Source organism: Emydura macquarii, unplaced genomic scaffold, assembly GCF_026122565.2.
Source record: "Emydura macquarii macquarii isolate MOO-44397 ecotype Brisbane River unplaced genomic scaffold, CSIRO-AGI_Emac_v2 contig_2680, whole genome shotgun sequence".
In the NCBI taxonomy this organism is placed as follows: domain Eukaryota; kingdom Metazoa; phylum Chordata; order Testudines; family Chelidae; genus Emydura; species Emydura macquarii.
The window spans coordinates 1,479,556-1,582,226 of NW_027132817.1; the positions used below are offsets into that span (position 1 = coordinate 1,479,556).

At 38.6% G+C, this 102,671-nt stretch overlaps 1 protein-coding gene across 1 annotated transcript; it reads right to left on the reverse strand.

Moving 5' to 3' along the window:
* Positions 1–13,344: 13,344 nt before the first annotated feature.
* BMP5 (bone morphogenetic protein 5) lies at positions 13,345–85,853 on the reverse strand. Its single transcript, XM_067565535.1, has 7 exons — positions 84,684–85,853; positions 55,975–56,167; positions 50,144–50,292; positions 30,133–30,327; positions 20,903–20,979; positions 18,469–18,579; positions 13,345–14,323 (listed from the first exon to the last, which is right to left on the reverse strand). Exons 1-7 carry the CDS (start codon positions 85,165–85,167, stop codon positions 14,174–14,176), a joined length of 1,359 nt encoding a protein of 452 aa, XP_067421636.1. The 5' UTR covers positions 85,168–85,853; the 3' UTR covers positions 13,345–14,173.
* Between the last annotated feature and the right edge of the window lie 16,818 nt (positions 85,854–102,671).

Genomic DNA, 102,671 nt, shown 5'->3' on the forward strand with positions numbered 1-102,671 from the left:
GTGCTCTAACCACTGGGCTATTGGGTATAAAGGGTAGGCAAGATAGGCAGGTAAACATTTAGCTTGAGGATCCTGCTGGGGCTTAGGAGAGAGGTAGACACTAGGAGTCAGGACTGAGGTGGCTTTGTGTATGTCAACCAGCAGAAATCTACCAACATAGTGTTAGGAGGCAGGTGAGTAGGCATTTTGAGGAGCCAGATTTTGGATTTAGGAACCTATGCTTTAACATGTGGCTGCCTTTATTGAACAATTACCTATATTGAATAATCCTCCCCTCCTTCTTCCAACAGCAATTACAATTATGGTACAAGATGATGTTCATATTCAGCTAGAGGCTGCATGGAAGACTGATTGTCATAACTGCTTTTCTTCACAAACTGTTTCTGTACTACTTGCAGTAGCTACAGACAAAGATCTGTTTCCACACTTAATCAACTTGAGTCAGAGCCACACAATCCTATTTGTTCCATTGTTAAACAATCAACAGTATAAAAATAGAGGTCTGATCTAACGTTTTGTGTCCACTCTTGTGCCCACACTTAAGGCAGATTCCACACACAGGCCCTCAATCCCCAGAGAGCCTGCAGCTGTACAAAGAGAAGAAGTCATTCTCTACTTCCTACATATTTCCTCAAATTTTTATGGAAGAAAAAGGGCAAGAGCACAAGCCTTCAACTCACTTTAGAGCAGCAGACAAAGCACGAGCAGCATAATGTAGAAGTGGGAAGGACATTCCTTTTCATCCTTGCTGCCTAGAGAGAGACAAGGTGGGTGAGATGACATCTTTTAATGGCTCAACTTCTGTCGGTGAGAAAGACAAGCTTTCAAGCTACACAGAGCTCTTCTTCGGGTCAGCACTTCAACATTTCTTCAACCCTGCAAACAGCATTTCCCTATTCATTTATATGCAATGATGTAGCCCTGCAGAAGCACCAGCAAGCGTGGTCTGAAATCTAGGAAAGGACATGGAGACTTGATGTAGCAGATGAAAAATGGAAAGAAAATCATTTTTCCCTTTGTGCTATGTCCACACGATTCCCAACAGCAGCCAAACTAGAAAAGCACGTGGGGAACAGGGCAAGAGCAGTGGGTGATGAAGGGACACTGGTTAAGTCTTCCATCATGTAACAGCATTCTTCTAAAGGCTCTTTATCAAACAAGGTGGGGGGAGAGGAGGAGGGAAGGTAGGCACCTGTAAATTGTGATCCAAAGCTGTTTTCCATTGCGAGTGGAATCCCATAAGATTCAATACTTTTTCCATTTGTCAATGATATTTATGCAGGTTGTTGGATAAATTCCACAACTACATTTCATCACTGTAATAGATGGTACTGGAATGATACATGAGTTTTGATTGTAGCAGTTACAAGTACAGTATGAGAAATAAGGATAAATATCCGTGCTGTATGTCTTGATTATACATATTAAATTCTGCATTTCCAGCTGATTGATGCTTATAGCTCACAGCTCATATGAGGTGGACTTAAAGAGAGATTTGAAGAAGAGCACAGGGACCTGTATGGATCAGTTCAACGAAGGCAGTACTGAAGAAGGTACAGGGACATTTGTATGAGAAGCTGAGGAACTGGCAGCCAAAGCTGGAGTCGATAGAGAAGAAAAAAAAAAAAAGAGATAAGACCAAAACCAGGTAAGGTGGATGAGGTAAGATCTTTTATTTAGACCAACTATTGCTGGTGAGAAAGGCAAGTTTTTGAGTTATACAGAGATCTTCTTCAGGTCTGGGAAAGCAACTAAGGGAATGTCTTCACGTTCAGTGCTAGAGCGCTGTAGCACTTTAGTGAAGACGCTCCTCTGCTGACAGGAGAGCTTCTCTTAGTAGCATAGTTAATCCACCTTCTCGACAGGCGGTAGCTATATTGGCAGGAGAAGTCCTCCTGTCGACATAGTGCTGTCTATAGAGGAGGTTAGGTCAGTGTAACCACGTCACTCAGGGGTGTGGATTTTTCACACCCCTGAGTGATGTGAATATACCGATATAAGTCTGTAGTGTAGACCTGACCTTAGAGTGTCACAGAGAAACACAAGATAGAACAGATAGTTTACCACAAGCAGTTAGCACATATTCTAAGGCAGAGGTTCTCAAAATGGGGGGCGGGCCCCCTAGGTGGAGCACGGAGTGTATTCTGAGAGCAGCATGAGAAACTTTAGGGGAAAAAATGTATTGCACAAATTTTATCCATCGCCATGAATAACTAGCCAAGCTGATCCCTCCATACAGTATATGAAATTGTGTGGCAGGGGAGGGGGGGCGTAAACTACTCCAGACACAAAGAAGGGAGGTGCGATCAAATAAGCAACCGGCCAAGAAACGAAGCTGCCCGACACTCCAATTGCCAAGGTAGCTTACGCACAACATCGAGCTAAGCTGTTGCCGACACTCCGCTTATGCTACCTTGGCAACTGGAGTGTCAGGCGGTTTAGTGATTCTCGGCCAGTCACTTCCCAAACTTCTGGCTTCTGGCCACGTGACCAGAAGCAGGAAGTTTGGGAAGCAACTGGCCGAGAAACTGATCTGCCTGATGCTCTAGTTGCCAAGGTAGCGTAAGTGGATCATCGTCAGCAGAACTTCCACAACTGATTGGGTGGGCCTGCTTTCAAAGTGGGTGGGCCATGGCCCATCTAGGCCCACCTGTAGCTATACCACTGACTGGAAGAGATACTTCTGTTTACTTCTAGAACTTGTAAGGTGTTCTGATATCATAGTGAGGCGTGTGCTGTAGACACCTACACAGACATACTGAAAATAAATGACTATTCCCCAGTGTAAGCCACCAGAGTGACTCAGCAGGTTTGAAGGGTTTAAAAGAAAATATTTTTCAGGTTAACAATGTTCTTCTTTGAGGTATGTTATTCTGAGTACATCACTTACATCAGAAGAGACAAAACAAATTGGTCTAATATAGCCAGTAATCAAAACAAGAAAGGAAACCCATTTGGGACTGTCTCCTCACCTGTTTTGAGTACGCAACCCTTCTTACATAGCCATTCTTACATAGTTTCCCACCTTCCTTTTGTGAGCCTGACTAGGCTGCGGTGCTATTTAATATTCTCCAGCCACATGGATTTTTAAACCACTATTTGCTGCCAATCATGTAGGGCCCCTGCACTCTGTCACAACTGTATTCTTAACATTTTTGGAAACGTGATGGATTGGCTCCTGGAGGCGTGTCTATACTTCAGCTGGCAGTAGGCCTCCTATCCCAGGTCCATAGGCTGGTGCTAGGTGGGCTCAGCTGTGTAGATGTGGCAGCTTGGGCTTGAGCTCTGACTCTGAAGCCTTACGAGGGTGATGGGGTGGCTTGAGAGAATGAGAAGCAATTTGAAGGCAACATCTACCCAGCTATTTTAGAGCGCTAGCACAAGCCCCACTAACACAAGTCTGCAGACCCAAGATCAGAGGCCCACTCCCAGATAGTGTAGACATGCCCTAAATGTGAATATTTTAGCTGACACTAAAGAAGCTGAAGACTCATCCATGAGAGGAAAAGCCACTTTGCTTCTATTGATACCAACTGAATGTCCTCATAGAGATGACTCTAATATTCTGTAAGGGAAATCACCACGACCCCTTCGTGCAGCTTTCTTCCTGTTAACTGTCGCACATCTGTCCTACAAGGCAGCAAGAAAAAAGTCAGTGCAATTAGAAGCTACTGATAGTTAGACATTGAGCACAATCCTTAACTGCCTTATAATTTACATGGGTGTAAAGCTGTCATTGAGGTAATGCCTATACAAAGTGCACAGCAGTAATGAATCAGGTCTGCCATGTCACACAGCAGAGAGGCCCTCTACACCGTTCCAGTGAGCTATCAACCAGAACATTTCTGGGCAATTTACTTCCAGAACAACAATATACAGAGTGTTCTAAAACAACACCATAAGTGATTCAGAGGCTGGAAAACTGACTTATGAAGAAGTATTAAGAGAAACAAATATATGTAACTATCAGCCAGTGTTTGAAGGGTACAAGCACCATGGTAAAGGAATTATTTGGGTGGTAGAAAATTAGCAGATTATTTCCCAGTAAAAGTAAGAAAAACTTTAAGATGAGAATCAGGTGAAGTGTCTTAATGGTGAAATGCATTCGATTGTTTATAGATTTTCTATTATATGCCTTGTATATACATCTTAGATATACTTATATGGCTCTCATTTCCATAGTGTCTGAGCACCTCATCGTTAATGTCTTTATCCTTATAACCCCACTGTGAGGCAGGGAAGTGCTGTTAGCCCTATTTTACAGAGAGAAAACTGAGACAAAGAGACTAATGCCCAGATCTTCAAAGATACTTAGGCACCTATGTCCTGTTGAAATCAATGGGAGTTAGGTACCTAAATCCCTTTGGGGACTTGGGCCCGTGATTTGTGGCAGAACATGGAACTGAATTTGGGGCTCTTGGTTTCAAGATGGCCTCCTAACCACTGGATCACTCTTCTTGTCCAGATATTATCCTTCTCAGACTGCATTTCTGCAGCGGCTTTCATCCCAGTATCTAATTAACGCTGCCTCACAGCAATCTTATAAAGTAATTTTCATTGCCCATAGTATAAATGCGTTACCGAGGTAAAATGGAAATCAGTGGTAGAGCCAGGAATAGAAACCAGGACTCCTGACTGTCATCTTGGGCGCTAATCCTGAGCCAATGCACCTTCATTTTTTAATAATAATTTAGAAAATGAACTAGAAGCAGAGAACAACCCAATATAGCCCTGAAATGGACTAAATAGTATTGGTGGTCAGCTGTTGATCAACTTTCTTCTACCATTCAGATGAAAATGGTCAGCCATGAAGAATGCAGAAGGGCATAATAGTACACAGCCAAAAACTAAAGTATATGTGTTTTGCAAATTATACAAACTTTGGAACTGCTTTGGCAAAGTGGCTTGATAACAAGCCATTTCAATTTATGTTGAATGTTTACATTTTTGCATGCATGTGTGGGATAGAAGGGGGTGGAAAGAGAAAGGGAGAAATAAGGTGGTGGTGGTGTTAATTTCTACCTTTACTAGTGGAACCACATTTATAATGTTAGTGTAATAGATTCTACATCAACAGAAGTCACATTACCACCGGATCTGGACCTTGGCAGCAGTTGAGAGGACAGTGCTGTTGGCAGAACTATAATCTTACAGAATTTAACAAGACAGCTTCAAAATATATCATTGGAACATATTTTAATTTCACACTCTAGAGCCTGATTTTTCCTTTCATGTAGGTGTAAATTTTAACAGTTTGCCAAAGTCAAGGAATTCTCAGCTTTGCACAGATGATTGTACTACTTAGCATCTCATTCAGTTAACCATTTCCTCAGGTATTTGTAGCAAAAGGGAAGCAAGAAAACAGCATCCTTCCAAAAACTAGGGACATACAGAGGTACCGAGTAAAGCAGAGCTAAAAGCAGGCAACGGTATTCATAAGCTGTCAGTCAGTCAGTCAGATGATGGCACTGTTACAATAGAACTCCAAAGGCAGCAGAAAAGGCACAGGGAGCTACAAGATAATTAGCAGACCATCAGGCAAGGTGTAGAGTATGCTCTTATTCCCCTCAAAAATCCAATTTAATTTCAATGTGAGTTGAGGGAGCCCACATCTCACAGGAACAAACCCAGTAAAGAAGTCACTGTGATTTTAGGTATAGAATTTGATTGTAATGAGTAAATAAGAAAAGGGAAATTGTCAAGAACATAAGAATGGCCATACTGGGTTAGAGCAATGATCCATCTAGCCCAGCATCCTGACTTCTGAGAGTGGTCAATGCCAGATGCGTCAGCAGAAATGAATGGAACAGGGCAATTATCAAGTGATCTACCCTCTGTCATCCAGTCCCAACATCTGGCAGTCAGAAGGTTAGGGACACCCGGCGCATGGGGTTGAATCCCTTACCACCTTGGCTAATAGCCATTGATGGAATGATCCTCCATGAACTTACCTAATTATTTTTTTAACCCACTTATACTTTCAACCTTCACAACATCACCTGCCAGTGTGTTCCACAGGTTGACTGTGCTTTGGGTGAAGAAGTACTTTCTTCTGTTTGTTTTAAACCTGCTGCCTATTTATGTCATTGGGTGATCCCTGGTTCTTGTGGTATGTGAAGGGGGTAAATAACACTTCCTTATTTACTTTCTCCGCACCATTTTATAGACCTCTATCATATCCCTCCTTAGTCATCTCTTTTCCAAGATGAACAGTCCCAGTCTTTTTGATCTCTTCTCATATGAAAACTGTTCCATGCCCCTAATCATTTTGTTGCCCTTCTTTGTACCTTTTTAAATTCTAATATAGCTTTTTTTTTTTTTATATGGGACCACCAAAACTGCATGCAGTATTCAAGGTGTGGGTGTACCATGGATTTATATAGTGGGATGGATGTGCCAATAATTGGTAAGAGGGGGAAAGTGATTAGCAAAAGTTCTGAGTGACTGTGTGGCACCAGACCAGGGAGCTTATGCGTGACTAGAAATGCAATAGCCGCAGGAAGAGTAAGTTGTAACTAAAGAAATATTTAAACATGTATGAAATTATGAGAAAATTTATCAGCTTTGCAACAGTTGGCATTGGGCAGAAATTTATTTTAAACTTCATTGTGCAAAGGCAGAGCATTTTTTACAACAAGTATTCGTCATAAAAGAAAAAAAAAAACAGACACCTAACAAGTGGTGCATATGAAGCTGGACCTCTATTTTATAGCTAGTCAGTAAATCATAGTAGGCTCAAGCCAGAATTTCCAATGATCTATGTCTAGTAAAATCTGAATTCATTGTGAGTTTACACATGTTAATTCATAGCCTTTGTGTTATATATCGTTAACACTGTAATATGGTTGAGCTGTTAAAATATGCGAGTTATATAGTATTGTTGGATTATGTTATTCTATGTTGATGAAAAGGATTATAGTATTTGTGATACTTTTCTTGGAAAACTTTCATATGAGAGAGCTTTACAAGATTGGGACTGTTGACCTTAGAAGGGAGATGAATAAGAGGGAATGCAATAAAAGTATATAAAACAGTGAATTGTCTAGAGAAGGTAGATTAGAATGTCTGTTCTTCCTGTCTCATAAAACATGAAGAAGGGGGCATTCAGTTAAATTTAAAAGGTGGGCAAGTCAAAACCAATGAAAGGAAATCCTTTTTTCACACATGATTAAACTGTGGAACTCGTAGTCAGTGAGGACAAGAATTTAACAAGATCTAAAAAGGGATTGGACATTTCTGTGGATAACAATTGGGAACACCATTGACCTTAATGGAGTTTTTCCTGGATTTACACCAGCATATCTGACACCAGAACTCTGGCCCTTTCCATCCTAATCAATGCAAATTATTCATGCTTCTAGACCCCTTTTCATTTTGTAACTTAGACTAGTAGTGATTGATGTGTCCAGCTACAGTAAATGAAATTCAAATGATGTCGGTGACAAGGTAAAATTGTCTCCTCAGTAGGAATACAAGTTTTTCACTAGGCATAATCATCCTTTTTTTGTTTGTTTGTTTTGATTTTTAGGAGAGGAGGCTGAATGGGATCTGAATGCCAGCCACAATTCCTTTAAATCCAGATTGTATGGTTCAAGCTGCCTTCCATTTATTGTGTTTATTTTCTACTACACATATTTCTTGATTGCTAAATGCTGTAGTATAATTTATAACAATATAGCATGGAGACCCCTGCACTTACTTATGTATATATTTTTACCCATAAGAGTTTTTCTATGCAGGTACAGCAAGAAACTATCCAAATGTGTCTAAGAGGAAAGGGGAAAGTAAGAAAATAGACTTATTTAAGCTGCACATCCCAGTTAAACAAGTAACCAATTTGGCAGGTTCTGTCCCTCTTCTATCCCTGCAATACAGTCTTGGCAAAATCATTTCCTGTGTATGTTGTTGGTCCTTACTAACAAAACAGATACAATTCAGAGAAGGCTAGAAAAATGCTATTTCTGTGGCTAAGGGAGAGACACTGATTTTTAAATTGAATCAAAATGAAAGAAATGCAATTGGCACAATAAAAAGGAATGTAGTTTCCTGTGGTAAAATGGTACAAGACGGCTCCATCATTTAAAAAACCAAACAAAATAAAACACAAAACACCATCCCCATGATGATTTGGTAGGCAGTATTTTTAAGTAGATCATCATGGACTACCTTGATGCAAACACCATGTTTCATCTCCCCATCTTGTCCCAGCTTCAATCTCTATGAAAGTCATTAGCTAGCAACACTCAAGATTTCTCAGCCCAGATTTCCCACTGCCATAGAAGGCGGCCTGCAGTGTGGAATGTTCCACAAGAATCTTTACTCTTCATTTCACTTTCATTCTCCACCAAGGCAGCGCCATAGGTGATGTGCTGGCATGAAATCCACAGCCAACGTCTGCACCTGGGATTCTCCCATGCTAAAATATTAACGTGGTCCCAGGTTTCATTGACTGCTGGGCTTTCCATTGAGCATGGGAAAAATGCAAGGGGGGGGGCATGAGGGAGATAAATTACACACCTCATGCTATCCCTGCTCTTAATCCTGTCCTCCTGCAGCAGATTCGAAATTCTTCTGAAGAGGCTCAGTAAGATCTGGAGCAGGAAACAACACACACACACACACGGTGTAATCTACACAGTGGAGCCCTTTCATGTCACCGCTACTGGCTTTAACAACAACCACGGACCAGACTTCAGAAAAAATGACATTGAAAAATACTCGTTAACTGTGGAATATAGGCCCACATATGCTTTCAAAAATGCCCATAATTAGTAAAAGTAAGGAGCAACAGGAGAAGGCATTTGAATGTATGTATGGCTCAGGCACTGTGGTCTACTGGACAGAGAATCAGACTGAGCTCTGGAGACCTGGATTCTATTTCTTGTACTACCACTGGGTGATTGAAGGCAAATCATTGCTTGGTGCCTCCATTTCCCCATCTGTAAAATAAGAATAATGATACTTACCTCCTTTGTCAAGTGTTTTAAGATCTACTGATGAAATGTTTTCTATAGGTATTATTATTAATCCATTGTACCCATCTGGATACCAAGCAGTACAACAACAGAGCCCCAAATGCCCTATTCTGGGCAGGAATATATGCTGCCATTGGAAGTATCCAACTGTGAAATTTACACTAAATAAAGGAACCACCACAAAAGAACCACTAATTTAACATGTGATTTCTGGTCCATGGTTGGTGCTGGGTTATTTGAATTAAAATAGAAAGAACTCGGGATTATTTTTTATTAAATGGAATTTTGCACAAAATATTGAATAAGAACTCATTAACACATAAATTGCTATTTGCAGGTCACGTGATTGCAGATGCAATACAGCAGTCACAGATAAGAATCTATAGTTCACAAGGGGCTCATTGTTAATTCAAGCACACATGTCAAACTCTTAATATGCACAGACCAATGTGTGAACAGGAAAGTCAGTACTCATTTCAAAGAACTTGATTTACAAAAGCCCCAGCTTCAAGGGAGCCATATTTTTAATAGTTAGAGAATCATAGAGCGTCCAAAATGCTTTATTTGGATCACCAGTTCAGAAACTTATGCGTAAAGGAGAAAAATCTTATTGTCAACATCTAACGAACTGCCTGAATGAAAGATAATTATCTATAAAGCTATTTCAAAAGAACTGGGGGCAATGAAAATAAAACAGAAGAAATACGACAAAAATGCCCAGTTATCCCTATTGCAAGTGGAGAAAATGTTGAATTTCAAACAGAACAGTGCTGACAACCTACCAAGGTAGCAGCTATTACATCAGCATCAAGGTAACAACATTTGTGGGAAGGAGGGGCAAGGACTGTTATTTGCTTTTATTTTATACAATGCTTAGCACAATGGGGGCTCCCTCCTTTTGGGCTTCCTGGTGCTACTACAATAAAATGTTAAATATGGATCATAACCACGCCAAGGGCCAGTTCTGCTGAAGAAACGGAAGAAATGTATACAAAACCTAAGAGGAAGTTAGTTCTATTTTCAGAGAACATCTGAGCAACAGACAACGTTTGCAAATTGATGGAAGTAATATATGCCCACCACAGTCACTAACAATGAAATCCATAAGCAGGAGCAGGTATGGGCTGCAGGTAGCACATCAACTTCAGCATCTGAACAGGCCACTGTAGAAGCAATTGTTTTGAGAATAAGAAGGAGGTGTGCAATCAGAAAGACAGTGTCACTCAGGGATAGTCCTTGTTGGTAGCAGTCAAGGAGGGATAATAGGGAATAATAACCTCATCTGATTCATGGCATCGAACTTGGCCTCCATCCTAGACCTCTCTAGTTGTTTTTTTATTAATTGGCTGCATCATCTTGTGGTTCTTATTTTTAGTTAACTTTACTTTAACTCTTTAAAAAATGAATATAAGGAAGATGCAACAGTAGCCACTGGAATCATCATCATTTATAACCCCGACTTAGGTGAATAGGGAATAGGAAAGAAAAGTAAATAGTATGTACTAGAAATGTATAGTAGTCACTTGATTCTGGCTCAGGTTTTATAACAATGATGTTAACATTATGAATAAGATAGAGATTAAGGCCAGGTCTACACTACAAACTTACATTGGAATAACTACGAAATTCAATTAGGACAAATGCAAAGTACTCCATTTAGGAAGGAACAATCAGTTGCACACGTGCAAAATGGGAAATGACTGCCTAGGAAGGAGTACTATGGAAAGGGATCTGGGGGTCATAGTGGATCACAAGCTAAGTATGAGTCAACAGTGTAACTGTTGCAAGAAAAGCAAACAACATTCAGGGATGTATCAGCAGGAAAGTTATAAGCAAGACAGAAGAAATAATTCTTCTGCTCTACTCCATGCTGATTAGGCCTCAACTGGAGTCTTGTTCTGGAGTTCTGGGTGCCACATTTCAGGAAAAGTATGGACAAATTGGAGAAGGTCCAGAGAAGAGCAACAAAAAGGAAGAGCAACAAACGTCTAGAAAGCATGACCTATGAAGGAAAATTGAAAAAATTGGATTTGTTTTGTTTGCAGAAGAGATGACTGAGGGGTGCACGATAACAATTTTCAAGTACATAAAAGGTTGTTACAAGGAACAGGGGAAAATTGTTCTCCTTAACCTCTGAGGTTAAAGAAAAGAGGCACTGGACTTAAATTGCAGCAAAGGCAGTTTAGGCTGGATATTAGGAAAAAACTTCCTGTCAGGGTAGTTAAGAACTGGAATAAATTGCCTAGAGAGGCTATGGAATCTCCGTCATTGGAGATTTTTAAGAGTAAGCTGGACATACACCTGTTAGGGATGGTCTATATAATGCTTGGTCCTTCCTTGAGTGCAAGGAACTGGACTAGAAGACCTCTCGAGTCCTCTTCCAGTCCTACGATTCTATGTCACTCAGGGACATATATTTTCTCTCTTATTTTGTTTTTAGCTCATTAGGTTTATTAGGTATCCACTATTCTTTTCAGTCCCTAAGGATGAGGCAGAAAGTTTAAACTAATTAAAATGGGACCATACTCTCTTATGAATCTTGAATGGAAATGGAATGACCTTAGTCATTTGCTTATAAGAAAATGTTGCATTTTTCAAAGGACAGAAATGTGGAACATGTTACATCAGCTACTATGGGAAAAAGGTGTGGTTGAATGTGTGTGTGTTAAAACCCAGAGGTATATGTATACATTTCTGTAGTATGTGAAAATAGTGATGCCAACTGACTCTCCTTTCAAACAGAGGAAGGACTAGTAAGGAATTTCCAGAGCATTTCTTTTCATCCTTCCTTGTTTCTGCTATGTTTTGACTTCATGTGCTGTTTTAATAGCTTAGAGAGTTGTAAAACTGTTATTTATACTGTACATGGTTCAAATAATAATTATGTCTCTAAAGTAACAAAATGAAAGCCATTTTGCAACAAATGTCAGTATTAAGAAGTGAAATTCAGCAACACTATCCACAGTAAGGGACATTCTCTTGTGTTCTAGCTTTTAAAGAACATGAAATGGACTTTCCAGTATAATGTGGATCAGAATAAAAAAGCAAGGCAGAGCAAACTAATATTACAGGTTTATTAGATCTTAAAATATAGAAACATATTCCAACAGCACATTTTAAAGAATAATATAATTTTCAGTTTCTTATTCTCAAAATAGTACACCATTATTCAAAAATATATTACTTAATGTACACCAAATTCAGTTTCCATTAAATTTTATTTAGAATAAATTGAATTAAAAAAAAGCATAACCATATACCTGATTCACAAACAAACCTATAAATTTTCTGAAGGTATCCCCAATGCAGTTTAACGTTAGTTATCTAAGTGGTCCCCAAACAGCAATTCACTGAAGAAACTTTATTAATATACCTTATTGTACATGAATTGCAATTAGACATAGCTATGGAGGTACATAAAGTATAAAATAGTAATTGAAATGTAATGTTTGGAGAAAATGCTATGACTGGAAAAAATAACTGTTTAATTCTTCAAAAAGTTAAGTGTATGCTTAACAATTTAAAATGATTCTCCAACAGTGAGATAAAATAAATTAGTTTCTGCAAAACACACGCACACACCACACCATACACACACCTGTTTATATCAGTCTGCAATAGTCTGTGTTTTGTGGAATGTGCATTAAATAACTATAGTAACCAGGATTTAAATGAAAAGATCCCGTAAGGCATGAGAACTGGATGTGTTCGATTCATTTTAAATAACACTGTAATCAGCAATGTTTCTACTAAAGCAATTCACAACAAAACTATATATAATAATGACTGGTTGTAGAGATGGTAAATCAGGAGCTTCTATTCTCCCATAAGAACATGGGGACATTCAATGAAGTTAAAAGACAGTAAATTCAAGACTGATAGATGGAAATACTTTTTCACACAATGTGCAATTAGACTGTAGAACTTCCAGAGAATGTCATTGAGGCCAAAAACTTAGCAAGATAATTAAAGGGATTGGACATTTATATGGTAACAAAAATATCCAGAGTATATAATAGTTAATGCAAACAAGTTTTGGAAAAGATAGTAAGCTTCATACTTCAAGATTTACACCAATCTCTAACTATTAGAGAGAGGACCTATTGTGGGGAGAGAATATCCCAAAACGGCCATATAAGATTTCTTTCACCTTCCTCTGAAGCACCTGCTGCTGGCCGCTGTCAGAGACAGGATATTGCACTAGACTGACCGAGTCTGGCAATTCCTATGTTCCTAAATGCCTTACCATGCCCCAGTTACCAAGCCCAGCAAGAAAAAGAAAACAAATTCCTTCCAGATTTTATTCTCCTATACATTGTACACATAGTTAATTCTTGCCTATATGGTAAAGTGGCTCAGGTGGGCTTCGTTTTTTTTTTTTTTTTTTTTTTATTATACATGAAAAAATCTGTTGCAGTAGTGTTACAGATAATAGACTGACATGATTTATTTGAGGAACGAAGGATGTACTACAATTTTTTAGTGTTAACTTGGAAAGTTATAGGCACAGGCTAAAGCCTACCTCCACAGAATTCCTGAAGCTTTGAGCCTTTTGCAAAATCCCGCAGGCCAGATGTAACACGGTCCTCCAATTACACTGATTCTGTTAAAGAAAATAGCTATAACAATTATGTGCAGTTTTTCAGCTTCTATGTTCTACGTTCTCTGCTGTTTGTTTATTTAAACACTGTTCAACATTTCAATTTGTCTAATGGGGTAGAACTTCTAAAAGAAAAGTTATGTTTAGCCAAACATTTTTTCTTCAGTTTCTTTTTCAGTGCCTTTTCTAAATAAATATCCAAGCATCGATTTCATTTGCACAACATAACCAAATGTATTCAATTTCCTTTAACAATATAAAACAGTCACAGGAGTTCTGGACCTTCTAACTTAAAAGAAAAAAACTATACAAAGGTCTTACTTTAAAATGTTGAAATGGACTGAAAAAGCTCTCAGTATGATCAATTGAAAAACAGCTTTGGAGGTTTTCCTGAATAGTAAGTTGACCCATAAAATAAACTGTTTGAAATTTCACCCATACAAAAGAAACTATATACCTTTAAATAAATAAAAGCTACTATATACATTACTGTACATTAATGTTGCCCTTTCACTAGCAAGAATCGTATTTTGAATTAATTACAATTCTGAATAAACACTGTTTGATTTTTTGTTTTGTTTTTCTGTTTGTTTTTATTCTAATGGCAGCCACATGAACGCACCACCATATTTCTGTATTTTTTCAAAATAACATTGGAACTGTCATCAAAGTAGAGCACTGAGATTGCATTCAGTTTTGTAGGTGCACAGCATGGCTTCGGTACATGATCAGGGAACATCAAATGAACCTGAAAGAGAGAGAGAGAAATTGCTAATATTTCAACATAGAAAGGTGTCATGGCAAATCTATAGAAAACACATCTATTCAATTTGCAGAGTTCTTCAGTTACAGCTTTCTTTCATTTAGCAACTTTCATACACAGAATGCTATACTCCAGAATGCTCCACTGATTTAGTCAAAGTTATACAATAATGGCTGATGGAGAGAAAAATTAGGAGGAATTGCCAAGAAAGAAAATTGGTTTTCAGATGAGATTTGAAAAAGAAATGTAGATAGGTCCTGATTCAGGAAAGCACATAAACATGTGGTTAATACCATCACTATTCAGGACAGAATGTGGGCATGTGCTTAAGTCCCTGACTTAACTAAACTGTTTTCCTGAATCAGAGCCTCAGTGGAAGAGGGGGGGGGGGGGGAAGTTTGGTCCAGACATGAAATGTGGAAGCAAAGGCTCTCACACACAATGTCTGGATTCTGTGAAGATTCTAAGAACATGGTTCTCTTTCAGCATCTATATATTTCTAAGATGTCTATTGCCTTGGTATCTGTGATCCCACTGAAGTCAATCACAGTTTTGTCAGGGGGAATGAATCAAGCCAAAAGGTGGGTGTCAGATGCAGGGAAGGGTATAGAGAAGGTATCCTTTCTCTGAGGTAGGCTGGCATACATCAATGTTAAATAAATGGAAGGCAATTTTGTGCAGCATCCCAAAATGAATGGAGATCTAGTGAAAATAATTGAGAATGGGGGCAATTAAATATATTTTCATTATCCTTGAAAGAAGGTTGGAAGTACTATTCTACCTGGTTGCATTGTTGGAGATTGGGGAGGCCAGAGAGAAGAGAGTTGTGATAGAGAGGGCAAGAGATTAAGTTATGTATCAAGACTTAAGCAGTTATCGGTTTCATTTGTAAGTCTTTTAAGATCTGCTATAGCCAGCTTTCTAGCAGCAATATAAGCCAATAGTCTTTGCCAGACCGAGAACAGTCAATCGGGAAGTGATTTTTATGGTAACTGTTACCATGAGACGATCTTTTGAAATGAACAATAATAAACCCTGAAGTAGCTATTTAATAAAGATGTAGAGACACACACACACTTTTCAAAACTAATGAAAAGTAAAATATTGGAGAAAAAAATATTGTCCTCCTTCTAAGCAGATATTCACCCCGAGTCAACCTCTTGATTCTCTCAAACCCACAGCCATCAGACTCCCAATTCTGGGCTAAATTTGGCTCTCACTAAATACATTTCTTGCCTGTTCCATTGTAAAGGTAGTTTTCTAAATGTAAGCCAGTCATGAGGATTTGGTGTCACAGTGATTTTATCTCCACCTCCCCAGCACTCCCTACTCAGAGCCATCCCGCATCAGCCTCTTGAGCCTTTGAACCCCCGAGCTGTGAGTTCCCTGATGTTTTAGGGAATGCCAGTCCTGCTGCCAAAAAAGCTAGTGTCTCCACAAGCTACATCCTGGCTGCCTGCCAGTGATCCAGCTCCTCTCCTAATCAACTAATTTGGCCTCCTGCCACCATAGATCAGAGAAAGAGAGCAGGTTTGACAGCTCAGTCGCATGAGTGGCAGCACGACTTGGTGGATTTTATACAGGACTGGGAGCAAGGAACTCCTGCTCATGAATTTTGGCTCTGAAACGGACTACATCCGTGGCCCTGGTCAAGTCACTTAGTCATTCTGCCTTACCTTCCGCACCTCCAAATTGGAGTTAATAATTAGAGATGGAATCAAAACCAATCCCTGGCTATGTACTTTAGACATGCAATATCCTGATCCAAATTTTACAATCTCTCATAATACTGATACTGGTATTCGTGCTGTAGGGAGGATTCACTTTTTAAATATTTGAAAGCATTATTAGGGTGGAATTTTCAAAAGCGTTCAGCATAAGCCTAACTCTATTTCCAATGCAGTCAATAGGAGCTTACCCACAGACATCAGTGGGAGCAGAGTTAGCTCTGTTACAATGTCTGGGAAAGGGAAGGCAGCAAGTTTTGACTCCAATGGATACACAATAGAAAAAGCCACTTAGCCCTGTTTTTCCAGCAGAAAAGAAGATGTGCTGGACCAAAGATTTCCCCGTTGCTCGTTGTAAAAACAAACAAAAACAGTCAGTTATGTTTGGAGGGGTTTCAAGGAATAATCTCTTTCCAAATTAAAGAGCTGCTTCTTCAGAATGCTGTAATCACCATGGACAGGAGTTGATTACATCTGGATTGGGGGAGGGCGTCAGAATAATTGTTTCCTGAACTAGCCCTGTGTGCATGCCTTGAGTAAATCTAAATAATCTGTATAATTTAAAACCAAGTGTTTGGTTGCTGTTGACCCACCTAATTTATGTGCACTTAAAATTCAATTAACCCCGTGAATATTTGGCTGCCCAATGACATGCATGTGCAATACAGGTTGAAACTAAAACAAAACCAAACCCACCTACCCCCCGCAAAATGAGGAACTAACTATGGGAGATAAAAGCTAGGTGCACACATGAAAGTTGCCCTAGGACGTTTTATCCTGCATGACACATAATTGCATGACAGAAACTGTAATCTAAGGTTTCACTGACCTTGGCAACTTTTCTAGGCAATCTTTGCCATAACAGCTGAAGAGAAATAACAGTTTATTATTGTAAATATGCTTTTCTTCATCTTCACGTATGCACATTGCCATATTTCTTGCCAAAGAGCACTACTTTTCCTCTCCAGATGAATCCCTTTCCCACAGCCCCTGTTGCTTACTTCCAACCTCTGACTCCCTACCATCCTCCTGTCCGCTTCTGCCTCTCTGTGCAGGATCTTGCTGGCTTGAATATTGGGATGGAAGGATATAAGGTCATTGGCTCTGGAGCACAGGACTGCTGGGGGTGAGAGGATTGAATGGTGGGAGAAGAAGAGGCACATTTAAAAAATGTGCATTTTAAATGCATTTTAAAAATGGAACTAACAAGACGTGCCTGTCATGATTCCAGTGGCCCTGCTTCTCCATTGTATCCCTTTCCCCTGTCCTTCATTGATCTGTCTTTTAATTACAATGCTGTGCAGAGCACAAGCAGTGGATCAGATCCTCAGCTGATATAAAAGAAAAAGTAGGCACACAAATAAGTTCCCTGATTTTTTGAACTGCTGAGCCCCCAGTGGCTCGCACCAAAGCTTTCCTAGGGGACTGTTCCAGCCAATGTAAGTAAGAACACTGAGTGGTGCTCCATCTTGTGCTGGGGGCTGGTTTGACTTCCAGTTGGAACCAAGTCTGGGAGAGGTGGAAACAAGGCTGTAAGGCTCTTCCCACTTCAGCAGAGTGGATCCAAGCAGAGAAGAAAATCCGAAAAGGTACTATTTTTATAACCATAATTGGTAGCCCAGGCATGACTGCACACAGCACGCTTCTTGCTTGAAACTGCTTCAGCTCACACATCTTATACGAAAGGTATTTCTCAGTCAACTCAGACTCAGACTTTAAGATCAGAAGGGACCCGGATGATCATCTAGTCCGACCTCCTGCAGGCCACAGAACCTCAACCACCCAGTCCTGTAAAAGACCCCTAGCCCATGACTAAGTTATAGAAGTCCTCAAATCACGGTTTTAAGACTGCAAGGTACAGAGAATCCACCAGCAAGATACCTATGTCCCATGCTACAGAGGAAGGTGAAAAACCCCCAGGGCCTCTGCCAATCTGCCCTGGGGGAAAATTCTTTCCCAACCCCAAACATGGCGATCAGCTAAACCCTGAGCATGTGGGCAAGATTCACCAGCAAGACACTCAAGAAAGAATTCTCTGTAGTAACTCAGAACTGACTGAGGCTTTTCTGCTAACAGTTGAAAACTGAAAGCCACTGTGCAGCCGCAGGTCAAAGTTACTGGAGACTATAGTGTGAATGTTGATGAGGAAGTTCAAAAGCTGCATAACACACTTGGAAACAGGGAGGGAGCCCCCCTTTGCTTCATGTCATCAGAACCCCTCAGTGCTGTGACACAGTCTTTTTCATGTATTATTGGGTCTGAAATGGAATGTAAACTTATCAAACAGGGCATTCTGGGCATTTCATCCACTAGCCATTGCAATCACTAATATTTTTGTACAAAGGTGTAATTTAAACAAAATTAATCCAAATCCAATAGTAATAAACTGAGAGGAAGACATACCAGAGTCTGAACTATAGCATGGTTTGTAGCATTCATGTGGGCATTGAGTGGAAAGGAGCATTCTCCATCACAATAAAATGCAGCATAGCCTTCTGGAGCTATTATCCAATCCTGAAAAATAAAATAATAAGCAAACTAAATAAAAACAAACAAACAATCTCAATCCTTCCCAGTTCAATCCACTCAAAACTGGATCAGTAACATTCTAATTTGAGTCCAGGACGATTTCTGTACAGCCCAGGAACAAAATAGAATTTAGATATACAATATTTGGGGAAAAAAACAAATAATCCAAATCTCTGTTTCTACAAAACCAAGATGAAAACTGAGTTAAATCTAGACATATGAACTGAATACCCCAGCTAATCAACCGGTGAGGGAATGTAGCAAAGAAATACATTGAAACTAGACTTTAAAATACTTTTCCTCCCACTTTGAAATTCTTGGGCTATTTCTGGTTCACTAAAACCATCCCAAATGCATCATTCTCTGGCATATCCATTGCCATTAATCCTATGATTTGCTTGAAACTAAGAGTATTTATGGTCCCAGGAGTTGCATGGGGGATGGTGGCATCAGCCATGTCACAGAACGAACAGTTTTGGTGGTCTTCAGCAAACCAGAAAGTAACAGAATTTTTCACCTACAGGAAAAAGTATTTTTAAAAAGTTTAGTTAGAGGATTTTTCTTTGCTGAATTCCCCCATAGCCTGGCTAAGCTGGGGTGGGGGGAGGAACATTAAACACATATTCTGGGGGTTAACCCAATTTTCCTTGTAGCCCTCTTCACCTTTAGTTTCACTGATCCGATTTGGAACTGTTAGACTTGATTAAGTGCTCGCATTATGAAATTATCTGTTCTTCTTATACACATGTATTTAGAGAAATTTGAGCTACACATGCTGCAACATTTTCATGAAATAATATTTTACATTTTCCGTGACACCTTGCATTGCCAAGGATATTGAAGTGCATTTTAAACAATGGGCCCTTTGTGGAAAAATCTATGGGAGAACTACAGGTACCTGGAAAACTCTGAACATCTCCTTTAATCACATACAGGAACTCCTGCTGAGTCAAAAGAAGTTAGCGCTGCTTGAGTTCAATCCTCCTTGTCAGTTTTTTGCCTTTTTAGTGGGTTTTCCAGTATTTTAATCCCCTTTATGGCTAAAATTGGAGGCAGATGACATAACTCTACAAACAGTGGCCAAAAATTAAAAACTTGGGTGCCTAAAGTTAAACATCTATATCCATATTACCCGCTCAGCTTCTGTTTATGTACTTAAATATGGATTTAGGAACCTAGCCTGAGCCATCTAATTTGAAAATTTTAGCTGATTGATTCTTTTTGGCCTTACAGCTAAGATCAAATCCATTATTAGAGGCAATTAAGTATATCCCACATCTCATATTTAGGGATTATGTTCTGACTAAGCAGAACAATGAACACTTTAATTTTAATATCAGTGTTTTCTATTATTTATAGGAATCACATCAACCATCACTGAAATGAAACCACCTCTGGGGTATAATGTTGCAACTTTTAAGAGCGCACAGCAGCTCTACACATCTAGGAAGCAAAAATAAATTCTGTATTAAATTGATATTGCAGAGGGAATTTAAGAATACATAGAAACCTGAAATGTGTTATCTAAATCAATTGCTGATGGCCTTCCCATTATTTCCTAAAATAAAATATTTCCTTTGCAAACAGCTTTTGCTTCTCTGGAAGAACCCAGAGGAGTCTCTATTTTCTGTGCCTTTTGATGCCTTACCTCTGCCTTCATGGCCCCACAGGCCCCATCTTTTCTGTTAGACTATGGCTGCATAAAGAGATTGCTGTTGAGTGATTCAGAACACCTTGTAAGGGCTGAAAGCTCTGCTTCCAAAGGGCTTCAAACCCAGATGGTATAATTCTCATCTGTCATTACATAGCAAGTGCAGGAACTAGAAAGAGACTCAAGGCAAATCTGGATTTAAAATTCTCCAAAGTTTAAGGGTATTCAGAGCTGGGATTTTGCTTTGATCAAATAGTGAATGAAGGTTGAGTGAATATTCTGATCAAATTGAAAGCCCAACACCACCAATGTACACAGGGTGTTTGGATGTAGAATAATGGTTAGGGTTGATCTCTAGTAAAACCTATTAATTTATCAGGGCTGTAAAACTATTAATGTCTGGGGTATTTCTCACACAGACTCATCAACTATTTTCCCACAGGGGTCAGTAGGCTGTAAACATGAATAGCTCTATAACTGCTACCCAAGGATTGCATAGACGCATCACACATCATTACAAAGTGCCCTTTGAGAATCCTTGCCTCTTCAATGCCACACCAATTACCACCAGGAAAAATCCCTCCCCAATAGATGGGGAGATTGTAAAAAGAGATTACAGACATGAGAACTGATAAGAAAGAGTGTTTGTATCCATACCTGCCATCCCAAGTCACGGAAACTCACATAAAGTTCATGTTTTTTACAGGCTTGTTTTTGTTCACTTGTGTTATAATCTACAGAAAGAAAAGACACTGTTTAGACACACTGCGGTGGAAGACAGATTCAGCTCTTGTAAACTCCTTGGCAAATGTGCACAAAGCAAAAGAACAGAAATACTCATTTCTACAGCTAGGGCTGGTCCATAAAGTCAATATAATTTTTTGAAGTTCAGACTCCCTAATCTCAAACTGGCATAATTTGTGTACAGAGCAGAAATGATGCAGTCAGTATTAGGGGAAATAACTTTTCATGCTGCCTGGCTGCTGGCTATCTAAGTAGCAGATCGGATAATATTGGCAGATGTAATTTTGCAAGCTGGAAAAAAGAACATCAAGGACCTGATCTAAAACTCATTGAAGTCAGTGGGAGTCTTTCCACTGGGCTTTGGATCAGGCCTCAACTGCTAGACAAAGAGTGTGGAGGGACCCCAATTTCAAATTATAAGTATAAAAAGCATTATGTTTTAAATTCAGTTATTTAAATCTTAGCACATTTTGCACAGCTACATTTTTTACCATTTTCAAAAATATCCCCAACTAATGACCTTTAGTTGCTAATACAAATGTAAACAAGTAGCACAACAGATGCACTTTAAAGGCCTGATTGTCCCTGGCAGGGTGCACAAAGGCGTAGAGGAGGCGTTGTGTGCCTTCCCATTCTCGCACAGAAATGCCAGGGCCAGAGACAATCATAATCAATAATCATAAACAAAGATGTACCACCTCAAGGGATGCTGCAGCATAGCGCACTCTCCTGTATGGCTCTCGATGATGTTCAATATTACAGTCAGTTGACATTTTTTCATCAAAACATGTTTTTTGTCTAAAAATAGCTTTTTGTTCAAAATAAACATTTTCGTGGAAAATTTTCATTTTGGTAGAAATTACATTAAAGGGAAAAAAAACCCCAAACCTCGGAAACTGAAAACCCAAAATACTTTGATAAATTTCTGGTTTTGAATAAAAAATTTCAGTTTTCAAAAACTGATTTTTTTTTTAAAACTGAGAACAGTTTTTAAAAATGAAAGATTTTGGGGGTTTTGAGGTTGATTGGTTGGTTGGTCCATCTTTTTTTAAACACGTTTTCTTGGGAAATGTAGGAGACCCTTTTTAAATTACCAATGAAAAATAATTTCATTTTCCAGACTGCTTTAGTTAATATGCTGTGGAATGACATGCCTAGGCTGTCTGTTGCTTGGAATAGCTCTGGAATGTCCTGCAGGTACGTGAGATAGGAACAGCCACTAAAGGTTCTGGTTAGAACTTGGGCTTGATTCTGAACAGGGCTCTCCAGCTCAAATCAACAAAATGCCGAAGTATGTGCTTAGCTCTAAACCTGTTAATAGTCTCATTAACTTCAGCATAATTTTCGATACAATTTTGCTGGATTCGGCTGGTGTGCTCAGCACCATGCAGACCTGAGTCCTTAGTTAATAATACTAATACACTGAGGACTAATATTATCCCAACATTTTAAACAAGTTCTCTTTGATCACTATCTATGAACGTTTTACTAGCTTTAATGCTCCTTGAAGATGAACCTTGAGCTCGCATACTCAAACTCGCAAAGTGAATTTTAAATTCATGTTCCATGTAAATCCACATAAGAAACTGGAATCTGAGTGACACTAATTCAACGAGGAAATAAAGACAATGCCATGAATCATTTCAAATTTCAGGCACGAAATTTAGAATTGCAAGCCACAGAATAAATGAAAAATGTGACAACTGTGACTGAATAATTTCAGAAGGAAACACAGGAAAAAGTCACAATCCATCTGTAGACAGTCCACAAACAGAAAGACAGGTGGAAGCTGGTAAATAAATTATTCTTTATCAAATTTTCCCTTAGCATGAGCTCTGGAATCAATTTATAATTTTATGAATTCTTCATGTTTAACACACAACCTTCAGCACCAAAAATAATGCAGAGGGGGCCCTAGATTATAGGAAGAAGGCTCCCTAATCAATATGTATAGCATCACTTCAAATATCTTCACAGACTCGAAAATGCCGAAAACTATTTTAAAACATTAGAATAATGCTGTGTGGATGTGAAAGAGTCCCAGGACACTTGATATGGAGACATGCACTTGATACATAGCTTTCTGAAAACCATCTAACCACACACCTATTTAGAATTCTAAACTACTAAAGCAAATCCATATTCCTTCCCTACATTTTGCCTTTTATATAAGACAAATGTTGCATGTAATGTAACATTACATAAAAGTAGCCAGGGTGACATTTACAATAGGATCTGGTGCCAAGGATCCAGTTTCACATACTGTAGCTTCAAGATCCACATGCTTATTCTGTCAGGCATCAAAACCATGGAATATTATGACTGAGTAAACTTTGTATCTAAGCCATCCAGGGACTGCAGTTGGGATCCAAATCTGTATGTGGCAGAAGGAGCTGTGGGGGTAGGATAAGGGAATCAGATTTGTTATTCCTAAGCATATTCACTGGCAGTCAGAGAGGATTTTGGTTTTGAAAGAAGAGATGGAAGTTGATACATATGAACCCGCCTGCATTTACTATCACAGAGTACCGTATGTTTAATTAATTAGTGTGACAGCAACCAATACAATCCAGGAAATACACAGTTAAGCATGTTTTTCCATTCTTATCTCATAGCATGAGGAATAAAAAGTGCCATAGCCTTGCTTTTTAATTTCCTGGTATATGTCAGTTTGCATCAATGCAATATAGATTTTATTTTGTGCCAAATTACTATTTCCCCCCGTTTTTAGAACTACTTTTTGAGGAAAAGGTATTTTTTGTCCATTCCAGGACAAGTTAAAAGAAAGAAAAATTACTTTTCCCTCTAGTCCTTACTTAGCCAGACGACCCCAGTTTGACCAAAATAGAAGTAGCACTTGAGTAAGAACTGAAGTATTGCAGATTTCATCCCCCTGTATGCAACAGGAGGGAAGATTGGAGGATATATTCTGCTTTCTATAGTATGTTCTTGCACTGCATTTAAGCCATGCATCCTAAAGTTTTCACTCAACAGAGGGAGGTCAAGCAAAGACCTGTCAATGTTATGAAGAAAACTTTTGCAAAATTGTTGCAATCAATACTGTATATATAGGTTTTGTTCTTATTCGTATCTTGTTTGTTTGCAAGGACATGCAGGAGTATTTCAAAAAGAAGTTTCCCAGCTTTAATTAGCTGTGAGGTTTAATTAACTTGTCAGGTCAAGATATGCCTGCTACCGTAATAAGAGTAGATGGTACCACCTACAGCCCATCAAACCCACTGCCTTGTGGGTAGCCTAGGAGTGTGAAAGGCTAAGGGAGCAACCCCTGACAGAAAAGCACATCTGCCTTGTGGGTGAATTTGGGAGAATGCAAGGCTATGAGCATAAACTCAGACAGAAAATTTGGAGTGGAGCCCCTAAGGCGGTCAAATACTAACATTTTAGTACCCTTCTGGCAACTTCTGTAGTGGATCAGGTACCAGATGTATTGGTTCTTCCTCTCCTCTGGACTTTGCTGGTGATGCCGAGAGGGGGGTCCTGATGCATGGGCAACTCAGGACCTCCATATTATCTGCCCAGGCTTGCGCCCTGGAGAGGTACTGCAGCTTCGCCTTGAGCGTCAACACAACAAAACATTTTTCTCAGGGGTGCATATCCATGGTCTCTCATGACCAAAGGATATCTACTATACTGCTACACTATACAGCTGTGAGGGAGAAAAGGAGGTAGTGAACTATGGCAAGTGGGAATGTCTTTCTTGACTCGGTGAGAGTGAAATGAACCTAATTCTTGTGAGAACAAAAAAAAAAAAGGCAAAAATGATTGGGTTAAAGTCAAGAAAGGAAAGTCAAGAAAGGAAGTTCCCAAATTAGTGATTTCTGCAAAAATATAAAGAAATAAGACTAAATCCTGTGCCATACAAATGGCAGCAACCATAACAGGAGCATGCCTTGTGGTTATACAGAACAGCATTTCCTACCTGACTCTGAGGCATCTGGCCAGGGGTTACTAAACAAGTAGAGAGAAATTCTGTGGTAATTTACACCACTTACAATGCCATTCACTCTGAAGGAGTTGCATGGGGTATAAATTAGAGTAGAAGTTGGCCTACTGACGTAAGTTCAGGTATTTGCAGTGTTGTTGCAACCACACTGATCCCAGGGGGAAGAGACAAGCTTTCAAATCTACCCAGAGCTCTTCTTCGAGGTCCTTCTTTGATCTGAAGAAGAGCTGTGCAGCTCAACAGCTTGTCTCTCATCAGTCGAAGTTGGCCCAATAAAAGATATTACCTCACGCATCTTGTCTCTCTAATAAGTTTCAATAGTTAGGGTATTATAATCTGCAAACTCTATTGCCTGCTCATGGGCATAGATGAGCACAGTGGGCAGAACTGTTAGGTTTTGTATTCAGTTTACATAAGGGGTCAACTGTACCTTTTAGCTACTGGCCACTGCACACAGGAAGAGTGTGCCTTCTTCTGTACCATTACAGGGATGCCGCATACTTCCCTGCATACTTGTGAACCTGCCAGTTCCAGTGACTGGTGAAGAGGCAGTCCCAAAATATGGAGGAGCACAGGGATTGTGACTGCATTCTGCTACTGTGCAAGGACATACGAAAGCTGGTGGTTTATTTTGCTCTCCCTTCCCTCCTTCTTACACCCTAGAGCAGCTGAATAGAATCCCGAAACTTACAGCCATTAGTATCTTCATTTGCAGATAGTAACTACTGCAGCAATAGCTGTTATACATCTTGAAAAGTTGGTATTGATCAAGTCCTATAATTAAATATACGATTTTGTCACAGAGGTCACAGATTCCATGACTTCTGGGACAGGGCGGGAGTAGCTGTCAGACCCCAGGCTGCTGCCAAACAGATCAACCACTGGCCGGCCAATTCCCAGGCCATGGAACAGCTGACTGGCACCCAGCTGGGGGCCATGGAACAGCTGTCTCATGGCCGACCCAGGCCATAGAACAGCTGACCCATGGCCAACCTCCTGGAGCAGGGCTGGAGTAGATGCAAGCCCCCAGAGATCTGTTTGCCTTCTCTCAGGGTAGTTTCAGTAAAAGTCAGGGACAGGTTGCAGCTTCTGTGAATTTTTGTTTATTGCCCGCGACCTGTCCCTGACTTTTACTAAAAATACTCATGACAATCTTAACCTTGCCTATAACTGATACGTAATAATACCCTAATCAAAGGGGCTGGTTTACAGCTACACAGTAATGAGTGATGTGGAAATTATTCAGGGAAGATGCAAGCAAGACTATGTAAGAGCAACATGGTTTGTCATGGTGAAAGCAGGTACTGTGCCTTTCCCCCCAGAAAAGTTTTGTTTTGTACGACCGCATTACTTGAAAGCAAGTCCTCAAGATGCAAACTAAAAGCTCTTCAACTATACTGTGAAAATATGCAAACAAACTCCAAGACTACTTTAAGACTTAGAAAACTCTCTCATGCTCACACAGACCTTTTCATCTTGAAGGAATCCCAAGGCACTTTACAAACATGAAATATAGATGGCTAACTATAATTACAGCTCCGTTTTTTCATAAGAGTTCTGAACAGACCTGAAATTCAGGAAATATGGGTCATGGGATATGCAGGGAAGGAACTCACATCGTATACGGCTGGTGGAGGATATGACTGTCAGTTAACCGAAGGTCAAATAAATGCTGTCATTGTTAATATGTAGGAATCATTTCACCAACCACTGAAATGCAAGCATTTCTAGGGTGGAGCATGACATCTTTTTAACAGTACAGTACATCACTTGAAATGAAGAATAGTATATATACTACATTTAAGAGACAGGAAAAATGTAAGTAGATTGTAATAGCAGAATATAATTACCCAAACTGTAATTTGATGAGGACATTGGGCAAGCACCACTGCTTTTTCTAAGCCAGGAGATCCTTAATTACAAGATTTTGGATGTTGGGATATTTGGGAATTTGTTTTTATATAGTATTAGAAAAGCCTCTACATTATCACAGTGCCCCCTACAACCAGGCTTTGGTCTTGATTTAAAGGGAATAGTACTGTCTATTGGTGACTGGCATTGATGAATCATTATAAAATGTACTATATCCAACTATTAGAGCTTTCACAGAGTTACTAAAATAATTATAAAATGATGGCAAATTCATACAATTTTGTGATATTGTTCAAATATTATTGATACACCTCCCTAAACAATTTAAATTTTTTTTAAGACCTTTTGATTTTTACCACTACAATTCTGAAAAGTTTTTTACCTACCACTTTTTATTAAATTAGTCTATTGAGAGATAAACATGGGAATAAAATACATAATTACAAGAAATAGCATTACCAAACAGCCCTATATGACTGCATGATCACGATCAGAATCAGTAAAAATGTTCTGGGAAATATGCAGCAATGGTTTTTATATATAATTTATGTATGAAGTACTATTCACCCTAGAAATCCGTGATTGCTTCTTTGAAGTCATTCCAAATGAATATATCTGACTATGTTTCTTTAAAAAAATCTGTTTATGTCAACTAATTCAAAGCCATTTTATGCTAACAGGAAAATGCTTCTTTCTGTGGCAAATATTATTTTCTGGGAAGGAACGGTTCCTTTAGAGCCAGTCCTGACCATTTTGCAATTATACACACAGAGATACAAACAAAGACCTGGTCTGAATAGGTGCAACTCCTTCTATTAAAGTCATTGGATTTTGACAGATTCACATCTAGTGTAGGTAGGCAAAACTCCACTGACTTGACACAATGGGTTACACTGCTAATACCAGGTTTGAATTTGTTAGCAGGTTTAGAATATGATTTTTAATAGGTTTTTAAACCTCAATGGATTGTCCCTTTTTGAAATTCTAAATGCATTTAGATCCATAATGAAGAGTGATTTCTTAGTAAATGTGTTATTAAACAACCAAATGTGTTTTTCTGATGTAAAGCAACAGTAAATAGATTTTTTTTTTCCTTCCACCAGTAATAATTTAAAACTGTCCCCTCTGTTTTATTTATTTATAATTGCTCCCCGTCTGATTCTTTCTTGGCTTATAAAGTGCTCTTGCAGGTGAGTTGTTCCTGAGATCATTCAAACAGTAAATGAGAGAACTTTACAATACCCAAAAGAGACAGGCAGGAGAGCAATTATAAGTAAAGTACCACTAAATCTTAACAACTTGCAGGTGCTTTTAAATATAACAATAGGAGGCTTTTCAAAGGCGGGGCTGTAGAGTTCTCAACCTCTGAGCACAATGAAAAGATGTGTGTGCTCTCTCTGCTGCCTCACTCATAGGATAATTTGTGCTCCAATTCCTCCATGTAGATTGGGACAAAGAGGAACAAGCCCCGCTCCAGCGGACAGCACAATGTTTTATTTATATTTTACATACAAGTAAAACCCAGCACCACGATGACAGGTATTAATAATAGCTGCTATTGACAGAGCCTTTTTTTTCCTGTGGCATTTTATGGGCTGTGACATTTATTTATTCCCTAAAAGCAAGTTTTGGATCCTGTAGATCACATGGTAGATCTTCATAGCCCTGACAGAGTATTTGCCTCAAAAAGACTATGACAGCCAATCTCAAGTGATCATCACTTTGTGTGTCAACTCAGCAGCAGTTTGCACTCAATAAAGGTGAAATCCATCCTTGAACAAAGAGTCAGCACAAGGCTTATACACTGCTTAAGACCCACTTAACCTGCTATTTTTAGGGTCTGATTGGGACCTAAGTGGTGCATAGGGCTTGTACTGGTCTCCACAAATAAATGTCACTTGAAGGCTGAATTCTGTCCACAAGAGTACATTCCAGGGCACTAACTTACTTATGTAATGGACATGTTTGAGAAGCTGGCAGCAGCTTTCAAGAGAAATTCTTGATCCACTAGTAATGTACTTATATATGGTATCCTCTAAAAAGATATATATTTGGATCTTCATGTCCTGTCCCCAAAAAAGGAAAAAGATTCCTTCAAAAAGCAGGCAGATCTTGAACTACAAACAAGTTCTTCATATTCCTCTAAACCAGCGGTTCCCAACCCATGGCCCACAAGTTCTTTCATAGTGGCCCGATGCTCCCCTCCCACAGGCTGCAGAAGGGAGCCGCTGCCTAAGGACCCAAGTGGAGCATGTTTCCGCAGGGCTACAAGACCCGTGCAGGCTCCTTGCTGAATCCAAGAGGATGGGAGATCAATGCTCCCCTATGACTGACTGTAGCAGGGAGCACAGCAAAGCGCTCTGCCTGGGTCCTAGATGCTAGGGTCCCTGCTGGAGCCAGAAGGAGGGGAGATCAGCACTCTCCTCTCTCGGCTCCAGCAGAGAACAAAGCGCTCTGCCTGGGTCCCTAGACACTGGGGTCCCTGCTGGAGCCAAAGGGAAGTGAGCACTGATCTCCAGTTCCCCTGGCTGCAGACAGTAGCCACTGCCTAGTGCATACTTTTTCAGTGTTTGAACCATTGCAGGTGAGCCATCCCAACTAAAATTCCTTCTTGCAAATAGCAGAGTACAGGCTATGCAGATAATTAAAGGACTTCTTATTCCAAATGTGGCAAATTTGAACATTTTGATAAGCCACTTAAATGATTTTTATGTGAAAACTCTATTCCATGTCATGTCTTACAGAGAAAAGCTATCTATGAGTGCAATCCATTAGTTGTTTTAGGTACCCCAGATTTCCCCTGGTGTTGAACTCTTATTTACTTGAAAGGTGTTGAAAAATTCATGTAGTCCACACTAATGCATAGGAGGAAGTTCCAGGTGGTTGTTTGTTCTATCAGGTGTCTGGAATTAATTGTGGTCAATAAATTATTTCGTGATATGCCTCCATTTACACAATCACCCTCTATATATTAAAAGTTCATACAGCACATAAACATTTAACCCAGCAGGATGTGTATTTCAGTCCTAGCCTACTGGTAGCTGTAGTTTACACATTTTCAATCTCATTACTGATAGTTTCTTTAATTCGAGTTAGATCTTTCACCTTTTCCCAGTCAAACTTCTCAGTGAATAATTCACCCACCAAGAAGACTGAGGCTGCTGAATTATCATTGCATTATTCAATTTGATCAAATAACTTGGGAATGCACAAATTTATTTCACAGTCGCTAACTTCTGAAATGTACCATCTTGCAGTTGCACTTAGAGAACCCTACTGCATAGATGGTACAATTGCTTCATCTTACCTGCAACACTGGGCATCCTGGAAGAGTCCTGATGGCTACTGGATTTGTTGCGGTTCTGATTTTTCTTTTTATTGGCTGCTCGAATAGATCGAAAAAGCACTTCACTTGCCTTGAAGAATGCAACCATGAATGGCTGTTTTGATTGAGGCCCATGTCTTCCTATAAGGCCAGCTGATTTAACATTGATACTGCGACCTATAAAATAATGCAGACATACAATTTATACCATAAGTACTGTCAAATTATGCTCTTTCTGGTTGCCAAATAAATACATGGGTGAAATCCTGTCCCAAATGAAGTCATTGGGAGCTTTGCCATTAACTTCACCGGGGCAAGGATTTTACCCATGATCCTGAAATTACGACATTAGAAACCTTAACTTTATTTTGCTGAATGTAATCTAAAAGGCAGAGAACTCAACAGATTTATTTATAGAAGTTTCAACAATTCACAGTCTACCACTGCATGAAAATATTGTCTTTGTATGCTAAGCCTTCTACAAAGAACACTGGCATATTAATTCAGTGATATATGTACCGATCTATTGCAAATAAATAAATCAGCTCTATTAACTTCTATACCCTCAGGAAAGGATAACATGATGCAGTCATCTTATTTTACATCACAAGTATGTTTAATCTGGAATTCTATTTCCCCAGTACAAATCAGTAGGAATGAACTGTAGACAATAAATATATTTACGCTTTAAACAATGTAAAGCATTACTCCAAGTTCACGTGAAGTCATTATATATATTGGGTACTCAATCTTTCAAGAGAAGTATAAAATAGAGTTTGAAATATGTACATGATTGACTAAGGGATGTACATACTTCTTTAAAATATTTGTTCAGTCAGGACTGTGTGGTAACCTTATTGTATTGGAGGAACTGAACCTCCCTAGAAGAAAAGAAAGCAAAACAAGTCACTGTAACTGCATCAGTGACATTTTAACAAATAAACCCTTACTCTTAACAGAATTTATTTTGGCAGCATAAACACTTTTGTGTGTGCGTGTATTATGCAGAGCCCTTCAACCATCAGAAAATGAGTGTCATATGAAGCTTTGCAGCTGTGCAAGGGGTGGGAGACACAGAGGTCCTGTAAATGTGAAGGTATTGGTAAAGAAATAGTGTATTCCCTGGTCTGGGCAGCATCAGGGCATTCAACTATTGTCCTAACGGATTGGAAAGGTTTGTTAACTAACTACAAGGACAACAAAGGAGCATCTGCCTCACAAATGTACTGTATAATGCCATTAAACTCAATTTTACTAGAAAATTATCTTACAAATAATCATAGGAGTAAACCTTAAACAAATAAGCATGTAGGTTTCCTTTTAAACGCAAACTTACAGTGGCTGTGTGCCAGAGTCTATATTTCTTAGAAAAACTCTATCACTGGCGTAAATGAAAGAGGCAGTTTGATTTGTGGTTAAAGCAGTTTCCATTCTACTTCCAGTGTAACAAATGTATTAATTCAGCTCAGACTTCCTCCTTCTGGCAGCCCTTTTGCAGTAAAAAGAGAAATTAGAAGTTCCAGCCAAATACCATACCTTGAACTGACCCACTTCAATACATAAACACTTTTACAACATGTTTATTCAGGTGTAGCACTTTAAATTGGTTTAAGATGTTTCCAGTGACAGAGAGCCCAGCAAAGGGAAAAGAAGAACTGAGAAAGTTAGCAGTTATGGAGCAGAGTAACTGGCAACATATTCTGAAGAATTTTGATAATTACTTTTTTGACTAGAAGGGAAAAAATTATTTCTTGAGCTTCTGATTTTAAGTGGCTTTTAGTTTTGTGTTTATCTAATTCGTCTCTTCATCTATTTAAATTACTGTGAAATAACACATTAAAATTAATTTCTGCATGTTTAAGTCTTATGTAGCAGGTCAGATATGAAAAACTGTACAGACTATTCTCTATTCATTACAACATGGACCAGCCAGCCTCTTACCACAAGTTCCAAGTTTCCTTTACTTTTCTAGAGGGAATTCTTTTTGTTCCAGTGACTTTCAGAATTTTAATTTTATCTGTAAAAGATTAATACCTTACTGGCAGACATTTTAGGAATCCTATTAGATTTATGTACTGAGGACTGTAAAAGATGTGTGTAGGTTCTCTAAATTTAAATCTAGGTTCACTGAATTTACAAAGGTGGATATTGTGTGAGAAGCAAAATACCCTTCAAACCCATGTGAACTCCCTCTAAAATAACTTTTAATATTATTAAGTTTCCTCTTGGTTTCCTTTAGACTTCAGCAGTAAGATTCCATAAGTTAAGGTTTACTTAGTTATTCAAAGTATAGAGATATACACCATAAAAAAAATCTAAGCCCATAACCCACACTCTTTTTTAGACACAAAAGCAGTTTATGTGGCTCTATACCTTCTGTTTATTTGATCTTTTGAGTAGCCAAACTCAGTTTTTTAGGAAAAGAATTTTTTTTCAACTCAACTGTAGGATAAGGGCACAATTCTATCACTGCTCAAGCCAATGGTAAAAGTCACACTGACTTTTTAGTTCTAAACACTTCAAATCCCATTACTTACCTTGGTTCATTATATGCTTTAGGTTTTATTGCATCTTTCAGAAGATGATTTTATCTAAATATACACATTTCACCAGTAGACCTAGTTACATTTTATATTAGCTAGATTAGGGTAATTTCCAAAATACACATTTAGGGGCTCCAAACTATGGGTCATATTGTCTCCTATAGGTTAATTTTGTGCAAACTACTGGAAAAAATCTATGAATGTGTTTACAGAGAATCCACAACAGGCAGATCACAGAACACAGAGGTTTGCAACTCTTTAAACCTGTGGATCCCACAGACCCCATGCCTCAAGCTCCCAGTTGCTACAGCCATCCAATGTGCCATGGGCGTGCTTGTCAGCCACTGCTCCCAAACTACACCTTCATATGTAGTGCAGATTTCAGAAGGTGTTCTACTCTGGCAAGGGAAGGGGATAAATTAATGTTTAACAGGGTCTGTCAATATTAGTTTATCAAAAAGTCTTGAAGGGCTGGTGGCAGGGATAGTTATGAGTCAAAACTGAATACACCTAAACAGATTAGCTTGAGAGAGAGAGGCAGCTTCACTCTGCAAAATTTTGAAAACGGTTCTATTGTGACAACTCTTTGCAGACAAAACCTGTAGTTCTTAAGCCACATGCCAGCAAACCCCCTCTTGAGTTCACTGGGAGGACTGCAGGTCCAGGTCTTCTTGAGACACAGTTCTCAATGATATGGTATTAGAGCAATATATGCGAAAAGCTATTGCATCACTCAACCTGGCTTGATTATCTGCACCACAAAGTCACATCAAATGGTTAAGTGAATCTGTCCAGAGCTCATGAGCTGATTTCTCTGACGCTTCACAGGTGTCAATTAACTCTTCTATTAATAATTAGATCATAGTTACATTTATCTCGCACCTTTAATTCTGACAGATTTCAAAGCACATATCTTAGTACAGTATGTACTTACAGCATCACAAAAATAACATCAACACTGAAGTGGAGCTGGTGATCAACTGATACCCAGTTCATTGAGCCAGAATAAGAGCCAATTTCTACTCTTGAAAAACTATGAAGAGCAGTCAGGACTTACTTTTCAGGATGAGGATCCAGAGAACTCCCATAGCCTTCTCTTTCCTGATATGCTAGCATGCACTTTTCATACCAATGAAGATAAATGACAGTTACTTACTTCTAACCGGAGGTCTTCAGGATGGACTCTGAACATTCACACTATTGGGAATGTGTTGACCAAGTGTAACCGGGATGGTGGAATCTTCTAGTAGTAGTGCCACCCATCCTTCCCCCACCCCCATCACTCACTGTTCTGAGGTCATGGCAGTAGAAAGGGCATGGCACCCTTTGCCATCAGAGTTCCTTCCAATCACTACAGCAGAATATGAACTAATCCTAAAGTAGGACTCCACAAGAGTGGGAAGGTGGGGGGAGAGAGTGAATATGCAGAGTTTATCTCAAATAACTCTGGTTAGAAGTAAGTAATGTTCATTTCTTCTTCAAGTATCCTCTACATATTCCCGCCCTTGGGTTGGTTTGGTAATCAGGATCAGAAACTGGAAGAAGGGAGCACAATCTAACTAAACAATGACTGAAGTACTGCCCTGCCAAACTGTGCAGCAGACGTGGATGCTATATCCAATGCATAATGTCTTATAAAAGTATGCATGGAGCTCCATATAGCAGTCCTCCATTTATCAATAAGGGGAATATGCTTAGTGAATGCTACAGATGTCACAATTGCTCTAGTAAAATGTGCTCTAAGAGAAGCAGGATGAGAGTGTGAACCTGCTCTGTAACACTCTTCAAAATACATAGTCTGACCTGTCTAGACCGGGATTGCACTGAAATGGCTTGACCCGCTGAAGTACCAGCATATGAAATAAATAATTTGGGGGAAGACCTAAAGCTCTTAGTTCTATCCAGGTAGAATGAGAGTGCTCTCTTCACATCTAAGGGACATAATCTAGATTCCCCTTTACTTGTAAGAAGTTTTGGAAAAAAATAGGTAAATTTATATTTTGATTTATATGAAACTCTGAAACCATATTTGGAAGGAATTTAGGCTTTGATCCAAGAACCACCTTATTTTTATGAAAGGTAGTATCGGGGCGTGCACCATCAATGCATGCCACTCACTAAAACTTCTGGGAGAAGTGACTGCTATTATAAAGGCTGTCTTTACAGAGATATGAAACAAAGAACAGCTCACCAGTGATTCAAACAAACTGGAGAGTTCAAATTCCGTGGCCGGATAGGATCCCAAACTGGGGAATATAGATTCAATAAGCCTTTTAAAAAGCTTTTTGTCAGTTGGAGCATTATGGATTTACCATCTGTGAGAGTATGGAATGCTGCTGTTACTGCTAAGTGGACTTTAATATAGGTGAAAGACAAGTCCATTGTCCTTAAATGTAACAAGTATTCCAAAACTAGTTGCATAGGGACAGAAATTAGGTTAATACTTCTATTAGTTGCCCAGATAACATATCTCTTCCATCTCAAATTGTAACTGTTTCTGGTAGAAGATTTTTTATAAGAATAATTAATAAGAATTCACTGCACGTCAGTGGAGCATGATTTTTCCAAATCTTGCATTTTCCATTGGACAGATGGAATAACTCCTTATACCACTATTGTCTCTGTCATACTGGAGCAACTAGAATCACCCTGGTCAAATCTTGTTTTATTTTCTTCGAAGGTTAGGGGAATTGGGAGAAATACATTTACATTAGACACATTCCCAAATCTAGGAGGAATGTTTCCATCAATGACTGGTTGCCTGAGCTTGTTCTCAAGCAAACACAAGCACGTTTCATATTGAATCTTGTAGTGAATAGATCTAGGTCGGGAATCTCCCAAAAGCTGAAAATATTCTGATTCACTGAGTCCTTTAGAGACCATGCATGCATCTGTGAGGAATCTCTTCTCAGATAATCTGCAAACTTACTGCGCTGTCCCACAACACATAAGACAACTGGGTAAATGTTGTATAGGATACGCCAATCCCAAAGATTTGTCTCCTCGTTGTATAGCTGAGATGATTAAATTTCTCATCGTTTGTTCATGCAATACACTGCAGACAGGTTGTCCATGGCCACCTGATATGTGAAGATTCACATCCTGAATCTCTAGAAGAAACGCCTTGAAAACCAGATGAATGGCCCTCAGTTCTAACGCATTTATGTGTAGCGAGGATTCCTTATTGTTCCAAAGACCTCAAATGAAAAGGTTAAAAAGGTGTTTTCCCCAGCCTATTCTGGACTCATCTGTGGTGAACATTTGCAAAGGGGGAAGTGGGTTGAACAATACTCCCGTGAGGACATTTTGCAGTTTCAGTCACCATGTTCGAGAGAAAAATCTTTCTGGAACAGTGAGTATTTTGAGCATTCTGAGTTTGAAGTTCTTTAATAGCTAGTGCTGAAGTGGCCTCATTCTGAGTCCAGTATATGAGGTCACATATGTTGTGGATACCATGAAGCTCAATAACTCTAGGAAATATATTATCTTCTGAGAGGGTTGTAGCAGTAGTCTCTCTGTGGTGGTCTTTAGTTTCAAAACCATCTCTCTTATGGAGTTGAGGATCCCTCAGTGAAAGGAATATTTTCTGATGTAAATCAGAAAAGACTTCTCTTTGTGTATGAGAAGACCTATGGTTTCAAACAGAGAACAAGTGACCTGAATGGCTTTGTTTAACTCCTTTTCAGATGAGGCCTTGAGCAGCCAATCATCTAACTAAGGGACGACAAAGATCCCTTGTCTCCTTAAGTGTGCTGCTACTGAGCCAGTATTTGATAAAAGCCCTGGGCATGGTTGGAGAGGCCAAATGGTTCTATACTGAAATGATCCAAACCAAGCACAAAATGTGTATATTTGTGGTGAGATGGTTCTATGGGGATGTGGAAATATGCATCTTTGAGGTCAAGAGAAACAAACCAATCCAGGGTTAAGGGAGGGAATAATCAAAGCCAGAGATATCATTCTGAATTAAAACTTCCAGATGCATCTGTTTAGAGCCCTGAGATCCAAAATTGGCCTGAGACCTCAATTTTTCTTCAAGATTAGAAAGTAACAAGAGTAGAACCCCTTGCTTCTGTAAATGAAAGATACTTCTACAGCCCCTGCATGCAGAACAGTTTGTACTTGCTCTTAACAATCTCTCATAGGAAAGGAGTGAGGGAGGGGAGATTGCATGCCAGAAGGGTTTAGAATTGGATGGAATAACCTTCCACCACTGTGTCTAAAACTCGTATGTCCAAGGTGATAGTTGTCCATGAATCATAAAATTAGGACAGATGGTCTCCAAAAATGTGGGTAGGGTTCTCTGAAATTGGTTCAAACTCTCGATTGTTACATTAAACCTGCAGCCTGACATTCTGTAGGGAGAACGTGGCTGAAGAATTCTTTGTCCTCATCTAGGATTTGTAGGATTTCTTCCTCTCCTGTGTTTGCAAGAATGCTTGCTGTTATTATTGGTGTTGGTACTATCTGCCTTCTTGGATTATAATAAGACAAAGATGAAATGGGTGGAACACATTCCCTGTGATACTTCAACACAGGCATAACTGCTCTTCATCGATGAGGAGGCAGTAGCCTCAGAGATTTACTGTGGACCGATGTCTCTCATCTTTTCTAGTATCTCATTGGTCTTCTTATTAAATAGTCCATCTCCTTTAAGGGTAAGTCCTCATTTTAGATTTTGTTTCCATGGGAAGAAAATATTATCGTAACCAAGAGTGTCTCCAGATAGTTTTTGAATCAAAGGATGCCTTAAGGGTTTTGGCCACATTTTGGCCTTTAATGAGAGCTGTTGTTAGCTTTTTCTGATAATCTGGGAGATGTTTGGTGAAGATTAATATCTTCTCCCATAGTTGAAACTGATACCTAGCCATAATCACTTTATAGTTTATTACATGCATTTTAAGGAAGCTGAAGAAAATAATTTTCTCCCTAGAGAGTTCAACTTTTTCCCTTCTTTATTTATTGAATAGAAGGTGGAAGATGTGACCTATATTTTTGAAGCAATCCTGCTATCTCAAAAGAGTTAGCCTGTGTCTGTACATGAAAACAAGAGAATCCCTCACACAGAATATGGTATAACTTAGCATGGTATATGGTATACCCTCCCCACCCCCCCACCCCTTTTTTTTTTTTTTTTTGACAGATTGCACCAAAGGAATTTTCCTGGTTGCCAGAGCCTTTCCATCATAGGAAACAAGACCTTACTCTTTTCAGCAGATTCCAAAATGTCAAAAACTGGATGCATGTCCTCCTCCATAACCACTGACGACAATTCTAAAAAGTTGATGCCATCCTATACCAGATCATTAAATTGAACCACATCCTCTGAAGGGGATGATGCTGTTGCCATTCCCATATCATCATCACCAGATGAGCCACTTTCCAGTTCCATGGTACATGGAATTCATCTTGAAGCGATCCGTCCTGGTACTCATCTTCCAAAAGTACATCCAGAGGCTGAGGCAAGGAAGGAGAATGTTCTCTAGTTTTGGATCCGGACCTCTATGATCCATAGGTTCTGGCAATATTCTGACAATGGAGAGTCAGAGTTCTAGTATAATAAATAGGAACTGGTCAATACGACTAGGGCATCCAAAGTTGCATAGGCCAGACTTGCCAATTAATCATATTACTTGCTTGATACATAGGATGTTGAGGAGTATTACTTAGAGGAGGACATCTCTATTTAAAAAACCTATGGGTCTTTGCCAGGAGTGTCTGATCCCACCCAGCATCCAATCACAGATCTAATCTTGAAGCAACTGGCAAGATCACTGAAGTTGGGATTCAAAAAAAGGAAAGAGACAAAATAGTCTTCCTAGATGAGATCACTGGAGTTTTATGAGAGGAGAGTATCGATTCAGGAAATCTTTCCTGCTCAGTACTTTGTCCCATCTCTTTGCAGGTGATGTTATCAATCCTTTAAGAGATGTGGCCCTGGGTGAATTGGTGTTGTAACCATTACAACATGGGGTTAGTCTGCCACGACCTGATCTGATGGTCTTTTCTTCAGATCTGCACTCTTAGCATGATCCAAAGTCTTAAATTCTTAGAATTCAGATTCACCTGATATGAATGGTCTGAGGAGCTCCTTGTGTGTTTAAAATTTAGCTTTTCTCTTCCTTGGAGCTGAGATAGATGGTTCTAGTACATCTTGCAGTTCCTTCTAGTGTCTGTCCAGTGCTGGTCCCCAGGGGCATACACAAGGGGGGCAAACAGGGGCCCAGGTCTCCCCAATAATCATCTCTGCCATTGCCCCCAGCTTCTGCCTTGGCCCCCCGTCCCGGGATTCCCTCCTCGCCCATTTCTGTGAGGGTGGGAGTTGGGCTGAGTGCAGCTGAGGGGACATTCCCAGTGCCTGGGAAAGGCACTGCAGCTAGCACTCCCACTGCACCTCACTAGATGGTGCCCGGAGCAGGGAAGCTGGGCTGGCAGCACAGCTTTGCCAGAGGGCGGGCGTGCGGGGAAACCTGCTGAGTCCCTTCCTCGTCCACAGCCTCTAGTAAGTGTTTGGAGCCCACCTGGGGTGCACAGAAGGGAGTTTGAGACAATAGCATCGGAGGTAGCAGGGCCCAGGGATGCTGGGGGGGGGGATGAGTGAGGAGCCCGGAGAGGCAGCAGGGGCCTGGTGGGTGGGGGACCACCAAAAGTAGTGACATTTAAATCCTTGTGCACTCCCCTGGTGGTCCTGATGGAGACTGCACAAGGGTCAGAAATGGATATGAGAGCTTGCTATCAGGAGCTCAGTTAACTTGGAACTGTATCTTGATGTTAAAGCTGAAGCCTTTGCTGTTGGTCTTTCTTGAGATCCGGAAACAGTCAGAGCCAATACAGATCTCTTGTTCTTGTTTTCAGATCCTTTCAAGTTATTAGATCTCAGAGGCTTGGTTGACAAGGCCTCTTGTAAGAGAAGAGCCTGAGATCAATTTTGTCTCTCCTTCTGGTCTTGAAGAGCAAATTTGCTTTATGTATGTAGCACAGTATGTCAACGAATGATTCTTGCCTAAGCATTTCAGGCACCAAACGTGCGTCAGAAGCCTGGCAGAGCACTAGACGTGATATGCGTCTCTTAAACAATGTTTCTTCACATTGGAATCTGCCATGTCAGAACTGGTAAATATCTGAACTAGTCATCAACTATGACTTTTCTTTCTGAAACTAACTTATCCTAGCTATACAAAAATTATTGACAAAAAGATGCTGTAGGCACTTATCCACTACTTAGTTCAGAGATATGGAAGTTCAAGGCCTATCACTTGGCAGTTGAAAGGTATTGAGATGGCAAAAGGCAGCACACCCTTTCCATGGCCACAGAACATGCTCAAGCACTGGTGTTGATGGAGGGAGGAGGGGGATGCCCTAACAGGCATGACTCCTAGAAAGTTCCACTGTCCTGGTTGCACCTGGCTGGCACATCCGCAAATGTGGTAAAATGCAGAGGACACCCAAAGAATTTATTGTTTCCTGACTATATTGACATGTATATTTTGAGGCTACAGCCTTTTCAAACCATTATACTCCAAATCTGTTGAACTCCTTACCTTTTTATTCATATAAGTTCTGATCATTTGGCAAGACATATTTGTTTGGCTTGGCATTTAAACTTATTTTTAGCTTTTATACCACCTGACAGTAAAGCAACCTCAACAGCTGGCATGAAGGGTAAGTGCACATTTTATTATTTGAATGAATGACCATTACTTTTAATTTTTCATCGTGATCTATTATAATTGAGGAATAATTGCACTTAAAAATGTTTAGGGAATTCATCATCCAAGAAAGGTGCTAACTTGACACCAATGAAGATTTAATTCCTCTCTCTAGACACAGAACAGACATAGCAGAGGTAACAGCACTACAAGCTCCTCCACAACAAAAGTGTCTCCCAACTCTGACCTGCAAAGATGTCCTCTGGGTTTAGACAGTAGCTCATTTTGCTATTCAAACCTTTGCCTTTCTGTTAAGACAGCAAATGTCTGGATTGAGTTGAGTTCTGTCCAGAGTGAATAACATGGATGCCTACTGCGGTGGTGATTTTTGTGACTTGCACATTTCTTTACTAGGCTTTGTATCCAAGATGTTCAACTCAGTCAACTATTTTAGTCAACAACAGGCATTAGATTTTCAAGAACTTTCAGCCACTATCTGTCTTAGTTAAATATATGTGTGCAACCTAGGCCATTATTATGTCCTGAGTCATCCACTTGCAGCAAGCCACTCATTTTGTTTTTAAAATATAAGTACTCATTTACCTTCAACGGTGTTCAACAAGCCACAGAACACATTTTACAAATTAACCACTGCTTTGGTGTATGGTGGTAATTCTTGTAGTGTTTTGATATATTTTTAGTTCAAACTGAAAAATTTAGTGAGGGTGGGTGAAGAAGTCATTTTTGGTTTGTTGATTATATAATTCTGATCCCACATCTGTTATTTACTTTTTGTTGGGAGTAATATATAAGAGGTGGACTGGAAACTTTTGAGAAAAACTTTGCTAATGCAAGTCCAAATACAATCCTTGTACTCAAGCAAAAATCCTACTGAACCCAAAATCAGACCTCTGTGACCTACTCCTGCAGAGAGATATGCTTGCAAGGATCCTTATGACAGAGCAGTCGCATTGACTTCAAGGGGACTTCACTCACACAGAAGAATCTGTGTAGCGTTGGCCAATGAAGCTAAACAGCACAAATAAAACTTTCCCTCATGGGAGATCAGTAGCACTGCAATTCTACAGAATTTAATATATACCATATTGTATATGCTTTTACAGATAACGTTCTACATAATCTTAAAATTTTCCCTTTGTTGCAGGTAAATTACACGCACACAATCCCGCTCGGTCCAGAACAATGTGTGATCATTTACAATCTGTGTTGCACTGCGTAAACCCAACAAAATCAGGCCACTGTGTCAAGTCACACCATGCCCACGCTGAAGCCAAAGTTGAAGGTTAGCTTTAACGTCTGATAATCTCTCTGTTGTTGCCTTAAGTCAGATCAGCAACATTTATTTTACATAATTTCTATGGTTTATCTATACATGTTGAAAATGGTATTTGAAAAGCACTTTAAGGCTAGCTCCCTGGATAATTTATGAACATCTGAGGAGTCATGGAAGTTTGTATTCTACTACAATATGATATATATTATTTAAAAGAAAAATGTTGTAATCATATAAAAATATGGCCCTTTAAGTATTTGACCTATTCTTTAAATTTAATGCACTCAAACTGTGAATGGTATGTGGGAGTCTTTCAGCTTTCTTGGCATGCTTACTCTATTTTCAGTAAGAGGATAAAATAGGGAGAGATTGAATTCTTCAGTCATCTATTGAAAGAGTTTGAAAGAGGCAATAGTCTTCCAAATAAAACTAACCAAACTCCTATTTTTTGCATTTGGAATTTGCATTGGGAACTATTTTGCACCAGGGCTGATTTTGAACTCAGATTTAGCCCAGTGAATGTCAGCTGATAACTGTGAAATCACTTCTGATGTTCTCTATCTGTGTAAACTTGAAAATTTGCCTCTCTCACCAACAGAAGTTGGTCCAGTAAAAGATATTACCTGTCCTACCTGGCTCTCTAGGCCTAGGTTTGCTCACTGGCACACAAGGAGACAGGGAGAATGCTAAGTATTAGGAACACTCAGTACAATGTGGCCCTGGTCATTTTTGTCTGAGAAGCTCTCACATTTACATTATGTGCAGCAGGTCTTTGGTATTCTGCAGTGGGAAGATCCACTTGTGCTATAAACTGTTTTTTCTTGGTCCCATGAAAGTCCACTCAAATTTGGCTGAGACATAAAGTGTTACAAATAAAGCTCTCTCTGAACTCCATGCCTCAGGAAAACTTTGGCAGAAAACCTGACCAAAAATAAATAAATAAATAAAAAATCACTGAACATTCAAAGACCGGGCTCACACTGCCATGAAAGCATCACCTCCACCACCATCGCATGCTGCACGGAAGCAGGTTAGCCCCAACGCAGCATGTGGTCCCAGTGGCCCAGTTATCCTCCCACCTGGAGGAACGATAGAAGGCAGGATCTCCTCCAATTCCCAGGTGGGGAGAAATGGAGGGTGCGGAGAGACAGAGAAAGAGGCAGGCCAAGCTTCCCACAACCATCTCCCAACCCCAGCACATGGCACAAGTGACCAATCTTTCTCTCTGTGGGCAGCACATGAGGCAGGACCTACCCCAAAGCTGGGGGAGGGGAGAGAGAGTACCAGGCCAAGCTGGTCTTCTCCGAACTCAGTAACACATACCCCTTCCTCTGGGAAAATAGTCTATGCAAAGGAGGCAGAGTTAGAGAGCAGCTGCTCTACAGAGCATGTCCATTTCAAACACTGACAGAATCCCCTGGGGAATCTTCACAATAATAAAACACTGCTAGAAGCAGCTTTAACGCTTTCAAAGTTGCTCTAAGATTCTAATCCCATAATGCTCAGCAACAGGACAAACAAGTCAAGAGCAGCAGGAGCATGGAAAGATGCAGTGTCTGGAAGGTCTCCTTGAAGCTGTGTTGAGCTCTGTGTGTCTGGAGTCTGCTATCCCTGTGGATTTTCAGTCCCTGATGTTACAGACCTACATCGTCTTTCTCCTTTGTATTCAGGAGAGAACATGTTGAGCTCTCTACAGAGTGAACAGCATGACAGAAAAAGGAATACTTATACTTTTTCCTCTCCTGTGGGTTCTTATGCTCTTATAGTAAAACTTATGTGCAAACTGTCGCTATCTTCCAGTTATAAAAATGTTAAGCATGAGAACAAAAGGTGCTGAATCACTGAAGTCATTTTTAAAGGCTTCTGGGGCACACGCTCAATATACAGGAAAAGCATAAAATGAAGTTTTTCCAATTGTTTCTGCATCTGCATAAATTTTATACTGGAATTCATCTAATAGCCCACTTGTATCAGTGTGCAAGAGAGCACCTCATTTTAAACATCACAAAGGCTTTCAGCAGCAAAAGGATGGACTCAGCAGAATGGTGAGGAGATATATGCAAACATTAAAAAAAAAGGGGATAAAAAAACATGATCCTTAATTTATGACAGCCCGAGGGAAACAGTAAATTACATGTTGACAGCTTCCATATGTGTTATGAAACTCTTCATTTTTACTATTCCCTATATTATATCCCATTAACAGAAAAACGGCTATATTTCATACCAAAGGACGCCAAATACCATCTTAAAGAAAATAACACATTCCAATGCCACGTGAACGTTTGTACTTTTTCAGCATTTTCAAGGGAAAAAATATAAACTACAATAACCAGACATTTCCCCCTACTTGTTCTTAATGCATTATTGTTTTAAAATAGTTATTTGATTTTTAATTCAAACATTACTTTTCAGACATCTCCAAGAGGGATGGCTCAAGGAAAATATCCATTTTTCTAATTCCCTGAAAATTCCTCTCCAAATGACATTCAGAAAATTATTACTAATGAATATTGTATTGCAGTAGCATCTGGAAGGCTCAATCATGATTGGGGCCCGATTGAGTAGGCGTCATAGAAATATATATAAATACAGTTTAGTCCTCAAAGAACTGATCATTCTGAGTCCCAATTCTGCATCCGGATCCCCTAGCCAGAACCCTACCACTCAAGCAGGATCCCCATTTATGTCACTGGGACTCCACATGGGCGCAATTGTCTGTACCAATGGATCTTAACTGAGAATCCAGGCCTAAATCTCTCAATGTTTACCAGTGCACAGCCCAATCCAGCATTCCTTACTCACTTAGCACTCCAGGTGAAGTCACTGGGAATTTTTCTTGATCACTACAGGATCAGGAGTCTGTTCTAATGCCCACTGAAGTTAATGGTAGGCTTTCCGTTGAGTTTAATGGACACCGGATCAAGTCCCATATGCATATATAATATAGATGGGAGGCGGGAAGAGGGGTTCCATGATTTATGAACAAAATCTCTTACGTACTGAGTCATGTGTAAAAATACGTATTCCATCTGTGCACAAACAGGTCATTCAGCTGTCTATGTTTATAGAATAATAGGCTCCAGAAATAAAAGCAACTCACAAATAATTAAAGCCTTAAGACCAAAATTCTAAGAGTAACTAAGGATGATTTTCCTATTAGTAAACTAAAATCTTGCACAGCATGACTCTCTCTTAGAACTTTACCAAAATCTTTACTCAGTAAGATGTCTATAGATGGGCACTCTTCTGGAATGAACAGACTGAAAAGGTTCAAAAGTGAGGCAAGAGGGGAACTCCCTCTCAAAATGAAGATCTTCATTTAGCTAAAACATCACAAATATCAAACAAGTCAGGCACAGACATTAAAGCTGCCTGTGGCACTTGCACTTATGCAAAAAATTATCTATCAGTTATCTGATCTTGGGAATAAGACAGGAGTAATAGCTATATAAAGATAAGCTGTACTTATACCATTTCTTCAATGTGTAAGTTAAAAGGTTACTTTCTACCTATACAATCCTTCTCATTATTTACTGAGCAAACAATTTTGATGTTAGTACCAACAAATTGCTTCATCTCTTTATTTCCAAATTTTCTTACTGAATGTCTCTCATAGGGTATTCAAGAACTTTTAATTTTTGAGTATTTAACTCTTAAAAAGATCAACTTACATGAACCTCCTGAACAAAAGCAGGTAAAATTTCTTCTGCAGTAGGAATACTGTTTTATACATAATACTGTGTTTTATATCCATGATTACACACAAAAACCTATGTTAAAAGAACATTAAGTGTATGGCTTATGCAATGTAAGTCCAGAGTTAGTAGAACCTAAGTGGGTTTGTTAACCTAGGCCTTGAGCATCTACACTCATTTGTAACCCCAGGTTAGGAATTGTTGAACCCTGAGTCCCAACCTGGGGCTCCAGCATTTATACTGAACTATTCAGCCTGAGACCTACCACCCATATCCCAGATTTCTTAGCATCCTCCCAAAATGTGGTTGGTCTAGCACTTCATTCATGGTGCAGTGTGGAAAACTTGACTGTCCAGAAGACAAAGAAAGTCAGCCCATGGTATTGTGGAATACTTTTGGGGAACTCCCAGAACATGAGTCCAGTGGGGATGAGTCTAAGCCATCAAGCAATAGGGCTTCAACCCTGGGTCCTGGCTTGACTCAAGCTTGTGCTACACTAATGCTGAAAGTCAATCTAAGTTATGCCAATTAAGTTAGGTAAATAACATAACTTAAGTGGATATATCTTAGATTGACTTGTAGCGGCATCCACACTACACTACATCAACGGGAGACACTGTCCCATTGCCATGTCTTCAGTTTCTCATTGAGGTGAATTACAGATGTCAAGAGCAGAGTGTTCTCCCTTCAATTTAGCATGGCTTTGCCAGACCCATTAAATCGATGCCGCTGCATCAATGGCAGCAATGCCGATTTAGCACGGTAGTGAAGACATACCCTCAGTCTCAGACCGTCTACCCCCAGGAGGTTTTGGGACATTGGGTCCAAGCCCTGGGTTAGCATGACTTGTGTGTACATGGGAGAGATTAGACTTGAACCTGAGTTCAAACCCTGGTCTTACACTGCAGGGTAGGCACTCAAAAGTTAAGAAATGCCAGTATTAAAGTTGCCCGTGCAACCCTAATTTGACCCCCTTGAGTATATGCATTATGATTAGGCTAGGAAGAATTCAATTTTTTTTTTTATATAATTTTGATGGATGATATCAATGTTTATTTTTAAGTATTTTTCCAATTTTTATCAATCAATTTACATTTTTCACAGGTGTGGGAAATTTAATCGGGGGGACGGGGTCAGAGCATGGAGGGGTCAGACAATAATTATTTAATGCAGTAAACAAAGAGATTCAAAAAGCTAAAGCTTTATAACTGTTAAAACATAAATTGTCAACATATACAAAGTAAATATCCTTAAATCAAAGTGTAATAAGTTCTCAAGCTGCATTTTTCTTATTTTGCCTATCTGTAAATTTCGATTATCATCAATGGAAATAGTTTTGGTCTGTTTGTGTGTGCACGCAGTGTAATCATATCGACTGACATTTACTGATCAAAATCTAATCCTTCCAAGCCTTCGTTAATTACATGATCACATACTATTTTTTTCTACAGAAGCTAGGAGCTACAATTGCAGAGAAAGTCCTACTCAGCTCCTGCTTCCTGGGGCTGGAGCATGTTCAATGCAAATAGAATCTTTGGATAATTCAGCTGCCAAACTGAGATTTTTTCAGAGATTCATAACTTAGCCAAATTCAGATGGTATTTCATGGAAACAGCAAAAGGCACATCCCTGACACGAGGGCAATCACTCTGTGTAATTTCAAGCACTTGCTCCACAGGATGGAGATTCCCAATGTAAGCATTTTTAACATGGGCAAAACATTGTGGATTCTTCTCCTTCTTCTAGCAAAGGGCTGAACAAATTTTGCTGATTTTTTCCAAAAAATGAAGCCTGAGGCATATACTTCACATGGAATATTTCAGCCCAAATGATTAAAGTTTGGCAACGCTATAAGCAACAGTCTCATAAAACAGTCTCATAATGGGAAGCGTCAATAACTTTATAACCAAATAACCAATAACTTTAGTCGGTGCTACAATTTGGACCCATCCTACTTTTCAGTATTCTGCTTTATATCACCGTGTAGCTAGACATCCTGAGGCTATATTAATTTACAACAATTGCTGATGAATAGTGATAGTAATTTATGGATTAAAGATAAACTGGTGAAATAATGCAATAACAATTTTTGGGAGGCAGGCAGCAAATCACCTATTTTTATTTTTCACATTGTTTTCACAAGAAGAATGATTAATTGTATATAATTTCTCCAAAGAGCAAAAAACAAAACAAAAACCATTTCTTGAATGAACCAACTGACATCTGTCTTTGCTGCATGTCAGAAGATGATGCAGCTACTCTGGATTTAGCCCACTGTAACTGAGAGCTGAATTTGGCTAAGAATCACATTGTCAGTAGAGAATATGGCAGCTGGAGAAAACTTTATCCAATCACTGCTGTATGGTTTTTGAAAAATAACTCATTTTGGTGGAAAGAAAATACAAAGTAGTATTTGAATTAAGAGTGACTTCCCCCTTTAAAACATCCATGTGTGGTAGTTACCTAGCAGCCTGATCTATTAGCACTTACTAATGGGCAGATACTAACTATCAAGGGTGTTCCCAGTGATGTGCACATGTTCACTAGCAAGTGTTTGAGGGATCATAAGATAGCAAGCAAGCCTACTTTGTCAAAGATTTTCAGTCTCCCAAGAACCATATACTAAAATGCAGAGTCAAATAAAAAAAATTTCAGAAAAACTTTTGAAGCCTCATTTACTTATTATTGTCTCACTTATTGAAAACATCTGTCTCCACAATGTCAGCAAAAAGTACCTCTTAGATCTGTGAATAAAAATGGGCAATATCTTCATAAGGCAAGGGCCTGAAGGGAGGAAGGAGAGGGGATCCTTTCTAACTTTCTAAAACTGAGAACGTTCACAGACTAATGAATGAGAAATCCAATTTCTGAACTCATTAACAATGAGAAAGTGCTGCCTAGACATAGGAAAATATCAACCCTGACCCCAGAGTTTCTTCTGGTACTTATTAACATCATGTCACCTAATGTTCAGATTAACTGACACCATAGATCACCTGACCTCCGACACAAATAGTAAAGTGACTAGGCTAGAATTTAATTAGGAAGATTTTTTGTAAAGTAGTATGGGCTACTTAAACCATTTCAGAGATAATATTTTAACTCAGTTTACTAGTATATTCACTTTTAATTGGTTTTTAATTATGTGTAAATAGTGGCCACATTTTCTAGAATGTTCTTTGTAACAAAAAACTTGCATTTTCACATAAACTGTATGCAGTTATGTTTAGAAAAAAGGCCAGTATAACCATGGATACATGATGTGAATGTCTAGTTGAGTCGCTATCTTAGTCAGCTGGCAGAATCTTTATTCAGCAGAACACTGGGGTTATTCCCTCCCCCATTCCTTGCCCTATCTCTAGTGGAGGGAAAGTGGTATCAGTTTTATCCCAGATTTCACCATAGCGTTCAAGAATTTACAAAGGATCTGGAATTTTGCAGGAAAAAGTTGGTTTCAACTAATCTACCAATTCAAAACATACATTTTCAAAATAACAGTTTTATATTTTGGTTGGAAAATTGGATGTTTTGACAACTTAATTATCTATATATTTTTTTTAAAAGTAAAGTTTTTAAAAAGGTTGAAACGTTTCAGTTGACCCAATCTGGAAAAGTTTTTGGCTTAGCAGTTTGTGAAACTTTTTGAGATTTCAGCTTTTTGTCTGAATTCAGGATGGGAAAAAAGTTTTGAAATCTCAAAAATTCTCACAGGAAGGAAAACGTTTCCTATCTGACTCTAATTCTTTCTTTCTCCATATCATTCTCCAGAGGAGGCAGCTCAGTGGTGATTCTAGTACAGAGGACTCTGTACAATTCAGTCCAACAAGGGCTGTATTGCAGGAGGCTCTAGAGGTAGAGTGAGCAGGAGATCTGGGCCCTGAACATTCATATTTTCAATAGACGACTGTTGCAATCATTTCTCTTGGATAAAAATTGCAGACATGTGCTACCTGGAGCAAAACTTTTTTTTTTTTAAAGGGCCTGATTAAACTACATGAAAGTACATCTGACGGGTATTTACAGTGTTGCAGACCTGAAGAAGAGCTCTGTGTAGCTCAAAAGTTTGTCTCGTTCACCAGCAGAAGTTGGTCCAATAAAAGATATTATCTCATCCACCTTGTCCCTCTCACCTTATTGGTAATCATCAATGACAGTCCCATACAATAAATCTGATCTAAGGGCAAGCCGCCTACACTACAAAATTAAGTTGACCAAAGTTATGTCGATGAACAGCCACTGCACTAATTGAATTGGTTTTTACACGTCCACGCTACACTCCTTGTGTCAGCAGTGCACATCCTCATCAGAAGTGCTTGCACCAATTTAACTGCCAGTGTGGAGCATTGTGGGGTGGTTTCTGAGAGGCAGAAACAGTCGATGTAAGCAATGCACTGTCTACACTGACACAGTGTCAACCTAACTACATGAACTTAAGCACTATGCCTTTCGCGGGGGTGGAGTTATTAAGTCAATGTAGTGGACGAATTACTTTGGTGAGAGCTACATTTTAGTGTAAATGCTTACAGAGTTAGGTGGATGTAAGCTGTCTTACGTCCACTTAACTCTAATGTATACCAGGCCTAAGAATTTGTTAGAGGTAATCAGGTTCACTCTAGTTTGTAAAATCACCATATTCTATAACGCTGAGAACATGTTGTGGAGGTGACAGGACAAGTTAACGGTCTCATCCTATAAACTTGCAGTAAATGCAATTCTTACCCCTTGCAGTTCACATTTGTCCTGCACACAGAGGGCTTGCAGGCCACAATCCAAGCATTTAAAATGAGGTATAAACAAACTGTAACTTACCGTCCCCAGTTTCAGCACAGAGTTGCAAGCCTAAATTGTTCTGTGGATTAATCACCCAATGATTGCTGGTCACAGTGATATCAAATACAAGCCAGCCCACATTAAAAGCTTGAGTTTTCCTTGTGTCCAACAGGAACAGCTCTGCATCCCTATTTTAAAAAACAAACAGCAGAAAGTTAGGACAATAGCAAAGTCATTATTTCTTGTGTTTAACTTCACTCCTGAGCATGATCTGTCAGAGCCCATCTGAATAATGAGGCAGAACTTTTTGGTCTGCCTTTGCTGAGACACTGGGTATTGACATATCTTAGCTATTACCCCTGGAAAGAGTCTGCCTGTAACAGAGTCCTTGGTGCTTCCTTCCTCAGAAGGTGGAGGAAACCTGACCATGTCCAGTTATCTACACTGGGCAGTCACAACAGAGGCCCCATTTCCCCAAACACCCCATCTGCAGGTGCTTAATTGCAGTGTATACATAACCTAAGGCTGCTCAAAGCAGGACCAACCAACTAAAGCAGGACCAACCCCAACTAAATCATGTGATGTGGACAAATTGGAAAGAGTCCAGCGGAGGGCAACAAAAATTATTAGGGGGCTGGAGCTCATGACTTATGAGGAGAGGCTGAGGGAACTAGGCTTGTTTAGTCTGCAGAAGAGAAGAGTGAGTAGCAGCCTTTAACTGCCTGAAAGAGGGTTCCAGAGAGGATGGAGATAGGCTGTTTTTAGTGGTAGTAGATGGCATCACTAGGAGCTATGGTCTCAAGTTGCAGTGGGGGTGGTCTAGGTTGGATATTAGGAAAAATTTTCACTAGGAGGGTGGTGAAGCACTGGAATGGGTTACCTAGGGAGGTGGTGGAATCTCCATCCTTAGAGGTTTTTAAGGCACGGATTGACAAGTACCTGGCTGGGATGATTTAGTTGTAGTTGGCCCTGCTTTGAGCAGGGGGCTGGACTAGATGACCTCCTGAGGTCCCTCCCAACCCTAATCTTCTATGGCTCTATACATCTACAAGCGAGGCAGGTGATTCCCATGTAGCTCATGTAGACATCTTCATGCTAGTTCTCATTTGAGCTAGCATGCTCAAACGTAGTAGTGTAGCCCAGGCAGCATGAGTAGTGACAGCACAGCCTAGCTGTCCCAAGTACAAACCCACCTGAAACCCACGGGAACATATTCGGGGCACCAAGCATGTGCCATCGCTGCTGCCACCTGTGCTACCATGGCTACATTACTATTTTTAGCATGCTAGCTCATAGGAGAGCTAGCAGAAGTATGTGCACATGCGCTAGGAATCACACCCTGGATTGTAGTGCAAATATACCCTAAGTATTTGGTGTGAATCATCTCTTTGTTATGTGTTTGTACAGTACCTAGCACAATAAGCCCTGATCCACAATTGGCACTTTCTGGGCACAACTGTAATACAAATCAATAACATGATAATATCTGTATCAATTTACTTTTCTTAAAGCAGCATGTTCAAGTAAAACATTCTTACCACCCTCTTTATCCTTGTTTGCAAGCATCTGTAACCTCAGAAATCTTTTAGTTAAGTAAAGAATCTTATTCAAAACTATATTTTCTGAGTTAGTAATAAATGATTCAAGTCAGACTTAATCTATCATCCTGAAAACCATACTGTTAACTGCACACACCAAGATTATATGTTAAAGAAATACAAAGTGACAACAAGCTTATAAAATACCAAATGAACAGACATAGGCTCTGATCCTGCAAACAATTGTGAATAATTTTACACATATGATTTTTAGAGATATTGAGCAACTACAGCACTCATAATAGTCAATGGGAGATGCAGGTATTCAGCATCTCTAAAAAGAAGGGCAGCTGACCTCCAGGGGATTACAGCACACACAAGTATAAATTTACGTAGAGTGTGAGTGTTTGCAGGATCAGGGACAAGAAAAGATGAACTATGGAGAGGAGAGTGACTTTTTATTCAAACAAGCTCAGTCACATTTTGCCGATGCTCCCCCTTTTCTCTGTTAAGTTATAATGCTAGTGATGACATTTTTCTGCTGTGTACCTATCTATTCGATTATAGTAGAAACGTGTTAATGACCACACAAGATTAAAACGTACTGCTCCCTCTGGGTATAACTAACATGAAAACAATCCTGCAATTCAAGAGACCCTGACCTGCTACTCAAGCACTGAACACATTAACAGCGTACCACATAAAAGGTACTCTCTGGGGTCTTAAATGTCTAATTTTTCTCTAATAAGCAATTTTATCAGAACTTTAAAAATTAAATTTCTAGCTATAAACGGGATGGCCTTTTAAGATAGTTATTTATAAATATTTTTATATCACTTAGTAACAAATGTTCACTAAGAATACAATTCCGTAACTCTATCCTGGGGCAAAAATATGAGATTTTTAAAAATCTACTGTGTTTTAATTTTTACTGTTCTCATCAAGAACAAACTACTTAAAATATTAAACACAAACAAGAAAAAATGTTACAGAATTTTGTAATAAATATTTAAAACTTAACAATGATAACAGAATTGGTAGTTTTATACACACTTCCCGCCAAGGAGTCTACGTGATAACGTCTGTTAAACACAATTTTCTTTAAGACTCAAATTAGCCTCTAGTCCAGATTTGTCATTTTTGCAGGACAGTCCTTTTCAAGGAGTCAGGAAGCTTGGATTTGCACTCCCACTCCTATGTTTTCCCTGCTTCCCATGGTATGTAGTTATTGTCCCTTATTGATTCACAAAGCTGTTGACTGCTACAGTTTTGACTTGTACTGGGAAGATTTCAAATATGCCTTCATATATATATCCATGAAAAAGTCAATTGGAGCTATACACAAGAGCATAATAGGCCCCTAATAATGGGTCTAGTCCTCAACTCCTTATTAGGGACAATCTCCCCAAAGGCAATTGCCCAGTTTTGCCCAGCTACAGAGTTTTGGCCAGAGGTAGCCAATGTAACTTAGGCTACTTGCACTGCTGCAGCTGACATGAACGTGGCTACTCTTTGGCATTGATACTTCAATGTTTTGGTTCTTCCTGCTTCATGAAGGGTGATCAGGTAGTGTAACTAACTGGCAGTAACATACAGGTTATTCTACCTCCTTGGCTTCGTATATGGACAAGTTATTCATTTTAGGAAACTAGAGAAAACGAGAAATGATGGCTCAAGGGAATGGTAATAAAACATAGAGACCTTCACTTCCAGATCTCTGCAAAGAATCTAGCCCAGGTGAATAGTAACTTGCTACAGAACTTCAACACATTTGCAACGAAAGAGGAAATTATTCATAATTTGATTTTTTTTTCACATTGCGTTACAAATTCAGCATGAAATATTGGCCACCATGAAATCAGTGGGAGTTTTGCCATTAATTTAAGTGGGGCCAGGATGTCACCCTTCATTTGGGCCCATTTAACCCCAAAATGCACCATATTTTGTAAATTTTCTACTTTAAAATAGCACATTATCCAATGAAATGCAAACATGAGTACATTCTGAATGAAAGGCAGCTTCAGAATTCAGATTCAAAATGCAAAAATTCATATTTTCTGTGCAAAAAATAGCCTATCACGTGTAATGAGAAAGTGAAGGGTGAGGAGGGAGTTAAGTAGCCTGAAAGAAAAGACAAAACAAAACAGTGAACTTCTGTTTACAAAATTCAGGGAAAAACCTGTCTCCATCTTAAACGTGCTCTGGTAGTGACTGAAAGATTTTACCATGATAAAAGCTATTGTGTGTCTAAGCAAAATGTGTTTGGTGGCCTCCACCCAGTCCCGTGTGGTCAGCTGTCCACAACAGAAAATCCACCAGCAAAATCTCAGCAAAGAGGCGGCCCTGGACAGAAGGGATGTGTGGCTCCATATCCCTAATGTCCAGCTGAGCTGCTCTTTGCATACAAGAGTGGTTGGGAAGGATAAATGTGGCCCCTGAATCCTGGGGCGCCCCTGAATCCTGGGGCGGATCTGTGCCAGGCTACATCAGAACTACTATGGCAGCTAGCTAGAGATATCCCCGCCCCCATGCTCCTTCCCCCTATATTCACCCCTGAACTAAGGTGTCTGCTATGGCCTCTTTGTGCCACCTGACAATTCCTCAAAGCACAGGACTAGTTAAGCTCATGGCTATGTGCCACCAGGCCATTTGGCCTGTGGACTGCATTACTTTCAGCACTGAGAATAGTCAGTCCAGCTCAGGGTTGCAGCACATTGGCAAGGTTATGTAGGAAATCTTGCACTGCTGTTGCCTATGCTTTATATATTCTTGAACAAATTGAGAGGCTTTGTAACAGAGTCCTTGGTGGTTCCTCCCTCGGGTGGTGGAGGAACCGGACCATGCCCAGTTAGCTATACTGGATGGTCACAACCCAGGCCCCATTTCACCACTATTTGCAGGGTGTTCTGCCCTTTGTGGGCCTCCTTACGTCTCTCTGGCTGAGGGAATCAAAATGAAAGCCACAAACCCCTGCACATTTAGTGATACTCCTTTGCTGTGCTTCCAGCAAAGGAGGGTGGTGAGGTTGGTAAGTTAATAGTCCTGCCAACGAGCCAGCCCCAGGCAATGGGTTTGGGGAAATCTCCCTGGCTGGGATTCCCATTTTAACTATAATCCTTTGTTTTATTTTTTAAAGTTCTAAAATGAAACCCAAATCTAGGTTTCTATTTCCCTTTCCCTGCTAATAACCCTGAAAATGTCCCTTCAGGATGGTGTACGAAGTCTCCTGCTAAAACACATAGGACCAGATTTTCAGAAGTGCTTCACATCCAGGTGTTCCTATCTAGGCACCTAAAGAAGTGGCCAGATTCTCAAAAAGGAAGAATTTCCATGGAAGCCAAGTTCTGAGCTCTTTTGACTATTTGCTCCCACATATTTAAGAAAGAAATTCTGTACATCATTTTGAAGGACCATTTTCAGGTTAGTCATAGGAAAGGGAGAACCCAGGATTGCTGCTGGGTTTTAATGAGTGCTTCTGGGTGCTGAGTTGCTATGAAAATCTGGCCACTTACTTAGGTGCCATGCACACTTAATAATCTTTAGTATAGGCGCTTTCTGTAAACTTACACTCAAAAGATTATTGCTTTGTCTACTTATAATGCTATATTTGCATTAAACTTTAACATATGGTAAGCAGCATGGAGCAAATGTGCATATCTGACCTTAAATTAATCCATGGCCTAATCTGCCTAACTCACTCACTTATCTCTCTCACCAACAGAAGTCAGTCCAATAAAAGATATCACCTCACCTTCCTTGTGTCTCTAATAACCTGGGACTGACACAGCCACAAGTACTGCCACCCACAACACACACACACACACATACCAGCCCTGGACAGTATTTAAAAAATAAACAGATTTTTTTTAAAAAAAAGATCAATACAAATCTTGCTTTAACAAAAAATAAATAAAGCTGAACTACACAGTTGTGTAGTAGTTAAATGAAACTTGGCTTGCGGTATCCATATTTTAATGTAGGTTATATATTTTTTTTAAACACTGGCCACTTAAATTGGGCGTGCAATTCTGACATTTGCTCATCCGGAACTGTTAACTTAACCCACCTGTGTACAGAAACAGGGAACACATGTATGCGCACAAATTAGGTAGTCAGGTTGGAAAATTTAATTCTGCAGACACTGAAATCATTTTCTGCAAGGTGTTTTTTATTTATCTGAATTTGTGTTGTTTCTTAGGAACTAATACTCTGTTAAATTAACTGACAGTGACAGTATCTTGTAGATGGGGCATTTGTGAAAAATGTCCAGTTATCATCTCTCCATTTGAGAGAATGCTAACATGAGGATGTTTTTTTTAAAAGAAAGAGTACCTGTTTGGGTATTCCTTGATGATCTGATATATGCTAATCTTAATGGTTTCGTTCTCAAACCGACTGTAGCTTCGGTCCTTGTAAATCCGGAATTCAGCTGCTGTCACTGCTTCTCCATGTGGGATTTGAGTCAAGTCAAATCGAAACTCTTTGTAATGCCTTCGGTGATGAGAAAAGTCCTTGTCTCTTTCAACTATGAAAAAAGATTATATTAAGATTATTACAGGAGTGAAATGCATGTACCCATCCACTGATTACCTGCTTTCACTATGCTTAAAAATAAAAAATATAAAAAACAAACTGGATGATATAAAACTGTGCAAATAATAAATCCACAAATCCTGACATACTTCCAGTTAAAGGAAACTCCACAAGCCAAATCGACTTCAGTTCAAAAGGAAAAACCCTCCGTGGTTTTATACAAATTCCAGAAGCCAGAGAGGAAAGAATATCAAGAAAACTGAAAGAAGTTATGGGGTAAAGAAACTAGAAATATGGACAAAATGAAATTTGCAGAAGGATTTTATACTTGGGTTTAGTTAAATGTACAGTAGAAATTATTTGAGAGACATGACTGTAGGTAATAATCAGGAAAGAAAATAGGGAAATCTGACTACTTTGGTCTGAGGCAATAAATTCTGGAACAGTGTTAAGTGCACCATAATTGCTACATATTTAAGAAGCAACTACATCATATAAATTAACACATGCTGTCATCTTATGGCATAAGTGTCCTCTTGTCTGTGGTATGCGCATGAGAACCACAAGTCAGAGCTAAGTGGTTCTGGCACCCAAACTGCAAAATGAAGCAACATTCCTTGTATAAAAAGTGCCCTCCACACATATATATTAATTCTCTGCCACGTTTCTGTTTATGTTCTGTTTCTGATGCTTCTGTTATTGCAATGAAGTTCCACCAGGAGCTAAAATCTAACCTCAGAACAACTTAATTGGGATTCCACAGTATTTTAAGGACTGAGGACCAGATTTTCAGCTGAGGTAAATTAACATCTTTATCCTCACCGGAATTATGCTCATTTACACCATCTGAGATTCTGGCCCAGTAGTACAAGATGACATCTTTGCAGAATATGTGTTTTGATGCATCAAAGAAGCCCACACAATTACTCAATGCACTTTTACATGTATGAAAAAGAAGACTGCCTGTCATTTTTATTCCTATGGGGTAATGAGTGGTAGAGTGCTAGAGTTCTGTACCTTATAGGATTTGGCAAGTCAAGAGTTCAGATCTATTTGTCTGACTCAGCAACAGCTAGCTGCTGTCTACTAGTGATGGGAGAAGTCCAAAGTGTTCAGAGCTTGGACTCATCTGGGATGAGCCACTAAACTGAGTCTCTTTCTGCCCCACTATGCTCTCATCCCACACAATCCCTTCTCCTAGTTGCAGATCTACAATTTTCATTCCACTGATCCAGGGTAGTAATAATTTTGGCCCTGAAGCATTCTACATTAGAAAAGAAAAGAAAAAGAAGAATAAAAGAAAAAAAACCGGCTAGATTTTAAGTGTATGTTAAGTGCATAGTTAAGGACACCGACATGTGAAAGTTGTCCTTCAAAAAACGTTGAAATTATTTTCAAAACTGTAACTAAACACCTGAGGTAACTCTCAACACCAGTCCCTAATTAGGCACCTAATATTTACTCTTTTGAAACATAACTGGAAATGGATTTCATTAATATATAATTTCCTTAAATGTGCAGCTCTGTTGACAAGTATTGCTTTCTCTGTATGCGTACCATACTGTACACAACATATCTATAAGAAAGTTATCTTCTCTCTGGTGAAGATGAAATTTCTCTTGACTGACAAAGAACCATAAAATTCCTCTCTAAATAAACTTAAGGGCTTAGTTAGCCTAAATGTATAGTTTGACTGTAAAGATTTGAGATTTTGTTCCATGTAAGACAGAAAGTCAAGGATGAAAAGAGGCAGAAGCATGTAAACGGGGCACTCTGCAGCTGAAGATAAATGGGCTGCCACTGAAAAGAAACAGGATACAGTCTATTTAATACCTCCATCTCTAGCTCCTAAATGGCAAGATATATACTGAGATCAGACCAGTTTTTAAAGAAATGAGATCCCCTGACCTGCTTACTTAATGCTCCAGTAAAGGATCTATATTTTAAACAGGATGACAAATCAATTTATTTTTTATTGTTAGTAGCTATACTTTGTATTGCACATTCTTGGAAAAGTGGACTCCTCCAATGGTACAGAAAAATATGGCCTGTCCTTGTAATGGAAAAGCTTTCACACTGAGTACGTACACAAAAGAAGTGTCAAAAAGATAGGTATTTAGAAATTTTGTCACCCTTTTTAGCATACTCAGAGGAGGAGGACACTCCAGTCAGGAAGCTAGAATATTTTGCCAGTTCTTGGAATATTAACCTGATCCTGAATAAGTAATGTATGATGTAGCATGTTAATGTTTTATTGTAACCGTGCCTCCAACAAGAGGTTTTAAAAAAATACACACTAAAGCCATTCATTACTGAAACTGAGTATAGCATGAGTTAGTGTATGCAAATGAAATGAATTTTTCAGGATTGGGGTTTTTTTGTTTGTTTTTTTAATACAGTGAAAATCTTGCTATAAATTATTCTTGTCTTATTGTCTTGTCTTATATTCTTGTTTTCTTCTCATAACTGGGAATTTGAAGATTACATGGGAGCAGATGTGCCAAGAGTTTTCATTTTAAAAATATTTTAAAAGTAGAATTAATTCAGGACCCAACTTTGTGATCCTTTGATTAGTATTTATTCAAGGAGTTCAGTGTGAGTTCTCATGTGAGTAAACACTACTCACTGTGAGTAAGGGTAGCAGAATTAGGCCCCAAATACCAGTGTTATTGGTCTAGTTCTCCTGTCTAGCTACTTAGCAGTAAATTCAAATTAATGACATTTATATGGCAACAGTAAGTATCCTCCGTAAGTGTTATAATTCACACACAAATAGGATCAGTCTCTACAATACACTGTATTACACCATTGATAGTACTTTCCTAGGAGTATACACAAATGCTGAAAGAATACTGATCGTCTTTTGCTGTTGAGTGGAAAAAAAGGTATTAAATATGGCTAACACAGATATTACGTATCTATGTTACATATTATTTCAAAGAAAAGACAGTGCTGCAATATGGAACATACACACACAACTACACATAGAGAAGCTTTGTTTTCTAGTGAATCCCTTTACTCCTGATCTTCAATCGGACAGGAAAGAAATTATAGTCAGACAAGTTGAAATCACAGAGGTAAATTCCAAAAAAATAACAGATTGTCCAAATAAAGAACTGAATAAAAATATCAGCCAAAACTAAAAACTGTAGGTGAAACCGTGGCTCTATTGAAGTCAATGGATAAACTCCCATTGACTTCAGTGGGGCTGGAATGTCATCCTGTAAATTTCAGTATACCAACATGAGAAACTTAAAAGTAAACATAGGTGAACTAGAATGCCTGGCAATCAAAGAAGATTTTGAAATAAACATTACTGACACACAGTGGATTTTTTAAATAACACAATGTGATATAATAATAGCTATCTATGAATCATAAAGGAGGACAGATTAGGTCATAGAAGTGTGGGAGTAACAATTATTCCTAAAACAGTCCATACAGTGCATTGAAATAAAATTTCTTAATAGAGCAGATAATACAGTCGAGTCTGTACAGAGATAAACCACACACTCCTCCATTAACTCTATACTAGTATCATTAGGCCTCAGTAGTTCACAGTTAAGGATGTCAGATTCAGAACGAACTGCAGAGAAATAGAGCAAATACACTCCAGACTGATGATTATTCTTCCATAAACTATACTAAGCCAGCAATAAAAAAAACTTCTATCTTACCACATGGGTTAACAAGAAGTCAGAAATGCAGTTTCCTTAGACACCTCAGCCCTTTTTTCACCACCCAGACACAAGACTTTATGATGAGTGATTATTTAATACCAAATTTCATCAAACAACGGGTCCTTCCAATCCGAAGAGATCAGCCACACAGCCAGGCCAATATATAACTCAGATCTTACCCAATAATCACACCACTGCCAGTCCTTTAGTATCTAATATCTAAAGGTTTATTCTTAGGGGAGAAGAAAGAGTTAAAATGGTCGAAGAATCACATATATACATTTACTGCAAAGTTCTTGAGTCAGTTTTAGCAGTGAGGAAATAAACTGCTAATTTGCAAAGTCTCTGGAAATTACCCATACATCTTGGGGTCATCAGTCCTTGTTTAAAATTTCCTTGTTAGAAATCCAGTCCAGAGAAATGAAGCAGGAAATAAAGAAAAGATGGATGGTGCAGCCGCCTTATATACCTTCTCCCATGTGAGTGGATGCCTTCAGTCTCAGTTGTGTAAAATTACAAGCCCAAAATGAAGTCCAAGGTCACATGAGCAAGTCACATGTCCATTCATGCTTTGCTGAGTCATAGGCGCAGCCATTGTCCATGTCTTGGCTGAAATGTTCACAGGGAGACACATCAGGTGAGGACAGGCTTCTTCTATGATCTGTTGTTTGAGCTCAACGTTTTTAAATGGGCCATTAACTTGCATAGCCCTTTCTCAATAGGCTGTTTGGCTTTAATGTAGATTTTGCACTGGTGGATGTGACTCAGGAATGCAGCATCTATGCAGGATGCCCGTACATAGTCAATATCTATAAACTTCAGATACAAAATTTTATATGCATATAAATAGGATAATCATACTCACCAAATCCTATCTTTTCTATTGACACCTTACATAGCATACATTGCATAAGTTTTGTTGCAGTTGTATAACAGTGGTAGCAACAATGTTATACATGGTTGCATTTTAATCATACAACTTCACAACTAGTAAGGGATTTGTGCCAAGGAAATCCTTTATTGTCCATTCAGGGCAACTTTCAGGCCCTTTTTCATGCTGAAGTATTGCACAAAGGGGGCTAGGATGTGGTCCAGGATCTGGTCCCATGTCTAAAAGATTTTAGTTTCATAGGTGGAAGTTTCTGAAAGTTATGAGACCCTGAAAAACAGGGTCTTAAAAAGGAAACACTTAAGCAACCTTAAGTATTTACTCTTCCAACTATCATAGACACACACACATGCCAATTCACCAACTGAAATGCAGCCATCATAGGGATGGATCACAACAGCTATTTAATGGAGTACAGCAATACTATGCAACAGTTAAGAACAGAAAGTGAGGAAATGTATCTTAACCATTTGAAACTGCAAGGGGATCTTAAGTAAATGGAGTATAATTATTCAAACTGGAATTTGACTAGAACCATCAGAGCCAACACTGACTATTATAAAAGATTAGAAGAGACCTTTAGTTGTAATAATTGGTCAGGACCAAGGTTTTAAGTCTCAGCTTAAAAACAGAACCGCCAGTTTCCGTGCTTAACATCACATTGGGGCTACATTCAACACCAGCTCAGGGGGTGATATAACAAGAAATGATTGAATAGATGGCAAACAGCTCTTTTTTTTTTTTTTTTTGCCAGCCATCAATATGGCTAATGAAACATTCAGTGTTACAATGTATTCATACTAAACTAAATTACAAAAACAAAAAAAAAAGACAAAAGCCACATCTAAGTGTTACCCTTATAAAATGAATCATCATTGATCTCAACAGAAAATACTGGGTTAAATTTTCTGCTGGTGTAAACTGATGCAGCTCCCTTGAAATTGATGGGACTGTGCCAGTTTTCACCAGCAGAGAATATGGTGCACTGGAATTAAAAAAAAATTAAAAAAAGACAGACAGAAAAAATATGTAATAAACTATCATGATATCATACAATTCAACTATAAATATCTAAGTAGGTATAGAATAAATCTGAGTAAGTATAATATATCAAGCACCAATAACAACTTTATCACAGAAGGACAATGTATGGCAAATGAAATTCATTTCTTCATGTCTGACTATTGGTGACGTGTAAGAATTTTTGTAAGCCTTCTTATCAGTTGCTAGCTTTGCACACACAGAAGTTAACCTCCTAGTGATCTCCACATGCCATCTATCCATCTCTTCAATGGTCATCCCCTACTAGGATGACCTGCCAACTTTCCTTCCACAATAACTTTGTCAAGATAATTTCCATTGCTACGTCTGATGTGGAAAATACAAACATTTTCACCTGTTGATTTCTGACAGTGGGGTCTGCTTCTCTCCAAAACTGCCTCTAACATATGCATTCATTTTCTTTTCCAGCAGGAGATACCCAAGAATCTTTGTCAGCACCATATCTCAAAGGCTTAAATTTTCCTCTTATCAGCAGCATTCATATCTAATGATGCACATCAATAGGTCACTACTGAGAAAATTCAGCTTTTCAGCAGTTGAACCTTCATACACTTCAAGATGCCAGAGTTTTTCCAAACATTCGTGAGGGAAGCTATGGCTGAGGACTATTCCTAATCTTTTTATAATTTCTTGTGCAGTGCAATGGCGAATTTTATGAGTTATTTAATTGGATAACTAATTTCACATAAGAGTCTTGTCTTTCAAGCTTCGAAAGCATTTCTCATTGATACTGGTAAAGTGTGACAAGTGTGTAAAACCCAAGCCTTCTTAACAAACTACTGAATGAAAATAAAGAGATATTGTAAAAGGATGATTTTACAAGCATTGCTGTGGTCAAGATCCCAATTTGACTTAATAGATTCTAAGGCTAGAAGGGAGTATTGTGACAATCTAGTCTGACCTCCTGTATAACATAGGCCACAGTTCCCCAAACTAATTCCTAAAGTATATCTTTTAGAAAGACATCCAATCTTGATTTAAACATGGTCAATGATGGAGAATCCACCACAACCCTTAGTTACATGTTCCAATGGTTAATTAGTCTCACTGTTATGTACACCTTATTTTCAGTCTAAATTTGTCTGGCTTGAACTTCCAGCCACTGATTCATTGCCACAGTGGTTCCAGCCACTGGGTTCACTGATGAGCCCATTATTAAATATTTATTTCCCATATAGAAATTTATGGACTATAATCCAGTCACCCATTAAACTACTCTTGGTTAAGCAAAATAGAATGAGTTCTTTGGTCTATCACAGTAAGTCAAATTTTCTAATCCTTTAATCATTCTCATGGCTCTTCTCTGAATTCTCTCCAATTTATCAACATCCTTCTTGAATTGTGGGCATTTGAGAACTGAATATAGTTCTCAATGGTCAGCAAATACAGTATTATTCACACCTGGTCTATCTAGGTATCACATTGGATAGAACTCTCACATATGGTGACCATCTTACAAAGACAGCAACTCAGGTCAAAACCCACAACAACCTGCTAGGAATACTGACCAGAATGACATGGGGTGCCAATGCCCAAACATTATGCCTTGGCATTCTGTTATTCAGAGGCACAGTACTGCACTCCAGTAGGGGCTCCCTTGTCTCCAACAATGATGGACATACAACTAAATTCCACCATGCGTATTATTTCAGGCACACTTAAATCTACTCCTTTACCATGGTTACTGGTTCTCTGCAATATTGCTCCATCCACAGAGAGGAAAGGGTAGCGAATTTTGTGATGAAACTGCATGACATGCCACATCTGCCGTTGATTAAAGATTTGTTCAATCCACCATGTAGTGGTCTGCCCTCACAGTGCCCATTGTGGATAAGTTTACTGGGTGAGGGATTTACGGTAGAGGACATGTGGCGAGCTTCATGGTCTGCAGAGAAAGTGACAAATAATAATCTTGTCTCAGACCTCACTCAGTGTCAACCTGGGTTTGATTTACCACGAAGGCAATGGAACCTTCTCAACCGGTTTTATACAGGACATGGAATTTGTGCTGCAGCAGAATTCCGGTGGCATTTCAGAGACAGTCCATTATGTTGATGTGGGCAGCCACATACCATGACACATATTGCTGAGAACTGCAAAATGACAACATCCTGGAGGTTTTCGTGCCTTGAACATCGTTGATAAGAATGCTCTGGCTTGGCTTGACCAGATTGCATATGCCAAATAAATAAATAAATTGCGGGCACCAGAACTGGATGCAGTACTCCAGCAGCGATCACACCAGTGCAAATATAGAGGTAAAATAACCTCTCTACTCACGATTCCCCGCTTTATACAACCCACGACTACATTAGCTCTTTTGACCACAGCATCACACTGGGAGCTCATGTACAGCTGATTTTCTGCCCCCCTCCCCTCCCCAAATATTTTTTAGAGTCACTGTTTGTGACTGCTTCCAAGGATGGAGTCCCTCATCCTGTAAATATGGCTACATTCTTTGTTCCTAGATCAGTAGTTCTCAACCTATTTACCACTGTGGACTGCACATGCACCTCTCTATGTGGTCTGTGGGCCACATCCGTATATATATATATACACTACCCTGCCGGTCGGGCACATGTCCCTTGATGCCTGCTCCCAGACAGTCTGGAGCAGGGGTGATCCCACCCACCACACACACCAACTTTCCCCCCAGAGACAGGATTTACAGGGCAGCTTCCTGCTCTGTCTGTGAGCTCTGTGTCTGGACAGGGCCAGCAGGGGATGGGTAGGTGGGTGCTATCTGCTTCAAGCTGCTCAGAGTGTGCTGTTGCCTGGAGCATACTCATCTCCCCCAGACCTGTCCTTTTCGTTATTTACCACGCCCCCAATTATTGTGCCATCTGAAAACTTTATTAGTGATGATTTTATGTTTTCTTCTAGGTCCTTGATAAAAATGTTAAATAGCATGGAATCAAGAACTGATTTCTACAGGACCCCCCTGGAAACAAACTTGCTCAAAGACAATTCCCCTTTTACAATTACATTCTGAGATCTATCCATTAGCCAGATTTTAATATCTCTAATGTGTGCCATGTTAAATTTAGATCAAGTTAGTTTGACAGGATCTATTTTCCATAAACACACGTTGATTTGCATTCATTACATTACCCTCCTTGAATGTTTTATTAATCAAGTCCTGTATCAGCTGTTTCATTATATTGCTTGGATTCGATATCAGGCTGACAGGCCTAGAACTACCCAGGTTATTCTGTTTATCATTTTAAAAAATTTGCACAGGATTAGGTTTGCTCCAGTCTTCTGGAACTTCCACTGTGCTCCAAGATTTATTGACAATTCAGATTAAGAGGCCAGGGAGCTCCTCAGCCAGCTCTCTTAAAATTGTTGGATGCAAGTTATCTGCCTGCTGATTTAAAATATCTAACTTTAGTAGTTTCTGTTTAACATCCTCCTGAGATACTATAGGGATGGAAATCTCCATTTGGGGAGATTATATCATTTGTTTTCCCCCAAATATGGAACATTGATATTTATAGAACATTTCTGCCTTATCTGCATTATTATTAATAATTCTACTTTTTCCATCTAGTAATGGATCAGTACCATAGTCAGGATTCTTTTTATTCCTAATCTATTTTTTTACAGTCCCTAATTTTGCTGGCCATAGATTTCTTCTTATGTTCCTTTGCTTCCATTAGGAATTGTAGAAAATTGAGAACTTCTGGTTTATTTTCATTACTATCAACTTCCCCTTTCATCCATTTATATATATATAAATATTTATACATATATATATGTATGTATGTATGTATGTGCCTTCATTTCCCCTGTAAACCAGATCCGTTTCTTAACCAGTATAGCCTTTCTCAATTGGGGGATAGTGGCTTTTTGGCATTTAATAAGATGTTCTTAAATGATTGTTCGGATTAAAGTCTTCCTCCCAGCTGATTTGCCTCATAATTGTTTTTAGCTTTGTGAAATTGGCCCAATTAAAGCACCATGTGTATGTATTAGTAGTCTAGACTTTACTCTGGTTGCACATTATAAATATGATCAAGTCATGATCACATCTATCTAAGCTATCCATAATTTTTTGTTCTCTGATTATTTCCTTTTTAAATGTTAAAGACAAGTTCTAAGAGAGAATTCCTTCATGTTGGCTGCACCACTTTTCGAGTTAAGAAATTGTCATCTATAATGTTTAGATACTCCAAGAAGGGTTTAGCATTGGCACCATGAGACCTCCAACATGTCACTGAAATTGAAATCCTCCCTGATCACAAAGTTTTTTTTCCTATATATTATACTTACACATATTAAGGCAGTGAAATTTCGCTACCTAGCTTATTGTTTGGCTGTTAAATATACTTGCAAAGACAAAGCTTGTTGGGCTTATAGATCATGTGACTGTAACAGGTCACTTATCCTAATCTCACTAAATTTCACTGTTTGAATTCTTTGCACGAGCACTAAAGTTTTAACTACCTCAAGGTGAGAGAGATTACAGTAAACTGATATACTACAAACTACACTCGTTTACATCTTGAATACAATGAAATGATAGTTTATCTACAGTAAATACTGTGGTTATCTGACAAAACAGGTCAAAGGTCCCAGGAGATTTCTTCTGAAATTACTCAGTCCTTCCTCTAATGACTGATAATTGAAAGCAGAGGCTGGAAATATCAAATGTGGTAGGTGACAGATAAGCAACAGATTAATGTAAATACTCTGTTACAGGACACTAAAAGGTCAGAGGCCCCAGGAGTTAGCTATTGTGCTACTGTGAAAAGACAGACATCAAACAGCTATTTACCCCAGTCTTGCTCTTCTGTCCAAAAATTCAGTTACTAGAAGTCTATTCTTTCTTCCTATGGCAACACTTTATATAACAACATATTTAATAAAAAAAGACAAAAAAGACAACGAGCTGAAGAAACTTCCTGATAGTGTGCAGATAGCAGAAGTGATCTGATCTAGAGCAGGGCGAAAGATAAAGCCATTGTTTTCCTATATGCAAATATTTTAATTTAATGCACTGAAGAAAAATGAAGAGCCATAGTCAAACCACCAGTCACGTGCTACACTTCAAACACATGGGGAGGACAGGTGAACACCTACAAACTGTATTTTTAAAGCTGCATTTGTGCAGGCTTGCACAGTGTGGAAAGCGAGGAGTCTATAGTTTACAAGCAAGAAATAGGCTTAATTCAACAAATATATGTTTCGCTTCTGGACTCTGGAAGTCCTAAAAATGCAGGACCTGATCCAATGCTCATTGAGGTCAATGGCAATCTTTTCATTGATTTCTGTGGCCTTTGGTTAAGGCCAACAGTCTTCTAAAAGAAGATTCAGAGGTTCTTTTAGCTGACCAGACTCTTTAAGTTGAACTGCAGTGAAGAATACTTGAACAACCCGAGTGATAATACAAATCATCTTTTAAACAGAGAACTTAAACAACAGCATAACAGTTGCAGTTTAAATACTATAAGGTTTACTCTATTTGACAGAACTCGAGTCAAATTCTGCACCCCCTACTCAGACAAAACCATTACCAAAATAAATGAGAATTTTGCTTGAGTCTGCAGTAAGTTATATTTTCATTTCAGCACTTTTGGTCCAGGAAGAGTTTTTATTGAAGTGCTGTATATTTGAATGATACTGCATTTGTTATTACTGCACTGACTGTATTTTAAGATAATTATAGGTCTCCAGATGTGGTTTTGAAATTATAATATAAATAGATTTTATATATAATGGTCTTTTTTATTAAATTGCAAAACATAAAATCTGATGGATCAAATTCTGCTTCAAGTTACACTGATGTAAGTCCAGAGTCTTTGCACTGAAGCTAAGGAGGTTATTCTATATGTTTAATTCTGCTCAGCTGAGCAGAATTTGCCCAGTTCTCCTTAACTGAACTAAAAGAAACTTTCTATGGTTTGATAACTGTTTGATAAAATGCTGTGCAGGTCATGCCAGTTTCAATAGGAAAAAAAGAATCAGCTGACAAATGTTTATTGAATCCAGTCATTTGATAATATTACTTTAGTAATTACTCAAAATATTGAACTATATGAATTAGGGAGTGATCCAAAGCAGTAGTGGAGTTTATGGAAAGATTTTCATTCATGGCAGTATACTCTGAATTGGAACTTTAGAGAGTAAGAGAACAACTATGGTTAAATAAATCAAGGATTCTACAAAACTGCACTTTGTTCACTTCTTACAAGGGTAGATTAGTTTTAATTATTTATCATTCATAGAATTTTTGTAAATAATTTATTGCAATATTCAGTATTTTGTAAAAGTCACGAATTCTTAGTATTAAAGGATCTCTCCCAAGCACTTTGTTCTTAAATCTTTGCCAAGAATTGCTGTAACACTACAGGTTTTTGGTTTTTTTTTTTTACTTTTGAGAACAAAAGGGTTCTTATGGGTTAGCCAAATATGAATTTGCAAAGTTCGAGCTATTGGTTAGCTGGGTCTTTGTGATGGTAACTTTCCTCTCAAAACATCCATGTTACATAATCAACTTTAATAAATGGCAGACACCAATCATACAACCAGGAGAAAAATAAAATTGTGTATGAGAGAGAGTGAAGAGTAGAAGCATTTGTAATAAAATCTATTTCCTCCTCCTTTTAATGACTTTAAGAAGCAAAGCCTGAGCAGTTAAAGTCATCAGAATATTCCCCCATACTTCCCCAGAGTTCCATGTCTCTTCAATACTTCCAAAAACTCCCAGGGACATCATCATAGTGCCTGCCAGTGCCCTCCTGCACAAACTCCAACATGTGTCACAAAGAGGCCCAACTGGATCCTATCTTACCATGAGTATACTACCAGTATGTTCTACCTGTAATGGGGTTACCAGCAGTATCTTCCATTTACTTTATATCGTCTAAAATATCACTGAAATAAATATACATTTTGAAGAAATAACCAGTCTCACTTCATTAACTGTTTTGGGGAAAAGTTAATTTGTAAACATATGGTATTCATTCAATTTATGCCTTCCAAGTCACATGCACTTGCTTTACAAGTCAAAATAAGTATTACACTGCAGCTGACCCAAAAATTATTAAATTCTGGAAGGTTTTCAGTTGTTGATATTGTAAGTGAAAAAATGATGCTTTGTCTTCCCTATGCTAGTATGATCCTAGCCTGTGAAACAGTACAGATAAGTGACTGTGAAAAATACATAAGCTAGTTCCTACTGTAACAGGGTTCTGGAAGTGAAAAGCATGGGGAAATGCTAAGTTTTATTACTATCATCACAACAACATAAATGAGAGAGAACTGAAAGTAATTTACATTTTTTTTTCTTTTTTCCATTATATTTAAGGCTTGATCCTTTGGTACTTAAGAGGCAAAACTTCCAATGAATCCTGTAACCTTGATGCTTCGTTGCAACACCCAGCACAACTATCTTTGCATTTCTCTAATCTTTGGCCAGCTGTGTATCAGTCTAGTCCCCTGGCATAAATCAGAGCAGTTTGAGGCTATGCTCTCTTTCCCCCAGCCATGCCACTAATAGTTGGCAGAGGTAGGGGTAGCACAGGGCCTGTCACTTTGGCTCTATGCCCCCAGTGGTGGTTCCAGCTATGCTCGGGTAATCCCCACAGAGGCAGCTGAGACAGTTTCAGGACTGCTCTGTGCTGCTGATGTGTCACAAAGTGACACAACTGAGGGAAGAATCTGGACCAACAGTTTTTCTTGTGAAAAGCAAATAAGGACCCTTTATTTTATTCCATTACTTTAAATTATATGAAAACTATTACATAGGCATGCTGTACACCAATAACTTCACTCAAAGTTAGATACGGGGTTGGCATCACCATTCACTAAAGAAAATAAGTCTTTCAGAAATGAATGAAGTATCATGTTGGTCTAGATCAGACTATATTAGAGCTCCCATTTAATGCAGGAAGTCAAATTTTCCACATGTCCTGTTAAGAGACTAGTTTCTACTATACGGCCCTTGATTAATGAAGGCATAAGATAATTCATCCTAACACCATGTGAGCAAGGATATTAATTTTCTCTGTTTTTTCAGTTAAGACAACTATATTTCAGTTGTCAGCCATGGTTTAGAAAAATAATGTACATATTGATATAGTCTGTCAATAATCTTTTATTGTTCCTAATATTTAGCTCTAGTTTTCTCCCACGCCAAATGGTTTCAATGAAAGGTAACAATTATAGCCAGGTTTCTTTCCAAACCTAAAGGTCAGGATGTCAGGCCAACACAGCCTGCAGATTAGTGAACCACAGGGAAAAAAAAAAAACTGCTTGAGAACGAGCTGTATACAATGAAAGCTCTGAAACTTTTATTGCTATTGAACGTGTCAGGTTATATTTCAAATCTAGATTCCTGAGCTGAGTCTACAGTACATGCAGGAATCGAAGGAGTACACACACATTTCTTTTTCTTTATTCTTGAAACTTTCGGCACCAACTTCTGCCTTAACTTACACCTCATGCAATCTCATCCAAGTTTCTTGCTTTTGGGGTCAGCAAAGTTTGAACAGTAACGCAATTTATATGTTGGAGAAAAGTTGGGCAGAAGTTGGTCAGAAAATGGGTGTAAGTTATAACTGATTCAGCATTCAAAGAGTTTGGAGATGGAGTGTAACTTGTGAGAAGGGTGAAGGGAGATGTCGGATCAAAAGGCAATTGTCAGGAATGTATATACTAAAGCACATTTTATCTTCTCTCCTTCTGTTTGCTACTTCTCTCACTATATGCCCCCTTCCACCAAATCATGGCAAATTATTCTACCATTTAAACATTTTCAGACCAACTTTATGCACTATTTAATACCATCCTTTCAAATCACTGCTGAATTCAGCTGAGAGGCTTCCATGCAGCTGTACCTTCTTACTTCAGGATCAACATGCCTTAATAAAGTATGGATCAGTGTAGTATTTCTCCTTAAAATTTACCTACTTCTAGTGGGTTACTGATGTTTTAACACTACCCACACTACCAAATAGATCTAGAATTATCAGTGAATCACATTTTACATGAAATAAAACTAGATTAAAGCAGATTAAGACAACCAGGAACTAAAGTTTAATCCTTCAAATATTCATTGGTGGAGTAGGCCGATACTCTATGATTACCAATAACTGTGCTGATGATGAACTTTCGACTATTTCATTTTAGAATGCTGCATTTTAACTTTGACTAAACACTAAGCAAAGTCAGGCCAGTTGTAACAATGATTAGAAATAAAACTGAAAAATTCCAGAACATACAATTTAGAGAATGCAGAAAAAAGTGTATTACATATGATCACTTTAAAATTACTTTAGCACATTAAATATTTTCCTAGTGAGAAATTGTAAATACACTAAAGTTTGCAAAAACAACATAATTTAACATATTTTGGGCCAGATCCTGCGTTAACCAGGTTGTGTACCTCCACTGAAATCAGTGAAGCTACGCAGATTTACACCAGCAGATTTAAACCACACTATATATTTTGCGCCTTCTGTGTTCTAGTTCTGCAAATTATTGAACAGTGTCATTTTATTGATTATTGTAAACTACAAGGAAACTGCAAGACTGCAGTTTGTTTAAAGCATACCGAAAATCTGTAAAGCCCAAAAGAACATTCATTCTTAGTGATAACATCCTTGGACATGCTTCTAATAGGAATTGGAGCCACAGTATTTGCTTCACTGTGTTTGGATCATGATTTATTCCTGGCCAAACAATAGGATGGGAATGATGAAAACATTTCTTATGCATGCTAACATTTCTCACATTGAGCACCTCTGCTGAACTGTCCACATTCCACAATGAAATCCATGACTCTTTCCTGAACAGTGAAAGACAATTTAGAACTCATCAATTCTTCATGCATGAATTCTTCAAACAATTATTTTCCAATGTGCAGTACCTCACCTTTGTCAACAGGTTAAAAGAGAGGGGCATTGGATTTGGGGAAGATTGCGTGACTCTAGATCCACCTTGCTCCCCACTACCACAGTACTCCAGATGTTGCAAATCAAGCAGCATCTTGAAAGCCCCCCATCTTTCTTCCCTGCTCCTGTGGCAGTGGGAGCATCTAATTCATGAATGTTTGCCTGCCCTCGAAGAACTCAGGCTAGCCATGGGTAGCACCACAATGGATGCCCACCCCTAATAGCATGTAGCTATCTATTGTTTTTGGATTGTTAGGAAAGCAAGACAATCAGAATACTCACGTGGATTGTAGAGTCATCCATCAATATAATTAATCTCTGGAATAATTAACACAAGCTCAAAATGTATTTTATGTGCTACCACTCTGACTGCTTGGCTGTTAGCAGAGCTTAAATTTAAGAGACAGATATTTTTGTTTGGTAAATTGAGCCCTAAAGTGGTACTTTGTTTTTTTATTTCAAATGATAATGTTTGTAGAGTCAGGACAATGAAGAAAATCTGACATTTACAATACAATGCAGCATCTACCTTTGACTTGCCCGCTGTTTATACTACACCTTTGTTTCTCCTAGGACTAAAAATGTCTAGTGGCCTAATCTCTGATGATAGTCCTATTTTTCTATTAAATGTAATTTGGAACCATCTGTTGCCCATCCTATGACTATACCCTATCTTTCAGGACTGCCTTGCTTTCCTATTCTTGATAATGCAAGTTCCTCTCCTGAAGGCAAACTGGAACAATTTGGTTGGAGCAGGCCATAATATATCCCACTAGTCCAAAAGGATGTTCATACCATCTCAACAAAACAGGCTTCCTTCACATAGTGCAGCAAGTGGTGCTCTAAACACAGGACAAACATATAGAGCTGGAAATCCCCTTTCAGGGAATTGTACTATAGAGCCCAGCATTCAAACTGTTTGATGCTTGCACACTAGTCTGGTCTAGTGTATGTGCACAACTCCCCATTGTATGTGCACTTGATGGTATTTGCACATCTGCATCAAGCATGCAAAAGTGGGCATGCCTTTTTGTGCATATCCATTTGAAAAATCTGGTCTTTAGTTTCAGAATTTAAGTTGGAGGGGGAGGGAAAATATTATTCTAGTATATTTTTTTCAGGTCTCTAATTCTGACATAACAACACAATACAAAGTCTCTATCCTCTGTTCACTCTGTAACATGGGCTACACTCCGGATTTTCTACGATTAAATAAGAAAATGTAGTCTTTATCCACACAATAGTGTATGCTATAAAGCCTCACTAAACATTATTCTATAATGTAAGAGGGGAATCTAAAGTCTTCTGAAGCAACAATACATTTTCCTGTGGTTATAAGGGAGTACAAGCATAAATGAAGAGTTATGATACGGCATACTTAAAATGGCTCACTATAGGCATTAAAAGAGGAAATGGCTATATTCTGAAGTGTTACCTAAAATTGAATCACTCTGATAAGCATTACTATCTTGTCTTACAATAAGCATCCCTCACAAAGTTCACCAGAATACAGGCAGCGTTTCCTTTAAGTCATCACATCATATTAAGTTATTTCAATTATATTTATTTTTCTCTGATACCGAGAAGCTCATTCATGTCTTTATTTCCTTTTGATTAGACTACTGCAATATTCAGCTTGTTGGGATTGTTTTTTAAACCAAGCAGGATCATGACTAAACAACTTGAAAGAAGGATAGCTTCTGACATAAGTAAATGCGAACATAGGAACCTAACCTGCAGGTTTTGCCTTAACTACCTGTAAAACTTAGTACTGATTTCAAGATCTTTCAAGAACACTTTTCTTTTTACAGCCAGGTTCATGCCATATCTGCTCAGGTTCTTACACTCCAGAGTCAAACAACTTGTAAATTCCAACTACGAAACAGCAAACATTGTGTAACAGGGCTTTTTCTGCAATGCTCTACAACCATAGTTAGTTCTTCACAGAACACTTAGGAGGTTAATTATCTCTATTTTAAATCATCATTTAAAAACATGCTCTTCTTAAAATCTACGGGCCAGATCCTCAGCTGTTGTTCATCAGCATTGTTCTACTGAAGTTAATAGAGGTGAATTATTTTACACCAGCTGAGGATCTGGCTGTCTTACTTTTCATGTTATTGCTTCTTTTCTTCATCTATTTTCAGACATGAACTTTGAGAACTTCTTTGTGAGAGATGAACAACTAAGCAATAGCAATGCTATTTGTTTGGAACTATACCCATCTTTCCTGCCTAGTGAAAGGGCCCATTGAAATATAGTCCTCAGTGGGCAGGGAAGTGGTATCGTCAACCCTAATGTTCAAAATATATGAGTTAGACACACACATACACCCAAATCATGGGACTGGCTTAAAAATCATGCAATTTAAAAAGTAAAGTTTGGCTTCTTTATTTGCCTTTTGTTTTTTGAACATTTAAGGTTCACATTTTTCTCTGCAATCATAGGACTTAAAACTTCATTAAAAAAATAGCCCAAAAGCCGAGTTTCTTATACAAGTCACATGAATCCAAGACCACCACCAAACATCATGAGATTCACAATCAGCTCGGGAAAGATGACAGAAGTGAAAAGGAGAAGTTCTGAAAAGACAGAGTAACTTCTCCCATGAGAACAGAAGCCCAGATCTCCGGTTATCCTCTTTGAACTCCAGTCATTGCTGCTGCTACAAGGAATTTATGCTCCTCCAAGCATTGAGGCCTGTGGGAAAGCTCCAGGTCCTTATCAGCACTGCCTGATCCTGCTCTTCTTACAAGAACCTGGGATCTTCCTTGTGAAATACAGGAGTTTAAAGTGCTAAGCAACTCTGAACTCACACTGAACTAAATAAGAAGTTACTCAGCATCTCACAGCACCGGACTCAAATGCTGTTATTAGTCCTCAACTCCTCGTAGCAGACCCAGGAACTCTCTCATCCTTATTTCAAAATGTTACAACAGGATACAATTAAGCACAATTAACAAAGGGGTCAAATGGTCATCTGATAAACACTGGTCCAAACAGGCAGCCTGGAAAGGTGAGCACTGCTAAGGCTGCGCATATTGATGAGAGGGAAAATAGTATAATTTAAGGATTTTTTAAAAAAGTGTATTAAACTAGAAAGATGTGCTTTCTTTGTTTTATCTTTATTATGTAGAGACATTTCAGAGTAAGTTTGCACAATTTTATACCTTACAGACCTGAACTAGGTAAGTCCCACAACACCTGAGTGAGCTTCCCCAGAATTCAATCTGAGTTTTACTGCTTTAATCATTATTTGTTTCTCTACAAGACTGTCTGTCTTAAACAATAAATAAGTTTTTAAGGTTATGATTCACAGCAATCCACTGACTTCTCCTTTTAAAACAATGCCTCTGAAATGCCCAGGAAGAATGCACAGTACAAGTGCCAGGAGCTACCAGGCCCTCAGGAGCTAAATCCTATACATTTTTATCAAAATGTCCGGTGGCACCAAATCAAATGCCTTACAGAAGGCAAAGTATATTACATGAACACTATTACCTTTATCAACCAAACTTGTCATCTCATCAAAAAATATTAAGTAAATTTAACAGGACCTATTTTCCATAAACCCATGTTGATATGCATTCATTACATTACTCTTTTAATTAATCGAATCCCATATCAGCCACTCCATTATCTTGCCCAGGATCAATGTCAGGCTGACAGGCCTATAATTACCTTTGTCATACCATTTATCTTTTTTTTTTAAACTGACACATTAACTTTGCTCTGGAACTTCTACAGTGCCCCAAGACTTATTGAAAAGTCAAGATTGATGGTCCAGCAAGCACTTCAACTAGTTCTTTTAAAACTCTTGGATGCAACTTATCCAGAATTGCTGATTTTAAAATGTCTAACATTAATAGCTTCTGTTCAATGTGCTCCAGAGGTATTAGTGAAATGGAAAGACTCATATCATCACTGGCAGAATAGGGCCCTGACCCATGACTAGGGCTCCTAAGTGTTATAACAATAGTATATATATATATTTTAGTCATATATATAGTATGGAAGGATGGATGGATGGCTACATATCTCATCCATCCTTTTTAAAACTTCACAGATTAAAGACCTTTTCCTTCACAAATAAAAACAATTGTTAAGAGGAGTTATCATTATCAAAACAGTAAATATAATAATGCCACTATATAAATCATGGTACACCCATGCCTTGAATACTGCATACAGTTCTGGTCCCCCCTCCCATCCCCCCCCCCCCAAAAAAAAAAAAAAAAAAAAAAAAAAAAAAAAAAAGATATATTAGAATTGGCAAAGATACAGCGAAGGGCAACAAAAATGAATAGGGGTATGGAACAGCTTCCGTATAAGAAGAGATTAAAAAGATTGGGAGTGTTCATCTTGGAAAAGTGAGGACTAAGAGAGATATGATAGAGGTCTATAAAATCATGAATAGTGGGGAGAAAGTGAATGAGAAAGGATTATTTACCCCTTCAGATAACATAAGTACTATAGGTCACCCAATGAAATTAATAGCAGCAGGTTTAAAACAAACAAAAGGAAGTACATCTTCCCACAACACAGAGTCAACCTGTGGAACTCATTTTTAGGGGATGCAGTGAAGGCCAAAAGTAAAACTGACTTAAAAAAAGAATTAGATAAATTCATGGGGATAGGTTCATCAATGTCTATTAGCCAAGATGGTCAGGAATGCAATCCCATGCTCCAGGAGTTCCAGAGCCTCTGAGTGCCAGATGCTGGGATTGGATGACAGGGGATGGATCACTCAAACAGCTGCTGTTCCGTTCTTCCCTCTGAAGCACCTGGCATTGGTCACTGTTGGAAGACAGGACACTGGGCTAGATGAACCATTGTCTGACCCAGTATGGCTGTTCTTATGTGTAGGAACTGAGTAGGCCATTGGGGCTTTACAACAGGTATTCCTTTAATTTCATTCATTTTGCTATAGTTTAAATACACGAGTGTTAAAAACAATAATATAGTGAGGAAGAAATCTGATTCATTTCAGACTATGTGTAAAGGGTTATCATAGGCCAAATTCTCTGCAGACATGAATGAGTAAAATATTAGTCATTATAGGTGACATCACATACAGCATCAGAGAATTTGGCCCTAAATATGTTATTTATATGGATGAAAATACTATTGGTCATTCTGCTAAGGTCTGATTTAGCTTTCAATATTGTACAAGGGAGCACTGGAGGAATTTCTTTCCTTGTTTTGTTGGTTGCCAACAATGGATGTGTACCATGTACTAGCGCTGATACCTCACATTTTCCTGACTTGCTTTCTAGGTTTCCACTTATTACTTTAGTAATGTGCCCCTGTACTGGGACACACTGTGCCATAGCCATCTATCAGTTGTCCATGCCCAACCTGCAATAAAGGATGGGCAGCTCCAAGCTCGACTCCTATAATTGTGATTACAGCACCCATCACTGAATAGGAGGAGCCAAAGAGTGGATGATACCACCAGCATAGTCTAGTACACTGGCACAATTGCTTACGATGGTTGGAAACTACTGGCTTGGTTTGACTACTGGAGCATCTCTCTGGTAACACTGTAATCTCTGGCCAAAGTACAGGCCTCTAAAACGGGTACTGTTATACTCATTTTTAGTAATTTTTGCACAGAAATCACCTCAAAATACAAAACAAAATACAAACCAATTCCTGCTCCCCCAGCACCCTACTCTCTAACTAAATGAGCTGTTGTCAGGGTTGACAAGTTCTGCCTGCTGTAGCACTTGGGTGTTTTATAGGAAATTTTAGCCAGGGGTGTTATTTTAAGAGATGAGCAAATGGGGAAACCCCATGGCCTAACCAATAAAATATGAACTTAGGTGCAGTGAAGTACTCATAAATATAACTCAGAACAAGAGGATTCATTGTTCCTCCCGATCCCTTTTAGCTGATTCTCTGATCTCAGCCTCTCAGTATGCGTCATGGCAGCCCTCATCCTATAACCTGTGGTTTTTAAAAGCTCACTACTATGTTATTTATGACTACAAGTGTCAGTAGCCAGTCTCTGTGCTCCCTACACACACTGAGGGAAGCGGAGGCTTCTTTTTTTTTTTTTTTTTTGCTAGGATTAAAGGGTTTGCATCTGGAACTGAATGGTCTGGGGACACTGAAGAAGTTATTTTGCTATGAGGGAAGAATTGGAGGATGAAGAATTCAGTTCCCCACCTCTACCTGTATGGCTTAAAGAGCATTCCTCACCCTCTCTCATTTACACCTCATCCATCTTCATCTTGCGCACTTTCATTCTCCTGTCTCTCTTTCAACACCATTCTCCCTCTCTACCACCTTCTCACATTTTTTTTTCCAAGCTCAAGAACTTTATTGGCATGACAAGGTATACAAGCATCACGCAAGGTAATACATCACATTACATAACAGCTATTCCAATGGGGGCACTCTGTCGATCTGTCCTCTTTCAGTCTCTCCTTTGCCATCTTTATCTCATTCATTTTTCTTATCCCTGCTCTTTCCATCTCCTGCATTGTCTTCTATTCTTAATGCTTCTCCTCCTTTCATTGTCTCTTCAGCAAAATGAAACTGCCATGAAATTGAAGTTCAGTGGCCCGCCTTAGCTGCCCAGGAGGCAGACAAGGAAGAGAGAATGGGAAAAGTGTGGGAAATAATTACAAGTCTGGTAGTAGTCAGAGTTCTCCTGAAGCCCTGGGAGGTCTTTCTTTAGCAGGAGGCTGCAAGTGGCACTTCATAAAGCTGTTCATCATCAGCTACGTGGGAATACAAGACTGCACCTCAAATGATAATCAATTTTCTGCTAAACTCAGTTGGCCTGTAGGCCCAAGAAAACTAGCCCAAAGGAAGTGTCATGGCTAGAAATGGACTGCTCATGTCAGATACCCCAGTTATTCAGGCAGTAGGTGGGTGGCAGTGGTAAAACTCAAAATATCACATTCAGAGAAATTAATAATAGCAGCAGTAAATGTAAGAAACCACATATGTGCCAAGGTTGGCCTGTTATCTGAGAGTTTCTAGCAAGACTAGAGGTTAGGAGAGGAGCCCGGGCAAAAAAGTTAAGATAGTATGTCCACATCCCCTCGGCAGATTTATTACTCCTTAGAGATTCTCCTCAGAGAATGAGTCCTCATCAGCCTCTCTCTTCCTCTTTCGCAGCTAGTCACTGGGAGTTGGTGTTTTCCGAGGAAAATATGTACAGTACAATACACACAATTCTTATGTCCCCACCCCAAACCTGTGTTTAGTCTGGCAAAGCAACATGTAATAAAGAAAAATAAGCAGAACTGGGTCAGCCATCCTTCATCATGGGAAAATATTAATATTTTAAAATATATTTTGTATATAATTTTATAGAGAGAGAGATTATAGACATATAGATATCCCTTCACCATGCACTTCTGCCCATCTGCTAAATCAGTTTCTCTTCAGTTATCTGCAATTTCTTTCAAATCTGTCGGCAAGGGAAGTCAGACAGTTTTATGCTCCAGTTAATGGAGAGCTTGACATTTTTTTGGCTGAGTTGCTACAACAATTTACTTGAATTTAAAGTGTTAACTTTGGCAAAAGAATTAATTGACAGTTATGAAAACATTATTTTGATAGATGATATTCATGGAAAACACACAAACCTATCTAAAGGTATGTCTATATAACTCATAACGTTCACGTAACAGGAGAAATTCCCAAGGAAATATATATATATGAAGAGACAATGCAATATAGTTCTAGGATGGAAGGACAGACAACTATTTCTCTTTTGAAATCCTAACAACTTGCTCTGTCACAATGTAAAAATAGGTTAGTACTGACTAAAATGATTAGAGTTGGGTGAGCTGTGGGTAGTGAAAGAGTTATTCAATTAATTCATAGTTTTTTTGTTCTTGTAAAAAATGTGTTCATTTGTTCATATTTGTTCATTATTCAAAGCTGTTTTGGCACTTGATGTGAACATATAAAATTATTCTCTTGGTACACATAGTTTGTGATGTTTCTTTGGACTTCTAATTCACATTGGATTGTTTCTGTTTGCTGAATGGATGACTGAAAATTTTATTGTGACGGGAAATCAAAAGAGATTTCAAGTTGCCAGCAAAGCTCTTGTTTGAACAGTATTAGCAAGACTCACTTGCTACGTTTCTTGCAAAACCTTCATTTGTATGAAAATTCAAAGAAAAACAGTGATTTTTGTAGTTTCCAATCAACATCTTCATGAACACTTTTTTGCAGTATTTGCCCAACTACCCAAATAATTAAGATCTGTGGGCTATTATATTTAATGTTTATTTCTTCATTTCTATCTGTCTGTTTAATACAAGATAATAACAGCACCTTTTGCATCACTTTCATTAAGGTTATGTATTTCTGTGATGTAAATAATGTATTCTATCCAAAGAAATTTACTCATAGCTAAAATTAAGCCTACAAGGTCAGGACTTTATTTTAAAATGTTTGGCCATTCCTAAATGCTATATGAATATAGAAGTTAATGGTTTCTGATGCTCTTTGCATTCATATATCAAAACTAGTTCCGTTTCCGCTATTCTTAACATTTTCTAGCCTAGTTCTCCAGACCCTTGACTAATGAATGGCTACTTTCGTGAGGAAGGTTATAGCAAGTTAATTTTTTTGGTTTAGGAAATTAGCTACTGTACATGCACAATGGCTAAATATGGATAGGAGCCCCTCTTTTTTATTTTATATAATTCAAATAGTAATAAATGGATTTGTAAGTATTTTAAGTATGGACTAAACATAACAAAGCCTTAAAATGACTCCACAAAAATTGTTTTCTATCATATTTGTAATATAGAATAAACACAATAGGCTATAATGATTCTATTTTTTGTTTACACACACACACACACACACACACACACACACACACACACAGAGGATAAGTTATTCACAATTAAAAGAGGAGCATAAATATGCCTTAAACAAGCAGAACTCTCTTTGATTTCAACCTTTGATTCAGTAGCTGACTCCAAAGGTTCTAGTGGGGGGGACACTTCAATTAGGAGTGCAGGATCTAGCCCCAAAACTCCTTATGAAAGTAGTTTCTGTTTATGTACATAAGCTGCTTTTTAGAGCTAAATATCATAGTCATTCCTTCTTTGAAATAGCATGCAAAGTTCTGGCTGACAAATTTAATAATGACCTTCCCATATGCATTTTTAAATATTAAAACCACTTTCATGTTAGGCAAGAAAATAATAATTGAAAACCATAGGTTTTATTTTTGTATTTCCATAATGGAACAAATCTATTCAAACCAAATATAGAAAGACAGAAAGTACAATTGCTTATTAAAAGGCAAATATTTGCTTACAGCAACTTTTACAGATGAATTGTATACAAAAGAAAATATATATAAACATATTTATAGAAATGTGGAGAAACCCGTAAGCACAGTGGTAGCAGTGGTCATTGTGATGGTGTATGGACAACTTAATCTTTTTACGGGAAATGTTTGAACACAACTGTTAAAATCCTTGTTGTCTCTTTGGTCCGAACTTGAGCCAATATTTTCTTTAATTCAATCTTGCATTTTTTTAAGATGGGGGGTGGGCAAACCCTGACATTTTTTTTCAGCTAAATCCTTCCTTTGACATAATTCCCACTGGACACAGTGAGCAAGGGATGTATAATTATTATAGGATTTAGTTCTTCTCTGGTGAATACGGTGTCATATATGTCATTTTGGAGCTCAGCCAAAAAGAAGATGCCAGAACTCTAAGCTGCAGTCAGTCACTTGCAACAGTCTGGGTCAAAGTGTAACAGGAGAAAAACCACCCATGAACAAACCAAAGAAGCCCTGAAGTTGTAGGCTATATGATCAGATTATTGAAAACTCTGTGGTTTATTGTGGTGAGGTTTTATTCTTTGTCTGCTGGACCAACTCAGTTAACTCTTCTGTCAGAATGGAGTCAATATTTATGGTGAGTTGCCAATGTGCTCAGCATTGTACAAAACATAGGAGAACACATAATCCCCGCCCTGTCTATATCTTTTGAGAAAGGGGTCATAATTCTGGTATAAGCAGCATGGGCGTACAATTATTTTAGACAAGATAAATGCATTAATTTTTTCCCTCCTGGTTGCTTGAGGGAATTTATTATAATTGCAGTTCCCTCAGTAGTATTTTTTAAATGTATTTAAAAAGGTGAGAAGTTTAGAACTCCATTCTGATAGGTAGATTTTTATTGGAATTAGCACGTAAATGAAGTTTTTGTTCTTCAATAGAAAGTGATTTGTCCTTCACTGATTTTTATTTCCCCCCCCAGTTTCTTTTGAAATTTATGGTGTTTCCCATAAGGATGATATACTTTTCTAGCTCATACCTAGTAAGGCTTCTCCAGCAGGACACTTACACGTTTGTTGTTTTACCATATGTGCTTTAAGCAATTATAATTGGCAATGCAGTGGTTTAAATTTAAAATGCCATGATGATTAAACTGCTTTGGAAGCAGTATTGACCATATTAATACTGGCATATAATTAAATACATTTTATCTGTGCAATCTGGGATTAAAAAAATTATTAATTTGATAAAAGTATTTTGATGCTTCTAATCTAGATGACTTGCATTCTTTTATTAACATTTCAAGTTTTACTAATTTTAAAAGGTATAGTGTTAGCATTAATTTAGCAATGTATATTTTCTGCATTGTATGTTAACATAACTTGCCCTCATCTGTCAAGATCTTAAATCTTACCAAATGGGTACCTGTTTCAATGACTTATTTAGTCATACATTAATTATGCTAAAACAAGGGCTCATTTAATAAAAATGTTAAAACTAATCTGTACTAGTCATCAATATTTATTATTAATGTTACACAGTGAAGCATGCTATAAAACCACAATTATACAGAATGCTCACTGTGGAAGGGCATTCAAACCAATTTAGGGTTAAGTCTAAATTAGGTTTAAGGTACATTTTTAATAGCTTATAGATACCAAACAAAACCTGGAATTTATATAGTATTCTTGAGATTTTAATTACTAAATGTCTAATTAGTGTGACCTCTGGAAAACTCTCTCTCCAAGTTTTCAGTTAAAAAATGAAGTCAAAGCATATAAAGTTATTTTTAAATGCTTTTTTTAAGGACCTCAGACCAGTATGAAAGGCAGAAAAATTAAGACACGTAGACAGGACTGGCATTCACCTGAATGGGAGATTTGCCTGTGTTAATACTGCAGAATCCAGCCAGTACAGTCTTGATCTCAATTCTGCATGTTTAACATTTCATCCCGTAAGAAGTCCTATTAAAATCAACAGGAATACTCATGGGGCAGATCCTCAGCTGCTGTAGGTGGATGTCACTCAGTTGACTTTAATGGAACTGCACCACTTTACACTAGATGAGGATCTGGCTGCAACTTATTAGCTTAAGTATATATGTAAACTTTTGTAGGATCGGGTCCTTGACTATTGCTTAGGAGATCATAGTATTTCCTATTTTTATAATATTTTAATTTTAAATGCTGGAGGGTACCTTTCAAAAGTTGCTTCACGTTGCCAATAATTTTTAAACTAATATGCAGATAATATATACGTATAATATTTAGAAAATCTCTGGAAAGGAAATTACTTTAAAAAAAATCAGTTTCATTCTGTTCAAATTGTTGACTTCCGGGAACAAAAAATAAAATTAATTTATTAATTGTATTTTGAGTTGCAGATATATGTTGCTGTTTTTGTTTAAAAAAAGAGTCTAAAAATTGAACATACTAATCTGCCAACTAATTAATGAAATGTGATTTTATTATTATGTCAATTAAACTCAAGGGTGTCATTTTCCTACAAATTACGGTAGCTAAGAAGGTTAGTAATTAGAGATATGTTTTATCCTGCTGCAGGGTTTAGGGAGCTGGAAGACAAAAAAAAAAAAACCTAAAATGTGTGATATAATGTGTATTTCAGAACATGGGCCAATATTTAAAAAGTTACCATAATAACTATTATTCTGGAAAGCAAGAGTTTAATCACATCTTTTACAACATTTGTGGAAAACCTTCAGGTTTTCATTTAAACTCTTTTGCTACTAAAGTCAAATTAGAAGCTGTATAAATAGTGCTGTCAGGCTTGCAGCATATTCATCCTTTCATTTTTAGATTGTAAAAATAGTGAGTAAATTAAGTAAATTGTTTGCAACATTCTTAATGAAATTTAAGTTGCCTGTTCTATTTAAGACACATGCAACCGATTTTTTCATTGAATTATGTAATGTTTCATAACTGATAAACATGTTGCTACTCAAGATCAAATATATTTGGGTTTCATACCTTAATAAACATACATTTTGAAGAGTCCAGGAACTCTTCTTTTTGACATGTTTCTGGTATTAAATATTATAGCTATTATTTATCTTATAAATAAACAAACAGAATCAGACCTAACCCCAGGTTATAGGCAAAACACTAAAATATGATCCTTGTTTATAAAATAGGAACAACGAAGAATGCCACAAAATCTAGCCCTCAAGCTGAAAAGATAACAAAAATCTGACATTTACCAACAGAATAAATAAATAAATAAAAACACATGCCAGCTCTCTTTTCAGAAACGGCTTGATTCCCCACCACTCTAAACTTTCTAGCCTTTAGAATATTAACATCTGATGTTTGTTTATGTTTGAGCTTTACATAAAACTGAGCAAAAAATAACCCACCAATACACAGAAGTGATTGATATTTTTAGTTTAAAAAAAAAAAAATGAAGCTGGCCTAAGGCTAAAACTTTCATTACATCAATGAAAGAAAGAAAACAGAAGCCAGGAGCGGGGAGTTATAGAAACCGACTTTATATAAACAGTGAGAGAAACCTTTTTCCATGGCCACCTACAACGTAGCTACTTTACCATTAGTATAACTTCCATTTTATTAGTAGTACAACTTCCAGGGCCCAATCCTGCTCTCCGCTGGGAGATTTGCCTCTATTTGACAAACTAGTGCCCTGATCCTGTAGTTTGTACAGAAAAGAAAAAAAATGTTTAGACATACCTAAATTGACAAAGCTCATGACCATGTCAGCATCATTGAGAAAGTTGGTGTCACGCAGGCTGGCTAAGGGAGGACTCTGTGTGGTCAGAGGGGTCGTGCGAGACAATTGTATTCTCCGGGAGTATCCATTTGGAGATGCAGGGTATCCTTTCCTCACTCCTCTGCTCTCTCCTCCCATTGATTCTCTCAGTGAATACTCCAGTTCCTCAGTATCCTCTTCATTTGTCATGGCATTGTACAGGTCCAGCATGAAGAGGGGTGCAGAAGAAGCCTGCTTTCCAGGTGAAAATGGTCTGGGTCTGTGAGGTAAACCCAAGATAGAAAGAATCTCTCTCTGGATCTCCCTTCTCTCATGATTCCGCAGCCTCCTGTAAATGAAACTTGAATGGACATGATTGTCTCCTAAGCCTCCCTGTGCATGACCCACTAGAACCCAGCAATTCCAGAGTAAGCCCAGGAAAGCTTTGAGTGCTGTTGGGTTCATCTTTGAAAAGAAAAAGAACAAAAATATTTCTCCTGCTGGTTCTGAGCTCCTATGAGGTCTGCTTTCCCAGTGACTGAAAAACAAAATTTACCTATTCTTCATGTCAATGTCATCTCTAAACATAACATCTTTGGTGATTCTCCCCCGCCCTCCGTTTAAATATTATGGAATGTGTCAGGTTGCAGTTATTTCTAAGAAAGCTGAAATTCAGACTTCCAATTTTCCACTGTTGTTATCGTTTTTTCTGCATTTATGGAGCAGAAGACCAGTATTTTGTCAGCTGACCTAGGCATTCCTATAAAAACCTTAAGATAACCAGGTCTTTAGTTCAGAGCTGTGTTAGCAAGAACTGATCTTCTGACACACTGTAGTTCCCAAAGTGATCTTCTCTTGTTATTCTGAGTTCTTCTCACACCTTGCGCTCTTTCCAAGATAAAGTCCTGAATCACAGATTTGTCTTGATCTGTACTTTGGTAGTATAACTTATATTTGTCCAGCAGCCAGGTGATAACTTTAACATCTTTTGAATCACCTTAGTGTAAACTAATTCTAAAGCACATACTAATCTAACTCATATGTTTCCCTGAATTAACTGGAAAAAACTTCTGTAAATCCATTCAACCCCTGTCAGCTTCTTAGCTGTTATTTCCAACTCTAGCAAGCACAAATATAACAGCTCTCTTCAACAGAGATCTAAAGACTAATGTAAGCACAACCCTGCTGGGAAAGAAGAGGCTTCTCATTGTAATTTGAAACGGGCAAAGCAAAAAAGTCCTTAACCCTTCTGTTGCCAGTCAAAGTTTCACCCCCCAGTACCCCAATGTACAGTAATATACGTAAATTGGCTATATACCTAATTTGACATTTACAAACAGCTTCTAGAAAAAACCTACTCTATAATTTAATTTTACTTTACCTCTATGTTCTAAATTTGTTCATGCTCTCATAATATAGATCTTTGAGTTTGCAAATTAGTAAATAATTTGATTATGACACACTCAATCACATGACATATTAAATTAGGAACTTATTTTGTGAAGTGTTTATATTTTAAGATGCTTACATAAACAAAGATTACATTTTTTAAAAAAAACCCTGAGTTGTTTTTTTTAGGTAATTTATCAATTAAAGGTCAGTTTACTTCTCTGTTTCCTGAAAATTAACAGAATGCAATCTAAATTAAAACAAATTAAGTCAGCAAGCAATATATTCAAAATGCATATAGGTTGTAATTGGTAATTAGCAATAATAATTTATTTAAAGTGTATTTTGTGTCATAAATGACAATAATGCATCTCCTAATATAAGTCCAAAACTGAGATTTAAACTTATAACTTGTTACCAATAAACAATTTATTTCTCTAATTTAGTTTAACTGACTAGATAACTGAACAGTTATACACAAATGCTTCACTTGAAATTAAGGTTCTCTTCTTGATTTTATTAAGGCCTGAATCTTGGATTTTCATATAATTTAAACAAAATCATAGTTTTATGTATCACTATTGCTTAAAATTACTTGCAGTCAGAAATCTGTTTCTTAATATTTGGTTTTAACCTTAGGGAAATTTCCCTTGATGAGGACACAACTGGAGAGTGAGGTGGGGGCAAGAATACAGAAGAAGGAAGAAATTGGACAAAATGAAAAAAGTTACTGAAATGCCTAAAATCTACGAAAGAACAGGACATAAATTGTCTTCAGGCAGCTTTCACTCATGTGACCAGCACCTACTCAGCAGATGACCATAGTTCTCAATGAATTTACGAGCATAACAGAAATGATATTCTCACCCTGATGAGCCACTCTTGAACAATTTCTCTAGTATAATAGGCACAAACAAGCTTTATTCCTATGTTCTGGGCCATATTCTGCCCTTGGGACCCAATCCAACTCCACCTAAAGTATATTGACTAATTTCCATTAAATCAAAGGCCCATTCAAGGCACACTGATTACAGCCATACAACCCCACTGAGTTCAGTGGGGTTGATGAGCATTGTCAAGGGAAGGATATATCCCATAGTGGGACTGCTATAATTAACTGAAGTTGATGGCAAAACTCTTATTGTCCTTTATAGTGGAATGATCAGGACCCTACTGAGTTTTCTTTTTCCATTTATTTTCCTTCAGCAACCATTTGCTGAGTTCACTATAAAGTAAATTTCAGTTTCCATTTAATTTTGAGCTCCCATTTTTCCTAGCCCTGTCACAGGGGAGTAATTGTGCCTAGGATGTTGTTGTATAACTGCCCCCATCATATCTCTCGTAACCTTGCCTATTTCTCTTTTTCACAAAAAGTTCTCATTTTTCTCTAGAGAGACAATCTTTTATTGGACCAACTTCTGTTAGTGAAATACGCAAGCTTTCAAGTTTACATAGAACTCTTCTTCTGTGTAGGTTCCACAGCTTGTCTCTTTCTCCAGCAGAAGTTGGTTCACTCATGTCGTCTCTCTAGTATCCTGAGACCAACACTGCTATAATAACCCTTTTTTTCCCTCTAAGCACTTATAAAAGCTCTTGGACTGATTGCCCTGGTGACTTTAGTGAGACCATGTAGGACGGTCATAGTGCTGCTGCCGCCCCTTAGATGAACTGAGGACTAATGTGCCTCAAGCAGAAACCCAGTCAGTCAATCTTTGGTTTCTCTTCTGAGAGTGCCAATTAATGCTCAGTTGTGAGGGCACCTTTTAATTGAGTAAACAACTTTCTGATAAGAATCAGAATAATCATATGAACCACTAATCATACATCTGATTGTGACAATTTCAGTCACTATCAAACTAAGCCAGAACCAAACACTTGACCTAGATATAAAAGGTTATCTACCCTGAGCCACCAAGTCCACTTGACTAGAACCTTCAATTAATTTTTGTCAGAAAAAACACAATATCCTTCCATAACAAGTTTATGTTTTACTGACAATAGACATTTGCCACAGATATCTCACACAGGGGGTGCCAGAGTCCTTCAGCTCCAAAAATTAAAGCTTCTATTAGTCAAGCCAAAAGAAGCTCGACTGAAGCAGTTAAGGTAGAGTAGGTTTTTTCCTTATCTTTTCTGTAGGTGGACTGGTTAGCAAAGGGAGATATCATACACAAATTTAGCACATTGATGTCTTTTACTGGCAAGTATTGGCTACAGATGACACAACAAATGATGTTCAGATCTGAATTGGGTTTAAGTGAGGATTCAGGTTCAACATCAGATTAGAGCTAGTATTCCGATTTTATGACAACAATCTTGTGGGCTGTTTGCATGAGATTTCAGTTTAAAAGTAATGGAAACTGTATGAAGCCAACTAGTTTCATAAGATTTTAGCTGCATTCAAATCAGAATAGGAAACTAGGCCCCTTGTGGTTTTGTATCTGATGCAGGACCAAAACTGTAGCAGTGTGTTTGAATCCAGAGATTTGAATCCAAATCCCACAGGAATTCAGATTCATTGGATTTGAGGTTCCAGTTTTTGACCATTTCTAAAATCAGCTATCCTCTTTCTGAAATATAAAAATGCATAGGCTTATCTTTTTTCACCCCTGGGCATTCTACTTGGAATTGAGTATGTAAACAATCTCTCTCCAGACATTGCAAATGGCAACTTTAGCATCATGGGTGTGCAGATCATTTAGATGACGTAAACAAAAATAATAAATCCTGGGAATCCCTGCGTTCAGGAAATAGCTATCCAGATTCGTGATACTTGACCACAGCATTTCAACAAGTAAAAATGCTTAACTCTGTGGCAAGTTACTGCGGTCATTGGATGTGTCATTGTTTTTATGTGAGGACACTGTCTGCTGCTCAAAAACAGACACAGACAGTACAGCTCACGGCCAGTCATCCTGTCAATTCTATGCATGCAAATGATGGATAGATCCAGCGTCCAGATCTGTATCATACATAAAATGAAGGTTCAGTCTTAAAGCTGTAGAAGTTTGCTCTTTGTTGGTATACTTGTTCTCTCCCTTGAGTTGTGGTTGAAAAATGAAGAAGGGACTTTAATGGAGAGATTTCACTAACCAGGGAAAAACCATTTGGAGCACAAGGAGAGGGTTTGATTTCCAATCACAAGAGGCAACAAGGAAGGAAGCCTGGCATATACATGAAGCGTATTTAGACATAGCATGTCTGCCACACTCTTACTGGAGCAGGAACATTACATAAAGTGCATGGAGATATCATGAAACAGAAAAATGCACATGTTACACCACCACCATTAAACTTGGACTTACTTGCAATGGCCTGGAGAGCTTGAGTTGCATGTCTCTGTGTCGGACATGTTAGACAACTCAGGAATAAAATGCACATAACTGACTTCAACTGGATCTCAATAGAAATGGGTGGTGTATGTTAAGTTGTATTTTTACTTACTGTACAAGTGAAACAACTGCTATGGATAGGGCCATAGACTTCAAACATGGAACTCTGAAACAGAATTCTGCTGGCAGACGAGAGAATATGATCTAAACTGGAATTCTTAATTATATTTAATGAGCCAGAATAAATTGCTGGGATATTGCTAAAATTAACTGCTGGAAACAAATGAAGTAACATTCGATTAAATGCAGCATACCCATATAAGCATTTTTCATTCTGGAGGATCCAAAAACGTTTACTAGTTACATAGAGTGGATAGGGATAACTTTATCTGCCACTACATCACAGCAGGAAAAGGAGAATAATACCATATTAAATTTAAAGCACAAGGGAAATTTTGGGTAGGCTTTCACCTTGACATTTTACCAGGAGATATTTCTGCTAAAATCCCTACTGTTACAAGTACTATCATGGGATCAATAAGGACCATATGTAGGAAGGCTCTCTATTTCCCGCTCCATTCATACGAATGCACGGCACCACAGTACCCACTACATGGAGGCATTGGTTCAATGCTGACTCATAACTGAGTGCCACCTACTTAGTCACCAGCACAACCTCCTAGAGTAACATGTTTTCTCATCCAATTCTTAGAAAGTTCAGACCTAAGTGGTATGTCTTCAGGCATTTTATAGAAAGCATATAACAGACTAAGTCTTCTTTGTTTCAATCTACTGGCAAAGAAGGACCTCTAGCTTTAAGTACAATCATCTGTGAAGGTTGTTATATGTGGAGCACCCTGCACTCTGCTGTTAAAGCCATCAGCATGGTATAGTTTCCATCATAAAACACACAACAATAGTTTTAAAGTTTCAAAAGAGTCAGAAAAAACCATTTTGCAATCTGGAAAATTAGCCTTTTCCATCATATTTTCTTTGATGATTGAAAAAAAATTGGAAGCTTCCTTTCACAAATATTCTTTGCAATACTTGAACCATAGAACATACAATTAATAAAATGATCTGTCATCCAAGCATTGTCATTTGCATATTTTACAAACCAAAAGGGCTTCCAATAATCCCCTTTAGTTTACAATAAGGCTCTAATTAGTCAAAGGAATTGCACAACATCAAATGCAAAACACTTGGACATGGAAAGCATTTGTAAGTAGCAGTGTACAGCACTTTTTAAACAGTTTATGCTTGACTTAGCCTTAAAAAAAATTTTCCTGTGCCCCAGCTGCAAACTGGTACCTGTTAGGCTCATTGTCCTTTAGCTACAAGATTGCCATATCTGTTGCTCCAGTGCTGTCCTAATTTCTCTGTCTAACTTGTGCTGTCTTACTTCACTTTTTCATTCTATACTGTATGATATATTAGATAACTGTGTTACTAAATCATTCTTCTTTAGCTTAAATGCTTGCATCACAGTGTCAATCTTCTCTTGAAATTCTTTAACTTATCATTCTAAAATTCCAGGATTTTTTCTCTACCGTGTACTCCCACAGAGTATTCTATCTAGGACTGTAGCACCTTTCCTGGAAAAAAATTGATCTGTTTCTCACTCTCTTTTTTGCTTTACAAACTTTTGGTATCATTGCTTTTTTCTATAGGTTGCTTGTGTGCCCTCTTTTACTTCGCTTCCTTACATCTTCCCACCTTATGTTTCTTTCCTTTACAGAGGGTTGCACTGACGTGCTCTTTCTAATTCAATATGCACATGTCCATTTGTTTTCTACTTTCTTAAACTTAAAACCTTTCCCACCATAACAGTTTCCTTTCTCTCTCTTCCTGCCCCCACATCTCTTCTCTTTCCAACATCTCTGGAGACAGATGTAATTTTCTTTTTTCTTCTTTATGATTTCCCTTCTCCCTTGTTTAGCAACACTTTCCTCCCCTTTCTGTAACAGATCAACATTCCTGGAGGCATAGAAGGAGCTGCTGCTGAAAAACTTTCAATTACTTTGTACTACCGTAAGTAACATAGCCTCCCTATGCCTCAGTTACCTGTCTGTAAAATGGGGATAATAATATTTTCCCTAACTCAAGGAGTATTGTGAGGAAAAATATGTTAAAGATTGTGAAGTACTTTGAGATCTACTGAAGAAACGTGCTATATAAGTATTACTTATATTATTTATTTATTATTATTAAGGGCTCAGTTGCCCCATGTAGTGCAAAGTAGATTGCAAGAGGAAACGATGTGCATAAAAGTATATAATATTAATGGGACACAACATACACCCTAAAATCTTTGGATTATGCTGACTGAGCCTTGTGCACAGGTTTCTTTGGGCATGTTCATCAGCAGGAAGCCTGCCCGATGAAAGGACCAGGATACAAAATGCTTTAAGAGCCTCAACTTTCCAGCAGCTTTAGGACAATAGACAAAAGAGATCTCACCCAAGGACAACAAAAGTATACAATCACGTGAAATGCCCATGGGCAGCACGAAAAGGGATTTCTGTGGGCACAGCACTGATACTGACACAGGAGGGCAGGGATTATTATTACTATTATCATTATCATTATTAATTATTTGTACTATGGTAGCACCTAAAAGCCACAACCAACATCAGGACTCCATTGTGCTAAAAGTTGTGTAAACACATAATGAGAGACTAGAAGCTGTCCAGTGCAGGGACTGTCTAATTAGACAGGGTACACAGAGGGGTGAAGTGGCTTGCCCAGGTCACACAGCAGGTGCAGAGCTGACAACAGAACAGACAGGTCATGAATCCCCAGCCACTGAACCACACTGTCTTTCCAGGGCATCGTGTCCCCATGCAGCAGGACGGGGGCCTCTGCCACACGTGACCAAACTGATTTCACTATTGTCAGGTGGCTGTTGCTAAAATTAATTGTCATTATTCGGGTCGATGAGGTCTGTTAGCACAGCTAACTAGTCTGGTTGTTAAAAGTACAACACTGGAAGTCACGAGGTCTGGGTATATTCTATTCTATTGTTGGGTGACCTTAGGCACGTAACCTGTCAGTGCCTCAGCTTACTTCATCTGTAATAATGGGGAAAATATTTACCCACTTTTGTAAAGTGCCGTAAGATTCCCAGATGAAAATATGAAAACGATTAGAAGCTGCTGCTCCTTCATTCATAGAAGCTTAGTGTTAGAAGATCTCCCTGACACATTATACGAAGCCTGAGAGCTCCCTGACACAGTATAGGAAGCTGGTCCCTGGTATCAAAAAGATTGAAAAACACTGATCGAGTCTAACCCCCTGCCAAGATGCAGGGTTTGTTTCACATAGCTGGTGTTGTGAAATTGGGGTTTGCAGAGCCATTTCATGGGTATGACATAGTATCCAACACCCCTGACCTACCTGAGACAACCAGCTAAAGAACCCATGACCTAGAGTACAGTAATCTGTGTCCTCCCCAAAACAGAGAAAGATTTAGGAAGGATGACGATAAATACAACTAGTCCAACTCAGGAGAGCGGGAACAGTAAGGATTACTTTAGGCAACAGGTTAATTAATTACACGTACAAGCTGCATGGCCAAAGAAAGATCCCAACATCCATATTTGAAACTACACCATAGTCTAAACACTGCATAGTCACAAAGATCTGCCCTCATTTACACCTCTGTAGACTCCCAGACTTCGGTGCTGTTGACCTGGCATTCCGATCTTTTAGTGGGTCTGAGCTGTGCATCATGGAGGAGCTGCAGCATGTGGGTACATTTAAAAAAATCCCCTAGACTGAGACTTTAAAAAGCATTTCTACTTTGAAAAACGACTGGCTTCAGGAACTTCCCTGTTGTCTCAATGAATTCAGATCAAATCTACCCAGAAAAGTCTCTTTCCCTGTTGATTAACTGCCTTCCTGCAAACAGAGCCTTGGACCTGAAAAATCACACTGGGTTTTGTCTGTTCATGCCTCATCAATAAGAACAGGTTGTACGATGGAAAATAATTACAATTCCACTGACAATGCACAAGCAGGTATAGCTCATGTCCTGCAGCAATGTTGGCTTGGAATGCTAGCAAAATGAGCAGAAATTACAAATATGCACAGGAAGCAGGTCTATCTTTTCAGAGTTTCTTTTCAGAACACAATAATACTAGAATATTCTCTCAGGGGGCCCTACGTTACCTTCCTGTGTAAAAGTCTGCACAGGAACAAATTAATGAAGACATTCCACAGTATTGTAAGGCATGGCTTTGGGACAGTATTCTCCTTACCTGCTCTGTGGGCTCAGCAGCAATACATAAGGGCCAGAGCATGGAGACTACATAGAGGCCAGTGATCTGCAAAGAAACCTCAGCCATGTTGTTTCCATGAGAGCCATAACGGACTCTTTCTCTGGATTCCTGTCAGACCCTTCTCCAATAATGGAAGCACAGCCAGCTTGCAACCCTTCTGCCATTGACAGATGATCAACACCAGTCTCCAGTGGGGGCCTAGAGAGTACAGAGGTTAGAGGTTGAGTCAGGACTGTACCAATAACCAATAACTCACCATCCGATCTTTCCTCGATATTGTTCTACGTAGGCTGGGGAATGTCACAAGTCACTTGATCAATAGTAATTTGAAATTTAAGTGAGGCACTGCTGTTTAATTGACTAAGCACAAGACTGGGAAATGGTAACTCTTGAGTTCGAATCCTGGGTCTTGCAATGACTTGCTATATAGCCTTGAGTGACTACTGAAACTCTTTTTATCCCAGTTTCCTCATCTGTAAAATGGCAATACTCATACTTCTCCACTTCTCGGGGGTTTTGTGTGGTTTGCTTTCATGTATTTATGGCTCTCTGAAGAGGTAAAATCCTATGTAAGAAGCAGTGTCCAGCTTATGAACAGATGCAGTTTAAAAAAGAAACTATGTTTATGTTGTAAGATGGATAGAAAGCTTCTGAAACCATAAAATTTCTGGTTTGTTAAGTGCACTCCTAAAAAAATATAAAGATGACCAACCACATTTTTTTTTTTCAACAAAAACAACCAACCCGAAAACTTCTTGGCCAGAGACCTTTTATGCCACGTTTCAGTCCAGAATGATTTTTTACAGCTGAGTTATAAATTGCTTAAAAATGGGGTTTATAATGGAAATGGTGACAGACTTAACTATGGCGGCACTAGCAGGCGCCAGTATAATTACAGTCTTCTCAGGACATAACTTATTACAGGCTACACAGCAGAGCCAGTATTTTGTATTTTAATTAAGAAACCTGGATTTTGTTTGTAATAATTGACTGTTATGCTGCCCGTCTTGCCAGGATATTCTTGTAAAAGAGACTCTTGCCTCAAGTGGTCTTTCCTGGTTAACTATTTTTAAAAAAATTAGTATTATTGACTGGATGATTGTATATATTTTATAGCTCATTATTAGCTGTCTTTTGGTAACTTTCAATTGTCCAGTATTTCCTTTAGTGGAGATTTTCATTCCACTCATCTGTGACTAGAAACATTTTGCAGTTTAGGGTTTTAAATAGTTTAATCCTCCAATATGCAACTACCTGCCTTGTCCTGTGCCACACAAGCCTTTTAAGGGGAAAATAAATGTTGACTATACACTGTTATTTGTAATTTTGTTATGTGAGGGCCATTTTTGAGATAGAGAGCAAAAGGGATACCAAAATCCTGTTAACGAATGACAGGACTAGCATGTAAGACTCTTAAACACTGCTTTGAAAAATGTAACCCTATACATCCTGTTGTGTATTGTCCCTTGTTGAGATACATTGGATGTTTTCATGTTCCTGGTGCTAAACAATATTTACTTCTCATACTCGGTGTCATTTAGCATATGGCATTCAAATAGACTAGTAAGCATATAGTGTAAAATGTATTTTATCAGGATGAGCTTGAAAAAGAATGGGTCATTGAAAGATCTGTTCCTTGTGAATATGGTATGGAATGCTGCCACCTTTTGGTTATACGAACTATTCACATGACACTAACATTATTTTGCAGCTAACTGAAAGGCACTGTTTAGCTTCAGTAACAATATTTTTGTTCCCCTTAATAGTAGTTTTGTTGTGTTTCTTTACTGTAATTTGTCAGCCTTAAAAACCCACTCCTTGATTTATTTTCAGCTAATTTATTACGGTTGGTGTGCATCCCCATACTTGCACAGCAAGTGTACAGTCCTTAATTCTGCACCTTTTAACATTTTCATGCAAATGTTTTAAATTCTTTACACCTAAATCTGCCATAAACAAACAGGTTTATAGATGGAGCTTGGGACAACTAAAAACATGTGAATGAGTATGTTCGTGGGATGGGGACAATGTGGAGAAGCAGAGAGTATGTCTACAGGTAACACACACTTTAGAGGTTGAAAAAACAGAGGAAGTAATTGCTGCTAACACCAGACTATCAAAAGGGAATATGAGGTTGGAGAAAAGTATCTTTAACGTTAAAAAAAAAGAAAAACAAAGAAAAACAAAAAACCAGAAGACAATCCCAATCTAGAAACTATGAGGCAGATTCTCTGCAGTGTCTCCCTTTCACTGGATGCAGTAGAGTATGGGGCTGTGATGCTGGTAAACCAAGAGCCAGTTCTGGCCAAGGCCATAGGCATTAAGTAAGAACTGATGAATGCATAATTGGAAACCAAACCAGCTCACCTGTATGTTATTTTTGTTCAAAATAGATATTAATCTTATAAGAATGTATTTAGTGTTTAGACTATGAAACGCTTGTAAACTGTTGCATGCATTAATCTCTTGTAAAGTCTGTATTCCATGCTATAAGGAAATATGTATGTTTTGCTTTATAACTTTGAAAATGGTTGCTCTGAACTATGTGAACCCAAGCATGGGAATTGTCCCCTCCCCTCCCCATCCAGGAGGACTATCAAAAATTAAGTGGGAGAGTGGAGGGCAAAAAGCTTTGTTAATTGCCCCATTCACCCATGGAGAAGTACATGCAGAAGGCCTAATCCCATCTGTCTGAATGCTGGAAGAGGGAAATAAAAATAGTTGAGATGAAGAATTTTCATTTCTTTGCTGTTTGACCTCTCAGAGGGTCAGAGACATTAAATTAAAGCAGAGACCCCCAGAGGTTACCTCTAGTTATGCCATGAAAGACATTTTGAATTGACAGATTACCATATCTCTGTCATCTTTAGGAATCATAGATGGGAATTCATTTGTGTGTATGTGTTTGCTTGCTTTAACCTGTAAATAACTCTCATTTCTTTTTCCTACTTAATAAACCTTTAGTTAGTTTATTACAGAACTGGCTACAGGCATTGCCTTTGGTTTGAGATCTAACATACAAATTGATGTGGGATAAGTGACTGGTCTCTTGAGACTGAAAGTAACCAGATTATTTTGTGACTTTAGAAGTAAGTGACCATTTATTACTAAATCTAGCTTGCCTGGGTGGCAAGATAGACTGGAAAGTCCAAGGAGAATGTCTTTGACTCCATGAGAAGACTGTTATGGTGATTCAGGAGTTCACATTTGAAACTGCATTGGTGAAGTTTAATTATAAAACTTGCAACCAGTTTGGGGTGTCTGCCCTGTTTTTGACATTCTTTCCTTAGGTAGGCACTCCACCATCACATTTTAGCTATAAATTCCACAGAAAACTCACAGCAATTTCATCAAATAGCTTCTGCAAAATATCTGTAGCAACTGGTTCCTCCCCATCAGCTAATCATCATGATGGGATTGATTTCAATTGCCATGAGTAAAGGAGGAAAGTACTGGAAAGCTCATTTCAGTGACAGGTTCTGCTCATCTCCCAAGTACTGAAAGTCAAGCAATAAGCCATGGGGCATCAGACAAGATTTAGCTACAAGCATGAGAATTAATATCTTACAAGAGTTCCAGTAAAAGATTATCACCTTTTTAGGGGAGCACAGCAAATCCACAGGATCCTGTAGATTTTTTCTGTGATGCAGATTTCCAGTGGCCTTAATCATGAGAAAAATAGGTTTTTAAGGCAAGATTTAAAGTACGGACCTGACTCACTTGTTCAGAAAGTTCCAGGCAGATAATGCAATGTAAGCAAAAGGGCACTTTCCATCTAAGAGGAGGAGACACAGAAGAACAGGCTGAGGAGGAAGTGATATGAAGTCAAGCAAATAGGGTGGAGTAAATCCATGGAGATTTTTGAAAACCAGGAGAATAGTTACGAAGTTGATTTGAAGACTGATAAAGAAGCATTATGACAACATAACTGCAACTGTAGGTTCTGCTTCATTAAGATTCTTTACCAGTTATACACTAGGACAAATTTAGGGAAGCAGAGCTAATGGGCAGATTTGCAGACAAAGGAGATGTGGAAGTAAAAGAAAAGTAAGGGCTTCTAAAGCTTTTAGCCCTTGGACAAAAGTTCACACCTGAGTTTGAGAAAGTGGTAGTAGATTCAGAGATGTTGAACAAAGGGTACATTTCACCTAAATGCAAAAACTTCTGTCTTAGAAACATTCAATAGTATGAAGGGAAACAGAACTAGCTGTAATCCTAACAGGAGTGATGTCCAGAAAGGAAACTAACAGTGAAATGCAACCAGAAGAAAAGATAAGAAAAGAGGTGATGAAAATGTAAAGATCTCATGGGGAAGACAGAATAAAGGCCTCTATCAGAAATGAGAGTAAAATAGTCCAACAAAAAATTCTGACAATAAAATACATAGGATGTAAGAACAAAGGCTTTATTTGGTTGAATTAGAATAAAGTTTCATATTCTGTAAAGTTGATACTTGGAATTTCTGAAAAGACCAACCAAAAATTTCTTCATAAATAAAGAAGATTCATGATCTGACAGCTCAACAGGAGTGAGGAACCAGTTTATGTATCATCAGCTACTATAAAATCTGCATTCAGGTCTTGAGGCAATACTCATTTTCAAACTTCAATCTCATCCATTTCAAAGACAACTTTTTATTTAAACAATACACAGGCATGCAGTACTGCCAATCCCAAATTTCAAAAATCATGAGCTGGTCTACACTACACAGTTAGATCTACCTAGTTATGTCAGTGTTTATACTACAGCCTTCCTCCCATCACTGTAAGTGCCCTACTACACGGACACAATAACTCCACCTCTATGAGAGGCATAAGGCTCATGTCAGTGTAGTTAAGGTGATGCAGAATTTGCATCCTTTACATCAGGTATTGGCTGTCCCCCCATGCTCCTAGAGACTAGGCAGTTGGACCCGGCACCCCAGCTGGGAGCCGGGGCGAGAAGCCTGGATGGCTTCGGACCTCTCCGTCCGCCTGTGGCTGGGAGCTGGAGCGAGAAGCCCGGGTGTCCCCCCTCCTGCTGCCAACCAGAGCAGGTCAGCCTTGTTAATTTGCCATGAAATTGATAAGGCTGCCCAGCTCCTGGCAACTGGAGGGCAGAAGCCAGGGCAGCTGGACCCTGCTCCTCAGGGGCAAGAAACCCCGGGAGGCCTCACCTGGCTTCTGGTAGGGAACAGGGAGGGGAGAAGCCCCGTAGCTTCCTCCAATCCCCACAGGGAATGGGGAGTGGGAGGTGGGAGGGGATGGAACCCAGGAGCCTGTAGGGCAGCTCGGCTCCTGCCAGGGAGCTGCCAGTGCAGCCGGAACAGGGCTCTGAGCTCCCCACACTGCCCCTCCTAGGTCACTGGAAGCGCTACTGATGAGAACACACCCCCCTGACCCAAGGAGGTAATTACCGTGGTGGCTGTAAGGCGACCGAATATAGGTCAGTTTACGTGTCCAGTGTAGACATACCCTGAGCATGGGTAACTGTACTCAAGTGCAGAATTTAGCTTCTGTTCAGCTGTAATTAGTTTGGTGGCTGCTGTCATAACAATGGTATGGTAACAAAAACAATAGGCAAATCAAGCAATCCTAATTCAGGTAATGCTTCTAATTAAATTGTTGGGAGTTTTTTCTCTCTACTGACTGTAGAATTTGGCCTAGTTCCATTATTCAGTCACAGATTAATGATTTCCTATCATTTTTGTAAGGCTCTGGAGTTGTAGTTCAAACACCATCTGCCTGGCTAGTAAGATAACAATTTTGTCCTTAATACATGGTTTCTCTCTTGGGTAGTGAGCTACCAGAGACTTTCAGAGGGTTTGACTTCACTGGGATTTAAAGGCAAAGTGTTCACTGACTATCCTATTGAGGCAGCACTCTGGCCCCAACACAGCACATGCTTAGCATCAATTAAAGGAATATTTATATGTTTCAGTATCTTGCTGCATCACAGCCAAAAGCTGTGCTGTGTTAGACAAATGGCTGTAGATGGCCCCAAACTGCAAGTACTCAAACAGACAATATAGATGTTCATTACTTTGAAGGTTACCTCAGCTAATGTGGAGTGAGGAGTCTGAATTGGCAGAGGGCTGGAGCACAGAGTGGAAAGACAGATCCCAGTTTGAAACATCAGGGACTTTCAGGCAGAAAGGAGTGGGAAAGGAGTTAAAAGCTGAGCCTTGAGGAGGCAGGACCAGACTAATGAGAGACTTAGCCCCGGTCTACACTTACCTGGAAATTCGGCGGCAGTTGACAGGAGTTACGCAAGCTACACAGAATAGCTTGCGTAATTCCCGTCAACTGCTGTGCTTCCTTTCCACACGCCGTCTTCACTGCACTGCACTGATGGGAACTGTGTTCCCGTCGATGCAGCACTACGGCACTTGAGGGGGGTGGTTTACCAGCGTCAACTTCCTGGTCGATTGAGCGGGTCTACACTGACCGCTCAATCAATCCAGAAAGATCAATCTGATGGCAGCAACTTTGCCGCCGTCAGTGTAGACATAGCCAGAGGTTGTAAGGGTGCATAATGCAGGGGCATGTCTAGGACAAAGGGGAATAATTTGGGACCTGCTGAGGACATGGTTGGTAAACAGGTGTAACTTGGTGACCCACTCAAAGAGTGTGTGTTTGAGGGGATGAATCACAAGACTCTGCCCCAAGAAAAAGTACAATCTCAAGCCTATCATTTGGAAGGGGGGGAAAAGAAAGAGCAGTCAAAAAGGTACAGCTCACCTTGGAACCATAACATATTCCATGATAATTTAATGGTGAAATGAACTATTCAATGCAATATTCTCAGAAAACTTTTTCGGTGCATGTTTTGGTCTATATTCTATTAATTTTAATAAATATGACTCATCAGCTATGTTGTTTGCAGTCAAACTGGACTACATTAATGTAAAGTAGGAACCATATAGTTCACACCCACAGCGTCCACATAGGGGCATTACAGCCCAACACGTTGATGTGCACTGCTATTCACAACCCCATAGTCTAAACTGCAGGACAACGCATCTGTGCCCATAGACTGTTTTCAAAAGCAAAAGCAAAAGAATTATGAATGCAAAGTTTAAAGACCTACACGCCAACTTAATAAACCTAATAAATAACAATAGAAAGAGCAGCATTTGGCCTTCACATGACAGCTACTCTACTGGATGAGCCTTCCACATACAAATATAATTTTTTTTATTTTCCTTCCCATTAGTAGCAGCTTGAAATAGCTAACACTTTAATTATGTTATCATTCGCAAAACAAGGCAATATCCATTATTTAAATCTCTTCCTACTTCACACATAAATTTGCCCTGAGGTAGCCAAAATAATGTAGAGATGATCTCTGAAGGTAATTTTTATTCTTAACTAAACCATATTTTGTTTCATTGCACAATTTCATGCTGGCAGCTAGTGCAGAAATTTATAGTCCAAGTAGCTCATGCCTCACTGTTTGATAACCTTGGTTACTTGTTAATGGACCATCCCAGAAAATGACTACATGCCCTTTTCAAGTATTGAACCTGGATCCTGGCATGGTCTTGCAACAGGGGACAGGACTGGAAAGGGACACACAGCATCTGAACTGATATCCCAAGGGAGGAGTAAGACTTTGGAGGTACTGTGTGTGCAAAAGTTCCACATCTTACCTCCTCATATTCAGAGGATATTGATGGCTGGAGATAAGCAATTCCTTCCAATGGGGATTTTCCCGGAGAGAAACTCCAAAGTTTACCTTAGAAAATATTTGACATTGTTTCACTCTCTGCACTGGTTTCTGCACCAACAGACTTTCTAAGTCCTCCTTGCCTGACATGCCTTCTCCTCTATAAAGTTTCTATATTTCTGCCCATACAGCACAATATAAAAATACCATTTTTCCCAACATTTCTGTAGCCTTTATATTTACATGCAAGTATATCTACTAATTAGTATGTATTTGAATAAGTGTGCACATAGCAGTTCTTTGTTTTAAAGTGACTATTACATACACATGCAGAGAAATAGAAAATAAGGACTGAAATCAACCAACGCCAGCCACCTGCAAAAGCAGAAAATAAGCCCACCTGATCCTATCAAATAGTCTCTGCTTAGTTCCAGAGAAAGCCCAGAATATCACTCTGCCATTTATCCCTCACCATCTAAAAATCCTTCAACACACCACAAAGAACAAATTCTTGTCTGAGCCAATGTGTCCATGTATAGGAATGATAGATAAATGTGGGAGGTGGGCTAATAGTGGGTAAAAAAATCATCTGTCAAACGTTTCATTGAAATATATTCATGAAATTCACTGAATACATTTGCTGAATATGTTCATGAATTATTCAGCCAGCTATGTAAATTGGGTGAATGATAGGAAAAATATTCAAATAATGTATTTGAAAACTATCATAAAATTAGTAAAATAAACTATTATGCAACCAGCTCTAATAGATTTTTTTTTTTTTTTAATTTCTCAGTGTGTTCCAGAATAATGTATTCTAAAGAGGGACTTTGAAACACAGAGACTTTTCTTGATGTTTGACCTTACAGCTTGGAGAAATGCTGGTTTGCTATCAAGTAGACAGTCATATGACAATCTTATTTGAGATGCTGATCATATTTTGGGCAAATGTAATACAAAATAAAGTGTTAAGCTACTTCTCTAAGGAAACTTACTTCATTTGGGCAGAAAACAAAGTTTCACGGTAACCATAGTGAGTTCATATTATTGCCGTTGTTTTTATAAGTAGTTGCCATGACTTTTTTTTACTTTTGGGCTAGGGTGGACTTAAAACACAACAGATGGCTACAATTATGCATCTGTAACTTTTTTTTCCCCTAGAATAACTAAACAGAGCACAATAAAATAAACAGATATATTCCAAAGAGACTTTTGCCATTTAGGAGAGCTATTCATAGTTATTAAAAACATCTACATCTGACCCTCAATAAGATATGAATTGAAGCATAAAAAAGATATTAGTTTTGAAAATAAAGTGCAG

Excerpts from the sequence above, each read along its gene's own strand:
- BMP5 (XM_067565535.1), bottom strand. The coding sequence starts at position 85,167 with ATGAACCCAACAGCACTCAAAGCTTTCCTGGGCTTACTCTGGAATTGC. Across the intron at positions 50,293-55,974 it reads ATCAAGGAATACCCAAACAG|GGATGCAGAGCTGTTCCTGT; the intron begins GTACTCTTTCTT and ends TTTTTAAAATAG. Across the intron at positions 20,980-30,132 it reads CAGGATGCCCAGTGTTGCAG|ATTATAACACAAGTGAACAA; the intron begins GTAAGATGAAGC and ends TTCTTTCTGTAG.